The 138,424-nt window shown below is 46.9% G+C and overlaps 5 protein-coding genes across 10 annotated transcripts; 4 read left to right on the top strand and 1 right to left on the bottom strand.

The window, feature by feature from the left end:
* The first annotated feature begins 23,853 nt into the window (after positions 1–23,853).
* On the top strand, positions 23,854–51,692 carry Arap3 (ArfGAP with RhoGAP domain, ankyrin repeat and PH domain 3). Of its 4 annotated transcripts, none has more exons than XM_052742030.1 (33): positions 23,854–23,945; positions 25,721–26,255; positions 26,362–26,423; positions 26,523–26,634; positions 29,966–30,160; positions 30,288–30,357; positions 30,586–30,706; positions 30,822–31,006; positions 31,090–31,196; positions 31,688–31,887; positions 31,996–32,081; positions 32,214–32,396; positions 32,555–32,690; positions 33,325–33,441; positions 33,867–34,014; positions 34,111–34,213; positions 36,388–36,607; positions 37,235–37,298; positions 37,512–37,675; positions 40,199–40,411; positions 41,045–41,150; positions 42,803–42,950; positions 43,236–43,304; positions 44,569–44,643; positions 44,733–44,847; positions 46,940–47,068; positions 47,149–47,282; positions 47,504–47,586; positions 47,689–47,724; positions 48,394–48,457; positions 48,569–48,706; positions 48,928–48,966; positions 49,417–51,692. In XM_052742030.1, the coding sequence occupies exons 2-33, from the start codon at positions 25,738–25,740 to the stop codon at positions 49,888–49,890; spliced, it is 4,614 nt and encodes a 1,537-aa protein (XP_052597990.1). In that variant the 5' UTR covers positions 23,854–23,945; positions 25,721–25,737; the 3' UTR covers positions 49,891–51,692. The 4 variants fall into 4 exon arrangements, with proteins under 4 accessions (XP_052597990.1, XP_052597989.1, XP_052597992.1 ...); XM_052742029.1 differs by having other exon boundaries at positions 29,963–30,160; XM_052742032.1 differs by lacking the exon at positions 40,199–40,411 and having other exon boundaries at positions 29,963–30,160.
* A 1,474-nt stretch (positions 51,693–53,166) lies between these two features.
* Positions 53,167–64,024, top strand: Fchsd1 (FCH and double SH3 domains 1). Of its 2 annotated transcripts, none has more exons than XM_052742024.1 (20): positions 53,167–53,279; positions 53,529–53,626; positions 54,178–54,223; positions 54,702–54,769; positions 55,099–55,234; positions 55,316–55,452; positions 55,564–55,627; positions 56,652–56,780; positions 57,181–57,303; positions 57,475–57,570; positions 58,261–58,380; positions 58,760–58,864; positions 59,002–59,163; positions 60,006–60,134; positions 60,216–60,299; positions 60,453–60,570; positions 60,694–60,914; positions 61,673–61,760; positions 63,268–63,323; positions 63,461–64,024. In XM_052742024.1, exons 1-20 carry the CDS (start codon positions 53,259–53,261, stop codon positions 63,524–63,526), a joined length of 2,067 nt encoding a protein of 688 aa, XP_052597984.1. In that variant the 5' UTR covers positions 53,167–53,258; the 3' UTR covers positions 63,527–64,024. The 2 variants fall into 2 exon arrangements, with proteins under 2 accessions (XP_052597984.1, XP_052597983.1); XM_052742023.1 differs by having other exon boundaries at positions 55,093–55,234.
* Positions 63,975–67,538, bottom strand: Rell2 (RELT like 2). 2 transcript variants are annotated; one of them, XM_052742028.1, is made up of 8 exons: positions 67,222–67,538; positions 66,586–66,825; positions 66,161–66,226; positions 66,002–66,068; positions 65,397–65,582; positions 64,771–65,146; positions 64,594–64,653; positions 63,975–64,381 (listed from the first exon to the last, which is right to left on the bottom strand). In XM_052742028.1, the coding sequence occupies exons 2-7, from the start codon at positions 66,767–66,769 to the stop codon at positions 64,621–64,623; spliced, it is 912 nt and encodes a 303-aa protein (XP_052597988.1). In that variant the 5' UTR covers positions 66,770–66,825; positions 67,222–67,538; the 3' UTR covers positions 63,975–64,381; positions 64,594–64,620. The 2 variants fall into 2 exon arrangements, with proteins under 2 accessions (XP_052597988.1, XP_052597987.1); XM_052742027.1 differs by having other exon boundaries at positions 67,229–67,538.
* Positions 67,539–68,179: 641 nt separating this feature from the next.
* Hdac3 (histone deacetylase 3) lies at positions 68,180–87,306 on the top strand. Its single transcript, XM_052742026.1, has 15 exons — positions 68,180–68,312; positions 68,408–68,490; positions 70,921–71,063; positions 77,893–77,974; positions 78,103–78,159; positions 78,264–78,319; positions 78,687–78,820; positions 79,475–79,555; positions 79,928–80,001; positions 80,160–80,224; positions 81,937–82,026; positions 82,140–82,198; positions 82,458–82,537; positions 82,810–82,967; positions 86,592–87,306. The coding sequence occupies exons 1-15, from the start codon at positions 68,258–68,260 to the stop codon at positions 86,659–86,661; spliced, it is 1,287 nt and encodes a 428-aa protein (XP_052597986.1). The 5' UTR covers positions 68,180–68,257; the 3' UTR covers positions 86,662–87,306.
* A 1,708-nt stretch (positions 87,307–89,014) lies between these two features.
* LOC128112736 (protein diaphanous homolog 1-like) lies at positions 89,015–137,809 on the top strand. Its single transcript, XM_052742020.1, has 17 exons — positions 89,015–89,368; positions 120,181–120,207; positions 121,722–121,877; positions 123,058–123,159; positions 123,493–123,623; positions 123,798–123,884; positions 124,682–124,745; positions 126,057–126,196; positions 129,119–129,227; positions 130,285–130,395; positions 130,565–130,683; positions 131,568–131,684; positions 132,605–132,720; positions 133,617–133,681; positions 135,498–135,677; positions 136,321–137,015; positions 137,677–137,809. Exons 1-16 carry the CDS (start codon positions 89,249–89,251, stop codon positions 136,957–136,959), a joined length of 2,283 nt encoding a protein of 760 aa, XP_052597980.1. The 5' UTR covers positions 89,015–89,248; the 3' UTR covers positions 136,960–137,015; positions 137,677–137,809.
* Positions 137,810–138,424: the final 615 nt, after the last annotated feature.

The following is a 138,424-nucleotide window of genomic DNA, read 5'->3' as shown; positions in this document are numbered from 1 at the left end:
CTCACAGTCAGCTCGCAGATGCTAATAAAGGTGTGAGGAGGCGTCAGGCAGGCACACGTACCTAGTTGCTCCCACATGTGGTCAGTGACAGACACACTGAGTCTCTGATAGCTGCCCAGGCTTGCAGCTGAGGTAACCCTCCCCTGCCTTCAGCCCCGCCTGAGAGTGGAGAATGTGGGACGGAGGTCCCCACTTGCTGGTTCTTTTTCTGTGGTGCTGGTGGACACTTGAGGTCTATCACCTCAGCCTGACTCTTCTCGTTGGGCCAAGCCGCGGCGCCCTTGCATGGCCTGGGGCTGTCCACCCATGCTGCCTTTGGTCTCTCCCCACCCTCTGTCTTTGCGTCTGCAATGTGTTCTTCCTGGGACAGCTTCACTTCTAAACTCCAGCCTCTGGAGGAAGAGAACCTTTGTCTATCGGGTCGTCAACAGTAGATGATCAATGAACGTTTACTAAATTGAGTTGTCTCCACCCCAGTTGACCATTGCAGTGCTCCGGGAAGATTGTTTAAGTTTAAAATAATTAAACGTAAAGCCGGGCGGTGGTGGCGCACACCTTTAGTCCCAGCACTCGGGAGGCAGAGCCAGGTAGATCTCTGTGAGTTCGAGGCCAGCCTGGGCTACAGAGCGAGATCCAGGACAGGCACCAAAACTACACAGAGAAACCCTGTCTTGAAAAACCACAAAGAAAAGTAAATAATAATTTTTTCTCATTAACATGTATTAATTATACATAATGATGAGTTTCATTATAATGTTTTTATGCATGTACTTAACATTCTGATCACATTCACAGCCCCCACATCACCCTTTCTTGTCCCCTCCACCTTTGGTGATCCTCATTCTTTTCTCAACCAGATCCTCTTCTGCTTTCGTGCCTCCTCCTCCTCCTCCTCCTCCTCCTCTTGGATCCAGTGATTTTCATCAGGGTTGCTTACAGAAGATGGGTATAGATTTGGTTTTTGAGATATGGTCTTGCTGTGTAGCCAGGGCTAGCCTGGAATTCACAGCAATCCTCTTGCCTCAGCCTCCCAAGTGTGGGGATTGCAGGTATGTGCTCCCAGCTAGGACTATCGTGAGTAAGCAAAGGGTGGTAGCATTTGGGAGCCACCTCTCCTGTTGCTTCTGGAGAACGCCTTCTCACACCTCAGCGCTCCCTCCCTCGGGCCCCATCTCCACCTCCACCACAGCTCTGTCTTCTGTCTTCTGTCGCCAGCCATCCTCAAGCCAGGCTCCAGGTCCTCTCAGCTCCTCTGCCCTTCTGCATAAAGCAATGAACCACTGCTGCGCCTGCTCTGGCTTCCTAGAGAATTCCTGGCCTCCTTCCATTTCCAAACTGCACAGCTCCTGGGTCTTCAGACACTGGGAGGCTGGGCGCCTGCCTCTTTCCCCACCACCCAGCTGGGTCTAGCAAATGCCGAGTCATCCTCAGCTGGGGCCTGGCTCCATCTCCTCTGGCCAGAGGAGGAGCTTGCCAGGATCGAACCCAGAAGAAAGACCCACTTCTGGAAGCATCCACAGGGTGGTACGCCTGAAGCCAAGGGCGTCAGCCTCCTCTCCTGCGCTCTCACCTCGGCACACCTGGAGAGCAGGCCTGGGCTACAGCGGCAGTGCTGCCCAATGCCGGCCCCTCCTGTGCCCATCCCCTCGAGAAGCATGCTGGCAACCCAGCCTCAGTTTCTGCCCGGGGCCCTTCCTGCTAAGGAGCTGCCAAGGGCACATTTGCAGGGCTGCGTCACAGCTGCAGTGCCTGTGAACGCTAATAATTAAGCCCCTACAAACCGCCCGCAGATAACCGTAATCCCTTGTATTTATACAGCCCTGAGCACATTTGGAGGCTTCTTCACATATATTATCTTGTGTGATCTCCCACAATAATCCTATTGGGTGGTTCTGGGAAGGGAATTACTGTCCTTATTTTGAAGAGGAGAAAAACCAAGACTTGGGGAGGGAAGACCCATCTGAGGTCACACAGCCTATGGGACCAGAGCTGGCGTCAGGACACAGGTTCCTGGAAGTCCAGGGCTGTCAGCTGCATCCTTGCCCAAGATCCTGAGGCCCACTCCTGAAATGGCCTGCACGGTACAATTCCTCCCGGTTCTTCTGCCTACTTTGGTCTCTTCACAGTAACTAATAGGTGTTGAGCATGTTTATGCAGCTCAAATTATTTAATTTAACACAGTCTTATAATATAAGTGATATTATTAGCTCCCATGGTACGGCTGCAGTGGCCAAGCACAGAGCAGTTAAGGAACTTGCTCGGAGTCACACAGACTATTTAGATTCAGGACAAGTCCTAGTCTGTTTGAACAAACTGAGACTTCAACTACTAGCTGCCAGTCCCTCCCTAGCTTAACCGAGGCCATGATTCAGAACAAACCTCCAAACCTAATGTCACTGGGCATTCTCTTTTTTGTAGCTGTTCACACTCGCTGGTCATTCATATATTCACGCACTCACTTGACAAATACTCCTGAGGACTTCCTCTGGGTCTGGCAGTAAGAATACTAAAAACATGGCTGGAGAGATGCCTCAGCAGTTAAGAGCACTTTCTGCTCTTGCAGAGGACCTGGGTTTGTTACCCACACTGAATGTCTTACAACCACCTGTGATTCCAGTTCCAGGGGATCTGGCATCTTCTTCCAACTTCTGCGGGCACTGCATGAATGTGCACATATACAGACAAGCAAGCAGGAACACACACACACACACACACACACACACACACACACACACACACACAAATAAAAATAAAATTTCAAAGCTTAAAAAAAATGAAGATTATTAAGAGCACAGTGGTTCAGTTTCCCACTCTGGAGTATTTGTGCCCAGGCTGGTGAAATCCAGAAGGGCTTCCTGGAGAGACACGGAGGATGAATCCCAAGGATACGTAGGAGTTAGGGAGCAGAGGAGTGCACCAAACATTCCAAGAGAAAAAGAGCCAGGAGTGCTCAAGTGAGGCATACACAGTAGACATCAAAGAGAGAACGGCTTGTGTGGCATTTGGGGTGGAGGGCGACCCAGTCAGAGCTGTGACAAGGATGCTGTGGAAGCCGGGCATGGGCACTGGGGACGCTGCCCTATTTAGTTCAGGACCTTTCAAGTCGCCTCTGCTGCTAGCACCTTGGAGTCAGTCCTGCAGGCCTTGGGGCTACGGGAAAGCCATCTACCAGCGCAAAGCTGGGCTGCCTCTGGAGGCTTGGCAATGTGGATGGGGTAGACGTTGGGAGATAGACAGATGGGAGAGCCAAACCTTCAGCAGCTCTCGGCGAGGCTCCCATTCAACAGCAGGCAGGCAGGAGGAAGGACATTTCAGACAGCAGGAAGAGAATCTGCAAAGTTCCAGAGACAAGAGAGCAAGACCTGCCGGGAGCTAACAGAGGTTGGTATGGTAGCAGCCAGGATCCAGGCTGGTGTCTCCATGACTACAGTAGGATCGAACTAATGCTTTAGTGGGCAAGAGTCTAGATAGGGGCTCTTCAGCTGTGACCCCTGAGCTCAGTTCCAAGCTCCTACTATGTTCATGGGTAACTCACCATCTCTTTGACTCTTAGTTTTCTCGTATGTAAAATGGGATTACGAGGATTAGCCAAAACACATGAAGCGCCCCAGCCTCTAGCGAACGCTCAGTACCCAAGCTGTGTTGTTGTTATCACCATCACTGAGGTTACAACAGCTTCGTGGTGGGAAGCCTAAGGTGAAGTACAACCTCAGAAGGGAGGAATCTCATTTTGAAAAAGTAAGAACAAGTTGTGGCGTGTGCTTATCTGTGATCGCCACATTCACAGAGACGTGTGAAATTTCATCTGCAACTGTTTGCTCAGAGTGTCATCCCATCCCAAATCAAATGACAGATGCTGATGTCACAGGACTGACGAGAGCGGCATAGCAACCAAGCAGCAGGCTCCTGGTGGGGGAGTGGCAGGGGCCTCTCTGTCCCTGGGATGATGGGGAGCCTTCAGCCTTCAGAAAAAACTCCACCTGTCCCAGTTAAGACAAAAGATGGAGTCAGCTAGACTTTGCCAGAGGAAATGCTCCAAGCAGAGTCTGGGACAGGCAGGGCTTTAAACACTCACTGTCCTCTGGGTTGTGGGTCAGTCTCTCAGAAGCTGACTTGCACTTGGGAATTAATCACCTGTCATAAGGCTCCAACAGGTCAGACAGGTAACCAGGGAGGTTATACTCAGGAGTCCCATGGACGAGGTCTGCTCCTACCTCATCTGAGCAGCAAAAAAACTTACCAGGGTTTTGATTTCTTCCCTGTGCCGTTTCAAGAACTGTGTGAAGATTCACGGAGACAATGCTTGCGTGGAGCCCTGCACATGCTTGAGGCTTGGGTGTTAACAGTCATCAGCCCTACATGGTGCTCTTCTTTGGAAAGTTTGACTAATTAAGGATAGGAGAGAGGCAGAGACTGCCTGCCTAGGATGATGGGTGTCCCAGGAGACTACTCTCACTTGAGGCAATGACAGGTGGGCACCCAGGCACCAAAGGATCAGGAGCCTGGGAGGGGTCTGTAAGTTGGGAACAAACTCACCCACAATGAGGACCCAGGCAGCTCTACATCTGCTGCCTCCGAGCGCTGCATGGGTGTTCAGGGTAGGATGGGTTCTGCAGGGGACATGCTGGTGACCAGGTCTTGGTGGAGACAGAGAGTGAAGCCAGTCATTTTGCTGAATTTGGGAAGCATGAAGTTTCAAACAAACAAACAAAAAAAGCAGAACACACACACACACACACACACACACACACACACACACACACACACACACACGCATGCACACACACGCACAGAGAGAGAAATGGTTTTCTGCAGTTGGTTTGGCATTTGGGGAGCCATTTACCAACTTCAAGTCCAAGTTAATGAAGTTGGGGTAGGCAGCTTCCAGGGGAGTTCTGCTTCCGAGGATCTCAGTCGAGCAGCCAGCAAGAGGGCTGCACGGGTGGTCGACAGGAGCGTTACCAGTGACACACTTTGTATTTGTCATCAGAATGGCGCCCCCGGGCACAGGGGCAGTGCCCACAGCCGCTCAACAGCGTATTTGTCATGTGGCCAGTGACACAATCAATTGACCCCCCTTACACACCGGTGTTTATTAGCCATTGTATAAATATTTCACCCCTCCCCAGCTGACACATAATCTCTTCTCTGCTGCCTCTGACAAATGAACATTTCTCCGTAGACTCTTAAATGAGTATGTGTCACAGCCATGTCACTGATTAATTTTTTTTTACCACCACGAACAACGATGCATAGAAATGTAACTTATATTCATTTCCCGGCTTGAGCCCAGCTGTCTAAAAAAAAATTCCACCGGCAGCTACGACTGACAGACAGCTATCCCTGCACTTGGGCGTGCTGACATGTGGTTGTGTGAGTGCCAGCTTGTTAATTACTGGCTTTCTCTTCCGGCCTGGCTGCTGAATAACCAGCCACAAGGGCCTTAATCACTGTTGGGGCCGAGGAGGACTGCTGAGGAGCACTCTAGGGGCCAGCTCCCCAACCCAGCCTAACCACACAAGCATTTTTTTTTTCTCTTCCAAACACTGGTCTTGGTTTGCAGATGTCCCTTAAGTCACCTCAGTAACTGTCCCTTTAGACCCTTCACCCACTGCTCTGTGAGGTCCCAAGGGTAGAGCCTGGACCTTCTTTGTCTAGAAATTTCTGCCGACCGGAAATCAGCTATGGAGCAATTAGTAAGCAAGGTACCAGCCACCCTGGCACCTGACATACTAGCTGTCTTTTCAGTGAACCTTCTAGAAGCACCTACTGTGTGCTAGGTACTTAACCAATAAACAAGACAGGCCTGCAGACCCGGCCCAGAGAAAAAGGTAACCATGGCTTGGGATAAATGTTAGAAGAGAGAGACTCTCGTGCACACACACAGAGAGATCAGGCCGGGGTGGAAACTGGCCCCTGGGACCGACTGTGGAGGCCCTTCCTGTCCCCAACAGTGATTGAAGTCCTGTGGCTGGTTGCCTAGATAAAGTTTAAGTTCCCCGGGGGAGAATCAGAGGCTCAGGGGTTAGACACTGGCTAGTCCCTGCTCACGACTGAGAAGCTAAAGGACAGCTTTTGCCTTTAGCTACGTAGGCTGGGAGTAGCAGATCTGAGCCCATGTGCTCTGACCCCAGAGTCTGCATAGATAATTATTCTCCATCAAGCGCCACCACCCCTGTCCTTGGCCCTGGCTTCCTCGGCTTTTCCTCCGGGTGGCCCTCCTTTCCCACTCCCCTTCATACTTCCTGCTTCCACGCAGCTTCTCTCAGCCAGTCACCTTGGGCTGAAGAGTTGATTCAGCATCCCTGCCCCCACCTGACCCTATCCATCTGCTGCTTACCCCCCTCCACCCACCCACCTCCTGAGCCTTCAGCAGGTGTCTCGGGCTGCCCCTACTCCACCCCAACGTCTATGCACCTGTGTCCCTTGCACCTGGGTCCCCTTCCCTGATGTCACAGTCCCTGGGCTGGAAGCCAAACGCATACACCTGGGGACACTTCCCATGGATTAACTAGCTCATATCAGCTCTACTACTGCCCTCAGGCTCACAAGAGACCGACCAACCGACCTGACAAACAGACCTCGTCCCCGTCTGAGGCCTCACAGAACTGGACAGCTTCAGGAGGAGCTGGTGTCCCCTAGTACTATGTCCCCAGGCCACACCCAGAGTAGTCAAAACCACTGAGGGTAATAGAAAGAGAAGGGAGGAATGGGGTTGATCAGAGTCCTACTCTACTTATGGACTGTGTGTCCTGGGCAAAGCGGTTCCTTTTCTTGTACACAGAGGATGCTGGGATCAATTACACCACAGAGCTCTGGGAGAGCATGGAGTTCACGGGGAGCAGCTCCCAGCACGTGACAAGTGGTAGTGTCCTTCCTTCCTTTGACAAGCTTGTGACTCAATCGTCTTCCAGTCAGAGAAAAAGCTGGACAGCCTGTTGCTGTCCCTGCCGCACCCAGCCAGCCATGGAATGGCCCCCAAGGCTCCAGGTCTCTGGTAGCATTTTTCCCCTTTCTTCCCCAGGCTGGGTGGTGTGGACAGGGGCAGGAATGCCGGAAGAGAGGGAACTGACTGCTGGGATGGAGCTGCACAGGGAAGGTACGCTGTCCCTCAGTCAGGGTCACTCCGAACCTAAGCACAGGTCAATGTAGATGACGTCACTGGAAAGTCTCAAGACCCCAGTGACTAAGGTGTGACTAGCTTCCTTCTACTGCCAAAGAGGTTAAAGCAGCCGCAGAGGCACGGCTTGGACCTGGACTCCTCCTCCTTTAATTCAGGGCCCTTAGCCACCACCCTGTGCCGCTTCCGCAGGCCCTCCCTAACAGGGCCATCCACATCGTTCTCTTTGGAGGAGCTGCAGCAGGCCCACCTGCACTGACGTCATCTCAAGCCTGCTCTGACATCACCTCCCATAAGCGTCTCTGCCCTACCTACTGGGGCCCGGCGGAGAGGGGGCAGGGACAGTAGAAGGAGTCCAGATGACATCGAGCAGGGACGGAACAGGACAGCTGGCCTGGCAAAGAAGTCATGAAAAGGGGCCTTTAGCTGTTGAGGTAGCTTTACCACCCTCCAAACATTTCCTTGTTCAAAACGGAGCACCGAGCCCCGGAAATCAGGACAAAAGCACCACCCACAGCTCTGGTCTCGATGACTCAGATTCCACCTCCCACAGCCTCCTCCTGTGTGTGTTTCTGAATGTGTGTGTACCCGCGCGTGCGCCTGTCAGTGTGTGAAGCTGTCAGCTGTGTGTGTGTGTGTGTGTGTGTGTGTGTGTGTGTGTGTGTGTGTGTTCGTGTGTGCACGCACAGACAGGAACCCACTCGTCCACATGCCTGAGCTGTGTCCATCTGCAACTCGGTCTCCAAGCCCAAGTCCTGACCGTTTCGATGATCCAACGAGAACCAAAAGATGAGCAGTTTCATGTTTTAAGGCAGTATGCTGAGCACTGACATCATGGCATGGACTCTTGACTACAGAGTGCCACCAGTAATCCCATTGTGCTGGTGGTGAAACTGAGGCAGAGAAGTTAAACTTCTTTCCCAAGGTCACACAGCCAGGAAATGGTGAAATTGTCAGATGCCAAAAATCTGTGCCCAGCAGAGATGTCCTTCCCTCCTTGTCCCCTCTAAGGAGTTTGGAGAGAAGACTAGAGGAATCCTTGGTGACCAGAAGTCAGCCTGGGTTCCTGGGGAAAAGGAGACCAGAAGCCAGAAGCCAATGTGTGTGTGTGTGTGTGTGTGTGTGTGTGTGTGTGTGTGTGTGTGTGTGTATACATGGGGAGTGGGGGGGGGGCAGCAAAAAGGCAGATAGACACATGAGCAGGAGGGGGCAGGGCAGCTGTCTCAGAACAGGTGTCAGAGAAGCTGTGACAGCCACTTAGAACCACAGTGGCAAGCCTCCTTTACATGGCGATTTGCATATATTTGCATACATTTGCATCACCAAATCTGTAGAATCGGTCTTAATGGTCCCTGCCTCTGAAGACTGGCAGAAGCGGAGAGGGTGGGAGTGACAGGGAGGGCCTTGGGAATTCAAGAAGGAAACGAGAGAACAGGCAGTGCTCTGAGGTCCTGGGAGACACCGGGCACTCTCAAGACAGTTTCTACCGGAAAGAAGGAAGAGACCTCCCAAGTGTCCACAAGAAAGTCTCATCGCCCCTAGTCCATATCTAACTACTGGGCACAGCAGAAAAGGACGCAGGGGGTGCAGAAATCTGGGAGAACGGAGGAAGGCTGGGGACCCTGGTCAGTAGGCAACGCATGGGCTTCGCACAGCGTCTCCGCCTGGGGGGAACCGCCCACTGGCCGCCGGAGGTCGGTGGCTCGGTATTAGAGCACCATCTGGTGGACATGCACGGAAATGCGCCTTCTTGGCCGCAGCCCCTTCCTGCGGCTGTCTGCAAGGCATGCATGCCCTCTTGCCTGTACCCACAGGTACATAGAGTGGGACCGTGTCAAAGCAGGCCTATGGATTAAAGATCGTCTAGAAGATCACGGGACTCGTACATCTTAATTGCAGGAAGTTAGAAAAACGTGGCTATGCCAATACCAACAGAATGACCTTGGAAAATTGACCTCAATCAGTTTCCTTATCCTTACAATGGGGTCACAGAGATGGTGATAGGATTGGCTTGTGAGAATGAAAGGCTATGGTACGTGTGGTATGCTTATTGGAAGGGCACAAGGTATAACATTTAAGACTTGAGAATTGCATAACCTTGAGACTTCCTTGAAATTTGTACCCCCCCCTTTATGCCCCCCTCTTTCTCCATCCTGACGCTGGCCCAGCTTTTAGCACAATGCCAGGCACATGAGGGGCACTTCATCAGCAAGACCCTTGGCCATCTGTTTATGAGTACTGGAGAGGTATCAAGCCTTGAGAAAGCAGTACTCCAACCTGCTCCCATCTGGCTGAGTCTGGCTAGAGTGTAAAAAGAGGTCAGAGGCTACAGATGAGGGGCCATCCAGTGTGTCAGGAATAAGAAGCAAATAACCTTTGAATAAAAGTGAAGCATCGAGCCGGGCGGTGGTGGCACACGCCTTTAATCCCAGCACTCGGGAGGCAGAGCCAGGCGGATCTCTGTGAGTTCGAGGCCAGCCTGGACTACCAAGTGAGTTCCAGGAAAGGTGCAAAGCTACACAGAGAAACCCTGTCTCGAAAAAAAACCAAAAAAAAAAAAAAAAAAAAAAAAAAAAGTGAAGCATCGAGGAGCCTTCTTAGATTCCCTGGCCAACCGAGAGTTAAGGAAGAAACTCCAGCCTGGCTCTCAGAGCTTCTGTATGCTTTGCTTGTGAGTCTGAAGGGGACTGTTGTCACTCTCTGGGCAGTTGGAAAGGACAATGGCAAAGGGAAGAGCCAGCACATACATAGAGCACAGAGCCGTGGCCCCAGGCATTAGCTTTGTCTCCACAAAAGTAGAAGAAGTATGGATAGTCCTTGACTGCAGGGGAATAAAGGATGATGTGTTTGGTTGGTCAGGAGCCCGATTCCTAAGGACAAAAGTCAGTGGCAAAGATGGAAACTTGGGGCTGGTCACTGAATGTGCAAACCTCCGGGTCTCAAGTAAACCACTGTACATCCGCTGCCAGGAGCTTCTCTTCAAGGAGACAGAATGATGTAACTGCTGAGTGAGCATCTCTCTGTCCACCCAGAATAATCTGCACAACAGTCCTTAAAGAGAGAGGTCTGGGTGCTGGGGATTGAAGCTATGCATGCACGGGCCACAACCGCCTCCCACCAGCTGACTGAGTTCTACCACTCTGGGTGCTCAGCTTGCCTTTAGACTGAGCCTTAGGAAACTGCCCAGGCCTCAGGTGGCAGGTTGACTGCCTTGAACCCCTTCCTTTACCCTGGAGAGGACAGTTATTTGTTCTTAATGAAAATCAGTACCCTCTCCAGACTTGGGCTCATTTGCTTGTCCACGGTGCTTCCATCAAAGGTGGCGCATGATAGCCCGGCATGGTGATGCATGCCTTTAATCCCAGCACTCAAGAGGCAGAGGTGCATCGATCTCTATGAGTTCAAGGCCAGCCAGGGCTAGAGAGTGAAATGCTGGCCCCCAAAGCAAAAAACAGACAGAAGATACCCGATGAGGTCAGCAAAGCCTTTTATAGTTCCAGCTTACCCTTAGGACTTCACTCTATTCATTTTTATAAGTGGTGTGAGGTAGTGATGGATGGTGACAGATTCATCACCCTACATCCTGTGTACCTCAAGACCAAGGGACAGCCGGCATAGGGGAGTCAGAGGCCAGCCCTTGGGTCACTCAGGGAAGATGATGGAAGGGAACAGAATCCCTGTAGGTTTGGGCTCTGAGGAGCTTCCGGTACGTGGTCCTCTCCATACAGAAACTTCAGGCCCATCTGGGAAGGGCCTATGGTGCTTCACCCTTAACTGAGGAACTGTTAGCAATTGATGATTGCTAGGGAGGGGAAGTCACTTTTCCTTGGAAGTGTGACAGCTGATAGGTTGCCCAAATGTGTGCAGGCATCAGTAATTGGGCTCAGTTGGGTTATTATTTTTTTTTTAAGGACATGAAGGTAGGAGGGGCATGTATTGACTGGGTGTGGGAAAGTTGGGGGTGGATATAATCAAGATACCATGCCAAAAAATAAATTTAAAATGTTTAAAAAAAATAAACTTTCAGGCTGGAGAGGTAGCTCCATGGTTAGCAGCACTGACTGCTCTTTCAAAAGTTCTGAGTTCACTTCCCAGAAACCACACAGTGGCTCACAACCATCTGTAATGAGATCTGGTGCCCTCTTCTGGTGTGCAGGCATGCATAAAGGCAGAATGAACACTGTATACTTAATAAATTAAGTAAATCTTAAAAAAAAATTTCAGGTCCAGAAGCAAACCAGCCGCCCATGGAGCAAGATGCCAGCAGACCAGTAACGCCATGACCACGTGGCAGTACATAGATGAGCAGAAATGGGTTATTTTAAGTAGTAAGAGCTAGTTAGTAATAAGCCTGAGCTGTTCGGGCAAGTGGTTTGCAATTAAAAAAAAAAAAAATTAGGGCTGGAGAGATAGCTCAGAGGTTAAGAGAAATGACTGCTCTTCCAGAGGTCCTGAGTTCAATTCCCAGCAACCACATGGTGGCTCCCAACCATCTGTAATGAGATCTGGCGCCCTCTTCTGACCTGCAGGCATATATGCAGGCAGAATACTGTATACATAATAAATAAATCTTTAAAAAAAAAAAAATTCAGGTCTTGCTTCCTCACCTTACGGCCTTTCCCATCTTTGAGATAGTATTTGGTACAGTTTTGAGGGGACATGTTTATAGTGAACCACACAGTCACCCTGGAAAAGAGGGATGACAGCATTCTTGGGAAAGAGAATGGGAAGACCACACGTAGTGTAGAAGGCGGGCGTAAATAAGGAAGGCTTGAGGGGAGTCTCTGTGACCTGAAGGGTGGGCTGAATCAATGGGAACCTTTCTCCTCAAATCCTTCAGCCACCTGCTTGCTGTCTCTGAGGACATAATTGGCGTTCTATTGCTGTGATAAACACCGTGGCTGTCTTCGTCAGGGCTTCTATTGCTGTGATGAAGTACCATGACCAAAAGGCAAGATGAGGAGGAAAGGGTTTATTTGGCTTACATTTCCACATTGCTGTTCATCATTGAAGGAAGTCAGGACAGGAACTCAAACAGGGCAGGAATCTGGAGGCAGGAGCTGATGCAGAGGCCATGGAGGGGTGATGCTTACTGGCTTGATCCTTATGGACTGTTCAGCCTGCTTTCTTATAGAACCCAGGACCAGCAGCCCAGGGGTGGCACCACCCACAATGAGTCTTCCATCACTAATTAAGAAAATGGCTTACATAGAAACCATGTGTGTTGAAATCCAAGGGACATGCTGAGCCAGCACCCAGGTTTGCTGGCCCTGGAAGAGCTGGCCCCGCCCCTTGCTGGCCATTGCTGCAGAAGAGCTGGCCCCGAACCTCAGGGAGAAATGGCCCCATCCTTCACCACTGGCATAGAAGTGCTGGCCAGGACTGACCAAATCAGCTACCACCCAGACCCATAGTTAGAGCTTTGAGTTGGCCCACCCCAACATCTACCCCGTCTATGACCTGCTGGAATGTGTGAAGGAACTGGTCCAACAGAACCGCAGCCACAGAATCTCCATGACTTGGGGCAACAGCAGAAGACAGCCAGAGTTTCAGGGAGGATCCAGTATTGATGGTGTACCAGAAGCCAGAGTATGAACACTTGCAAGTAAAGCTGAGTGGAAAAAAGTGTGCACTTCGTGACACGTGGCAGCTCCCAATTGGAGAGCTGGGGAAAGACAGAGGAATGAAGTGGTTTTTTGTTCGTTTGTTCTTTTTTTTAAATAAATTTATTTTTAAAGATTTATTTATTTATTATGCATACAGTGTTCTGCATGCATGTATGTCTGGATGCCAGAAGAGGGCACCAGATCTCATTATAGATGGTTGTGAGCCACCATGTGGTTGCTGGGAATTGAACTCAGGACCTCTAGAAGAGCTGCCAGTGCTCTTAACCTCTCAACTGTCTCTCCAGCCCCTTTGTTTTGTTTTTAATTAATTTTTAAAATTTTTTTCTTTGGTGGGGGTCTACAGGGATGAGGGACATATTTGGAGGAACTAGGAAATGAGTAAGATTAGGGTGCATGATGTGAAATTCCCAAAGAATCAATAAAAAATACGTTAAAAAGAAAGAAAATGACTTACAGCTGGATATTATGGAGGCATTTTCTTAATTGAGGTTCCCCCCTCTCAGATGACTTTAGCTTGTGTCAAGTTGACATAAAACACAGCACAACTGGGCGGTGGTGGCGCACACCTTCAATCCCAGCACTTGGGAGGCAGAGGTAGGCGGATCTCTGTGAGTTCGAGGCCAGCCTGGTCTACAGAGCTAGTTCCAGGAAGGCTGGGGCTATTACGCAGAGAAACTTTGTCTTGAAAGACCAAAACAAACAAAAACTATCCAGGCAGTGGCCAAAAGCAACTTGGGAAGGGGTTTATTTCATCTTATAGCTTATAGTCATCATGAATGGAAATCAGAGCAGGAACTGATGCAGAGGCCATGGAGGAATCTTGCTTACAGGTTTGCTCCTCATGGTTTGCTCAGCTACTTTTCTTATACTGTAAATCCAGAGGTGGTACTACTGCCCATAGCAGGCTCAACCCTCCCACATCAATCATTAATCAAGAAATTGCCCCCATAGACTTGCCTATCAACCAATATGATGGTCCCCTCTTCCCAGATGACTCTAACTGTGTCCAGTTAGGAAAAAAAAATATCAGCACAGTCCACTTCCAGGATCAGCTGAAATGTTACCGTAGCACAGAGCAGAATTTGTCTTCCAGGCATCACCAAAAACCGTACACTAGAACTCAGAAGCATGGGATATTCACTCCATGGGAAGCATTGACCTGCAGAAGGCAAATGGTGGGTGAGAGATGCGGGCCATCACAGGGTGTTCCCTTGCCTCCTGTGGAAAAGTCTCATCCAGTGCTCCAGGGAGCAGAATCTGGAGCCGCTGAGGCTCATGGGAGGGAAGCCATAGTCCGGACTGCAGGGTGTGACATCTTCCCTTGCCACTATTTCCTTTTCCTGGGCTCTATCTTCCCTGGATTCCACCTGCATATTGGCCACAGGCTCCATCTACTTCTAGAAAAATTGCCTAAGAAAAGGTGTTTCCCCTGCTGTGTCCCACCCTGCGGTCACAGTGAGAACCTGAATCCCTCTCCTGCCTCTCTGCTGGAGCCAAAGAGGGCAGGAAGCAACCAGATGCTACACTGAAATAAGGGAAAGGGAGTTGACACGGGACACGAGGTGGGAGGGGCCGGCGGGGACAGGAAAGGAGAGTCGGGGTATCTGGGGGTAAAAAGTGACTCTGAGGAAAAGTTGTCCCTGTAACAGGGTTAGTGAGAGAGTTTCCTGAGAGGGAGAGGTTGGATCTTGACGGTGAAAAGGATATTGCTGCTTTCTTCCTTGATGTGGGGTCCTCTGGGTGAGGCCAGAGTCTGTCCTTAGATGCTTTGGACAGTGACAGCATGAGTCTGTAGGTGGCACTGAGGTAAGAGACAGTACCAGGCAGAAGGTTGGTCCAGAAGAGCAGGACAGTCGCTGGATTGTCCACAGTTGAAGACCCACGGGCCTGAGCTGAGGCTGAGGGAAGCCCTCTCCTAACCTAGTCTGCTGTAGTCTGAATATACTGTCTTCACATTCTGGTCGAACCTAACCAATCACATTAGGAAGTGGGGTCCTCCAGGGTGGTTAGGAGTAGATCCGTGCCTTATCCTTTATAAATTTGTCAAACTTGTCCCTTCTTTCACATGAAGTCAAAACAAAGCATTTCTTTCCCTCAGGAGATGCAGTAACAAGATGCTGTCTTGTGTGCAGAGAGGTCCTCACAAGACTCCAAACCTGTCGGGACTTTGGTGAGCTTCCCAGTTTCTAGAGCTATGAGAAATGCATTTCTATTGTTTATAAATTACTCAGTCTAAGATGTTTTGTTTTAGCAGCACACAGAAACTGAAACAGTCTCCCGTCTTCTAGCTACTCCCAAATCCCTGGTTCATAAGCGGTTCAAGCCAGGGTATAGCTCCAACTCCAGAGTAAGTTTCATATTCTCGGAGAGTCTGGGCCCCAGTAGGGACTGGCCCAGGGACAGGATAGTGGGTTGGTCAGGAGGAAGGACAGGGAACTGAGCAGACACCAAACATTCCTAATACCACCCTGCACCCACCTAGCCTTGCCTTTTTAAATATGTGTGGGGTGCATCATGCTGGGTACAAGTTCTGACTCCAAGCTATTTCCTGAGATCATAACTGCCATTCCTCTGCCTCTGGGGAAAATTCCACTTCTGTATGTTCAAGACAGAAAAAAGGGAAGAGAAGATGGTGGGGGAGGGGGGTGGCAGCCAGTTTGCTGCATACCCTACCTGCCTGGGATACAGGAGTTAGGCTGGAGGAGGCTGGGTTCAGGGTATTTTTCTAGGGTCGGGAGATGATCGACAAATGTTTTAGATTCTTGAAACATTTAAGATCAGCCTGTGCTGTCCCTCATGGTAGCCAGTAGCCACAAGAGGCTCTTTAGTCACCAGTAGATCACAAACTCAGTCCTTCTGGCTCACTAGCCACATTACAGTGTCTCCTGGCCACATGTGGTCCCGGTTCTCACACTGGACGGCACAAATATAAAATGTGCCCTTCACTGCACAAAGTTCTATTGAGCAGTGCTGTCCATTAACTTCTTCATAGAGAAGCTGAGTCCCAGAGAGAAACTTGCCCAGGGCCCCAGAGGGATTTTGTGGTGGCCGTGGTACTACATGACCTTCATAAAATGTCTTGCAATAAAATTGCATAAAAAAAAAAAAACCTCTATATATAATACAACCTACGCTGCCAACAGCCTAGGGTGGCAGGAGCTGGGCCCAGATGTGGGGGTGGGGATGGGGGAAGGGAGGTGTTTCATGCCTGTTCCTCCCCTCCCCCATCGCTATCCGGGCGCACCAAGATAAAGGAGGCTTAGAGGCCTGGAACTCCCTCTCCTCCTCCACGATGACCTCATTGTCACAGAGAAGGCAAGGGAGGCGGTGTGCAAGGGCTGGGTGGAGGGTAACTCTGGGGCTGGGGGAAATGGCCCGGGCTTCAAGCCAGAGGAATTAGCAGTGAGGAGGGCCGTGCTCACTATCCAGCCACCACGACTTCTTAAAATTCACAGCCTACTGCCCTGTACTTAAGCTCCTCCTTGCCTCCCCACAGCTCATGGATGAGACCAAATCCCAGCCAAGAACTGCAGAGGCTGCCATAACTTACCTCCTGAAGTCCCTTCATTCTCAGGGGGACCCTAAGTGCCCCCCCTTTGTTCTTTCGCACCCTCCAGGCTTGCTTCTACCTCAGGGCCTTTGCACTTGCGATTTTTCTACCAACCACACTCTCTTCACCCAGTCCGCTTAACTACCCTTTTGTTCTGACCTCAACTCAAGCCGAGCTTTTAGAACACCCCTTCACAGACCCCCCCTCCCCCCCCACCCCAGGGTCAGGGGAGCTACCTCTATTACTGTGTTCTGATTGAATGATTCCTGGGAAGCTGCATCCTGACTTGTGAAGCTGTTTCCTGGGGGTGGGGATGGGGTCTTAGGTGAATGTTTCCCCTCCCAGTAGATGGGGTTCTCTATAGTCTATGTTCTCTCTCTCTCTCTCTCTCTCTCTCTCTCTCTCTCTCTCTCTCTCTCTCTCTTCTCTCTCTCTCATGGTTTTTCAAGATACGGTTTCTCTGTTTAGCCCTAGTCTACCTGAAACTCACTGTGTAGACCAGGCTAGTCTTGCATTTACAGAGATCTGCCTGTCTCTGGCTCCAACGTGCTGGGATTGAAGGTGTGCTCCACCACTGTCTGGTGATATTCTGTCTCCTAACCGTGGAGTGGTGGCTAGCCCAGGGATGCTCAGTGAAAATATGAGAAGAAGATGAAACATGGGGGTGGGAAGATGACCTAGTTGGTAAAGTGCCTGCTGGGATAGTGTGAGGACCTGGTCCTCAGCACTTACATAAAAGCTGGTGGTTGTGGTGGTGCATAGTGACTGGAGAATCCAGAGATGTTTGACCAATGAGTGAACTCTGGGCTTAATGAGAGGCCTTATCTCATTAACATAAATAAAGTAGAGAATGATAGTGAAAGGCACCTGATGTGGACCTCGGCCTCCAAATCTCCCACACTGCACACAGATGCATATATGCACAAATGCCCTCACACGTAAACCACACACACACATACATACACAATTTAAAAAGCAATTAAGAAAGAATTGAGTAGGAGTCTGTGCTCCTCGGAGTCCCCTCCACCACACTGGCCCATCTCATCAGGTGATGGCTATGCCCTCTGCCACCGGGAGGGTGAAGGCAGGGGAGGGAATGAGAGCTAGGGGCCACTAGAGAGGATGCTTGGAGGTGACGAGATGTGGCAGGAGTGACAGGAAAATGGTGAAACCGACAAGAAGCCGACTAGGAATCGGGGAGAGGGTGGAAACACAGCAGGAGTGTTATACGGACACATTGGGCCGTAATGTCAGCAGCAATGGGGTGGGGGCTAAAAACGCAGCTCTACACTGCCACCTAGAGCAGCCTGAGGGGAATTTCTTAGAGATTCTGCTAAAGCCAGAAGCTTTGAGTGTCTCAGAAAAGAATTTCAGCACTCGCCGGGCGGGGGTGGCGCACGCCTTTAATCCCAGCACTCGGGAGGCAGAGGCAGGCGGATCTCTGTGAGTTCGAGGCCAGCCTGGTCTATAGAGCGAGATCCAGGAAAGGCGCAAAGCTACACAGAGAAACCCTGTCTCGAAAAACCAGAAAAAAAAAAAAAAAAAAAGAATGCAGCACTGTTGGAACTTACTAAGGAGAGATTTTTCACACAAATATGAACAGGGCGGTAATAGAAAGAAGGACTCTCAGGGAATGGGTAGTACTCACCCAAGCATGAGCTAGGGAGAGCCCCACTTCAGTGTCTTCAGTTTTGGTGGCCTCTCAAGTCACGCCTCAAAGGGCTGTTAAGAAACCCACACCCCGGGGGCTGGAGAGATGGCTCAATGGTTAAGAGCACTGACTGCTCTTCCAGAGGTCCTGAGTTCAATTCCCAGCAACCACATGGTGGCTCACAGCTTCCTGTAATGAGATCTGGTGCCCTCTTCTGGCCTGCAAGGACACATGCAGGCAGAATACTGTATACATAATAAATAAATAAATCTTAAAAAAATATATTAAAAAAAAAAAAAAAAAAAAAAAAAAAGAAACCCACACCCCACACACCGCAACCATCACTCTTTTTGGTAAATGAAATCACAGTGTGGTTCCTAGGGTGCCTTGGGTCGCCTTGCAATCTGATAAAATAAAACCGTGGCTCTGAAAAATTGAACAAGGGGATAAGGCATGCCTTCTTGTAAACAGGGTCTCTTGAAAAATTCTTAGAAAATTGCAGGTTTACATCTGGGAAAGGAGACAGGCAACACCGAAAGCCCACCTGTATTTAGGACTTAAACATGGTTCGTTGCTATTTTAACATCCTTATTTGAAACATCTCTATATAAAAAGGAATACTGTCTCTATATAGACAATCTTCACAGCAAATGACAACTGGGCTGCAATTCTTGACTCTTGGCTGGTGAGATGTTTCAAGTTTCCCTTCTCATATCCCCTTAATTTTTCCTGTCCTTCTATCCTGCTTCAATAAAGAGCCACAAGCAAACTGATTAAAACAGCCACTGGGATGTGCCAGGGTGATGGCGTACTAACTGGGCAAGCAGAATAGATTCCCAGAGTTACCGGGTGTGAGCGGTTGGTAAGGACATCAGCAAGGAACGGGGACACTTAGTAAGCATTTGTGAATCAGATCCGTTCCGTATGTTACTCATGTATTCCCATGGACTGACCCTCCCAACAGCCCTGCTACATTTCCATTTTTCTTTTTTCTTTTCCTTTTTTTTTTCCCCAGAAAAGGATATTGGGGCACAGAGAGTTAGGTTGCTTGCTCAGGTCACCCAGCTGGTTGAGTTAGTGCCAGGATTTTATTGTAGAGACTTTGTTCTTAATCACTATGTGACAACTGCTTGTCGTGAACGAAGTGACTTCCAGAGCGACAATGATGGTAGTAGTCTACTGTTTGGTGCTGAGGAAAAAGGAGGTGTTGTCATCATGGAAGGAGGCGTTCTGCCCCTCCCCCTGCCTATTAATGCCCCTTTTGTCCCTTATGGTAGAGTTAACATCTAGGATTTCCCAACGCTATGCGAAATGCCAGAGACCAAATCAAACCACACCATGAAGAGCATGGGAGAGAAAAAAACTGGTTTGGGGGTAGGGCCTTGAAGACATAACGTACTGGGGCATGTGCCCAATGACTGATGTTTGTGATGGCTCAGAAGGGTTGTAGCGGGTTCGAAGACCTTTTTCGAGGTACAGCTTTGAAGAACCTGTTCATATGTTGTGTTTGTAACAAGACTTTGGTTATTCTGGATCCTACAGCTTCTGTTTGGGTTTCATAGCACAGGCAGATTGGAGCCGTTCAGTAATGCAGCGTTTTTAGGCCGGGTGAACTGAGTCTGTGACATTCCAGAGTGACTGTTTGGAGGGATCCCCTTCATAGTGCCTTTTGTCTACTAGGCCCTGGGGGAACCATAGATACCCCAACAGGAAAACAAGTCTCTTCGGTGAGCTGGGTTCTGCCGTTCTTGAGGGGAAGGGTGGTGGTAGTGATCTTGACCAATGAAAAGTTGGAGAATCTGACTCAGGGCCTAGTAGGAACCCAAGCTGGCCTCCCAGAAATGAAGAGAGCTTTCCAGGGGACGCTAGCCGCCCGCTTACCTAGACTTGTTCCTTCCTGGGACTCATTCATCTCTCTACAGCTGCAGGCCTGCTCTGAGCCATGCCATCCCTGAGCCTCCCATGAGCCCTGAGCAGGGCTCAGAGGGTGGGAGAGGATGGGAGGCCTCACCTCTCAGAGCCTCTGCCTTGCAGCTCCATGGAGAAGAGTGTGGGGACAACCTGATGTGCCCACGTCCAGATGCCGGGAGCTTTAGTGTCGTCTCCTAACGGAGGGGCTCTCCTGCCCTCCCTCTCACCTCCCTCTCGACCGTTTCTACCTTTCCAGAAGCTAAGAATGAAAAGGGGGAAGAAAAACCCCCTGGCTCTCAGGTCAGAGCCTGAGACTCTGGAGTACTCCTAAAGATTCTAGAGCAGTGGTTCTCAGCCTTCCTAATGCTGTGACCGTTTAATACAGTTCCTCATGCTGTGGTCACCATACAGTTATTTCCCTTGCTACTTCATAACTGTGATTTTGCTATTATAAGGTAAGTATCTGTGTTTTCTGATGGTCTTTTTTATTTTTATTTTTTTTGGTTTTTTGAGACAGGGTTTCTCCGTGTAGTTTTGGTTCCTGTCCTGGATCTCGCTCTGTAGACCAGGCTGTCCTCGAACTCACAGAGATCCGCCTAGCTCTGCCTCCTGAGTGCTGGGATTAAAGGCATGCACCACCACTGCCCGGCTGTTTTCTGATGGTCTTAGGTGACCCCTGTGAAAGGGTCATTTGACCCCAAAGGGGTCACGACCCACAGGTTGAGAACCACTGTTGTAGAATCAAAGAATGTTCCTTGTCCCGTTGAGTCTAGGCTGCGGGAGTCCCCTTGAATCTGCTCTATTCCCTCAGGGATGAATTATGAGAATGCAGGTGCACAAAGCAGCAGGAGTCTATGACAGATAGACATGCAGAAAAACACAGAGAGATCTAGAGACAGGGAGAAAGACAGAAACGTCCAAAGTGGAGGGTGTGGAGAACGAAGCAAGACAGACAGGAATGGAGGTACAGAAAGAACAAAGGGGACTGGGGAGATGGCTCATCGGTTAAGAGCACCGACTGCTCTTCCAGAGGACCTGGGTTTGATCCCCAGCACCCACACGGCAACTGGTAATTGCCTGTAACTCCAGTTCTAGGTGATCTGATGCCCTCTTCTGGGCTCTGCAGGCACTGCATGCAATTAGTGAGCGGTAGCAGGATAAATCTTTCCTGCCCACCGGTACCTGAATAGCCAGTCAGAGGCTTAATATTAATTACAAACTGTTTGGTCTATGGCTCAGGCTTCTTGCTAGCTAGCTCTTTCATCTTAAACTAACCCATTTCTATTAATCTATGTTTTTTCACATGGGCTTGGCATTACCAGTCTGCTGGCATCTTTTTCCTTGAGCGTCTGCCCGACACCGCCTTTCTTCTCCCTGTATATCTCTCTTAGATTTCCCTCCTGGCTATATCCTATGTTGCCATAGGTCAAAACAGCTTCTTTATTAATCAGTCGTAGCAACGTATGTTCACAGCGTACAGAAAGACCATCCCATAGCAATGCACAGACACAATCAGCCAAAACTATCCACACAGGAAATAGAAATTTTTTCAAAATGGAAAAGAGGAGGAGAGAGGAGGGAGGAGAAGAAAGGTAGGAGGGAGAGGAGAGGAAGGATCAGGGGAAAGGGGGAAGGGGAGAAGGAAATACAATCCAAGGACCAGAAGCTTTCTACCCACCTCGTATCACTGAACTGACTTAGAGAGGGTGGAGCCTAATCGAGGAAGCCGGGTCTTGCTCTCTGTGGCTCCACCCTGACTCTGGTGCCCTTAACTTGGAACTCATATGAGAGAAAAATTGGTGATATTTACCATTTCCTTCAGCTACAAAAGTGATAACAAGCCAGCCCTATTAGCCATAATTATAGCTTTGTTAGGACTAGGAATCACAGGCATTTCCATACCATAGTATTGCAGATCTTTAAAATATCATTTATGTTCATTACTGTTTTAAAATTATGTGAGGTATCAACCTCACACTTGATCTTATTTAAAGCATTAATAAAAAGCACATACATTACTCTATCACATTAAAATAGTTTTATAACTTTATTGCAAGACAATTGGTTTCCTTTATATTCCTATATATTTTATTTTATGCATTTTAAAACATTAGTGTGAAATGGGGTTCATATGCTCTACCAGGCTGCCAAAAGGAAAGAAAATAAAGAGGGTTGGAATTCCTGCACCTTACCAGGATAACCCTAGCGCTGGCACATTTCCTGGGGCACTGTGGGTTTCTTGTGTGTTTGTTTGTTTGTAATTCCCTCTCTTGCAGGTTCAGTCTGACTTCCAACAAGAAGCTGGATAAGCCGGGCAGTGGTGGCGCACGCCTTTAGTCCCAGCACTCGGGAGGCAGAGCCAGGCGGATCTCTGCCTGGTCTACAAAGTGAGATCCAGGACAGGCTCCAAAGCTACATAGAGAAACCCTGTCTGGGGGGAAAAAAGAAGCTGGATAACTTAGACAAGATAAGGGGGCCTGCCTCTGAGAGGGGCAGAGGCCTGGGTCTGGGAAAGCTACGAGAGCAAGATCAAGAAAGGAGGTTGGGAGAAGAGGTCACGGACCTTCCATCACGCAGTTTAACTCCCCAGATCTCTTGCCAAGCCGTCATTGGCTGATCTTAGAGCAGGGGTTCCCTTTTCAGAGGGAAGCAGTGGGGCCTTGATTGCTTTCATTCCTTGTAGCCGAATATGCGTGAGGAGTATTGTCACCACCACTGGAGGAAAGAAGGGGGTCCTCCCGCAAAGGCACCTGTTTCAGGGGCTCCCGTCTGGGGTTGTGGGTGACTTGGAGAATCTGCTGCTTTCTAGCTTGATCAAGTCATTTAACAGTCCTCTCTCCTTATCTATAAAACGAAGGTTGTAAAATGTCCTATTTTATATGATATTGTGATGAGTAGTTTATATGAGTATTGTGATTTGAAGTTTGCAGAGCTGTGTTCGCACAGGCCCTGGGACACCCGCAGCTCTCAAAAACTGGTCGCTATTATTATTACATTTTAATTATTAATTATTGTCATTCTTTTTCTTTCTCTGGGGAAGTGGGGCTGTGCTGAGGATGACAATTGTTCCCTGAGCTGGGACAGGCAGGAGAGATGGGACCCACTTCCTCACACTCCCCTACTCCCCCCATCCCCGCCCCCCAAAAGCTGGGGTCTTCCTCTCGTTACTGACAGTTCCTGTGTCTGCTGACTCACAGCCAACTTCCTCTCATAATACAAACAGGAAAACACACCGGCCAGCACATCCCCAACCCTCCAACATCACACATAGCTGAACGCTGGCCCTGCTCTGAGGGGGAAGTATCTCAGGGCAGGCTCTGGGGGACAGGCCTCAGTGCTGGGGCTCTTGCTACAGGGAGGGGAGAGGCACACCCTCTAACCGCCTACCCTGCCCCAGCGAGTGTCGGCTGGGAAAGTCGAAAGAAGAAGCTCCTCCCAAGAATGAAAAGGTCCACGCATGTATGGTCACCGTGCTTGCCCCAGAAAGGCAGCCTCGATTTGGAAGACCCAGGAAAAGAAACCTAGGCTGGGCGCTTGGGGCAACAGAAGCCGGTGAGCCTCCTCTGCTGGACCTCAGCACAGAGTGGGGGCCCAGCAGAGAGAGAGGTCCTCAGCTCTGAAGGCATTACCCATTTTGCTCTCATGCCCCATTTAACTGGGTGCCTGACTCCAGTCCACCCTGCTGGGTGCGGGAGAGGAGCCTAGAAGGCTTCAGGCCCCACACCTTCTCCCCCTGGCCAGGACCGGGTGCTAAGGTCCTCCGAAATGCTCTTTTCCCCTGTTTCCACACTCTACTCTTATCTCTGACCTGGCCCTCAATCTTAGTCCCTTTCCCAGAAGTTTCTGCGTCCCTACTTTTTTGTTCTGGGAGAAAGCTGAGCACAGACCCCTGATAAGCAAGGCGGTTGGGTAAGGGGCCCAAACCACCTGAAGGCGGGCGCTTGCACAAGGAGCAGCGAGCCCTCGAGCCCTCGGGGCGGGGCCCGGCTGTCGGGGGAGGGCTGCGGGGAGGCGGTGCTGGCTCGGCCGGACCCCCTGCCTCGGACAGCGCGGCGGGCACCCGGGAGCTGACGAGGCTACAGCGAGGTGAGGACCCCAATCCCTCGGGCCCAGCTTCTCAGACTCCACCCCATCACCTCCTCCAGGACCTCTGCGGACTCCCAGGGCCCCTCAGTGTCGGCTCCCTTCTCCTCCTCTCCTTCCTCCCTGCCACGACCCGCCCCTCCTGGTTGCCAGGTCTCTGCCCCCTCCCTCCTTGCCCTCCCCCAAGCCCACGCTGCCCCGCGGGGACACGCCCGCACCTGCCACCTCCATCCCGTAAGCACCTCCGGGCTCCCAGACAGTGCCCAAATGCCCTTGAGCCCAGACGGAGTCATCCACCAAGAGAGTGGAATCTGACCCAGGGCCTGGGGTTTAACACCCCGCACCCCAGCCGGGCCTGGGGATGGGACCCAAGCGTAAGAGGAGCCAGAACTGACCCCGATAATGGAGAGGGAACCCTGGACCAGAACCCAGTAGGAGAGCAGCAGGGTTGGGGGCAGCAGGAATAAAGCCAAACAGCAGAGGCCAGGCGAGGGTCAGAGGCCGGCCGGCAGAGCCACAGACAGAATTTAAGGCTTGGTTAGAATGCCAGGGCCTGACAAGTTTTATAATACGGAACAAATACAGAGGAGAGGGACAAAGGTAAATTTTGAGAGACGTAGGTGGTGGTAGAGCCAGGTACAGACAGGACAGAGCCCAGAACTCTGGGGGAACTGAATCTGAGATGGATCCAGATCCAGGGTACGCAGCAGGGTTCGGAGTAGACTGGCCCAATAGGGTAGGGCTGTGGAGACCCGATCGGGTCTGTTGTGTGTTTTCACACTGCTGAGTTAGAGTTGTGTGTCTCCCTATGTGTTTTCACACTGCTGAGTCTCTGTGTGTAACTGTGTGTGTCGTCACACAACTGAGTCTGTGTGTTTTCACACTGCCGAGTTAGAGTTGTGTGTCTCTGTGTTTTCACACTGCTGAGTCCATGTGTGTGTGTTTTCACACTGCTAAGTCTCTGTGTGTGTGTATGTCTTAACATAGCTGAGTTTGTGTGTGTGTGTGTGCGTGTGCGTGTGTGTGCGCGCGCGTGCGCTGCATGCGTGTACATGGAGGGGAACGAAGAACACCTTGGACTACCTCTCCCCTGGGGTCACTCATTTGTACAGCCAGGCTCTCCACCCATCTCTGTTTCCTAGGTGGCCTCGGCCCAGGCTAGGACCCCACACACTGGGATTAGTTGGGGCCCTCTGGGCAGCCTGACCACAGCAGGCAGGATGTGGGGGTGGCCAGGCTAGAGGGACAGGAAGGAAGTCTGAGGAGAGACAATAGGTGGAAGTGGAGGAGGAACTGGGAATGAGCAGGATTAGGATGTCCTGAACCTCGGCTCTGGAAACCAGTGTGAGTGGAGTCTGTTTCTCCTTCTCCCTCTCTGGCCTGCCCCTCGCCTGTCTTACTCCACAGCTGGATCTGGCCACCTCAATGGCCTCTGCCTCTCCACCTCTGCACCCTGCCCTGCCCTGTGGCACTCCAGCATCTTGTCTTATGCTTACTCAACTGAATGCATAGAAAGCAGGAACAGAGCTCAGAGGCAGGCACTTGGGGACCAACACTAGCACCACGTGCTGTGAGAATGGGCCTCAGTTTCCTCCCTTCCTGTAAGGAGAGAGCCTGTTCTTATGTTCTGGGATGGCTCTGTCCCCAGACCACAGCCTTCGGGCGTTCTCCTTTGAAAGAAGACTGGAGGCTGGTACCCCCATCCAGGCCTCAGACTCTGGGGTAGGGAGGGGGGAATCTCAGCTTGAGCCCTCCCTTCACCCTGCACCTCCCCCCAGCAATGGCCTGAGAACCCATGGCTGCCCCTCAGGACCTGGACATCTCTGTGTGGCTGGCTGCGGTGCATCTGGAGCAGTATGCAGACACTTTCCGGCGGCATGGCCTAGCTACAGCGGGTGCAGTCCAACGCCTGGGCCACGAGGAGCTGAGGCATTTGGGCATCAGTGCTACCGGACACCGGAAACGCATCCTGCGCCTGTTGCAGGCGGGTTCTGAGGGTTCCCTGGATTCCCAAGTGGATAGTACCATGGAGCCATCTCCCAGCCCAGCCCCTGATGACCAACCCCCCAAGCCTGTGCCCAAGCCCAGGACGGTGTTTGGGCTCACTGGCCCTGCCACTGCCCAGAGGCCTGGACTGAGCCCAACCTTCTGGAATTCAGAAGCATCCAGGGACTCAGGGAGCAGCCAGAGGTCCTCTCCTCTCCTTCCTTCCTCCTCTGAACAGCCTTCCGTCCCCAATACCATGGAGATGATGCCCAATGCCATCTACTTCGGCCTGGACTTAAGAGGCGGGGCCCAGGCAGCTCAGGATGTGTGAGTTGGTTTTGCTATCCAGGGATTTGATTCTGTGGAGAGGAAGAGTTCAACAGGGCATGAGGACCGTTCTTTTCCCTTAATAACCAACAGAATTTCTTTCCAGGACTCCAGACGGTTCCCAGGCAACTGCGCCAACCCCTGCCTTCAGGCCCACAAAAGGCACAGGTAGGCAGGTTGCTAGAGAGGAATTGTGTCCAGCTGCATCTCAGACATTCTGACTTCATTCCCTCTTCCTTTTCACTACCCCTCTCCTTATCCTGACAGTGCACATCATGGATCCTGGTTGCCTGTACTACGGTGTCCAGCCTGTGGGGGTCCCAGGAGCCCATGACAGGAGAGATGGCAGAGGTGTCTGTCAGGATAGGGCTGAACACAGGTGAGTACTCAGAGGGACAGCGGTGGGAAGACAAGGAAACTTAAGGAGCAGCTGAGTTAGCCATGGTGGCCGTGTGTCCAGTTACTCCTCAAATGTGCATTGAGCACGCCCTCGGTGGCAAGCAATCACTAAAGGTGCAGGGCATATACAACTGACGCGTTTCTGCTCCCGGGCAGCTTGTGAATCAACGGGGCAGACAGACCACAAGAGAAGTACGTAAGCAAATAGATACCTAATTAAAATTCCAAAGTACTGCTCCCATTCAGCAAATACTGAGCACTGTTACATACCAGATAAAGACACTTAAGGAGATCGGTATGTGCAGAAATCCCTTAAAAAAAAAGTATCTTTTTTTGTTAAGATGCATTTTTATTTAATGTGTATGGGTGTTTTGCCTGCATTTATGTCTATATAGCATGAGCATGCCTGGTACCCTTGGAGACCAGAAAAGGGTTTTAGATCCCCTGAGACTGGAATTATAGACAGCTATGAGCCACTCTGTGGGTACTGGGGATTGAACCCAAGTTCCCTGGAAGAGCAGTAAGTGCTTCCAGCAGCTGAGTTACCCTGTTCTTACAGGAAGATAGTTAATAAATGGTTTTGTTTGTTTGCTTATTTGTTTGTTTGTTTTTCAAGATAGAGGTTCTCTGTGTATCCCTGGTTGTCCTGGAACTCACTCTTAGACCAGGCTGGCCTCAAACTTGGACATATAGGGTAGGACCTATAGGGGTGGTCACTCTTACACTTAGTGACATGGGAAGCCACTGGAGAGTTTTGACGCAGATTGTGACAGGACCCCTCCGTTGGCTTTGCTGGGAATGCTATGGAGGCAAAAGTGGCAGAGCATGTTAAAAGTCTTCTGCAGCAATCTGGGTGAGAGATCTCAGGGTGCAGTGATGGGAGTGGAGTTGATGAGAAGTGGCTGCATTTTTAGGGTCAAGTGTCATACTACGGTGGTGTACGAGAGGAAAATAGCAGGCAAGCATTGACGCTGAAGGCCTCATCGCGAGCCTCTGCTGTCCTGTAGAGTAACCACTAACCACATGTGATTGCCGAGCGTGTGAAACATGCTGGCCTGCATCGAGAAGAGCTGGAAATGTAAAACATCTGCCAGAACTGACTGCCGAAAAAAAATTGTACTAGATGAATACAGCATGTATAGAAAGAACTAGCTTAGTGATTTTTTAGTGTGTGTGGGGGGGTGGTGTGTGTATATGTGTGCATAAATGTGTGCACAGGTGCACTTGCCCATGCATGTATGTGTGGAGGCCAGAGGATGACATCAGTGGTCTATGTTGTTTTCCACCTCTTTTTTTTTTTTTTTTTTTTTTTTTTGAGATGGATCTCTCACTGAAACTGGAGTTCAGTGGCTAGGCTGGCCCGCAGGTGAGCCCTGGGGATCCACCTACCTCTGATCCTCATTGCTGGGCTACAGACATCCAGCATGGTGCGTGGCTTTTCATGTGTGCTGGGGATCCAAACTCATGGTGTCATGTTCATGTACCAAGAATTTTAACCACTGGTTTATCTGAGCCAGAGATTTCAATATGGAAACTGTCAGCATTTAGAGGGAGTGTGGAGGAGAAGAGACCCAGTCCAGAGCCTCGATGCCTTCCTACATCCAGAGGTTTGGGGAAGAGGAAGAATCATTAAACAGACTGAACTGAAATAGCCAGAGAAGGAGAAGGAATGCTAGGAGAAGATGATGTCATCGGAGCCAAAGGAAGGGCATAAGGAGGAGGGAGCAGGCTCAGCCTGCTGCTGAGCGGGCTGCTGCTTAGTAAGCTGGGGCTGAGACTTGACCTCTGGAATCATGGAGGTCACTGGGGACTCTTGACAAGGAGTGGGAGAGGTGAGAGCCAGCTCAGTGCAATTAAGAAAGAATAGAGAGAAGCCGGTTGGCGGTGGTGCATGCCTTTAATCCCAGCACTCGGGAGGCAGAGTCAGGCAGATCTCTGAGTTTGAGGGCAGCCTGGTCTACAGAGTGAGTTCCAGGACAGCCAGGGCTATACAGAGAAACCTTGTCTCAAACAAACAAACAAGAAAAACAGGAAGAATAAATAGAGAGGATTAGACAAGACAGACATATTACCGCACTTTTCTGCCAAGAACAAAGATTTGGGGTGACTGCTAAGGATGGAAGTGGAGTGACGGAAACAGTTTTTATACGGAATGTTGTATGTGTCTGTGAGTGAATAAGAACAATTTGGTGGAGAGGAGGGTGAGAAAATCCACAGTGATGTCTTTGTGTAGGTGAGAGTTGTGGAATCAAGTGCGTGGAGGGAGTCGGGCTTCAGACAGGTGTTTATTACAGTCACAGGAGGTAGGCAGAGAACGTGCGTGAAATTGGATTGATGTGGTGCTGTGAGTCTGTGGGGTTCTTGTCTGATTGCTTCAGTTTCTCAGTGCAATAGGAAACAAACCTTAGTTGTCCCACAGCCTGGGAACTTTGAAAACTACAGGTGCCTGGGCCTAACTCCCAGAGATGAAATTTTAAGTGTCTGCAATAATATCCATATACTGATATTCGTTTAAAGCTTCCCAAATTTTGTACTGCTGAGGCCAAGAACCACTGGAGAAGTAGAGAAATCTATCCTTTGCACGAAGATGGCATAAGCAAAGAGTTGGAGGATAAGAGAAAGCTCAGGAAAGTATGGCGAATGTGTTCTAGGCAGAAGAAAAGGCCCTGGAGAGTGGAGAGAGTGTGGCTGGACTCTAGCAAGCAAGAGCGACGGCGTGGGATAAGATGAAGTCAGGGGCTTCATTTTGCAAATCCTTGCAGCCCATGCATAGAAATCTGAGTTTATCCTAGCTATGAATGGGGCATTATTGAATGGTTTCATGCAGAGGAATGCAATGATCTCATTTGCATTTTTCAAAGAGCGCTAGTGGCTCTGAGGGGCGGGATTGTGGGAGGGAGGACAAGAACGAAAGCAGGTGACCAGCTGGGCAAATTGCTTCATGCCGGTGAGCAGTGGTGGAAACTAATTCGGGGGGAGAGAAAGCCAAGAACGTTTTGGAGAAACAACAACAACAGTCGTATATGTTGATTAGCTATGAACGATGGCAGGACGGCACTTGCAGGTCTTTCCCATTTCCAGAGGAGAGAGACTGACATTTCCCAGTAAAACCTCCAAGTACACTCAGGAGGAAGCTTCATGGCAACCTTTTGGGTTGCCAGCTTCTTTACCCCATTTGTTTACAAAGCAGGTCTCGCACCTGCCAGACATGCTGTAGGTGTTATGGGTAGGGGTGGGGACTTACCAAGAGATTGTCGAGGGCACCTTGCTTGACTTGTGTCCCTTCCTCTTGCACCCATCGTGCTCAGCAGGCAGGATCTGGAAACACGGGAGGATCCTGGCTATGCCAGCCTCGAGCTACCTGGGGACTCCATCCTTTCGCTACCCACCCAGGGTGCAGAAGAGACCAGTGATGACCTCATTTCACCCTATGCCAGCTTCTCCTCCACGGCGGATCGTCCCATGCCTCTGCTCAGTGGCTGGCTGGACAAGCTCTCACCTCAGGGGTAGGGCTGCTGGGAAGGGAAGGGAGAGGAGGAGGGATGAGAGGTAGGGGGCAGGTTCTAGGCCGGGTGATTGCCCACAGTGTGCGTTCCCAAACACTGAACTGATCTCGGCCTCTTCCCTCTTCAGAAATTACGTGTTCCAGAGACGTTTCGTGCAGTTCAATGGAAGGAACCTGATGTACTTTGGCAGTGACAAGGTAGGGGACTGGAGCTGCTCTATGGACACCAGAGAGAGAAAGATAGTGAGGGCTGAGAGAGGCTGAGAACTAGAAGGACTGGAAGTCCATGGTGAAAGGATGGCCACAGCTGCTCAGTGTCGGCATCTGAGGTCGCTGGCTCAGCAGCTGTAACCGTGTGGATCGAATGCTGAGCTCATGAAAGTTCAGTGCATGTAGCTCCGTTCCTGTCCCCCCGGATCTCTCCAGGACCCCTTCCCCAAAGGCGTGATCCCTCTGACAGCCATCGAGATGACCCGAAGCAGCAAGGACAACAAATTCCAGGTCATTACTGGCCAGAGAGTATTTGTGTTTCGCACGGAGAGCGAGGGTGAGGCCCAGAGCCCACTGGGCTAGGGTAGGAGGGAGGCTAGGTTAGTACACATCCCAATGACCTGCTTCCCTGTCGCCATCCTCCGCGCCCCTCCCCCCCCTGCCCCCACCAGCTCAGCGTGACATATGGTGCTCCACACTGCAATCCTGCCTGAAGGAACAGCGCCTCCTGGGCCACCCCCGCCCCCCTCACCCACCACGACCCCTCCGCACTGGCATGTTGGAGTTGCGTGGACACAAGGCCAAGGTGTTTGCTGCCTTGACCCCTGGAGAGTTGGCATTGTACAAGAGTGAGCAGGTAAAGAGGGCTGGGCGGGAGCTGATGAGCCTGGCTAGCCCATTCTGGAATCTAACAGTGTTGTGCACCCCTGCCCCTGCTAGGCCTTCTCTCTGGGCATTGGGATCTGCTTCATTGAACTGCAAGGCTGCAGTGTCCGAGAGACCAAGAGTCGAAGCTTCGATCTGCTCACGCCCCATCGCTGCTTCAGGTGGGGGCCTAGATTGGTGGAAGGCGAGGCTAGGGTGTGTTCAAGGGAGATCACAAAGGGTGCAGAGGGCTGGAGGCCTCCTCAAAAGGATGTCAGAGGGTATAAATGATGAGGTCACGAGAGGTCAGTGAGCAAGGTCAAGATGTCAGGAAAGGAAGATGGGGACGCCGCTCAGTTGCTCCAGTTGCTTGCCTGGCATGCACAAAACCCCAAGTTTGATTCCCAGCACGGCATAAATCAGGCATGGTAGTGCATGCCTCTAATCCCAGCCCTCGGAGCCAGAGGGCCAGAAGTTCAAAGTCATCTAATCATCAAAGTCATGACCATATACTAAGTTTGAGGCCAACCTGGGATGGATGAGACCCTGACAAAAATTAAATAAAAATAATAAGATTCTGTCCCAAAAGTGGCCCCAGTAGCTCCTGTAGGAATAGCCTGGGATAGGATGTGGAGGGAGGTCCATGCCCATGGACTGGCTGTCCACCCCTCAGCTTCACAGCCGAGTCTGGGGGGGCTCGACAGAGCTGGGCGGCCGCTCTGCAAGAAGCAGTAACCGAGACCCTGTCTGACTACGAGGTGGCTGAGAAGGTCTGGTCAAACCGGGCAAACCGACATTGTGCTGACTGCGGGGCCTCCCGCCCGGATTGGGCTGCTGTCAACCTGGGGGTGGTCATCTGCAAGCAGTGTGCAGGTGAGAGGCGGGCCTCAACTCAAGCATGAATCGGGAGGAGAGGGACTGGCAGGGGGGACTTGGCCAGGACTCAGAGTACTCTGCCACGTGGCTTTCACGTGCTTACAGGTCAGCACCGGGCCCTGGGCTCTGGGATCTCCAAGGTGCAGAGCCTGAAGCTGGACACGAGTGTCTGGAGTAATGAGATAGTTCAGGTGAGGGGTCTGAGGGAAGAGGAAGGACGGGATGGAAAGGGAGCATCCAAAAGCAGACTTTGGGTCCAGCTTGGGTTCGAGGCTGTTTGGAGACTTTTGAATTCTGGTCACTTGTCTCTTGTCACCCTGTAGCTGTTCATTGTCCTGGGAAACGATCGTGCCAACAGCTTCTGGGCAGGGGCGCTACCTCCAGGTGAAGGGCTGCATCCAGATGCAGCCCCTGGCCCTCGGGGAGAGTTCATCTCCCGAAAGTACAAGCTGGGTCTCTTCCGGAAGCCCCATCCTCAGCATCCGGATCACAGCCAGCTTCTACAGGTAGGAGGGATGGGTTGGTGTTCGTGGAGGATGGGATGCCGACCGTATTGGAATGCCTAGACCTGGGTGATAAAGGCTGCTTTTGGTGATGAGAGACACAGTTCCTGGAGGAGCTCTTGGACTGTGTATGAGGCTGACAGACGCTTCCTTCTCTGTAGGCACTGTGTGCAGCTATGGCGGGACCCAACCTGCTCAAGAACATGACTCAGCTCCTCTGTGTGGAAGCCTCTGAGGGAGAGGAGCCCTGGTCCCCTTCAGCCCTCAATGGCAGCCTGCTTAGTCTTCAATCATCAGGTCATCCTCTCAAGTAACTCCTCTCTCTCCCTAGGAGTTCTCACACCCGACCTGTGACATTTCTTTGAGGAGGGGCCCCATTACCTCATTCCCCTACCTATCACAACGGCAGGCTTGGCAGTTTCCCAACCCCTCAGACTTCCTGAGGTCAAGGGTTGATGGCTGAGAGCCTGAGGTCACTGCAAATGATAGAATGTGCCCAGGTGTGAGTACGCTACCATCTTGACAGCATCAACCTGCCAGGCAGGTCTCATCTTCCTGGGGACATTCTTATTGTCTGAATAAGTAGTTGGTTTAATGACTTTTTTGGGGGGGCTTCCATTTGTCAGGCCAGATAGGCCAAGACACTTGAACGATGGCCATGCTCTGAAGTGCCCACCTAGAGCGGCCTGCCTGGTAGGGTGGCTGGCAGGGAGAGAAGTAGGCAAACACTGGGCTAGAGGCCTCTCTATGTCCTTTCCCCATGTCACACCCTTCCAGTCTGGGTAGTGAGGGACTCGGACCCATCGGGCTGGCTGCACGCCATGCTGTTAGTGGAGTTGGGTCTCATGGTCTGGTCCCAGGGGACGCGTTTTCCTGAGGGAGTCATGCCATCCCTCCACTGTTCTCACCCGATCACTTCTTCGCCTTGCAGACTCCTCCCCTGGAGTATACAATGAGGTGGTAGTGCCTGCCACTTACAGAAGTTTCCTATACTGTGGTCCCATCAGCAACAAGGCTGGAGCCCCACCCCTTCGCAGAGGCCGGGATGGTGAGCAGGAGCCTGGGGATAGGAGGAGACAGGTTAGGTGTGAATGTGCTTACAGAGAGACAGAAGGACAGAGCTGGGATAGGAAAGCGCCCTGGAGTGGGCTGGGATGCTGGGGGTGAGGGAGGGACCGGGTCAGGTCACAGCACTAGATGATAGTTAAGAGATTCCGCTCTGAGGTCAGACTATCGGGGTCAAATATCCACTCTGCTCCTTCCTACTTGTGTGACTCAGACATGCGGCACAGACGGCAGCCTCAGTTTTCCCATCTGCAGAACAATACATAAGTATAAACACACTAGAGAGGGCTACTATGAAGATTCTATAGTATCAGCCATAGGAAGAAGGCTTGACGTGAAATGAGTATGTCGGAATGGGGCGTGTGACAATGAGGAGGATGACAGCTCCTCCATCTCTCTTCCACTTAGCTCCTCCCCGCCTGTGGTGTGTGTTGGGAGCTGCCCTGGAAATGTTTGCAACGGAGAGCAGCCCTGAACCCCTCAGCCTTCTCCAGCCCCAGGATGTTGTATGTCTGGGTGTAAGCCCCCCACCTGCTGATCCAGGTGACCTTGACAGGTGACGCTCCTCTCTCCACCCTGGCTCTTACCAGTGTCCAGCCTGCCAACACCGTCATTGTCCCCTGATGTCCTCCTGACCTCATCCTCTCTGCAGGTTTCCATTTTCCTTTGAACTCATCCTCACTGGGGGGAGAATCCAGCACTTCGCCACAGACGGAGCAGACAGTCTGGAGGCCTGGATCAGTGCAGTGGGCAAGGTGAGGAGGCAAGACCCCCCTCTCCAACAGCTCAAGATGACCCCATCTCCATTCGCTCCCACCCTGTTCTCTTCTAACAGGCAAAGCTGGCTGAGAGCTTATTCTGTGCCAAGCCCTGTGTTTTAAGAAGTGCCCACTCAATATCTCATTTAATTTTTACAACAACCTTTAGAGGTATTTTTAATGATATAGTTTATGGAAAGAAATGCAGTCTTAGAGGCTAGGAATTCATTTGGTCAAGGTCACAGAGCACAGTTCTAAAATCCAAGTGCGTGTCTCTAGAGCTCATGACCCAGCCTCCCTGTGCTCTGCCCTCTTCTCACAGGGCAGCTGCCCCTCACTCTTGATAGCATCTTCCTGCCCCTAAGTTTTCCAACAGGCAAAAGCTCCTTTTTTTTTTTTTAATTTAATGAAACAGGGTGTTGCTATGTAGCCTTGATTAGCATGGAACTTGCTGTGTAGACCAACCTAGCTTTAGACTTGAAGCAATCCTCCTGCTTCTGCCTCCTGAGCACTGGAATATCAGGCATGCACCATCATAGCCAGCTATAAGCTACTTTCATAAATCTTGCTTTCTCCATACCTCGACAAGTCAGTCTCTGTGTCTTAGCCTCCTTTCCTGGGAAGTAAAAAGTTTCGGCTCAGAGCCAGACATCCTGAGATCTGAGTCCTACAACTTAGCCCCAGGAGCTCTTCCGTGTCTGCAGAGTGGGTGTGAAGATTCACCCCTAGGGATTCGGATTAAGTGACATGTGAGGCCCACACACAGTAAGCCCTCTGTCTGTGGGCGTTGAAATAATGGTGGTGGTGATGCTGCTGATGACGTCAACCTCTCCCACCTAAAACAGCTTTTCCCTCCTGAGTTCTGTTCACCTTCAACTTTTCACCCCGGTGCCTTCCTTCCCTCCTGACAACTTCTCAGAAAGTTGTGTGCCCCTCCTTAACCCCTTCCGGGTGCCTTCCTCTGCTTAGACTCCCCTAAGCTGCTACCCTGAATGTCACTAGTGACTTCGCAGGTCCAGAGGCCTTCCCATGTCATCGCTGCTGCAGCTGACGCTCTGCGCACCATGCTGTGTCTCCTGATTATTTGTTCCATTTCATGATAGGATATGCACACAACTTGAGAGGAAGCATTTTGAATCTTTCATAGCAGTTTGGCAGAATGATTTTATTTGTTGAATCTAATTATCCAAGTTAAGAGTTCATATGTCTTTTTTCTTTCTTTTTTTAAAATAGTTTTTACATTTATTTTAATATATATATATATATATATATATATATATGAATGTTTGGCCCTTATGTATGTATGTATGTATACAGTGTGCATGCACAGTGCCCACAGAGGTCAGAATAGGGCATCAGATCCCCTGGCACTGGAGTTGAGGATGGTTGTGAGTCACTTTGTGGGTGCTAGGAATTGCAGCTCAGTCCTCTGCAAGAGTAACAAGTGCCCTAAACCACTGAGCCATCTCTCCAGCCTGTCTTTGCTTCTTCATTTTAATTTTCTAGCCATTAATTTTTACTATTTTTTAATGAAAGTGTGGGTGACAGATTGGAACCCTTAAAAAACAAGAGCACCCCCTAGATTTTTTTTACCCATGCAGCTGGAACAGACTTCTTGGAGTGGGGCCTCAGAACATCCCCTGTTCCATGAGCCCTCTCTGTTGTGTCCTGCTGGGAGGGTTGCCCAAAGCACAGCGATTCTTCAGTAGAGCATGCTGGCTACTCATACTCTCCCACCTCACTTAGAGAGCAAGACAAGCTGGGCGGTGGCAGCACACACCTTTAATCCCAGCTCTCGGGAGGCAGAGGCAGGCGGATCTCTGTGAGTTCAAGGCTAGCCTGGTCTACAGAGTGAGTTGCCGGACAGCCAGAGCTGCTACACAGAGAAACCCTGTCTCCAAAAACAAACAAAAAAAAAGGGGGGGGGGGAGCGGGGGGGGGGGAGCGAGACAGCCACACAGGGTCTCCTATATGCTGGAGCAAACTGAATGAATTTCTCCCCTGTCTTCTGTTCCGTTCCCCTCCGTTGCTCTCTCCCCATCCCACTCCCCCACCCCCATCTCCCATTCTTCTGCTGTCCCTTCACGGTCTCTCACTCTCATTTGCTTCCCCGACCCCTTGTCTTTTCCCTACTTTCCCTTCCCACCCGTGTCCACTTTCTGTCTCCTCAGTGGTTCTCGCCGCTCAGCTGTCACCAGCTGCTGGGCCCTGGGGTGCTGCGGATGGGACGCCTGTTTCTACGGTCCCCCTCCCACGCCAGCCCGGCCCCTGGTCTCTGGCTGTCAGGGTTCGGCCTCCTTCGTGGTGACCACCTCTTCCTGTGTCCAGCGCCGGGCCCTGGTCCCCCAGCCCCTGAGGACATGGTGCATTTAAGGCGTCTACAGGAGATCAGTGAGCAGGGGTGTGGGCGGGGCTAAAGGGTGGCCATGGGCACGTGCGGGACTGGACCCTTTTTATTTGGGGATTCTTATGGGAAAGAGCAGAATGTAATAGCTCGGATATAAGTTCTGAAGTCAAACTACCTAGATTTAGACCTCATTCCCATCCATTCCTAGCTTGTGGCATTGGAGGAGTTACTCAACTCTTAAATGCCTTGGTTTCCTAATCTTAAAATGAATAATAGTAAGACCTTCCTCCAAGGGCTAGAGCGAGGTTCAAATAAAGAAATGCGTAAAAACTTTTATCACAGAACCTGGCAGGAGGCAACTTGTAAGTATTCAGTAAGTATTATTTGCTGGTTGGGGACCAGGATGAGGGACTACGCATCTTCACTATTGTCTTCTGAAAGAGAAACATGCTAGAATAATGCAGTAGGACTCTGGGCACAAGAGACCTGGGTTTTAGCTCAGCTTTGCCACTTTATAGCAAACAGTGTTAGGCAAATTATTTAACATCTGAGTACTTGTATATAGTGTACATAGGGTGTAATAGTGTGTCCTTCACTAGTGGAGCATTGTCGTCAGGCTGCTAATCTGGCTGCAATGATGTTGATGATAATGTTCAAGGATTCTTCTATAGGTGTGGTCTCTGCAGCTGAAACTCCAGACAAAAAGGAGCATTTGGTCCTGGTAGAGACAGGAAGGTAATGTTCTACTTATCTGTGACCCTTTGAACCCAGCACCCTCTCACCCCTTCCTTCCTGTTTCCTCAAAGTTGCTTCCCCATTTAGGGAACTATCTGGACTTGGTGTTGTTGCCCCCTGCTGGTCGCTCTGGGAATTCAGCTCTATGTGCTCATTTCCTTCCGTCTGATCTCCGGAGCCGGCCGGCTCTAACTCAGGCGTCTTGGGTCTCAGGACCCTGTATTTGCAGGGAGAAGGCCGGCTAGACTTTGCAGCATGGAACACAGCCATTGGGGGTGCTGCCGGAGGGGGTGGCACGGGGCTGCAGGAACAGCAGATGAGCCGGGGAGACATCCCTATCATTGTGGACGCCTGTATCAGTTTTGTAACCCAGCATGGTGAGTGGGCACTGATGGACAATGAGCCAGTGGGAGGGGGGGAGGGGCTGAAGAAGCCAGGGTGTGTGTGTGTGTGTGTATTACCTGAAACATGTCACCAGCTGGCCATGTGACTCTGCCTTAGTTCCCTCATCTATAAAATGGAACCAACCGTCCTCATCGTCCAGTCTAGTGTGACAGCAAGATGGTGTGTGTCACAATGAGCACAGGGCCTGACAGGCTGTCCCTGCTCAGAGGTGGCACTGGTATAGAGGGTGAGAGGAACACAGGAAATGTGAGGATTCAGAGAGAGATAGTGGACTGAGAGGAGGCACCTCGGAGGCAAGAGCTAAGCTGGGCAGTACAAAATCCCTGAAGGGCTGAACAGAATGATTCTATGGGAGAGAGAGTGTGGGGATTTTACCCACCAACCCCAGAGTTCCCCCAGAGTTTTCTTGAGTGCGAGCAGCAGGAAATATTAGAAGGATTTAGATTGTGGAGATAAACAGATAGAAAATACAGGATAGCCTCGAGAGGACCTGGAACCTATTCCAACAGGCCCTGACTGTCTCTGCCCTAAGGCATTTATAGAAACGCCAAGGGGTGGAGCAAAAGACCTCCCCTCAGCACAGCCAAGTGCAGACCATCTCAGACACCTGCACTCAGGCCCGTGGTCCTAATCATCCTCTCCATGAAGACCTGCTGGGTAAAGCCACGAGGAACCTGAAAACGGGCTCCCACAAGAGAGTGCCCAGGATGCTGGGTCTTTGTGGAGTGTGGCCCAATGTATTTACATTCGTGTGGATTCTTTTTAGGAGGCTGGGTATTGAAAAAGAAAAATTCATAGGAAACCAAGGAGGTTACAGGTCCTAGGTTCCATCATGGGCAATGGATAGTCAGTGGCTAATGACATTCTCCCCACTTTGGCAGTAACCTCACCGGTGATCTCACCCTCACCCGGTGATCTCGCACTCACCCATCTCCTCACCCCCTTTTTTTTTTTTTTTTATTTTTCGAGACAGGGTTTCTCTGTGTAACTTTGCGCCTTTCCTGGAAATCACTTGGTAGCCCAGGCTGGCCTCGAACTCACAGAGATCCGCCTGGCTCTGCCTCCCGAGTGCTGGGATTTAAGGCGTGCGCCACCACCGCCCGGCTTCCTCGCCCCTTTTTTAAGCTTCCCTAGTATTCCTAGGAGGGATTCAGTCTGAGACCCCGAGAGAAGGCCCTGGAGTCGATGCACCTTTTCTTCCAAGGTCTCTGCATTGCCACACTCATTTGATAGGTATTGGATCAGGTGCTGCCGTACGGCTGTCAGTGAGGAGCTTGGGGAACAATGCGTACAGACTACTGGGAAAGATGGGTATTAGGAAAACAAACATCATCAGCTCCCATTATTTGCAGGAGTTATGTTCTCCAAAGCCAATGCAAACACTTAATTACTTGAATACTGAATCTCAGTCCCAAGGGAGAGGCAGGATGAGAGTCCTCTGAACTTCTGGTCCCAAGATTTTTACCAACCAATCCATAAAAAAAACCTTGTCTGACATGTTTTGTCATGTAAAGGCAGATATATATGTATATATATATATATATATATATATATATGCAGTTTAATATATATAATTGATTCATTGACACTCAATTCAAGGCCAAGATCAGCACAAACTTACATCTGAATGAAGCTTATTTAGTGTTCTCTGGAAGCCACATCACAGGATTCTCATACTCTGCAAGATTACCAGCGTCTCAACATTCTACATACTCTGGAGAGAGCATTTTAAACAGCAAAATCACCAACAGAAAGAAAAGGAACACATGACTAAATATTTCATAAAAGGGATGTGGCTGGGGCCACAGCTCAGTGTCAGAGTATTTGCCTAGTATGTGTGAGGCCCTGGTTTCTATCCCTAGTTCCTCAAAAAAGAAAAAAAAAAAGGATATTTATTTATAACCTGAGACCTTAGCTAGGAGCACGTGTGTGGGAGAAAGAACTTTTTCTTTACTCTGTCTGTAGTACAAATTAAGTGGAGGTACACATGGCCCTCTGTAGCCACAGTTTCTACATCTGTATATTCAGCCAACTAAACACAGAAATTTTGAAAAAAGTTGTAGTATATATGTTTTCTTTTGTCATTCTTTACATCGTATTACGTATTATAAGTAATCCAGAGATGATTTACGTAGGATTATATGTAAATACACCACTTTATATAAGGAACTTAAGCATCCATAGATTTTGTCATTTGTTGGGGAGGCTGCCAGATCCAATCCTCCATGGATGCTAAACAATGACTTACTGATGTTAGGGTTACAAATAAATTTTGTTGATCAGGTGAATGCTTAATTTTAGAGTGTGTGGACATGACATGCATGACGGTGAGATCAAGAAAGGACTTTCCATCAGGGAGCTGAGAACCAAGACTGGTCTAGCAAATAGCTGAGACCAAGCAGCCACATTCCATGGGGATGATCATAGAGGTGCTGCTCCGTGGGTGGTGTTCTGTCCTCATGCAATATTGAACAGGGACTGTTGGCTGTTTTCAGGGCTTCGGCTGGAAGGCGTATATCGGAAAGGGGGTGCTCGGGCCCGCAGCCTGCGCCTCTTGGCTGAGTTTAGGCGGGATGCCCGGTCAGTGAAGCTCAGACCCCGGGAACACTTTGTAGAAGACGTTACTGACACACTGAAACGCTTCTTTCGAGAGCTTGACGACCCCGTGACCTCTGCTAGGTTACTACCTCGCTGGAGGGAGGCTGCAGGTACTTCCAAGACTCACCTGGGATCTCCATTTTCTTCCTTCAGCATCCACAAAGCTCTCTTGTGGAACTGGAGAGTGAGCCCCCTCCTCAACATTCCCCACCCTGGGTGATCATCCAGATGCTTGGCTTGGGGAAATGTCCTAGTCTGCTTTCTATTGATGTGATAAACATCATGATCAAAAGCAACTTGGGGAGGAAAGGGTTTATTTGTCTTAACATTTTCATATCATAATCCATCCCTCTCTGAGAAAAGCCAGGGCAGGAACTCAAGCAGGAACCATGGAGGAAAACTTATTACTGGCTTGCTCCGCATGACTTGCTCAACCTTCTTTCTTAGACCTGCTCATGGGTGGCACCACCCATAGTGCACGTGGCCCTGCCACATCAATCATTAATCAAAAAAATGCCCCCACAGACATGCCCACAGGCCAATCTGATGGAGACAGTTCCTCAGCTGAGGTTTCCTCTTCCCTGGTGACTCCAGTTTGTGTCAAGTTGACAAAAACTAACTAACACAGTGAGGAAGGAGGCAGAAAGAGATACAGCCACCCTGGGTTTGCTTCTCAGATCTCTGCCCTCAGCCTCCATTCTCCCTTCCTGGTTCGCCCCAACTCTCCTTTCCTCTATCCCTAGAGCTTCCCCAGAAGAATCAGCGCCTGGAGAAATACAAAGAAGTGATTGGCTGCCTGCCTCGAGTCAACCGCCGAACGCTGGCCACCCTCATTGGGCATCTCTACCGGTCAGTATGGTCAGGCCCTCTAGCTTCCTTTCCTGATCCTTCATCAGTTCAAACCAAAGCCACAATTTCATTCATTCATCAGTTTCACGAATAGCTGTTACATGAAGGTTCATAAAGATTCAGAGAATGGATTTAGGGACTAAGTAGACTGAGGTTTTAATCAGGCTCTCCCATTCTAGCCATGTGACTTTAGGTTAGTGTCTTAGGGTTCCTGTTGTCGTGAAAAGACTCCATGACCACGGCAACTCTTTTTTTTTTTTGTTTATTCGTTTTTGTTTTGTTTTGTTTTGTTTTTTCGAGACAGGGTTTCTCTGTGTAGTTTTGGTTCCTGTACTGGATCTCTCTCTGTAAACCAGGCTGGCTTCGAACTCACAGAGATCACCTACCTTTGCCTCCTGAGTGCTGGGATTAAAGGTGTGTGCCACCACTGCCTGGCTTACAGCAACTGTTATAAAGGAAAAAAAACCTTAATTTTGGTGGCTCGATTACAGTTCAGAGGTTTAGTCCATTATCATCATGGGGGGAAGCAAAGCAGTATGCAGGCAGACATGGTGCTGGAGAGGTAGCTGAGAGTTCTTACATCTCGACTCAGAGGCAGCAGGAAGTAGTCTGTCTCACTGGGCATGGCTTGAGCATATATGAGATCTCGAAGTCGCCTCCACAGTGACACACTTCCTCCAACTAAGGCTACAGCTCCTAACAGTGCCACTCCCTTGGGGGGCCGTTTTCTTTCAAACCACCATAGTTAGCTATCTGTTCTCTGAGCCTCACTTAGCTTGTTTTTAAGAGGAAGGTGAAGTAGCAAAGTTTCTACCCGATAGGTTATAGGAAAGTGAAATGAAATAACCCATGTGAAATTCTTAGTCTAACACATGGCCTGTCATAAACTTCAGAAATGATGAGAAGTCATCATAATTATTATGTTTATTAGTCTAGGCCAGGTAAGGAATTGGCTCTAAGAAATAAAGATTATGACGATGCAGCCCCACCTTTACCAGCCTGTCAGGAGGAAAGACTTTGTGAAGTGGGGTGAATCCCTGGCTATGCTGCATCGGCCACACAATATTACAGTCAGGCTTGCTGACTACAGGATCATTAGCAAATCCAGTCCCTTGCCTGGGTTTCCAAATACAACTCTGTAAGGCGTAAAGGCCACACCCATTCATTGATGTGTTCCATAACTTCTTTTGTAGTACAGTAGCTGAAAAGAGAAGTTACAACAGAGAGTGTATGACCTGAGGGCCTAAAATATTTATCTCTGCTCTTTACATAAGAACTATGGTCCCAGCACTCGGGAGGCAGAGCCAGGCGGATCTCTGTGAGTTCGAGGCCAGCCTGGGCTACCAAGTGAGTCCCAGGAAAGGCACAAAGCTACACAGAGAAACCCTGTCTCGAAAAACCAAAAAAAAAAAAAAAAAAGAACTATGGATACCTGCTCTAGTAATGATCACCCATACCCTAACTATGTCCCTGAGAGAGTCAAAGCTCCTTGAGGTCAATACTATCTTATTCACGAATGTATCCCCAGCACTTAGCCTAGACCCTGGTATACAGTAGAGGGCTAGTAAGTGTCTGCCAAATTAATGGATTAATGTGTTGGTGAAGTGTTGAGCATGGGCTGGACTCTGGTGCCTCTCTCTCTCTCTCTACAGGGTGCAGAAGTGTGCAGCTCTAAACCAGATGTGCACACGAAACCTGGCCCTGCTGTTTGCACCTAGTGTGTTCCAGACGGATGGGCGGGGGGAGCATGAGGTGCGGGTACTGCAGGAGCTCATCGACGGCTACATCTCCGTCTTTGATGTAAGGCTTTCCTAACCCTGCCATGCAACCCCTCTGCCCCACCCCTGTGGACTCAGAGTCTGGACCCTCATCCCAAAAGCCCTTGCCTACCCCTGCATTGGCAACCTCCTCCCAGAGTCCTGGGCTTCCTTTATCCCACTACGTTAACACCAACGTCCTTTCATCATTGATTCCTGGCTCTTCAGGCTTCTGACCCTCTAATCCCGTTCTCCTTTGATCCTGATATGTACCCCACCTCCCTCCTTTCCTAGCAGCCCCTGACATAACTTTTGGTCCCTTCGGCAGATTGACTCTGACCAGGCAGCCCAGATTGACTTGGAGGTTAGTCTCATCACCACCTGGAAGGATGTACAGGTAACTTGCTCTGCCTTAGACTGCTGAGTGGGGCGGGAGGGATATCACCATAGAAAATGAGCCTTCTGCCGGCTGCTGGTGGCGCATGCCTTTGATCCCAGCACTCGGGAGGCAGAACCAGGCGGATCTCTGTGAGTTTGAGGCCAGCCTGGTCTACAGAGTGAGATCCAGGACACGCACCAAAACTACACAGAGAAACTCTGTCTCGGGAGAAAAAAAAAGGAAGAAAGAAAGAAAGAAAGAAAATGAGCCCCCCCCCCTTTTTTTTCACTAAAGGAGGCTTCTTTTCAGCCCGTCTCTCACACATTGACCCTCATCGGCTCTTTGGTAGACAGGGGAATCCCCAGGAGGGAAGTGCTTTGGGCGGTGTGTTTGCTCCGTTTCTGCCATGAGGATTCTTCAGGACCTCACTTTCTCTGTGATACTGAGTGCTAAACCAAGGGCCTCACATAGCCTAGGCAAGCATTCTCTCACTGAAATACATCCCCAGCACCCCACTTCTAAATGCAGGAGATCTCAGGAAAGGCAGGTGTGGAGGTCCATGCCTGTCATCCTAGCACTTGGGTTGTGGAGGTAGGAGGATCAAGAGTTCAGCGAAGAGGATCTCTGCAGGCCAGGGAGGGAAATGTAGCTCAGATCACGTGCTTGCCTGGCATGCATGAAGACCTCAGTTGGATCCCCAGCACCATACAAAAAAACCTGGCATGCTGGTGGCACATGCCTGTAATCCCAGCGCTTGGAAGGTAGAAGCAGGAAGATCTCAAGTTTAAAGTCATTCTTAGTTACACAGCAAGCAAAGCCAGCCTGGGTCTGTATGAAGATCTGTCCGAGAGTTCAAGGCCAGTGTGAGACCCCTGGGGGGATATGGGGTGGGGCAGGAAGAATATTATATAAAATATAATAGCAAGTACTGCTGAGGACATCCCATGTTTCAGGCATTGCTGACCTCATTTTAGCACCACATGACTCTATCAAGTAGGGAGTCTTATTTTTTTTTTTTTTCCAAATAAAGAATTGAGGCTCTTAAGTTGCTTCTTCAAGGTAATGGTAGGTGAGTGGCAGAGGAGGAACGTAAGTAGTCTTGACTGCAGACCTCTTCTTGAAGCCACTGTATCCACACTGCCTGAGGTAGCAGCATAGGAGGCTAACATGGATTCCCCCAATCCTGGAGTTCTACTCAGGGGCCCAAGGCATGTTGGGAGGGAGGGCACTCTTCCATCTTGGTATTTCTGTAACCTCTGTGTCCTCTTTTATCCCCCCTCAGTTGTCCCAGGCTGGAGACCTCATCATGGAGGTCTATATAGAACAGCAGCTCCCAGACAATTGTGTCACCCTAAAGGTCAGTCTCTAGGGATTGGAAGAGGAGGGAGAAGGGAGGGGGGCAGGCGCCACGGTCTAACAGCATGGGTTCTCTTGTCTGTATGCTAGGTGTCCCCAACCCTGACTGCTGAGGAGCTGACTAACCAGGTCCTGGAGATGCGAGGGACCACGTCAGGGGCAGACTTGTGGGTGACATTTGAAATTCTTGAACACGGAGAGCTTGGTGAGTATGGTCACATATTTGTGTGTGCGGACACATGGCCAAGGTCATTGATGACTTCTCTGTTACCAAATGTGATGACCATTTAACTAGTCCACTCATCCACATGAGAGGGTGTTCACATGGTGGATGGACTCCTTTTCTCAATCTTCTTCTCTCGGCTTCATCAAAGGTTCCCCCTCTATCTCAAAGGAGGCTTCTTTTCCCCGCTTTGACCTGATTGACGTGTTAGAAGGGCCAGGAACCCATCTTCTGGGCCCTTTCTTCCTTTCTACCTACATTCCTCCCCATGGCTTTAAATACCATGAACTGACACCCAAATTAATTTCAGTGGGCTGGAAACTCACTATGTAGATCAAGCTGGCCTTAACTTATGGAAATTCTCTTGCTTCTTTCTCTCGAGTGCTGGGATGACAGGTACACCCCACCACGCCAGGGTGACAGCCCAATTTTTCATCTCTGGTTCAGACCTCTCCTCTGCACTATAGACTTACGTATCCAATTGCCTACTTGACAGCTCTACTTCCCACGGGCATTTGAATACCGAAGACTGACTCCCCTCCTAGGCCCCTCTCCAATATAAAGCCCAGACTATTTTCTGGTTTTTCTTTTTCAGCAAATATTACCACAGTCCACACAGTTATCAAGTCCAGAAGCCTAAGGGTCCTCTGCCCACCCCTCTTCATCTTCATACTCAATCCACCCATTAATTAGTCCTATTGATTGTATTCAAATCTATCACTTTTCTCCACCTCTGTTGTTTCTACGCCCCTAGTCACAGTCACCATTATCTTTCTGTCTCCCAATATGAACCACCGAAACACATAGTTCTAGACTGGGAACAACTGGACAGTGTTCCATTTTTGCCTCTCTACAGTCTATTTTCTGAAGAGCAGCTAAATGAACTTTTCAAGTATAAACAAGATCCCACTATTCCTATGGTGAAAACCTTCAGATGGGTTCCTAATGAATTTGTAATAAAACTCGAAGTCCTTATCACGGCCTGCAACCCTTGAATGTGTGGCTGTTGTTTATTTCTCAGACATCATCTCACATCAGCCATTCTCTAATCTGTCTCTTTGCCAGAGCCTGGTGGGCCCTCTCCCTACCATGTTGAGGACCGAACATAGGTATTTGAGAATGGAAGGCAAGCAGGCATCACTGAGTCACATACATCCCTAATCTGGCCACACTGGCTGTTCAGTTTCCCCCAAGAAGAATTCTTGACTCATGGAATTTGTTCTTACATTTCATCCTATAAGATCTTACCTGAGGCTGTGGCGGTGCATACCTCTAATCCTAGCAGTAGGGAGGCTGAGGCAATTGGAGGACAGTCTGTTCTTTATAGCTTCCAGGCCAGACAGGGCTGCATAGTGAGGCATTGTCTCAAAACAAAGAAACATCCCAAACCCAAATCAAAAAAATATAAATGAAAAAGATCATCCATGGTCTTAGTACAGTTTACTTTCCTTAATCTTCAACTAGATGGATGGGCCTCGTCTACAAATGCAACTTCTAACAGGCCTTGTCCGACTTGCCTACCTCACTTGCTCATCTGCTTTTCTTTGTCCCTTTGTTTCTCTGTGTGTCTCTTAAATATTGTTATTTCAAAGCGATTATTGGGGCTGGACAAATGGCTCAGTGGTTGAGAGTGCCACAGAGGACCAGAAGTTGGTCCTAAGTACCTACACTGGGTAGCTTACAACTGCCTGTAATTCTAGCTTCCAGGAAAACACACACACACACACACACACACACACACACACACACACACACACACACACATATAAATTAAAAATATATCTTTAAATTTTTTTGAGTCATTACTGGTCTCGCTCTGCTTTGTTTGACTGATTACCAGTTTACTGTTGGCTCCTTCATTAGGTTGTAGCTTCAAGAAAGCGGGTTATATATGTATCATTCACACCATTGTATCCTGGGGACAGCGTGGTACCTGGCATAGCATTAGGGTTAAAATAAATGTCTGTGCTTAGACAGGTGGATGAATGAATTAATAACTAGTGGGAGATGAGGTGGGGGCTCCAGGCTTTGTCTAGTTTTTGTGATCACCACCGGCCTCAACATTTCCCTTCAGAGAGGCCACTGCACCCCAAAGAAAAGGTCCTAGAGCAGGCCCTTCAATGGTGCCAGCTTCCAGAGCCCTGCTCAGCCTCTCTGCTCCTGAGAAAAGTCTCCATGGCGCACGCTGGCTGCCTTTTCACAGGTGAGCCTCTTCCCTCAGCCCAGCATTCCTCAGGCCTCTCTCCCAGGAGCCTCCACCCAACATTGCTCTTCTGTGCCCAGGAGTCCGGCGTGAGAGCCCACGGGTGGGGCTGCTACGGTGTCGTGAGGAGCCACCTCGATTGTTGGGAAGCCGCTTCCAGGAGAGGTTCTTTTTGGTGCGTGGCCGCTGCCTGCTGCTGCTCAAAGAGAAGAAGGTGATGTTCCAGGACTAGAGGGATGGGATGCTGGTGGCCAGTCAGGCAGCAGGAGGGTACCAACCCCTGACTCCGCAGCCCATATCCTCACCAATCTCATTGCTTCCCTGACCTTGATCTTTCTGACTCCATGATCACATGTCCCAATGCATCCATGACACTCTTCCTAACCACAGTGTTCTTGCGCCTCTCAATCTTACCACCTCTGTTCATGTTCTCAGAGCTCTAAGCCAGAACGGGAGTGGTCTCTGGAAGGTGCCAAGGTCTACCTGGGAATCCGCAAGAAGTTAAAACCTCCAACACCGTGAGTGTTCCTCCTGAGCCCTGACCTAGAGCTTTCCTGCCATTACCTCTCTGGCTTTTGGTTACCCTATATCACTGCCCACTGCCCCCCTTTGCCTTTCAGGTGGGGCTTCACTTTGATACTGGATAAGATGCACCTGTGAGTATCTCCTAACTTGCTAGCTTCTTCTCTGGCTCCGCCCTGCTTCTTCTCTGTGCGCGCCTGCATGCATTCATGTGTGCGGAGATCAGAGGTCAACTTCAGGTGTCATTCAAGTGTCACTAAGACCTGGGGCTTGCCAGTCAGGCTAGGCTGGTTGGCCGTGAGCCTCAGAGAGCTGCCTGTCTCCAACTCTGCAGCTCTGGGATAACTGGCACTAGCCACCATCCCAGCATCAGTTTTTTTTCTTTTCTTTTTAATCAAGAAAATACCTATGTAGGTGTCATTTTGCCGGAATTTATATCTGTGCACCATGGGCAAGTCTGGGGTCCACCGAGGCCAGAGGAGGGCATCAGACCCCCTGGAACTGGGATTACAGATGGTTATGAGCCACCACATGGGGGCTTGAAGTTGCACCCAGGTCCTCTGGAAGAGCAGCAAGTGCTCTTAACCTCTCTGAACGGAGCCATCTCTCTGACTGCCCCCCCCCCCTTTTAACACGGGTGCTGGGGATCCGACTCCGGTCCCTATGCTTGCATGGCCAGCACTCCAACTGCGCTCTCTCCCTAGCCCTGCCCTGTCCTCTTTCCTCCACCATCCCCTTCTCCATCCCTCCACGCTTAGTGCTAGGACTCCTTGCGTTTCCTGAATCCCTCTGTTCACCCACAGCTGTCTGTCCTGCACTGACGAGGACGAGATGTGGGACTGGACCACAAGCATTCTTAAAGCGCAGGTGAGGAGAAGGAAGAGCTGGGCTTCTGGTCCCTCTGGGGACCAGTCGTTACCCCCCCCCCCCCCAGTGCCTCCCAGGTCGACTCGTGCCGACACCTCACTGTCTCCTCAGCATGATGACCAGCAGTCGGTGGTTTTACGTCGTCGCTCCTCCTCTGACCTGGCTCGTCAGAAGTTTGGCACTATGCCCTTGCTGCCCATCCGAGGGGATGACAGTGGAGCCACCCTTCTCTCGGCCAACCAGACCCTGGTGAGACCCTCCCCCCAGCACGTCCTAAACATCTGATCCCTGCTCTTACCTCTGTCATGGTGCAGGAGGAAACGGCTTGCCTGCGGCGTGCCAGATGCCCACCCACTCACCACGACCCTCTTGTCCACATCCTTTGTGCCCCTCCCTTCCTGCCACCACCTCTGTCGTCTCACTTTGTCTCTGTCTCTCCCTCCCCTCGTCCCCACTCTACCTGTGTCCAGCGGCGGCTACACAACCGGAGGACCTTGTCCATGTTCTTTGTGAGTATCGTGCTCGCTCTAGCTTTGTGTCCGCCAGCCCCTGCCTGTGTTCTGTGCTGCCTCCGCCCTGGCGCGCTCCATGTCTGTGCTGATGCAGGCCATCAGTGTGTGTAATAGAGGAGGACAGTGGGGGGTGATATGATGCAGAAAGGAGAAGGTAATCACGAATCTGAGAAGCAGAAGAAAAAGGGTCGAAGTGAATGCATCCTGGAGCCAGAGAGATCTGAATTCAAGCCTCACCAACTACCATTTCCTTACTGTGTGTTCCAGGGCAACTTAACCCCTCTGCATCTCACTCTCCTGCAGCGTGACCCACTTGCATGGGGTTGTTGTGACATCATATATGCCAAGTATTTTGTAGTGTCTGATTCAAGGAAGAACTTGATCAAGGGTTATTAATACTGTGACTCTAACATTGTGTCCGTCCTCTGCTCTCCCATTCCCATCCAGCCAATGAAGTCATCCCCGGGGTCTGTGGAGGAGCAGGATGAGCTGGGGGAGCCTGTGTATGAAGAGCCAGTGTATGAGGAGGTCGGGGCCTTCCCTGAGCTTACCAAGGTCACGACTGACTTCTCTTCCACATGGGAGTGGACAGCCAAGTCAGAGACACCCCTTGCCAGCCACAGGTCCTTTGATCAATCCCCCCTCTCCAAAGCAAGTGTGTCAGGCCAGGAGGAGAGGATACCTGACTCTTCTTCAGGCCCCCCTTCAAAGAGCAGTCCTCAGGCACGGGGGTCCCTGGAGGAACAGCTGCTCCAGGAGCTCAACAACCTCATTCTGAGGAAGGGAGAGCCTGCTGCATGTCCAGAAAGCCCTTCCCAGCCCACTAGCCCCCAAACCCCCAGCCTTCCAACACAGGCGCCTGGTTTACCCACCCAAACTCCCTGCACTTCAAACCCACCCTCCAGCCAGCCCCTCACATGACGCTAGGGCCAGCAGTTGAGGAGGTAGGTAACCAAAGAAGCCGGGCTCTCACCATGGCAGACATCACTGGGAGCTTCTTCTGCCCTAGATGGATGACTCTGGAATCCAGTATGGTACCATGGAAGGAGCACTGGACTGAGAGCCCTGGAGACTGTGTGTTTCAGGGAAGATTGTGGCCCCTTTCTGGGCCCAGCCCATTTGTCTGGACTATGGAGTCACTAAAATAAGGAGAGGAGCAAACAGCAAACTATGCTTCTGAGCTATAAGCCTTAATATCTTTCCTCAATAAGGGCAGCTCCTGTTTTATATATTTGATAGAGTGGTTCAGCGAGAGGTTTGGGGAATAAGGATGATTGTACTGCATTAAACAAAAGTGTAAGTTTGGAAGCCAGAGATATGCATGATGTCCAAAATTATCTTATTCCACTTTCCATGGACTAGAACTACCCTCAGGCCCTACAGTGGGGTGATTGATGGAGGTTGAGAGCAGGGGCAAAGGGGAGCCAAAAAAGAATGGGTCTCTATTAATAAACTTTGGAACCAAAAGGCTCATTTTTCAACAACATTCATTCATTCAACAAATATGTACTGAGCACTTAATGGTGCCAAGTCCAGTGATACAATATGAACAAAACAAACAGGATCCTTGCTCTCATGGAGCCTGAAGAAAGGAAACAGAAAACACACACACGTGAGTTTAGTACTTCAAAGAAACTAAACTACGTGAGAGCTTGAGAGTGAATGTGATGTGGCCTTTACACTGGGTGGATGGGAGTGAAAGCCTCTGAGGAGCAGAGACAGAGGAGTGCAAGGAGCAGGCAGCAGGCATGAAACCTGAGCAGTGCAGTGGGAGAGGCCTTGCTTGGCCCCGTGGCAGGAGGACAGCAGCTGGAGCCGAGACTGGGGAGTAGGAGAGGCTCACCTTTAATCCCAGCACTCCTGAGCACAGGTGGATCAGAGCTCAAAAGACAGCCTGGTTTACAGAGTGAGTTCCAGGCCGGCCAAGGTTACAAGGCTACATACCGTTTCAAAAAACATTAAAAAAAAAAAAAATCAGGAAAATTTGGAGGACTTGACACAGCAGAGAGAAGCCCTTCATCAGAGCTTCTGGCTAAAACCTTTGCTAGTAACACAGCAAGAGTTCCAGTACAATTAATTGCTTGAGGCCTTTCTCCCTTCCCAGTTATAAACCTGTAATTTTCTAGGAATTTCATTAGAAATCCATCGACAAGCATAGAATATGTAATCAACCCCTTATGCAACTCCCGTGGCTTTGGCTTTTGGCTTCACTGTATAAGAATTCCATCTGTAACCTGTATCTCTCTTATCAAAAGAGATAGAAGGAAAAGAAAAAAAAAAGACTTCTTAGCAATCCTTTAAGATGTAATCTGAGAGCTGGGCATGGTGATGCACACCTCTAATCCTAGCACTTGGGAGGCAGAGGTAGGTGAATCTCTGTGAGTTCGAGGTCAGTCTGGTCTACAAAGTGAGTTCCAGGACAGCCAGGGCTACACAGAGAAGCCCTGTCTGGAAACAAACAAACAAAAAGATGTAATCTGAGAAGCACCAAAAGAATATACATGGCTAGTGCTAAGACAAATTAATTGCTTGCTCTCCCTCGAGGTGCCCATACCCACACACGGGTACAAACATACCTTCCCCTGGGTTCCCTCGGGAACACATACCACCACCTCTCCTACTTGGATGTGTCTTACTTTCTTCTGATTGGATTTTTCTCTTCACTCTTGTGCTTTGACCTATATTAAAATATCTTTAATAAAATTTCCAACTCTGCTTCATGATACCAGCTAGTCTTGAAATGCTTTTCAGTATCAAAGCCACAGATCAGAGTTTGGACTGAGTTGAGATCTCTTAAAAGTCTAGGGGACACGCCTTTTAATCCCAGCACTTTGGAGTCAGAGGCAGGTGGATTGCTGAGTTTGAGGTCAGCCTGGTCTACAAAGCCAGTTCCAGGGCAGCCAAAGCTACACACAAAGCTTCACCCTGTCTCAAAAAACAAAAACAAACAAACAAAGTCTAGGGAAACTCCTCAGGTTACTGTGGGTGACAGAGTGGTGCCTTGCCTCTGTCCTTTCAAGAATGACAAGAGGAGAATGCTTTTGCAGAGGCCCAATCCTCATATCCTTGTAGCCTGTATTCTATTTTGATTTTAGGCATTTGGATTTTCCTTGGAAGCAATTACATTTTAAGCATAAAAGGATGTTATCCTAACTCTCTTTTGAGTCACTGGCCACTGTAGGAACAGTGGGTCATGGGAAGAAGCTGGAAGCAAGGAGCCTGGATGTTAGACCGGAAAACTGATAATTAAGTCTTGGAGTGGGGTGGTGGTCTTGGAATTTGAGGGAAATAGATCACTAGGAATGTTACCCCTCAATCTCCATGGGTGTTCTGCAATAGAACCTGTATCTTACTGATGGAGGGGTTGTGGGGTAAAATAAATTTAGTGCACACTGAGGGGCTAGGGGGATGGATCAGGGGATAAAGGCACCTGCTATGTAAGTGTGAGGACCTGAGTTCAAATCCCTAGAACCCGTAAAAAAAGCTGGACTTGTAGTGCCAGCGTCTGTAATTCTAGTGCTAGTAGAATCCTCCGAAGTTTGTAAGCTGGCTAGTCTGGCATACACAGCAGAAAAACAATAGAGACCCTGTGTCAGGCAAAGTGGAAGGCAAGGATCAACACCCAAGATCCTCTGCTGACCTACGCACGCACGTGTACACACACACACGCCACGATAAAATTGGTAAGTTGGGAACATAAAGATCCAAAATGATGACAGGGTCTTTCCAGGCCACATACCCCTTCACTGATACCATTAGTGCCTACTGTAGCCCAGCATGTACACCCGTCTTTTCCTCTGAACTGGTTTCTGCGGGTTCCGGGCGTAATTCTTATCCCTCTCACGCTAGCATTTCCAGTTCTGCAGGGATTAGGAAAAGGTGTCTCCCTTTGTCAGAGGCATCTTCGCTCAGGTGTCCAGTGACTCAGTTTCCCTGGTCACCTGCACTTAGTGTTGGGACTGGTGATATGCATATGTAAATGAAGGACCAGAAATAATTACAGGCTGAATCAGTGGCTGTATTAGAAACAGAAGCCAGGCGTCTTGACTCAGAAGCTCGAGGTCCTCCCTACCGCCCGGCACACGCTGCGTCCGTCCGGCGGCCGGGACCCTTCCGGGGTACTTGTAGCAATAGCAGGTTCAGTTCCTCTGCTGCCCCTGTGTGCTTCCGCGCCCGCGCAGCTTGACGAGCGTGGGCGGAGCGGGCCAACTCTGGGGCGGGGCCTTATTGTGGGCGGGGCCTCCTCGAGTTCCGGAGTGGACTGTCTGGCAGCCTTTGCTGGATCCGAGATGCAGCCGCCGCCCCGAAAAGTGAGATTTGCCCCGGAAAAGGGGCATTCTTGGAGGTCTTGGGGAGCGGAGGGAGCCTGCGGGCACTCGACTCGGGGTGGAACACAGGGAGTGGCGAGGAGGTCAAAGCCTAACACAGAAGAAACCGAGGAAACAGCCCAGCCTCTCTCGGGCCCCGCCCCCTCACCGCTCCCTGTGAGGTGTTTTGTAGGTCCCCACGCCGGAGTGGAGTATCAGGCTGGGGATCTTCATCTCTTTTTAATCCTACAGGTGAAGCCAGCCCAGGAGGTGAAACTTCGCTTCTTGGAGCAGCTGAGCATCCTTCAGAGCCGGCAACAGAGGGAGGCGGATCTGCTGGAGGATATCAGGTAGCCCCAGACCCCTCACATACTCCATCTTCACAGGAGCGAGCGCCACTCCTTCCTCAGCATACATCTGCCAGGGATGGGCGTTGTCAGGAGGAGCTTTCTGGCCTACCCATTCATGACCCTCACCTTAGGCCTGCCTCTTCAGATATTGGGGCTCTAGTCATAAAGAGAGAGCCCCTTCCTAAACCACTTGACCCCACACCACTCTCCTCACCCCCACAATCAGGCTGAGGGCATAATCCCCTCCCTCTTCCAGACCTGTTGGAAGTCTGGCGGACACCGAATCCTGTCGTTTCTCTCATCTCCAGGCCCACAGATGGTCCTCCAGGGGTGGGAGGGTCCTGCTGGGGCTCTGAGCAGTAAGGTGAGGGTGACCTGTGTTGCCGCTGCCAGAGGTGATCTCAAGGACTCTCATCATTCCCTCTGGATGTAGTCACAGTCTGGGCCGGTTCCCTCTTCCTCCTCCTCAAGGTGAGGAGAGAGGGGATTGAGTGTGGGAGAACAGCAGCAAACAGTAACCTCCCACCCCCATTCTACTCCAATCTCCGCAGATCCTACAGCAAGCAGAGGGCAGCCATTGAACGGGAGTATGGCCAGGTATCGGACTCCTGTCGGGACTTTCCCTCCTGTTCTAGCCTCTTTACACAGGCACCAGTGCCTCCCTCTTACTGTGGTCAAGAGCAGATAACCTAACGGTGTGATGTTTTTATTCGTGAGTTAATTAGAACAAATTGATTTTATATATAAAAAAAACTTTAAAAAGAACAAATATCTAGAATCATCCAGATTTGTGTCAAAACCCTGCTCTCCTGCTTACTTAGCTGTGTGGTCTTGGACACGTTATTTAGTATTTTGGGCCTCAATTGTTTTCTCTGTAAAATGGGAATAGTATTAATAATACCCGAACTCCACAATATGGTTATAGGGATTAAATGAATGAATGGATGTAAGGCATTTCAGAAATGTATATGTTGTATATCCGAAGAACAGTATCACAGACCCTGGTTCCAAACTCTTCCCCGAGTTGGGGTGGGTCTTCATAAAAGATCTTCACTTGTGATGGCTTCCTCACCAGGCACTCCAGAAGCTGGCTGGGCCATTCCTGAAGAGGGAAGGGCAGCGGAGTGGGGAGGTGGACAGCAGGTGAGTCGCACAGGGTTGTGGAGGTGCCGGGGGAGCTCAGCCCCCGAGATCTCTGGAAATGAGGACCTAATGAGCGGGGAAAGGCATGTGAGCGGCAGCAGGTAGAGCTGACACAGCAGCAGGAGAGGAACTGACCCAGCAAGGACACTGTGGGTGGGGGTGGAAGGCATGAGTGATCCTGTGGCTGAGCTAATGGGCTGATCGATTGATGGGCTCCTGGATGGGGGGAGCACTCTTGTCTCTCGTGGGGTTGGGGTTTGGGGGGGGGGGTCTCGTGAACCGGTGGAGTGTTTCTCCCTTCAACATAGACCTTCTCTGGGAAGGGGCAGGACAGTGTTTGGTGCCTGGCGCTGCCTACTGGATGCCACTGTGGCTGGAGGCCAAACCCGGCTCCAGGCATCTGACAGATACCGTGACCTGGCGGGGGGCACTGGGAGGAGTGCCAAGGAGCAGGTGCTTAGGAAGGTATGTCTCAGTGGATGTGGTACAGGAACCTCCAGCTCAGGATTAGACATGGTTTGGAGTCTGTGTATCTTTTGCCGCTAGGGGACAGAGAGTCTCCAGCGGGCACAGGCTGAGGTGCTACAGTCTGTCCGGGAACTGAGCCGAAGTCGGAAGCTTTATGGGCAGCGAGAACGTGTGTGGGCCTTGGCCCAGGAGAAGGCAGCTGATGTCCAGGCCAGGTGGGCTCTTGGATGACCAAGTAGGACACACGAAGTGTAATGCAAGGAGTGTGGGGTGGAATGAAAATTTTAAAGCCGTGCCCGACTCTTGACTATTTTTTGCCTGCGCAGACTGAACCGAAGTGACCATGGGATCTTCCACTCTCGGACCAGCCTCCAGAAACTAAGTACCAAGGTTTGTGGGATAAAGACATATACATATACATATACATATACATATACATATACATATACATAGCATAGTGGTTTGGGGCCCAGTGGTGTAAAAGTAAGCGTGGGTTGATCCTAAGCTTCCAAATTCCCTAGTGGTTCATTGCCAGGCATGCAGTAAGCACTCTGTAATGTGGCTCCTTGGTTTCTCTGATCCTCATTTTCTTCATCTGTATAGTAGAAACAATACCTTTCTTTTTTGTTCCTTATATATATATATGATTTTTTTCTTTTTTTTTTTTTTTTTTTTTTTTTTTTTGGTTTTTCGAGACAGGGTTTCTCTGTGTAGTTTTGGTGCCTGTCCTGGATCTCACTCTGTAGCCCAGGCTGGCCTCGAACTCACAGAGATCCACCTGGCTCTGCCTCCCGAGTGCTGGGATTAAAAGCGTGCGCCGCCACCACTGCAAACACGCTGCACACACCATGTGTACCTCTACATGCTTGGCAATATTCCACCCCTGGGGATACAGTGAGAACAGGACTCGTGGAGTTCCATCCTCACAGCCTGGTTGAGATGAGAGTATGTGAATAATCAGCTGAAGATGCAAATTAAAGTGCTGTGATAAAGGGTGACATTGGGTGTGGTTTAGAAGGGAGACCCCACTGAACAGGAGACCTGAGTGTCGAGGAGGCAGCCATGCTGAGATCTGGGGGAAGAACATTCTGAGGAGAGAGATTGGTGAGTGCAAAAGCTGAGGAGAGAATCACTTTGGCGAAGACACATGCACATGAAAAAGGTCAGAGAGGTTTCAGGGCGGCTCATGTGAGATCTGGTAAACTACAGTAAGGCACAGTTGGCATTTTAAGATACGTACAGAAGCCACGAGAGGGTTTTTAAGCCAGTGTTCTATGTGAGGGTTTTAATGTAGTGCCAGGCATGTAGTAAACAATAATGTGAGATCCATTCTGGTTCTGGGTTTAGGTTGGCCTTGGAAGGACCTCCATCCAGGGTTCAGGGCTCCCTGTTGACTCTTCTTTCCATTTCCCAGCTGTCTGCCCAGTCAGCCCAGTATTCCCAGCAGTTGAGAGCAGCGCGCAATGAGTACCTGCTAAACTTGGTGGCCACCAATGCTCACCTTGCCCACTACTACCAAGAGGAACTGCCAGCCCTGCTCAAGGCCAGTACTCATGCAGATTACTCCTGCCCTTAAGTGAATGCAGACACCATCCCTGTTTCTACTTCTTCCCAGGCTGGCCAGTGCTAGTGCTTAGAGTGAATTAGAAGATGCATATGGGGGTTCTTGATGGCTGTGTCATACAAGACGTCTGACTCCACATTGCTCATCAGAGTTAATCCCAGTCTGCCCACATCATAACACTAATGAGGTTCAAAGGGAATGGATGTGGAAGTTCTTAACTGTGACGGGCTTTAAACATGATGGATTGTGATTAGAAACAGCAATGTCTTATTCCTCGCCCCCTCTTTGCTCTCATGTCCATGCCCCATCTATGGATGGATACTCTGCACTAGAGGCCTGGGAGAATGGTTGTATTATGGTACCTTGGGGTTCTCTGCAGGTCCTGGTAAGTGAGCTGTCAGAATACTTGAGGGACCCTCTCACGTTATTAAGCCACACGGAGTTGGAAGCTGCAGAGATGGTCCTGGAACATGCCCACCATGGGGGGCAGGCAACTTCTCAGGTGAGTGCTGGAGCTGTGAGTGTTCCCTAATGATGCTTTATGCTCTTTTTTTTTTTTTCATATACAGCCCCTCCCCCACCCAATGCAACTCTCACCTTCCTTTCTTCCAGGAAGATTGGGGACAGGGTTGGGTGGGTGGCACGTGAGTGACTGTGAATTATCCAACCCTAGGTAAACTGGGAACAAGATGTGAAGTTGTTTCTTCAGGAGCCTGGGGTCTTTTCCCCTACCCCACCTCAGCAGTTCCAGCCAGCCGGGACTGATCAGGTGAGACTACGCTGCTTGTGGAAACAGGCCACATCTAAACGGAAGTATGCCTTAGACCGTTTGTGTCATTGTTCTTGTCCTAATATTGACCTGGTGACGGTTCAGCATCGGACAGGGGGTTTCAGAATCCCATTCACCTCCATCTGAACACAAACATACCTCCGTTCAGTCCCTGTTCTCTTCATTTCCCGTCTGTCGCTCAGCTCTGATTCCACAGACAAAGGCATTCACTCCAGCCTCTTTGTCCCTGACACTGGAGGTCAAGATGAAGAAGGAAGGGGCTGGAGAGTTGGCTCAGTGGTTAGAGTATTCGCTCTTGCAAAGGACCCGGGTTGGATTCCCAGCATACACTTGGAGAGTCACCACCTCCTCAGCCACCAGGCACGCATGTGATGTGCAGACAGACATACATGCTGGCAAAACATTCACACACACAAAATAAATAAATCTAAAAAAGAAGTTTAAGCCAGGAGGTGGTGGCGCACGCCTTTAATCCCAGCACTCGGGAGGCAGAGCCAGGCGGATCTCTGTGAGTTCGAGGCCAGCCTGGGCTACAGATCCAAGACAGCACCAAAGCTCCACAGAGAAACCCTGTCTTGAAAAAGACTTTTAAAAAGATGAAGAAGGAAAAGGAACTAGTGAGAAGGATAGTTTTTTTTTTTTCTCTCAAGTAATCCTCGTCTTCTTCAGGTGTATGCCCTGGAGCGGGGAGCAGGAGGCATGGCTGGAGAGAGTGGCCTGGAGAAAGAGGTTCAGCGCTGGACAAGCAGGGCTGCCCGGGACTTCAAGATCCAGCATCATGGGCATCGGGTGAGGTGGGGGTGCAGGTATTGGGGGTGGGCAAGAACAGCTGAGAGATGGGGAACATTGAAGCAGTCAGGAAGGGAGGGAAAGGGATTTTAACACAACGGCGTGATGCAGCAGTTAAGAGCCCAGCTTTCGGAACTAGACAGACTGGGGTTTGTGTTCTCTCCCGTGGCTTGTGAGTTCTCTAACCCTGGGTGAGGAATGATTTCATCTCTCTGGACTTGGGTTTCCTCATCCCTAAAGGGGAGCCAATAATAATACCTACCTCATAGGGAAGGTAGATGACCCAATGCAAGTGACGCAACTAGCCAAGTACCGGGCTCAGAGTAAGCTGTGGCCCACAGCATCTCCTCCACCCACCTCTGCCACCCTCACCAACCAGGTCCTGCAGCGACTGGAGCAGAAGCGTCAGCAGGCGCCAGAGCGAGAGGCCCCAGGCCTAGACCAGCGCCTCCAGGAAGTGAGGGAGAACATCCGACGGGCACAGGTGAACCACAGCCCTGGTCTAAGAGCCACCGAAATCCTGCCTCCCCAGGCAACCCACCTCCACTGTGGTGGAGAAAAGGCGGGCAGCGGAGGGTAGACACAGCTAGCCGGGATATTCTCTCTTCCTCCTCACACCAGGTGAGCCAGGTGAAAGGGGCTGCCCGGCTGGCCCTGCTACAGGAGGCTGGCCTGGATGTGCAGCGCTGGCTGAAGCCAGCCATGACCCAAGCCCAGGATGAGGTGGAGCAGGAGAGACGGCTTAGTGAGGCTCGGCTGTCCCAGAGGGACCTCTCTCCTACGGTGAGTTCCTCCTTGTCCCTAACCATGCACACCTGGGAGGCTAAAATTCCTTGTTAGAAGGCAGAGTCTCTAAAATGGGAATCACACTATCTAATTCAGAGGGTTGCCATGAGGCTTAAATGATATTGCATAGTTTCTGGCGTGGAGAATCCTCAGTACGCTTCTAATATGGTGATTAAGAACCATGGTTCTGCTGGGCGGTGGTGGTGCGTGTCTTTAATCCCAGCACTTGGGAGGCAGAGGCAGGTGGATCTCTGTGAGTTTGAGGCCAGCCTGATCTACAGAGTGAGTTCTAGGTCAGCCCAGGCTACCCTGTCTTGAAAAAAACCAAAAACCAACCAACCAACCAACCAACCAACCAACCAACCAACCAAACCATGGTTCTAGGAGCAGTCTGTAAGTTAACTGAATGCCAGCCACTTAATAGCCATGTGACCTTGGCAAATGACTTAACCTTTGTGAGCCTGAGTTTCTTCAAAAGTAGAGTGAGGTTAGTATAGCTATATAAAATAATACTGGGTTATACTGAAGCTTAAATGAAGCAGTATGTGTACATATATATATCTATGTGTATATATGGATATATATACATATATATATATATATATATATATATATATATATATATATATATATATGGTACTTCATATTAAGCACCTAATTGTTGTAATTGCTATTATTTAGTATCATCCTGCCCTATGGTGGTTTGGTTGTGAAATATGATGTTTGGTCGAGGGCTACTGTCTTGAAGGAGGATCCCCAGTGCCCCTTAGAGATAAGAGACGGGTATGGGAGATCCATGCAGTACCTGAGACAAGAGTCTGTCCTCTACCCCTTTCCAGGCTGAGGATGCTGAGCTTTCTGACTTCGATGAATGTGAGGAGGCTGGGGAGCTCTTTGAAGAGCCTGCCCCGCCAGCCCTGGCTGCCAGACCCCTCCCCTGCCCTGCACATGTGGTGTTTGGCTACCAGGTGTGAAAGGGTCTGGAAACTTGAGGTGGGCAACAGGGGTGGGGGGGGGGCAAATCTTGACTCCTTCCTTGTGGGGCTTAGGCAGGACGTGAGGACGAGCTGACTATCACAGAGGGTGAGTGGCTGGAGGTCATAGAGGAAGGAGATGCCGATGAGTGGGTGAAGGTGAGTCTGGGACCCTGGGTTGGGGGCAGTGGGAGGGCTTGTGTGTGGCTCCCAAGGACTCATCCAGGTAATGCCAGAAACTTGAGTGTTGAAGAGCCAAGGTCACGGACTGCTGAGCAAGTCTGACACCTGTTCCCATTGCTGGGTGAGCAGGCTCGGAATCAGCATGGCGAGGCGGGCTTTGTCCCCGAGCGATATCTCAACTTCCCGGATCTCTCCCTTCCTGAGAGCAGCCGTGGCAGCAGCAATCCCTCGGGAGCAGAGCCCACAGGTAAGGAAAGGAAGTTTTGGATTCAGGGACCATGGGTGTAGATACAGCTTACTGGATGGTCGTAGAGGGGCATGGCGCAACCGGCCACTGCCTTAGTTCATCTTCTCTCCCGGGCTCCTGTAGCATTCCTGGCCCGGGCCCTGTACAGCTACACTGGACAGAGTGAAGAGGAGCTAAGCTTCCCGGAAGGGGCACTCATCCGCCTGCTGCCCAGGGCTCAAGATGGCGTGGATGATGGCTTCTGGAGGGGAGAATTTGGGGGCCACGTTGGAGTCTTTCCATCCCTACTGGTAGAGGAACTGCTTGGCCCCCCAGGGCCCCCTGAACTCTCTGACCCTGAGCAGGTGAAGCTTCATTCTCCCTCAGTTCCCAAGTACCTCTGGGTTGACCCTTTCACCTCAGCAGGGCTCCATGTTAATCTTAAAGCCCTGTCTCCTCCCCAGGTTGGCCTCCTATGGTAGCTTAGGCCTCCCTGTGTGCTTTGGCTAGGAAGAGGAAATAGAAACCAAGGCACCCTTCATAGGACTTTGGGAACTTCAGGGCCGGCTAGGCCTGAGTACACATTGCTATAGCGTGACATTGGGTGGTTATTTAACTCCTCGGAGCTGCCTTCTTCATGTGTAAAATAGAAACAAGAGCTGTTTAAACGGGCTCGCTGTCATGACTAGAGATGATAGAGGTAAACTCCTTAGCCCTGTGGTACACAAGAAGTGTTTGAATTTGTGTTGCCCTGGCATGAGACAGCAGGGATCATGACAGGAGAGTCAGAACACCCCAGGTCCGGCCAGTACTCTGCCACTAAGTAACCCCGATTCTGACAGATGGCTCGATCTGAACCTCACTTCTGTAGCGGCCGTCAGAATCCATAGCTCACAGGGTGGTGGTGAAGGTTGAGTACTTTGTATATGTGCACTGTTGCCAGAATTCCTGTCTGTCGCATAACAACTAGTCGGTACATATTGGCTGTTGAAATATGTATCAGTCACGACCCTCATGTGGCTGCGTTCGGTGTTGAGAAGGAATGGGAGAGAAACAGAGTGAGAGGAAACGCAGGTTAAGCCTTCCACGGACCAGGAATGACTGATGCCTCCCCTGTCTCTAGACGCTGCCATCCCCTTCTCCTCCCAGTTTTTCCCCTCCTGCACCCACCTGTGCCTTGGAAGGATCCGCTGCACCTGCTCTGCCTGTGGGTGAGTAGAGAGAATTAGAGCCTTGGAGCCTAAGTCACGGCCCGGAAGAAGTTTGGACTCTGCCTTACCTGCTCCTGTGTGCCCTGGGGGTACCTTGCAATAAGGCCCATGGCATATTGATGGGGAGGAGAGCTTGGATTTGGAGCCAGGTTCAAAGTCCTCTATCCCTTTCTATTGTACGACTTGAGGTGGAAGGCTTAACCTGTCTGGTCCTTGGTCTAGGTTTTCTGTTGTTACGTTTTAGTCTTTGGAGATAGGGCTAGCCTTAAGCTAGCACTTCCCCTGCCCCAGCCTCCCGCCCCCCCCCCCCATGTGTTGAGATTAGAAGTATCAGTCACTAGCCTAGCTTCGTTTATACTCTTTATAAAGTGAAGGGAAAGGCACTGCTTTATTGAATTGTTATCAGGGGCTGGAGAGATGGCTCAGTGGTTAAGAGCACTTGTTGCTCTTGCAGAGGACCCGAATTTGATTCCCAGCACTCGCATGCGAGCTCACAACCATCAGTAACTCCAGTCCCAAGGGGTCTGACACACTCCTCTGATCCCAGTGAGCACCAGCCAATTGCATGTGGCACACAGGCATACATGCAAGCAAAACACTCATACATGTAAGAAGAAAAAGTAAACCAAGATGTCTGTGAAGAGTATACAATATTGCTGGGGGGTGGTGGCGTCTACCTTTAATCCCAGCACCTCGGGAGGCAGAGGCAGGTGGATCTCTGTGAGTCCGAGGCCAGCCTGATCTACAAAGTGAGTTCTAGGACAGAGAAACCCTGTCTTGAAAAACCAAAAAAAGAAGGAGGAGGAGAAGGAGAAGATACAACATTGTGATTGGCATATAGGAAACATGGCTGTTTTAGATCATCATTATCTTTAAAATTATCTATCTTTTCTCATGGCATTTTTACATTCTCCCAAAATGTACCTTTTCCTCTTAGTGTCCTTGAACTCTGAAATATAATACTTACCTTTGGATTCATTTCTCTCTCTAATTTTGGGGGTGCTGGGGATCAAACTAGGGTCTTGTTTATGCTAGGCAAGCATATCTACCCCTAAGTTATGTCCGTGGCCCTCTAGTTTTCACCATGAAATACTCAGCTTTTCTGATGCATTCTGGTATGTCCACCCTCTCCAAGTCAGGCTCCCTGACTCTAGAGTCACTGTCATCTCTTCCAACACCCCTACTTCACTTTGAATAAGTTAGGACTTAGGCATTCTCTCCTCTGTCTCTCTGTCTGTCTCTCTGTCTGTCTGTCTCTGTCTCTGTGTCTCTGTGGTATTCTCAATAGCTATTTTAAGGGGAGCTTTGTACTCCAGTACTCCATCTCCTTTCTTTGGTACTTTGTACAGAGCAGTTGTACATTAAGTATTTGAGGATGGATGGACTAATGGATTTTTTTTTTTTGCTAAGTCAACAAGTATTTATAAAGTGTCACTATCCTTAGTGCTGGAGATGCAGCATGGAGCCCAACAATGCTTGAGAATTGACTTTTGGTTTCTATTTCTAGACAAAGTCCTAGACTGCCCAGGACCCCTGGACATGATGGTGCCTCGACTCAGGCCGGTAAGGGCCTCTGTCTTGGAGAAGATTGTACAGAAGGGTCATTCCTTTGGGTCCTGTTTTGTTTGCTGGGCAGAGGTAATGGACAGGGATAGTCCCACGAGGGACTCTGGAGCACTAATTATGTATATCCCCTACAGATGCGTCCACCACCTCCTCCACCAGCCAAAGCCCCGGATCCTGGCCATCCAGATCCCCTCACCTGAAGGCCAGGGGGTCACTGTCCCCCACCGATGCTGCTGCCCCTATCTCCGTGCTGACAGAAACCACCCCCTCAATGATCTGGAGCGACACAGGCAAAAGCTGCAATCTTCTCCCATGTCCACTCTCAACCTCCAGGGGTAGAAACTTACCCTGCTCCCATTTCTGGGATTTGAACCCACTCCTTTCCTCCACTGTTCCCCCGTCATCTCTGGGCCGGAACTACCCCTTTGACTTTTTGCCATCACCCCATATCTAGGGTGGTAAAACATCCCCAAATCTCTGGGGCTGGAACTCATTCCTTAAAGCCTTGTATGGCTCTGGCTCATCTCTGTCTTCACCCTGCCTCTGTGGCCAAGCCCACCCTGAATGCCAGGGTCACTAGGCCTGGAGCCGGGAGAGGAGCAGATCTTAGAAGTCAGAAGGAGCTGAAGCCAGGATGCAAAGCAACTGTAATGGTCTGAGCGGATTTATTGACAGTGAATAAAGGGCATGAAGTCCAAGCCAGGGCCTGGGCCTCTTGTGCCAAGAGGGCAGGGAGCCTAAGGTGCTATTGCTTTAGGGGCCCGCCAAGGGTCGGGCCTGGTCCCAGCTGCCACGCTCTTGCATGTGGAGCGAGGTTTTGGGGAAGGCAGGCCAGGCAACCCGTTGGCAGGTAGGGAAAGGAAAACAGTGAGGGGTTGGGAGTGGGGAGGGGCTCCTCCTGAGGTCCCTCAGCCTGGGACCACGTAACTCCGGAGAGAAGTAGAGCTGGTCCCTCAACTGAGGAGCAGTGCTGTCCCGGGGAGGGGAGAGCCTTCATGGCTATCCATACCCTGGCAATGCCTGCTGGTAACCCATCAGCACAGTGAAGACTGAGGCTTGGAAGAAAGGAAGGGGGAACAGTGTTGCTCTGATCCACTTCTTCTCCAGAGAGTGTATATCTAGCTCCTGCAGGAGCTCTATGCCCACTCCCACTCCCCACCGCCAGCCAAGGAATCTAGAACATACACTAAGCTTAGAGTTCACCCCAGGGGTTCAGGGAGTTGATGGGCTTGGGTGGTTTAGGTAGAGGGTGGGAAGATGAGATTACCTGATCTCAAGCTCAGGGAGACTCGCCTCACACACCCCCTTCTTCTGGTGGTAGAGATTCCTGAGAGAAAGGGAAGTATTCGGTGGGAACAGGAGGTGGATCACCAATGTTGCCCAGATTAGGGACAGTAAGATGTGTCCACCACTGCCCAATGTAGCCCTGGCCATGTCTTCATACCTGCTGACCTGAGGTGTCCAGTTTGGTTGGCTGTCCGTTTGCCTCCTGAGTAGGCAGCCCTAGGCTTGGGCCTCTTCCTCTAGTGCCCAAGTTCAGTTCTGCAGAGGTTGCAGGGTTTCCCTCAAGTGTACTAGGGACTAGGCTGTCATCTTTGAGTCCTCCGTTCTGCACTGGGTGGGTGGCTACGGCCTGGGAGGGTGGTGGCTCAGGGAGCAGCCTCTCAGTGGCAGCTGTCCCTGTCCTAGGCTGCCCTCCCCCAGCCACCTGACTGGCCCCTGCTTCCTGCCCCCCACCAGAGCCCCAGCTTCTGTCTGTAGGGGAACCATCACGATGTTCGTGTAGGCCATAGCGCTTCTCAATGTGTGTCACTCGGAATCTGGGCGGGAAGAGAACATTGCAGTTTAGGACTACAGCTCAAAGGTCACCTAAACCTCCCTCCCTGGGGTTGATGGCAAATTCTCTGGCCTGGTGTAGGGAGGCCTTCTGAGACTGTGGGACACTCTGCAGTTTGACCCCTGCTGCAGTCGCTCAGTCATTCAGAGGAAAGAATTGGGCTCCACCTTTGGGGGGACAGGATTATTGGGCACCAACTCAACCTCCCTTTTCTTGAACCACTGTGTCCCCACCTGCCCACTGAGAAAACAGTGGTCTCTCCGGGCCGGGGGCGGCCTTTTCCTTCCTTAGAGCGACCCTGACGGACAAGTGGGGGCCTCTTGTTGCGGCTACAGTGGATGCAAGGAGCTGCAGAGCCAAGATGCACTGTGTGATGATGGGAAGGGGCTCCATCCTGCAGGCTGGAGGTGGCATCCACACTGGACCACAGGAAGAAAGGGAGCAGAAAGGATATTTTCATTCTCCTTCCTGCCATTTCCTTCTGTCCTTTCAATATGCTCTTTAATCCTCCCCAAACCCCACCTTTCCCAGGTTCCGACATCCTTTTGTCTTTAGTAAAATTCAACGCTAAGACATGAGTGGTCATGTAGTCTTCCTTTCCACCCTGTTTACTAAAGAGGGCAATGCTCAACCCAAGAAAGTGACACCAGAGATGTTAGGCTGGATGGTATCTAGATGGGAGATAAAGGATAAAGGGTTTCTATAGACTTCCATAGGTTAGCTAGCCCTGTCTACCTGACCCCCACCCCCAAACTCCCATGGTCCTTTGGAAGACTGTATTGGAGGAGAGGGGACGCCAAGGTAAGATAAGTCATGCTGGCCCTTGTTTCCAGCTCACCTGGAGAGCTGTACTGTCCCTTCTCCTTCACTGTCCCCTAGCATCTCCTTCAAGGCCTCAGCATTGGCTGATGGGAGAGGGAGATGGAGTCAGCCGAGGTGGAGGTCAGGGCAAGAGAAAGTCAGTTTGGGAAGGAGCAAGCTTTTGGCCTAGACCCACCTTCATTTTGGATGATGCAGCGAACAATCCTCTCTACTGTGTCCTCATTCACGTCATCGTCTTCAGCTGAAAGATGAAAGAGGTTGGCAAGGATGTGGGAAATGAGTCAGCTTTGGGGGAATATGACCTGATGGCCCCATGGGTGATGACTGAAGACATATCCCTTTACCTATGTGCCTTCATGCATCAGGCCCGAAAAGGTAGGAGAAGACATGGGCTCCTAGGGCTACCATGAGTGGACCCCCTTCTCTAGCCTCAATTTCGGGGTGGTGTCACTTTTACATGCAGACTCAAAAAAGCATCATAGTCTTTTGGGCTTCATTAGGATTTGGGCTGGGTCTGTCGGCCAGGGAGGCAGAAAAAAGTTTGGGGAGAAGAATAAGAGAGAAAGGTGCCTTAATTAGGGTTCTAGGCTCCTCACTCACGGGGCTGGAGCTGGGCATCATCAGGCTCTGAGCCCCTAGACGTGCGGCAGCGGTAGCCTTTCTTCTTGAGCACGTGGCAGATCATGAAGCCTACAAGGCCCATGAGGAAGAAGACCAGCACAAGCAGGAAGAGCATGTACAGCCCATGTTGGGGCGGCTCCAGGTCAGGCTGTGGTTCCGACATGAGGCCCTGGGGGGCGAGCGCGGGCCAGGGCGCCTCCTGGGTTTAGTGGGCTGCAGCTGGGTACCCGCAGAGTAAGAAGGCATCTTAGGATCCGCAATAGGAGATCCGCCCCACCCCCCCAACCGAACCAAGGAGCTGTCCGGACTAAGGGTGCTAGTCGGCCAAGACCGCCGCAGGCTGGAGGCAAAAGCCCTCTGCGGCGACCCAGTCCCACTTTTCTGACATCCAGAAAGCTATCCTTTACAGCTCATCCCGAGCCCCCGTCCCTTCCAAGGACACTGCAGCACAAGATGGGACGAAATTCTCAGAGAGCGAGCCCAGAAAGCACGCTTGAGTCAGTGTTGATACCTCCTCTACACCGGCCTGAGCCCGGCCTCGTGCAGCCCCCTCCCCTCCCTGCATTCCTGGGTCCCTTCTTTTCGGGTTTATCCCACCCTGACCACCTGGTCCACCCGGTACCGGTGATTTGGTTCTGTCTCCGGCTCCGGCTCCGGCTCGGGTCCCGGTTCCAGGGGCGTCCTCGTCCGGCTCAGGGCCCCCGACGCCCTCCCGGAGCTCATCCCTTGCTTCCTCCCCCTCCCCCCTTTGCCGCCTCACCGGCTCCGGGCTGGTGGCTGCGGATACCGGTGCCGCGGCAGACGGGGGGAGGGAAGGATGGAGAAGGATGTGGGCCGGTTGGGAGCCGCGGCAGGCTCTGGACCGCTCCTGTCCGGGAAATGGAGGGGATGGCGGGGGGTGGGGTGGGGGGGCGCCTCTGAAACTGTCCTGGGTTCCCAAATGCCTTCTCGCGCCGCGGGCCCAGGACCAAGAGGCGGAGCACAGGTGTGCGGGGCGGAGAGCGTGAGCCTTACGCGTGTGTGAACGCAAGTGAGATGTGCGCGTGACTGCGCCGCCCCCCTCTTCCCCAGGAGGACTGTGCGGCGCGAGCCTGGATCCTCGTGGGTGGTCGGGAGGTCAGGAGGGGCTTTGGCCACCGGTCTAGCCCTCACATCTGGCACAGGTCTTGCCCTCAGATTCCCCGGATGAGTAGAAAGCCAGCAATCTTCCTAGCGCACTGGGAAAATCTGTCTTTCTGCACCTGAGAGGGGCAGGGTGGCCAGATCTTCCAAGGTTCCTAGAGAGGGACCACTGTCCCAAGACCCATCTGGGGCTAGCGGCTGGACGGGATGACTCGGTTTCCCGAGGATATGACCCTGGCCCAGAAAGAAACGGCCCTATAATCCCTATGACTAATGCCACGGGTCCCCGCCCAAGCGCGGAGTCTCAAGCCTCAGAATCCGGACCAGGACAGCAAAGCAGGGGGCCGAACTCCCATTAAGGGGCGGAACACCCATAGGGGGCGTGGCCTGACGTGATCTCGGGAGGCGGGGCCGAGGTCTCCTTTCCGCAGAGGTAGGCTGCGTGCTTGCGCAGCACGCACGCCGGGGGTGGGGCTGGCGGCCGGCGGCGGGCGGGCGGCTGAGGCTCGGGGCCTGGTCCCCCGGCACCATGGCCAAGACCGTGGCGTATTTCTACGACCCCGACGTGGGCAACTTCCACTACGGTAGGGCACAGGGTTGTGCGGGAGGAGAGGTTTCGTGGGAAGGGCTGCAACTCTAGGGGTGGGAACTGACCAACTCTTTCTTTCCCTACCCCCAGGAGCTGGGCACCCGATGAAGCCCCATCGCCTGGCATTGACTCATAGCCTAGTCCTGCATTATGGTCTCTATAAGAAGATGATCGTGAGTCCTGCCACTTCTCTGGGGGTTTGGGCCTGGGAGCGAGCTGCGGCCTTAGGCTAGGTGGGCTGGACATAACCAGGTGCAACCTACCCCAAGGGGGGGGTGCAGCATAGAAGGCACCGGGGACATTGCCTGTGTGCATGGCAGTGGTGGTGGTGGTACTGAGTGGAGGTGTCCCCCGGCTTAATGGGAGATACATTTTTGACCTTAGGTGGGACTCCTTTTTAACTTGACGGCAAACCAGCCCGTGGCTGGGGGGACACTTTGAAGACAGGTTTATTCCTTCACCTCATTTTATTTTATTTACGTGTTAGTGGATCGAACCCAGGGTTTCACACATGTTGAGTGTTTTGCCACTGAAATACACGTCTAGCCTCTCTGCCTTGTACAGTGGATAGTAGGGCAGGACTGAGGATGAGGGTTGGGAGTATATTTTCTAGTGAGATTTCCCCATAATTCCTGCTCCTTTTCCTCTGTCCATTTACCCGAAAGGAGCTAGGATAACTCTTGGAGACAACTCTGCACTTCTTTGTGGTGTACATGTGTAGAGAATATGTTCTGAGATTTTTTTTTTTTTTTTTTTTTTTTTGAGACAGGGTTTCTCTGTGTAGCCCTGGCTGTCCTGGAACTCACTCTGTAGACCAGGCTGGTCTTGAACTCAGAGATCCTCCTGCCTCTGATTCCTGAGTGCTAGGATTAAAGGTGTGCACCACCACCATCTGGCGGGAATTTACTTTTTAATATAGAATGTGGGGTTGGGGATTTAGCTCAGTGGTAGAGCACTTGCCTAGCAAGTGCAAGGTCCTGGGTTCCGTCCTCAGCTCCAGAAAAACAAAACAAAACAAAACAAAACAAAACCAAAATAATAGAATGTATCTACATGGTTCTGCTCAACTCTCCATCTCCCATATTATACAGGTACTGTTTCTCCCCAGCTTGGAATTTCTAGCTGTGAAATGGGAAACTAGCAAGCCCGGCCCTTACGTACCATGAAGATATTCAACATGTAATCAGAGTGTGTGGGCACAGGCAGTGGTTTGGGTATAGAAAAGACTGAGGTGGTATTAGTGTGAGTCTATGAATCCCCTAAAATTGTCTGTGAGTCCTTTTTCTAGGAGAGAAAAAAGTGTTTCCTGTGCAATTTTCAAACCATTGTTTGAACCGCCACCTCTACCCCCACCAAGGATAACCAATCTTTGGTTTAGGACTTTGGATTTCAGCTAGATTGTCATATACCTCAGATTTGATCCCATGAAAAACCCAGAGAAGAGAACAGAATCTGGGTTTAAGAGAGGAGATAAGTATAGAGGGAACCAGGAAAGCTAGGAACGGGCATGTGGGCCAGGAGAAGTGGGCTGAGATGATAGGGAGACTGGGCTGGGGGAGGGATGAGATGGAGTGATCTTCAAGGGTCTTGAGAAAAGCAGCTTGCCTAGCTAATAGCATCCCATCTTCACTCCTAGAGTTCTCACAGAGTAACAAGGAATGGGGGTAGGAAGGTTGTTTTTTATGTTTGGGACAGCCTCCAGGGCTGGGCTCAATGTGAGTGGGCTCAGCCCGAGGACTGGCATAGCACGGCCTGGATTTGGTATCAGGTTTTTCATCTAAACTACCCCCCACCCCCACCCCTCCCTCCTGGAATTGTGAAACCAGTAACAAGACCACGTGTCAAATGAGCAGTGAAAGGGACTTTCATTCTTGGCCAAGAATATAAGTGGGAGACAAACCTCTCACCTCTTAGGAATCAAGAGGTGATCATAGGGGTTGGAGTGATGGTTCAGAGGGCTCAGGTCCCTGCTTCCAAGCCTGATGACCTGAGTCTGAACCCTGAAACCCACATGGTGAGGGGAGAGAATTGACATCTAAGTTTTCCCTGGCTTCACTGTGGCGTGTATACCCACCTACCCCACCCCATCCACACACACACACACACACACACACACACACACACACACATACACACACACACACACACACGTAATATAATTTTAATTAAAAAATAATTTATAGATATAGAGTAAAAAATGAAGTTAGAGAAATAGACATGAGAAAAGGGATAGTCATATATATGTGTATATATATATGCATATATATATTATTATTATTTTTTTTTCTGAGACTGGGCAGAAAATTTCTGGGAATTCAGGCACTCTCTTCTCTCCTTTTTTTGCTTTCCAGTTGTTTCCATGGCAGTTGTCACCTGCCATGGCATTGGGAGTATCATTCCGTGTTTACGAGGAATGATAATTAAGTGAGGTCTTGTCTAGTTGGTCCCTCTTGGGCCGGTCCTGTTTTGGCTAGTCCACCTAGGAGGAATTCCTGCCCTGTAGGTATCCTGCCTTCAAAGATAAGATTAAGGCCGTATAGAAATTCCGCTAGTACTCAGGCGGTGCTCAGGTAACAACTTCAGCTTCTGTCTTCCATCCCCAGGTCTTCAAGCCCTATCAGGCCTCCCAGCACGACATGTGCCGCTTCCACTCGGAGGACTACATCGACTTCCTGCAGAGAGTGAGCCCCACCAATATGCAGGGTTTCACCAAGAGCCTTAACGCCTTCAACGTGGGTGATGACTGGTGAGGGAAGCACGGGATTTTGTTGTCCAGCACCGTGAGGCCGGGCTCTTCATGCAGGCTTATGTGTGGCAGCAGTGGAAGGCGCCTACTAGTCAATGAATTATCGTTCACTCATTTGATGGTTCAGTCAATATTTACCAGTCAGCTGAGCGGTGGCGGCGCACTCCTTTTAATCCCAGCACTCAGGAGGCTCGGAGGCAGGCGGATCTCTGTGAGTTTGAGGCCAGCCTGGTCTACAGAGTGAGTTCCAGGATAGCCAGGGCTACACACAGAGAAACCCTGTCTTAAAAAAAACAAAAACAAACAAAATGCCTACTAGACATTAGCTCTATCTAGACCAGGCCCTGTGCTAAGTATGAAGGATACAGTGCCGAAGAAAAATGACCAAATTTTAATATTGTACCTATTGTATTATTTGCTAAGTAAGTCTTGTGGAGAAATACATGACTGACTTGTAAGTGTGTATATGTGAATTACCTAGCTTTAGGGCAGGGCTGGTCTTAGATGAAATAATAGAGATTGAGTTGAGGTCTGAAAGATGACTGGAGGCTGACAGGAGAGATGTGGTGGGTCGGAGGGACAACATGTGCTATGAGGCTGTGGGAGGGCGGAATACGACTTCTCTGGGGAGTAGCAGAAGGGCCGTTGAGAACCTGAAGAGAACAGTGGTCTGAATGGAGGCTCAGGCGATGAGTGGGCCTTTTTAAAGTATGAAGCCTGAGATGGCTCACATACGTAATCCTGGCACTTAGGAGGCAGAGGCAAGAGAGCTGCTAGTTGAGGGCTAGCCTGCGCTATGCAGTGAGACCCTGTTTTTGTTTGTTTGTTTTTAAAAGTAAGCAGTTACATTGTAAATCAGTGATTTTATTCCTGTAATAGATGAAGGTCATTAAAACCAACCAGGGAACGACAGGACTAGTTTTTAATTAAAAAAAAAAAAATTTTTTTTTTAATGATACTAGGAATTGAATCCAGTCCTTCGTGCTGTGACTCAGGGTTTCTGTTGATAAGCTACATCCCTAATTAGATCAGGTTGACACTGAGCTTGTATTGTAGGCAGAAGACTCAGGCCTGGGACTCTAGAGAATGGGCAACTCTGGGGTATGTTAATAAAAGATAATAAACATAGCAGCTACGGAGTACTCAATCCTGTTTGTTTTGTTTTCTTAGTTATTTATTTACCTGTGAGACAAGGACATCACTATCTAGCCTTGGCTGGTTTGGAACTCACTATGTAGACCAGGCTGGCTTCAAACTCACAGAGATCCACCTGCCTCTCCTGTTCTTTGATTAAAGGCATACACCACCATAGTGGATACTGTTTAAAAATTTTCATTAAAATTTACAATATTCTTGAAAGTAGACTAGAATAGTGAATCTGTGTACATTCTTTACCCAGCTTCCACACTTAGAAGTCAATGACTACTCTTTTTTTCTTTTTCCCGGTGAGACAGGCCTCATTATTTAGTAAATGCTGGCCTTGAACTTGAAATCCTGCTTTAGCCTCCCAAGTGCTGGGGTTCCAGCACGTTCTTCCGTACCTGGGCAGTCTTAATTCACTTGTATCCCTCATGTTACATGATTTTAAAGCAAATCCCAGATGCCACATACTTTTATCCGTAAATGTTTTTTAAAAATATCAATATAGCACCAATATAATAAAATTTAACAGTAATTCTTTTTTTCAAACTAATTCTTTAATGAATTATGCAGTCAGTTTTTAAATGTCTCTCTCTCTCTTTGTGTGTGTGTGTGTGTGAGAGATGCATTTTATTTAAATCAGGATCCAAACAAGAGCTGCACAGTCATTTGATCTCCTGACACTTAATCTGTGTCTTTCCCCTCTCCACTTTGAATTTATTTCTTGAAGAAACAAGGTTGTTGGTCCTCTATGTTGTTTCCTACAAACCTGTGGGTTAATAAGTCCCTTCCCTATTTATGCATCTGCTGAGGGTTGCAAATAACATTTAGTTAATTCTCACGGCAACACTGGACTGTGATAGCCCTTTGCCTGGTGTCGCATCTAAGTAAAGGGAGGTATGGGGAAATTTGCAAGTTTAACTTGAGTGACCTAACTGATGAATGGATGTGTTAGGACTCTGATTTAGAGCCCAGATTTTTTTTGTTTGTTTTGGGGCAAGGTCTTGCCACGTGGCCCCAGGTTGGCCTTGAACTTGTGATCCTGAAAGCCAACTAAAACCGAATCTGCTACAGGCTCCTGAGTGTTAGAATAAATCTTACTCCAGACCCCAGGTTTGCAAGCCAATTTCCTAATCTGTTTCACTGAAAGAGCTGAATGGCAAGTAGTTGGGGCTGCAGGATAAAGGCGAGTTCCTGAGGTTGCCCTGAGCGCCTTTCCCCCCTGATTCGCACGCCTCACTCCCACAGTATAGGAGTGCTCGGAGCTCTCCCTCCATTCAGTCTTTTCGCACCACTTCCATGTGGTTCTCCACTTGCCCTTTCTTCTCTTTGAAAAATCCTTTTAAAATTTTACTATGTGTGTATATCTGCATATGCGTGTGTATGTCATGTGTGGGTCCCTGTGGAGGCCAGAAGAGGTCTTTGGATCCCAGAGGTGGAGTTACAGGTCTCCTGATGTGGGTGCTGGCAGCTGAACTCAGATCTTCTAGAAGAGTAACTAGTGCCTTAACCACTGAGTCATCAGACACCCCGCCGCCCCTTTTCTTCCTTCCCTTCTTCTTCATCTTCTTTGTTTGTTTTGTTTTTCCAAACAGGATCTTCTTATGTAGCCCAGGCTATCATTGAACTGGTGGTCTCCCCACCTCAGCCTCTCAGTGCTGGGATTCTGGGTGTGTGTCGTGGTGCTTGACTTCCCATGAACCTTTCCCTGGCAGCCTTGGTCCGCACTTCTGTCCTGGACACAGTGTCCTGCTCCTTTGGTGTTGGTTTCTTTCTTCCCTTTTCAATTGTTTCTGCTGCTGCTTCGGAGTTCACGTCCCAGGTCTGAGAATGCAGAGTCAGCTCTCAAGCTGAAATGTTCTTGGGAAGTAAGGGAACGCTCCCTCTGGGCATTTCTGATCCGTCAGTTGTCCCTCAAGCGTAAACTATAGCCGTGTTTATCTGTGTTCTGTGTTTCAGAGAATCAGGGTCCCCCCCCCCCCCCTTTTTCTCCCTTCTGTTTTAAAATTAACTTCAAGTTGCTTCCTGACATAATGGCTAAGCCTATCATATCAGCTGAGAAGGCTGGGGCAGGAGGCTTGCCATAGGTCTGAGGCTAGCCTGGTCTACATAGTAAGTTCTAGATCAGTCTGGGTTAAAGTGAGATTCCATCTCAAAGAACAAAAACTGTAATTTTAAAATAAGTAATGTAATATTCATAGCTAAATTATATTTTGGGAAAGAAGCAATTCCATCTATAAATCTCTCTTCCCACTTTATCCTTTACCTGTTTCTTCGGATGTTTATCTTTTTTGTTTGTTTTTTTGAGACAGGGTTTCTCATTGTAGCCCTGGATATCCTAGAACTAGCTCTATAGACCAGGCTGGCCTCGAACTCAGAGATTCATCTGCCCCTGCCTTCCATGTGCTGGGATTAAAGGCGTATGCCACCATGCCCAGCTATGCTGTTTATCTCTACATTTCAAAATAATAAAGTTACTTTACCACTGCTACTCCTACTAATCTGTAATATTTAGATAATACCTACTATGTACTAGGTACTATTTTAAATGCTTTGCAGCCATTTTCTTAATATCAACAACCCCTTATCAAGCAGGGCTTACTGTAGGTTCCTTTGTACAGATAACGGTACAGTTAAACAGCTTGTCCACCCAGCCTCACTGTCACCAACTACATAGGTGAATGTAGGTTGTCAGCCTTCTGAATCTGGCTTACACTCATACTTCTCCACTGTATTATCTCTTATTGCTGTTTCTTTTATCAATTTTAGATGTTGTCTAATAAGCCATCGGTGTGGGGTATGAGTAGTTCATTTTCTCATACTATCCCACTCTGTTCCCCTTTCTCCCAGTTCACAATGCAGTAATATCACAGTTTATGTCATTGATGTGTTTATTTCCTTGGAAATCTATTTTTTCATTGATTTACTTAGTTTTGGAGGGGTAGCTCATGTGTGTTGGTCCGAGGACAGCCTATGGAAGTAGATCTCCGTTTGGGTTCCACAGACTCAATCCAGGTCATCAGACTCTGGCAGGTGCCCTCCCCTCCCTCCCCCATCTGCTAGACCATCTTGATGATTCCTTATTTGTATGTTTGTTTATTTATTTATTTAGAGACAGGGCCTCTGGAGCCTAGGTTGTATAGCCAAGGATGACCTGAACTCCTGATCCTCCTTTGTGTACTTCAGAATGCTATGATTACAGGGTGAGCCACTACATCTAGCCTCAACTTTTTTTTTTTTTGAGACAGGGTCTGATTGTGTAGCCTTGGCTGGCCTAGAACTCCCGCTATAGACAGTCTAACCACAAGGTCACAGAGATTGTCTGGCCTCTGGTCCTGAATGCTGGAATTAAGGATGTCTACCACCATGCCCAGCCTTCACATTTTAAAATTTATCAGTGTTCTGTGCTTACATTATTATTATTATTGTTTTGGTTTTTTGAGACAGAGTTTCTCTGTGTGTAGCCATGGCTGTCCTGGAACTCGCCCTGTTGACCAGGCTGGCCTTGAACTCATAGAGTTTCTCCTGCCTCTGCCTCTTAAGTGCTGGGACTAAAGGCGTGTGCCACCACCACCCAGCTATGCTTACATTATTATAACTAAGGTGCCAAATAGTACTACTATTATTTAATCTATTTTTCTGTATAACTTTTTGTTTTTCCTAGAATTGATAATTACATTATTTTTTTTCCAGTTTGCTTAGTTTTCTACTTATCAAACACAAATTCTTTTTAAATACTTTGAAAAACCATAAAACTCCCTATACTTTGTTCTTAAGGTCCTGGGAATTGAACCCAAGGCCTGTGCATGCTAGACAAGCACTCTAACACTGAGCTATGTGCTCCTATCTAATCATATTTTCTTACATGGTCAGTGTATAGGCTGCACTGGTTTTCTGGAGAGCTAAGGCTAGGGATTTATTTATTTAGTGTGGCACTTGGCTGTGTGCATGCTGTGCTTCTGTGTTTAAGAATTTAAGCTTGATGTAGTTAAAATATTTAAAATTTTTAAAGTTTTATTTATTTCATGTATACGAATATTTTGCCTTTGTGCATATACGTGCACCATGTTCACGCACATACATGTGTACCATGTTCATGCCTGTTGGATCTTTAGGAACTGGAATTGCAGAGGTTTATGAGCCAACATGTGGGTACTGGGAATTGAACCCAGATCGTCTGTAAAAGCAACAAGTGCTGTTAACCATAAGCCGTCTCTCCAGCCCCTATTTAAAGTATTTTTAAAAACTAGGTACAAAGGTATAACCTACATACAGTATTTTTTCCTTTTTAAAAAAGATTTTTATTTATGAGTATGTATGTATCTGTGTGAGTGAATGCTGTGCCATGTGTGAGGGTACTCCTGAAGGCCAGAAGATCTTTTGGAACTGGTGTTACTTGTGGTTCCTACCTCCCGCACCTCCCTGTGCGTGAGTGTGTGTGTATTCGTGTATATGAAGGTGTATATATGTGGAGTCCAGAGGGCAACACTGGGTGTCAGATCTCAAGTGCTATCCACCTTGTTTATGTTTTTGATGTTGTTTTGTCTCTATGTGGCTCTGGCTGTTCTGGGACTCACTATGTAGGCTGGCCTTGAATTTACAGAGATCTGCCTGCTTCTGCCTCCAGAGTGCTGAGATTAAAGCATGCACCTCCACACCTGGCCACCTTGATTTTTTTTTTTAGACAGGGTTTCTCTGTGTAACAGCCCTGGCTGTGCTAGAACTCACTCCGTAGACTAGGCTGGCCTCAGACTCACAGAGATCCCCTTGCCTCTGCCTCCTGAGCATTGGGATTAAAGGCGTGCGCTGCCGCCGCCACCGCCGCCGCCACCACCACCACCACCCAGCTGCTACCTTGATGTTTTAAACAAGGTCTCTCACTGGTCTTGAACTAATAGTCTAGGCTGACTAGCCAGTAACCCCCTTAGATCTGCCTCCCCAGAGCTGGGATTAGAAGCATAAGCCCCCAAACTTGACCTTTTTACATGGGTTCCTAAGTTCTAATCAGGTCCTCCTGCTTGTAACACAAGCACTTTAGCTGGCCAAGCTGTCTTCCCAGCTCTGAGGTGTCATGTTTCTGAGAGTTGATAGAGTACACCAGAGTACTGGATAGTTCCTTCACTCTACAAATGTGGTCAATCCCTTCTCTCCACCTCAGCTCCAAGCAACTATTGATCTGATCTCTATCCTTGTATTTGTCGTTTCTAGAATGTTACGTAAGTGGAGATATACAGTTTGTAGGTGGTAATCCATATAGGTGACTTGTGGCTTATTGTGCTAACAATGAGCTAAAGGCCTTCAGTTGGTTGTCTCCTTTTTAGTGTTTCACACAAATGGGAACGCACTTCTTTCACGTGTGTAACCATGAGGAATGTCATTGCACATTATGTCAAAGTGTGGCGCACATAGACACCTCCTATGATGAACCGACCTCTTACAGCTCAGCTTATTCACATTTTCTTGAACCCAAGAACCTAGAAGCTGTTGGCTTTGCTTCCCAGGGAGGGTACAAACTCCCCGGCAGTCGAACATTTTTATGATTTGGTCTAAGATCTTTGTGGAATAAGTCTGAAGATGGCTCAGGTGTGGAGGAGGAGAGGGGAGCTGGTAGATAGTGGAAATTGGAGTTTGGGTGGGGAAGGAGGTGGACAGCAGCAAGCGGGGTGTAACTGGACTCTCTCCCCTGCAGCCCAGTGTTTCCCGGGCTCTTCGAGTTCTGCTCCCGCTACACAGGTGCATCTCTGCAAGGAGCAACGCAGCTGAACAACAAGGTGATGTAGCCCCTAGTCCTGGTCCCATGGCCCGTGGGTCTCCAGAATCAGGACCACATACAGTCTTGACACGGAACCCAGCTTCAGTGGTGGGCAGGAAGAAGACTGAATGGGCATTTGTCTTTCAGATCTGTGACATTGCCATCAACTGGGCTGGTGGTCTACACCATGCCAAGAAGTTTGAGGTAAGGCTGCAATGGGGAAGACTGGCTACCACTGGTTGGGTGATCAGAATGACAGTGTTGGGGGAGGAGAATTGTTCCTCTGCTTATAAAACCATCTCCCCCAGGCCTCTGGCTTCTGCTACGTCAATGACATTGTAATTGGTATCCTGGAGCTGCTCAAGTAAGTACTCCTGGAGGAGAAGGGGAGACTGTAGAGACTGGGATGAGTCCCCCAGGCCTTGGCCCCAGCCCTGACCTCCTGCCCCACCGGCTTCTCTCAAGTCAGTGATGCTTTTCTCAAGTGTCTTCTTCCTCGTACCACAGTGTGTTCCCTGCTGCCCGCTCACATTTCAGCCGCCTCTGCGCATCCTTTTTCCTCCCCATCTCTAGACTTCAGGAGGAAGGCCAGGGCTGCCTGGAGGAAACTTGGTGGGATGAGGTTTCAAGTGACTTGGCCAGAGCAGACCCTAAATAATTCCAGAGCTTGTGTTGGGGAGAAGATGGGGCATTCACTTCTTCCCCAGACCACAGCTTTATCCTCACACCAGGTACCACCCTCGGGTGCTCTACATTGATATCGACATCCACCATGGTGATGGGGTTCAGGAAGCCTTCTACCTCACTGACCGGGTCATGACTGTGTCGTTCCACAAGTACGGAAATTACTTCTTTCCTGGAACAGGTAGGGAAGAACATCACTGTGGTTTTTGTACCTCTTAGCTCTTTGTGTGTGTTTTGTTTTGAGACAGGGTCTTGCTCTGTAGCCCAGGCTAGGCTTGAACTCAGAATCCTCTATAATCAGCATCCTGAATGATGGTATTACAGGCACGTACCACTGCACCTGGCCATCCTTCAGCTCGTTGCCATGACTGGCTCCTTAGCCTTCTGTGCTTAAGTCTCAAAGGAAAAAAAAAAAGAGAGAGAAAGAAAGAAAGATCAGGGACTGGAGAGATGACTCAGCTGTGAAGAGCATTTACTGCCCTTGCAGAGGACACAGATTCTGTTCCCACCACTCACATGGCAGCTCACAACTGTCTGTAACTCCCAGTTCCAGAAGATCTGATGCCCTCTTCTGACCTCCATGGACACCAGGCACGAACCGGGCAGGAAGGCACATACCTGTAATCCCAGCAATCAGCAGGAGGAGGCAGGGGAAGTGAGAGTTCAAAGCTAGCCTGAGCAATATAGCAGGCTCCTGGCCAGCCTGAGTTATATAGCTGTGCCCCTGTATTGAGTGAACGCTGGAGCCTTAGAGAGCACATGGTAGAGGGCACAGAAGGGACAGCTGTGTTACGGAAACTTACCGTGCATGGCTGCTGTACCCACTTTTCTGTAGGTGACATGTATGAAGTTGGAGCAGAGAGTGGCCGCTACTACTGTCTCAATGTGCCCTTACGGGACGGCATTGATGACCAGAGTAAGTACTGATGACCTCCCATGCTCACTTTCCCCCTTCTTTTTCTCTTTCAATTAACCCTTTTCTGCCTGGTATTGTCTATTGTTGGGCCAAGGATGAATGACCTTCAGAGGGACCGTGAACCCCTGGAATTTGTATGCAATATATTATGTATATGTGTGTTTCATTTACTTATTATTTTTCTGGGAAGAAGGTTGTTAGTCAGTCACTCATAGCAGTTTGTGGCACCCTCCCGAAGTTCAGAACCAGTGGTTGGTTCTGTGGGTTGCCCCTTTCCTGGGCTACATGCTCTCTCAACCCCCTTTTTCCTTTTGTTCCCTGTCTCCCCATCCCCTTGGGGTGCCAGGTTGCCCACCTTTGGCCCTCTCCCAGGTTACAAGCACCTTTTCCAGCCAGTCATCAGCCAGGTGGTGGACTTCTACCAACCTACGTGTATCGTGCTCCAGGTAATGCTGTTCACGCTTCCCTAAGAGGGCTTTCCTGGGCTTGAGGAAGGAGATCGGGGAAGAAGAAGTTCCCCAAAGTGGTGAGGGAGGACAGTGGAGGACACTGGTTTTCTGATCATTCATGTTACTGTAGCCATCTGGGTTTTTCTTTTTTGCAGTGTGGAGCAGACTCCCTGGGCTGTGATCGATTAGGCTGTTTCAATCTCAGCATCCGAGGACATGGGTGAGAACTGACTTCCTTCTTGTTCTTGTTGTTCTTATTTAAAGTTGTATTTCATCATCATCATCATGATGATCATCATCTTCATCATGTGTGTATCTGTGTATCCTTGCCCATACATAAATATACATACTACAAACAACACACAACAAAAATCCAATGAAGGAAAAATAACAAGACAGGGTAACAACTTTTTAATTATACTTGTTTTTTTTTTAAGATCTTACTGTGTGGCACAGGCTGATTTTGAACTTGTGATCCTCCTGTTTTAGGAGGATCACAAGCTCGGGTCACCACACCTGGCTTGGGAATTTTTACTATGGACAGTGTGCTTTGGGAGGGGTTTTCTGAGAAGTTGAAATGGGAGCTGAGACCTGGAGACTAAGAAGGAGTGAGCCATAAAAGGAGCACAGAGAATCCTGCCCCAAGCAATGAGAAGGGCCAGCGGAAAGCCCTAAGACTGAAAAAGCTGCTGTCTTGACGAGGAGTTTCCTTTATTTCTAAAGCCAGTGAGGCCAGAACGCAGTGAGGTGCTGAAAACTGGCCAGGCTGAGATTGTGCAGAGCTATTAGACCATTGATGATAGAAAACTGCTGAAGGATTTTAAACAGGGCAGTGACATGGGTCAGTGAGTTTGAAGTGATTGTTCTCTGCTAAATGAAGAAAGGTTTGGGGCGGGAGTTGGGGCACAGGATGGGTAGTGGGAAGCCAGTTATGAAGTCATTAACATGGTTTGGGTGGGGATGTAGTGATGGAGAGAAGTAAGGGGTTTGAAGATGTACACTGAAGATTAAAACAGTATGGCTGGGACACTGAGGAGAGCAGTTGAGTAGCAGATAAGGTGCCAGGGAGAATTAAGCAAGACAGAGTGAGGATGTGCTTTATTTTAAAATATTTATCGAGACACAAAATATTAAGGTATACTGATGTTTTTAAAGAATTTTTTTTTACTTGTTCATTTGTGTGTGTGTGTGTGTGTGTGTGTGTGTGTGTGTGTGTGTGTGTGTGTGTGTGTGAGCTCCAGAAGTGGGTATTGTCTCTCCTGGAGCTAGAGTTACAGGTGATTATGAGCTGCCCAGTGTACATGCCTGGAACTGAAACTCTGGTTTTCAGGAAGAGCAGTAAACACCCTTAACTGCTGCGTCAACTCTCCAGCCCTTAGAGTACGCTAGTCCTGAACATACAGCTCAGTGGCAGGAGGGCATCGGGAGGGGACAGGGTGAGTAGCACACTCAGTAAAAGTGCTTGTTACACAAACATGAAGACTTGGGTTTGATCCCCAGAACCCGTGTAAGAATGTCAGGCCCAGTGGCATGCAGTTATGATCCATAATCCTAGCCCTGGTGAGGTAGAGACAAGAAGATTCATAGAGCTTGGTGGCCAGCCAGTTTAGCCTACTTGGGAAAAAAAAAACCACGTGGATAGTACCTTTAAAACAACACTTGAGGATGTCTTCTGGCTCCTCTGTACGTGTGTGCCCACATACACACATCCCCAGCACACACACTCAGGCATCAGCACACATGCACTGACACACACCTGAAGACTCACACACACATCTACACAAGCAATCACACACAAAGAATGCCACACTGTAAATTCTACCCAGAACGACACAGAGAACATTGACTTGCCAGTCTCTTTGCTCAACATTTCAAGTAATACCTGGGGTCACATGTCTTGGATTCACCCAGTCCTCTGATTGCTTCTAACAGGGAATGTGTTGAATATGTCAAGAGCTTCAATATCCCTCTCCTGGTGCTGGGTGGTGGCGGCTACACTGTCCGAAACGTTGCCAGGTGCTGGTGAGTACTCTGTTTCTTTCTCTTTTGTGGTTTGCTATGGACTCCCTGAAACTGGAGGGATGGTCCTTGTAGCCCACATGGTCAACCTAACTCCCCCTGCTTGCTGGTTTCAGGACCTATGAAACATCTCTGCTGGTAGAAGAGGCCATTAGTGAGGAACTTCCCTATAGTGGTAAGGTCCACCTCATGATGTCCCCACAAAGGGGGACCACTCTCACCAGTCCCCAGAGTGACCTTGTTTGAAGGCAGATGGGAAATGGTGCGTTTTAGGAGCTCTGCAGATTAAACCCCTGGGCTCAGAGCAGAGCAAATAACTCTTATACATGGGGACCAGGATGGGGAAAGGAGATGGGAGTGTCATGGGACTTACCTTTTTGTATCTCAGCCATACTAATGGTTCATCCCCTCTCCAATCCCTTCTTATCTCTAAGAATACTTCGAGTACTTTGCCCCAGACTTCACGCTCCATCCAGACGTCAGCACCCGCATCGAGAATCAGAACTCACGACAGGTTAGCAGCTTGGAGAAGCTGGACACGGCGATGAAGAGGACTCAGGAGAGGTCCGGGAGGTGGGAAGTAGGAGAAAGCGAGAGAAGGAAGTTCTGGCTGTCGCTGTCTCTCTTACCATCTCAGGGCAGCCCAGGATAAAGTAAAGACAGTTGTCAACTGTCTGAACTTGAAATACTACTTAAAACCAGGACGGTCAGGGTAGAAGGCAGAGAGAAGGGTGTGTTCTCTGGGGATCACCCAGGATCTGCTGGCTTTTCTTTCCTCTCAACTAGTACCTGGACCAGATCCGCCAGACAATCTTTGAAAACTTGAAGATGCTGAACCATGCGCCGAGTGTCCAGATTCATGATGTCCCTGCAGACCTCCTGACGTATGACAGGACCGATGAGGCTGACGCGGAAGAGAGAGGGCCCGAGGAGAACTACAGCAGGTTTGGGGCAGGGCCTTGAGAGCAGGGGCTCACTCAGGTTCGCAGAGCAGGCTTCTGAGTGGAAGAGTCGACGGGCGACGCTCCTTCAGCAGGCCCGCCTCCTCCTCTAAAGGAGAAAGCTGCAAGTTTTCTACCTTTTGACACTTTTAATAACAAAACAGCATATTTATTGAAAATGGTATAAACAGTATCAAAATATGTTCTTTTTACACAGTCCCAGAATCATTCCACGAGAGTAACCACTCTTCATGGTTTGACTTAAGTCTTTTTGGACAGATCATGTTCCGTAGATTATAAGAATACTTCCACGTGCACATGCACACATGCAGAAATTTATTTACGTAGTTACTTTTTTTTCTTTGATGCTTTATCTATTTATTTATTTTTTTATTGTCGTCGTCGTTGATGTTTTTCTCTGTGCAGACCAGTCTGGCCTCGAAATCAGAGATCCTCCTGCCTCTGCCTCTTGAGTACTGGGTTTAAAGGCATGAGCCACCATGCCTGGTTCTTTCTTGGTGTTTTTGAGATTGGGTTTCACTATCATAGCCCAAGCTGGCCCTGAGTTCACGATAATTCTCTGCCTCAGCTTCCTAAATGCTGGGTTAAAGGCATGTCCCACCCTACCCAGCTTGTTTATAAATTTTTTGTTAATACAAATAAGAGTATTCACTGTATGTTGCTCTGACTTGCATTTGCCTGTTTCTTTGAAAAAGATTCTTCTGTGTCAGCATGTATAGATCGGTGTTTTCTCAGTTGTATCATCATTGTGTGGTGAGAGCATAATGTAATCAGTTACTGCTCGTGGATACTTACAGTATCCCCACCCCACTCCACTACTATTAAAGTAGTAAAGAAGGTGGCCCCGAATCCCCTAGGTATACATCTTTGCATGCTTGTTTGAGTGGGTCAGATTCTCAGAATTGTCGGTGTTAGGGCAAAGGCCGTATGTAGTAAAACTTTTTATATTTGCTGTCAAATTGCCTTCTAAGAAGTCTTCAGTGGTTTATTTACATTCTTTTTTTTTTTAACCTTTTATTTATTTTTAGAGTCATTTATTTTATTTTATATGTATGGTGTTTCACCTGCATGTATTTATGTGCACCACTGTGTGCCTGGTGCCTGCTAAGGCCAGAAGAGGGTGTCAGATCCCCTGGAACTAGAGTTAAAGGTGGTTGTGAGCTGCCATGTGGGTGCCGGGAAGAGAGCTCCGGTCCTTTGCAATAGCAGGGAGTACTCTTAACTACGGTGATTTACATTCTTGCCAGCATTTTCCTCAGTCCTTCTGAGCATTGAACCAGACAGGTCACTGCCCACATTCTGTTTTGTAGGGTTCTTAGGTTTATTTGTTCAGCTGTCTTCTCCGGGTTTGAGAAATGTATTGAGTGAAGTGTGTGTGTAAATAATCTTTCTTAGATCTATGTTGAAATGTTTGTAGCTAGAATGAAATAGGGAGGGAAAGATTATATATATATTTTGCTGTTTGTTAATTCTTGAAGAAATTTCTGGAAACTTAAGAGAATGAACAACAGAACCCAGAAGGGCAGAGAGAGAGAAAGAGAGAGAGAGAGAGAGAGAGAGAGAGAGAGAGAGAGAGAGAGAGAGAGAGAGAGAGAATGAAAGGGAAGGAAGGAAAGGAAGGAAGGAAGGAAGGAAGGAAGGAAGGAAGGAAGGAAGAAAGAAAGAAAGAAAGAAAGAAAGAAAGAAAGAAAGAAAGAAAGAAAGAAAGAAAGAAAGAAAGAAAGAAAAAGAAAGGGAGGGAGGGCTGGAGAGATGGCTCAGTGGTTAAGAGCACTGGCTGCTCTTCCAGAGGTCCTGAGTTCAATTCCCAGCAACCACATGGTGGCTCCCAACCATCTGTAATGAGATCTAGTGCCCTCTTCTGTCATGCAGGCAGAACACTGTATATAATAAATAAATCTTTATAAACAAAAAGAGAGAGAGAAAGGAGAGAGAGACAGAGATAGATAGAGAGATAGAGATAGAGATGGACTTAGTAGGGGAACAGATCTTACAGGACTGAGACCACTGAGTTGATGTTGGGCTCTGCTGCAGATGTGGACGACTTCTCAGTTCCTTCTAGAACCTGCTTCCTAGGTTGTAGAATTCTGGCCTCCACTCTGTCCTCTGGACTTGGTCTTGACCACTTTGGCCCTTGGACTTCCCCAGTCTCCCTCCCGTGGGTAACCCCGTATTCCCTGGCTTGGGTGAGGAAGTATCGAACATCTGGCTCAGGCTCCTTCTGACCATCATCTCTTTGTATCTCCTGATCTCTAAAGGCGGACTTCCAGAAACTAATTTCCACTGTCTTAGTTGGTTTGGCAGCACCTGTTTCTGAGTTCTCCCTTTTGTCTAGGTTTGACTTTTTCTTCTACAGTCACGTGCTCACTTCTGGTTCTCGTCTCTGCATTATTCAGCCTTCGGGACAGCCCGCAGGAGCTTCCTTCTGTTTCTCAGCCTCGCCTCACCGTCAGGCCACCTGCTGCCCGGCTCCAGCTAACATGACTTGCAGAGTGGCCACGACGAGTTACCGCCTTTGCAAAGCCCTGGGCTCCACACGAAGTACTTCATGTTGTCATGCTGTTGCCGTGGGACAGCCTAAGAGGTGGCTCTTACCCACAGATGACTGGAGGAGGAATCCAAGGCTCAGAAAGATGAAGGAACTTTCCTAGGGTTCTGCAGTTCCTATCAGGGCTGAGACTCGGTCCTAAACGTTGACTCCCCTCCTTTTACCCGGGGCTTTTGGAGGTGATAGAGATGGGCTTAGCTTACTGAGTAGACAGACCTTGTCTGCCTTTGGTTCCTTAGCTTCTCTTCAGTGACCTTCTAATTCTCTCTTTCAGAGATTAGTTTTCCCAAGAGAAGGAGGCCAGTGTCGAGTGCTTGCTGACCGTGTATTGCTGTCACTTCCCTTCCCATGGGAGTTTAGCACCATGTCAGTCTCCCCGCAAACCTTTCCTTCTCCTTGCACTTAGAAGCAACAACTTGAAAACATCAAGCTGCATACAGATCCCTTACCTCATCTTCTGAAACTACTTTTGTCTGCCCACATGACCCCCAACAGTCCTGGCCTCCTTGTCATTCTGGAATGGCTCAGTTTCCTTGGATCTTGTGATTTCATTTTTTTTTTTTTTTTTTTTTTTTTTGGATCTTATGACTTCTGTACTTGGTTTTCTTGTGGCTTGACGCAACCTTCCTGAGCTCATTGCCTGGCCAGCTTCTTCACAGAAGTCAGGTATTTCATTCTCAGAGCAGTCTCTCCTGGCAATTGTAGGTAAAATGTCATCCTCTTGTTCACATCAGGCTCAGTCACGTAGGACACTCCACCGTTTGAAGTTACTGTATTCATTCCTTTGCTTTGTTATTGCTGGTCTCATGAGGTAAGCTTTGAGACATTGGTGCAAACCTTGTCTGGCTGATTCTCTGCCCTTTTGCTGAGGCCTACAGCAGTACCTCGCACACAGAAGTCTCCATGTATTGGATACGTGGATTGCAGTAAGTCCCTGCCAGCAAGAGGAGAGGAACTGGCTTTGGAGAAGACTAACAGAGAATTGACTCTGAGGAGGGCGCTGGGAGGAGTCTGGAACTTGAAGAGTGGGTTCCTAATCTCTTGTCCTTGCTTTGCAGGCCAGAGGCGCCCAATGAATTCTATGATGGAGACCATGACAACGACAAGGAGAGTGATGTGGAGATTTAAGAGCAGCATGGATCTGTGCCCAGGAATTCCTTTTCATCTCTTGGGTGGGAAGGAGAGTATGGCTCCCCCGGTCCTGAACTGGGGACCCCCAGGGCTTTTACTAACTCTGGTGAAGGGTTTGGAAGCCACATGTGGTTCTAGAATCATCTACCCTTTTTCCTCAAACTGTCATAACCTGATGATGGTCCCTACTGGGGATGAGACGGGGACAAAGGTCGGAACATTATGGGTCAGGAGCCCTAGAAGCTGTTCCCAGCCCCTCTGGCCCTGCGTTTGTCCCTCCCTGCTTCCAACTCAGAGACTTTAGGGATGACATTTTTGACAGTACTGAGGTCACCTCTGATGTTGTCCTGGGTTCCTCCACAGCAGTTCTTGTACCCACGGCAGGTGAACAGTGAGGGGGAGGAGGGCCTGGCTCTCGAACCCTGAACTGCAGAGGGAGTGCACTGGCAGATAGGGGAGGATGTGAAGATGGCCTGCTCTAACTGGCTTTGTGTCCATTTTACCACTGTTTGTAATCTAATAAACCAATCGGTATTTTTTGTACCTCCTGGGAATTTTAATTCTTGTTAGCTACCTATGTATGATGGGAAAAGGAAGTAGAGATGATGATGTGTATAATAAATTGTTAACGTTCATTCAGGACTTTATGTTAGGACCTGTGTGTGTATTCTCCATGGATTATTTTACTCAAATGGGGAATTAACAGAACATCTCTGCTAAAGAGTTATATTAACATGGGCAGATTACTGGCCTGAGAAGGTGTAAAAGATGGCTTTAGGTATGTGAGCATGGGTGTTTGAGAAGAGGATTCTAGGTGGTAAAGATAGCCTGAGATAAGCACAGTAAGTACTCAGGTATGCTGGAAATAAGAAACTGCAGCTAGCCAGGTGGTGGTGGCCCACACCTTTAATCAGAGCACTCGGGAGGCAGAGCCAGGCGGATCTTGGTGAGTTCAAGGCCAGCCTGGTCTACAGAGCGAGTTCCAGGACAGGCGCAAAGCTGCACAGAGAAACCCTGTCTCAAAGGAAACATACAAAAAAAAAAAAAGAAAGAAAGAAACTGCAGCTGACTGAGATACAGGGCTGGATCCTGTATGGACTACAAACACAGACCCTTTCCTGGAAGACTTTACAGTCAGGGCATGGTAAATGGAAGTGTGGACAGTGGTACAAGAAAAGAGTGTGTATGGGCCACCCGTGCTGTCTTTTCACTCTAGCTTAGAAGTAAGTAGCACTGGAATCCTGGACAGCCTGCCGTGAGAGCTGGACACCGATGCAACTTCTCACCCAGCAGCTGGAAGGCTGGGAACACGAGGGAGATGAGGGCCATGTTTAGGAGACAGCAAGGTTAGTGGAGACCCTGATATTGCATCTGAGCACTGGAGGCTCCCAAAAGTAACCGCCCCGTCCTCAGGAATATACATACATTTGAAATCCTTTTCTGGAGTCTCCGGGGTTATTCGGTCCATCCCTGAAGGTCTCCTGTCGGTAGATGTAGCCAGGAGAATGGATGGAGTTGCTGAGAGAGAGCATGTAAAGACCATACCTAGAGAACTCGTGCAGACACGTTTGGTTCATGCCTGTGGGAAATCTTGGTTAAATATGGTTTGGCTGTCCGATTAATCTGTATGTAAAGTTTCTGTCAATTATGTTACAAGTCACTTCAACTCCCACAGTCTCAGTTTCTTAAATGGTGATACCAGTAGAGTCTATCTGGAAATTGTGAGGATTCAGTGAGCAAAGATATGCCATGTTTAACATACAGCCTGGCCTATAGTTTGTGCCAGGGATGTAGTAACTGTTTAATTGCTGCTTAGGCTATTGGCAATAATTAGTTTGTCTACGTAAGAAACAATTAGAAAGCTAAGCTAGGATTCAGAGCTGGGTAATGTAACTCCATAGCTGGTCTAGATTGGCGCTGGCTCGGACTCAGTTCTTGGCACATCGTTTTCTATATCAGGTAACTCATTTTTTTACATTATTTTTTAATGCACTTCCTGCCCCGGGGCATCCTATAGATACAAACTGCATTATCCCACAAAACCTAGCATTAAATTTTCATCCAAAATAACAAGTGTTTCTACGATAAGCGTCTTGGTTCAGACAATAAAATTCTGGCTGGGGTGTGTGAGGTGGTCTAGCTTTACAGCCACGTGGGCTCTGCGTGGGCGCCTGTTAGTCCGCCTCTGTTCCAACCGCCAGGGGGCAGTACTCCCCGCGGCGGCCTGGCAGAGCAGCACCGCCCACTCTCCGTCCCCCCCCCTACACGTGGGTCCGAATGGTTAGGCCCGCCGGGCAGGTAGCGCGCTTCCGCGGCGTCCCTCCACCCCCCCCTCCCTTCCCCCATTGGTAGGGGCTGCGGGTCCGGGCGGAAGTGGGGCAGGCGGGCGGGAGCGAGGCGTCACCGTTGTATATTCATGAGGCGCGCGCAGCCCAGCATGTTAATGAGGCGGGGCGCGGCGGCCGGCTAAGAAGGCTGCTGGGCGGCGGCGGCGGCGGCGGCGGCGGCGGCGGTGGTTGCTGGCTCCGGGCAGCGGGGCGCGAGTGGCGTAGACCGGGGGTCCCTGGCCGGCGCTAACCAGGACATGGAGCCGTCCGGCGGGGGCCTGGGGCCCGGCCGCGGGACCCGGGACAAGAAGAAGGGTCGGATCCCGGATGAGCAGCTGCCCGCGACGGGCGGCGACGGCGGCAAACCCAAGAAATTTGTGAGTGTCCCTCCCACCCTGCTCCTCCGCCTGGCGGGGTGGCCGCCCTCTGAACTCGGGCGACCCTCGCCGCCCTCCGGGGGCGTCTGCCTGCCGCCGGGGAGCCGCCCCCGCGCCTCTCTTCCTGGTTTCGCTGGGTCCTGGGCTTGGCGGGCGCACAGTCTACCCCTCCGGGACCGCGGGAAGCCCGGGCGTCCCACCTGGCCCTCGCCTCGGCCGCCTCGGAGCTTCCCTCGCTCTTGAGTCGCCAGGCTCTGCGCTCCCGCCCCCGTGGCCCCGCGGACTCTCAGCCCCACTTCCTTTCTTGTGCCTCTTGTACCCCCACACGTCTTTTTTTTTTTTTAATTTCTTTCTTTCTTTTTTTTTTTTTTTTAATCTTCTTGGCCCCCTGTGAGCTGTTCTGGGTCCATTTTTCTCTTCTCACCCATACTCCGTTTGGGGTATTCTCTTTCTTCTGAAAGGTCATTTCCTTCCTCACTAGTGAGCTCTCTCACCTGCTAACTTTCCTCCCGCCCTGTCCCCTTCCAGGGCCCTCAGCTCGGTGTCACCTGCTAATGCTTCCCCTCAGGAATGTTACCTGACTTGAGTCCTGTCTCTCCTCCTCCTCTGGACGTTTGTCCTTGTGATTACGGGTATGGGTTCCTGCCCAGGTCCTGTGGTCATTGGGGCATGGCAGTAATTGACTTCAGTATTTCCCTGTCCACAAAACCTGTTTCTTTTTGCCATGTTGCTCATCACCTCGGAGGTGTAGAACTTTTCTCACGCTGCTATGCCCTTCATGACCCGAGATGGTGATTAACCCTTGGGCAAATCCAATAAGTTTGTGAGTAATTTGCTTTTTACACTTTTTAAAAATAATAGCCATTCTCTCAGCTCACCTTTCGCCATCTTCTATGCTCCTGGGTTCTTGACATCTCTTTTCCTACCTGTAGGAGAGTGTATCTTCCCTTACGGCCGGTTGTTACTCCCAGTCCGAGGGACTATCAATGTTCATGTAACGCGATATTTTACTCCCTGTTGCCTCTCCTAACTTAAATCCTCTCCCTTCTCTCCAGGGAGCTCCTTGCCTCTTACTGTAGAAGCTTTGAAAGATGCTGAGCAGTCAACAAGGGAGTTTCCGCTCAACCGTTTGACATTTGTTAACTAGATACTTAGTTTGCTCTTCCTGGTAGCCCTAGTAATCTCTCTGACCAACTAAACGGCTTGTAACTCTTCCCTCTCTCCTGCTTTCTTTCACGCACCTCCCCTTTCCCCGCTCAGCGTTCTGATCCAAGTCCACTTGTTTGCGAAGTAAACTGATCAAGTTATGAAGTGGGAAGAAAACGTTTTGTGACCTGGAGGGTTGGGAGCATACTAAACTGAATTAAAAGAGTGACTGACTCATCTCTTCCTATTTCTAGCAAGACCAGGTGCTCCTGTTCTGCCCTTTCCAGTGACATACAGGCTGTCAGTAACTGTTTGATCCGGCAAATACCTTTGTAGAAATAGGATCCTAGGTGACCAGAGCAGTATAGCCTTGGGTTCTTTCCTTAAAGGTAGGAATTGACCCTCCAGTTTGAGAACTTTCCTTCCAAAATGTAAGTTTTAGGGCCTGTATTCCTTCTATTTCCGGATCTTTTTGTTTTGATTTTGTTACCATGGATACTGTTTGACCTTCTCTATCCAAACTAGCTATTCTTGCTGATTTGTAGTGACCTCTGTGACTTGTTACTGTTTTTTTTTCCAAGTTTTATATGTGCTTTTTATTTGTTCTAACACTTGTGTTTCATAAATTGGTGAAATCTACTTAAGTGTGTGGTACTGTAAGTTGAGAAATCCCAGGAAACTCCACTTCTTTTCACCTGTTTTTTGGCACGTCACAGAGTCTTGTGTTCGCTGAGTGGATTTGGCTCAGTTGTTGATATTTCCTTTGCAGAGGGTGGAGCTGAACCTAGTTCTCTTTTACTGAGGTTCTGGTTTTAACCCTTGACGTTACTGAATTTTAAAAAACTGGGAATTGCAAATAGTGAGAATTGGAAGGTTTCCAGGAAAGCAGGCTGCTTCACTTCCTAATTGCTAAATATAATCTACCTTAAGGCACCAGGATATTCGTTCTCACTGCTCTTTATGAGAACTATGAAAACGAGAGACAAGGAGCATTGCAATCCACTTCTCTTTGTCTCTGTGTATAAGTATGTGTGAGTGGGTGGAGTGGGTGAGATTGCCGGGTGCTTTTGTCACCCAGGGCTCAGCTTTCTTCAACTACTGGCTGAAACCAAACGCACAGCTCTTTCGCCTACTCCACCTTTTCTGAAGTGTGGTATCCGCCAGAGCTCCCATTCTGAGTGTGCTATATAAACCCTCTGGCTTGGACTAAGTGTGCTCCGAGGTTTGCATTTGAGTGGCTGCCGTCCCTTAGGCTGCTGCTACATACCTTTCTGAGCAGGTGGTTTGCATTTGAAGGACTGCAGTTCATACCTTTCTGGCTTATGCAGATTCTAAGTACAGATAGGCTGATGAAAAGCTCATAAATTGCCTGAGATCGGCGGCTCTTCACCCTCTGAGGTGTCTTGTGTGGAGAGCAGTGGATCCTAGTTTAAAAAGTGAATAAGTGTCATCTTTGAAAGGCATGGCTGCTGCAAATGTTGATGCTGGGCTGCCTGGTTTTCCCCTTGGTTTTTGATGAGTCTGTCTTCTGGGCCATGAGCGTTTCCCTTCTACAGCATCATTCCAGTTCCTTTCGGAATCCTTTCAAAGGAAGGAAAATAAAAATTTCGAGTGAACAGAGTGTTTCTGACTTTGCAGCAGGGACGAGTGTGGGTGTCCAATCTACTCATTTCTGAAATATATGTAAGGAGAGCCAGTACAATTAGGGTGTTAGGAAGCTGTAGAGTATCCCTGCATTTAATAGATTACAGGCCTGTCTTCTCACACAGTTGAGAAATTAAGACATTTTAAGAACAGCGATTCCTGATTCAATGAAGAACATAAGTTCAAAAAGCAAGGAGAGCTGGTAAATGTTCCAGTACTTAAAACAAAACAACTGAACAGGATCTTTTAAAAAGATGTATTTGTTTTTATTTTATGTGTATGAGTGTTTTGCCTGCATGTGTGTGTATGTTCGCCATGTATGCTTGATGACTAAGGAGGTCTGAGGATGGCACTGGATCTCTAGAACTAGAGTTACAGATGGTTGTGAACTACCATGTAAGTGCTGGGAACTGAACCCAGGTCCTCTGCAAGAGCAACAAGTGCTCTTAACCACAGAGCCATCTCTTTAATCATCAAGAGCTGAAAAATTTTATGGACTGTAAATTGTTTGTTATAAAACCTAAGGAAGCAGTAGTGTTTGTGATGAGGAACAGTATAACTCTGATAAGCACATGGACCAAAACAGACCTATTGTGTATTCTGTATGATATTCTGTATAACTTTTTGTTATCCTTATTGGTCCACACTGTAGTTTATAAATGGATTGCCAAGTTTTCTAGGGGAGAATTCTATCTTCAGTGGAATGTAATAGAGACCCAAAAATACAGTTATGTACCACACACATGTGATTCAGAAGAATAGGTTAAAATCATGTTTATTAACAGGAAATATGAGACATGGTAGAGAAACAATATGAAAGTGGTTCCTTCTACTCTGTGTTTGTTGAAAACATTCATAGTTACAAAAACCATTCTCATTTTGAAACTAGTTTATATTAAGATTTTTTTTCTTTTTTGTGTTGAGCCTTCTGCTTTCAATCACTTGTTTCTCAGTGTAGGGACACGAGCATCCTGGCAAAGCAGCTAGGTGTTTGCCTGTTACTGTTAGCTGACACTTAGCTGTAGCCAGCTGCTTGTCTGGGCTCATCCCTTTGGTGCTCTTCTGGTGGCTGGTTTGAGCATAGCCAAGGCAGTTAGAAACTATTAAGACCAAAATTCCTGAGCAGGCCATGGTAGCACATGCCTTTAATCTTAGGCAGGTGTATCTCTGAGTTCAAGACCAGCCTGGTCTATGCAGTGAGTTCCAGGACAGCCAGGGCTACATAGAAACCCTGTTTCAGGGATGGGGTGGGGGATGGAGGGAATACTAAACTTTCTGGAAGCCTAAATTGGAAAAAATAGTAATCACTATGCAAACCTATTTTCTCAAAAACAAACAAAACAAAACAACCCCCCCAAAACAAAACAAAACACCCCCCCCAGTTTTTAGAATCATTAACTCCTTTTTAAGGACCTAAAAGGTTTACTGTGGAAAAAAAAAATATTGAGACCAATATTTTAATGAATTTCCTCATTATAGGATAAGTGGGTCAGTCATTCTTTCAGTTTTGAGATTTTTTTTTTTTAACTTCTGTTCATTATTAAAGCTTGTTATGAATGGTGCCCGTAAAACTTGAGAGCTGGGGCCTGGTGAGATGGCTCAGAGGGTAATACAGGCATTTGCTGCTAAGTCTGAAGATGTGTTTGAACCCCAGGACCCACATGATGGAAGGAAAGGACTAACATGTCCACGTGGGCAACCATTCTCAAATACACACACATACACACCAAACAAACAAATGTTAAAAGAATATAAAAAACGTTAGTGCTGCCGGGCGGTGGTGGCGCACGCCTTTAATCCCAGCACTTGGGAGGCAGAGGCAGGCGGATCTCTGTGAGTTCAAGGCCAGCCTGGTCTACAGAGTGAGTTCCAGGACAGGCTCCAAAACTACACAGAGAAACCCTGTCTTGAAAAAACAAACAAACAAACAAACAAATAAAACAAAACAAAAAAAAGGTTAGTGCTAAAAGAGTTTCAAATTTCATGAAGTCCAAACACCTAGGTATCAGTCACTTCTTGCAGTTGTGTGCTGGCAACATGAAGGCGCTGAAAGGTAGAAGGTGGATGAATAAACAGAAGGGAAGCAGACAGTTTGGTTCCTTTGTTTTCTTTATTAAATAGTAACATAGGAGTGGACTTACAGGGAAAAGGTGCAGGAGGGGAAAGAAGCTAGTTCTGTATTGCTTGGCTCGGTGACAATTAGGGCGTGTCATTTGCCTTTTAAACATTGTTTATATTTTTTTCAAGTAGAGGACAGAATACATAGACTAGGGAGGAATTTTATCCTAATGGAACTGAATTAAAAGAAGTGAGATCTCTCTTAACATATGGAGACCCTGGATCCTAGCACTACAGACCAGACCGTACTGAGTTGGAGACCCTTGTCCGCTCCTGATAGAGCCATCCTGAAATGTTGGCGTTCTAGTGTGTATGTGGTGCTTCCTCAGTGTGGGTGTAACTGTTGAGGCCCTGATGATGTGTGTGTCCTTACCTGTTCTTTGCCTTCCTTGAAGAATCTGTTTAAGGTTCTGTTCGTTACATTTTTGTTTTGGTTTTAGCTTAGTACAAGTCTTTGGAATATATGTGTTTTGCACGTATTTTATTCTTCTTGTTTAACCATTTAAATTTCTTTTAAGATTTATTTATTTTATGTGTGTTGGTGTTTTGCTCTTAACCACTGAGCCATCTCTCCAGCCCCCCATTTAAATTTCTTAATAGTATATTTAAAAAAAAAAAAAAGGCGGGGTGGGGGGTGCGGGGGGGGGGGGGGGGGGGGTGGGGGTGGGGTGGGGGTGGGGGGTGGGGGGGGGGGAGTGCTTAATTTTGAAGGAATCCCTTTTTCCCCACTTTTGGTCTTTGTATCATTTCAACATTTTTGCTAAAAGCCTTGCCACTTATATTTTCTTTTCCATGCTTTGGTTCCACATGTTGGTTTTGAATTGGGACTTTCACCTGTAGGCAAGAATGGCCTTTTTGAAACTTGTAGGATCAGGGACCTTTGAGATTCCAATTCTCCTCTCTCTCTTTCTCTTTCACACACACACACACACACACACACACACACACACACACGCAGTTAGATAGTGCTCACTTTTGTTTTCTTGTACTCAGTGTGCTTCTTGTTGTATAATGTCAGTCTTAAAATGTATAATATTAGTGAAGATTTAGAATTTTTACATGAGGATGATAGATTAATTCCAGGATAAAGAGTAATTATAACTGGCAGTAATAACAATCCGAATGAATGCTTCCTGTGTGCCTAGCAATGCGCTAAGGAGTGTTGCAGTCAGTGACTCATTAGTCTCTCCACTGGCTTTATAAAAGAGCCATTGCTATTATTTTCATTTTATAGGTGACTGGATTAGAGTCCACTGAGATTGGGCAACCTGCTTGAGGACGCACAAGTAGAAAGTAGCAGAGCTGGGATTCAAATTAGGTCTTGCCGACTGATTCATTATTTTGTAATGTCAGTTCATGTGTAATCAGCCTTTCACATCTGCTCTGTAAGAGTATTCACTTCTAGCCGGGCGGTGGTGGCGCACGCCTTTAATCCCAGCACTCGGGAGGCAGAGCCAGGCGGATCTCTGTGAGTTCGAGGCCAGCCTGGACTACCAAGTGAGTTCCAGGAAAGGCGCAAAGCTACACAGAGAAACCCTGTCTCGAAAGAGTATTCACTTCTAGAAATTTCCTGGAAAATTTTGGTGGTATCTCCTTAGAGTCCTTTGGTCATCTGTAGTCTATTAAAACTGGATTCTCTTAAGAGTCCGATTAGTGGAAAAGTAGTACAGGGTTTAGATGTACAAAGTGCATTGGCTAAGTGCCCAAATGCTTTGTGTGTTTGGTAATTTTGAGTTTGAAGTGATTGGAAGAATCATGATTAAAATTACCTTAGACATGAAAAAGTAGCTGTACTGAGAATGCAAACCCCATCTTCCCTCTGGCTCAGGAGTTATTACTCAGTTGTGCAAAACATTTTTTTTTTTTTAGAGTAACCTGATTTCCTTTGTAAGTAGACAGCATCATCTGTCAGGAGTTTCAGTTGTTGAGAGCAGCAAGTAGTGGTGACAGACAGAGAAAGTAAGGTGAAACTAAGACCTAAGCCCATCTTCACAGTTAACCTTTTTATGTTTAAATTTCATGTTTGGCATTCCTAAATACTTACTGTCCTGAAACTTAAAGATTGCAAATGACTACTAACTCCAGGGTCTCTTCTTCATCTGAGAACTGCTGACTTTGCTCTTTAGACCCGGCAGTTATTTGCCTGTAGTTAATAATTAAGACATTGCCCCAGAGATCCAAGTACATGGAACTATAATTTTCTGTATCATTTGTGGTTAAAAGTAGAGAATGAGTTTCTCTTTTTGCCCATGCCCAAATAGAGCTACCTTGGATCCAAAAGCTAATCATAAAGTTGTGTGGTTATTGTATCCGATTTTAGCCTTGATTTTTAAGAGGTTATAATCTCAGCCATATATATATATATATATATATATATATATATACTCAACTAGGAAGGAAAGGCTCTATCCAAGGCTGTGAACATAAGATTTGTGTGTGTGTGTGCATACATGTGCTGGGGATCATACCTGTGGCTTTGTGTATGGTAGGCTAGTGATCTACCACTGAGCTGCACTTTGAGCTCAGCATAAACTTTAAATGGTGTCCAAATTTAAAGAACTTGGAAAATTAAATGGAAGTGTTATTGATCTGAGAGAAGAGCTGAATTTCAGAACCTTGAGTGATGGATATGAAAGAATCTTAAAATGATACAGTTTAACTAGCCCTTTGTTTTTTAGATGAGAAAGGTTATCTTGAACCCATGACCTGCCCAGTACACAGTCTAGAATTGGATGGTCTGCTCTTTCCATGTATTGCTGCATGGTTGTGACCATACCACTACTAATTAGTCACGTAAATTTTGGACAAGTGACTTCAGTTTGCTTGGTCTTTTCTTACAAAACCTGAGAGTTATTATGAATCATTCCTAAGGTCTGTGCCAGTGTGCTGGTGTCTTAGATTCTGTAAGAAATCCAGTATGGTAATGGGCAGTGTTCACTTCCTAGGAGATGAGTACTGTGGCTGGCCCTGGAAGGAATTTTCTAAGGTGGGGAAAAGTGCAAACAGAGGTTCAGGTATGTGAATGTGTGCTGGAAGTGAAAGAAAATTCCATTGTTGGGGGCTGGAGAGATGGCTCAGCGGTTAAGAGCACTGATTGCTCTTCCAGAGGACCTGGGTTCAATTCCCAGCACCCACATGGCAGCTAACAACTGTCTGTAACTTCAAGATCTGACACCCTCATATAGACATACATGCAGGTAATGCACCAATGCAAATAAAATAAAAATAAATAAATTAAAAAAAAAAAAGAAAATCCCATTGTTACAGGAGTCACAGAGAGGTGGGAAGTAGATCATTAGGAAAGTTAAATCCACATCAGTTATTTTCCTTGGCAGAAATTTTAGGTTCCCTTCTTGTAAAAACCTGTAGAAAAAAAGGACTGAAAATCAGCACTTTATAGCATGTGATACACATTGATATCAGTTTGGGGCTATATAATGTATGATGGTGACATTATGAGGTCAGGATATTTAAGAACTCGGATTTCCTGTTAAGGTCCAGGAAATATTTATTTTTATTTTATTTGTGTGGGTACACCCATATATGGGTGCTGGGAATTGACCCTGGTTCTCTGGAAGAGTAGTCACAACTCTTAATTGCCGAGCCATCTGTCTAGCCCCCACCAAATAATTTTTTGCTACTTTTGATGGTGTTTAAGTAGTTTAATTCTTTACCACTCATAATGCATCCATCTTCTCAGAGATTATCTGGATCTTAAAAATGTGGCCATTCAGCTGGAACTGAAGGCTGTGTGATCAAATTGTGGACACAGTCAGATAATGCTGTTGTGAGAACAATCTGAGCCTGTGTTTGGGCCCAGTGGCTTCTTCCAAATGTCCTTCCTGACAGTGTGCTGTCACCTTTGGTTGCATGCTTAGGGAACTGTTTTTCACTCTTCCTTGAATGTGAAAATATTTTTGTCTTGTTCTGGAGTCTTGCCTTCTATCCAGCTAGCTTTTCAGGTTCCTAAAAGCAGTAGTAGTACTTGGCTCATGTTATTTCTAGCCTTTTCTGTACTTGGTTTCAATGTTAGTTTGAGAGTCTTGCTTCAAGATTCCTCCCTTTTGTGGTCTAATACAAGAGATTGACAGTTCTGAAAACATTAGTTATCTCTCACCAAGGTAACTGTGAGCTAGAGAACCACTAACATAACTACCCCAACCAGAAGAGTGCTACAAAGAAAAAATGATTACTATCTCTGGAGATACTGTCTTACAGTTCTGACTTGTGTTTAATGAAGGAACATTATGTATGATTAAACATCTGAGTTACTTTACAAAGTGCAAGGCTGCTGACTTTTACCACTCTAAGTGAGAGCAGTATTTGACCCAGTGCTTATGTAAAGTGAGTAAGTGCAAGTCCCCATGGTATTTGAATCTATTAATACCATAGTCTTCCATGGCCATAGAAAGATTTACACAGACCATTAAAGAGAAGAATGAGACTAGTAGTCTGCAGGGTATGTCTGGGTCTCCATAGTAAATGGTAGTAGTCATAGGGCACCATTCTTTTAGTTTTTTAAAAAAATAGTTATTACTGGGCAGTGGTGGCGCACGCCTTCAATCCCAGCAATTAAGAGGCAAAAGCAGATGAATCTCTGAGTTCAAGGCCAGCCATGGCTATACAGAGAAATACTGTCTCAAAAACCAAAATAAACAAATTTCATTTCGTGTGTATGAGTGTTTTGCCTGCATGTATGTATGCCATGTGCAACACAGGAGTGCCTGGTACTCATGGAGTTCAGAAGCCGGCATTGGATCCCCTGGAACTGCAGTTACAGATGGTTGTGAGCTGCTGTGTGGCTACTGGGAACTGACCCAGGGTCCTCTGCAAGAGCAGCAAGTGCTCTTAACCTTTGAGTCATCTCTCCAGCCCCATACCATTCTTTCTTAACACTCACTCAGTCAGCTGTAGAGCTTTTTTAGTTCCTTTATTTGGCCATAGAAGCTGATAACTTTGGACTGTTGTAAAACTGTTCCATCTTGTTGGGTTTATAGAGATACCTTTAGTTTTGTTTTTGTGTGAGATATATATCAAGGCTCCTCATTTGCAGGGTTCTCTAATGATTTCTTGATCCTTGTATTTTTAAAGGGATGGTAGTTGGTCCTGGTTGGCAGCTCTTAGCCTCTGCTATACAGCTTGTTCGTTACTTGTAGGCCATGGGTGACGTCTGTTTCCTGTGATTGAAACCACAAGAAGAAGTGGTAAGAAACCACTTGTAGGATATGTATTATCAAGCAAGCAGCAGGCAATGGGCACCCCTTAAAGAGAGCAGTAGTAACCACTTGCAGTCTTCCAGGTGCCCAAAGAGACCCTAGAAATGATTTGACCTAGTTTCCCTTTAAATGAGGAGGACATGGACACCTAGAACTGTTTTGTTGGCCTTCGTTAGATGAGCTAGGCTTTAGAATCCAGCTATTCAATATGCTCTCTCATTTTTGCATTATTGTTTTTAAATTCTGCAAGTGCTCTGTCAGAATATTTACTAAGGTGTGCAGGAGAAGAGAAAGTATTGAACGTTTTGAATATGGGAATTGTTTTGATTTAAATCCTGTGCTAATGAGTTTTTTTTAAAACTTCTCATACATTTTCAAAACATCAGTATCCAAAAAACAGAGTTTCTGCTTTTTGCTTTTATTTCACATGATATATGGATATTCTAGTTATTATCTTTGCACAGACTTTTTTAAGATTTTTTTTTATTCATTTTACATACCAACCACAGATCCCCCTCTCTTCCCTCCCCCCCCCAGCCTTCCCCCTCCAACCCACTCCGCATTCCTTCTTCCGACAAGGTAAGGCCTCCCACAAGGAGTCAGCTGAGCCTGGTACATTCAGTTGAGGTAGGTCCAAGCCCCTCCCACTGCATCAAGGCTGATCTTTGCACAAATTTTTTATAGAATTATAATTATGGCTTATATATTTTCTACTTTGAAAATATCCTAAACATCTCCATTTCTTCAAGCTTTAAAAAATTATTTTTTAAAATAATTTATTTTTATTTTACGTACATTGGTGTTTTGCCTGCAGGTGTATCTGTATAAGGGCATCGGATTCCCTGGAATAGGAGTTACAGACAGCTGTGAGCTGCCATGTGGGTGCTGGGAATTGAACCTGGGTCCTCTAGAACAGCAACCAGTGCTCTTAACTGCTGAGCCATCTCTCCAGCCCCTAAAAAATATTTTTATTTGAAATGGAAATACTTTTTTGTTATAAAAGCAATATGTAGCTTTTTCTAAAGAAATATAGATAGGTATAGAGTAAAACAATCCCTTTGTTTTTCAGAAATTGCAGCTATTTAAAATTAGGACCAAAGAGAGAAATGCTTGCTATTTGGAAATCTTTGGGTTCTAAGTACTCTGGCATGAAATTGTGTATGTGATTGTGTCATAACATAGTTCTTAGAAGGATCAGAATGACTTTAACTTTGGCTAGTATTTCTGGTGAACAGTCAATTTAAATCATCACTGTGCTTCTGCTCTCTAAGATTTCTCTTAAAACCTTGTTCTAGGTTCATGAAAGGCTAGAAAAGGTTTTCTGTGGTTTCATTAGCTCAAGCCTGACTTTTTGAGTAGCGGTGTCATTTTTGGATTATTTACTCTGTTATCGGTAGATGATTACTTCTGTCTATTCAGTGATGATGTGAGGAGGAAAAAAAGGTAGTGTAACTATTATTTTGAATTAGATGGAATTAGGGGTAGGATTTAAACCAGGTATCTTCATGCTTGCTGCCTGTATGTAGAAGTAATAGATAGCAAGTGTAGAAACTTCCTGTCTGCTGGGCCTTGGGTGTGTCGCCTGTGCCTCCCCTAGAGGAGAAGATGTCCTGCTGCTCACATCACAAGGGAGGAGGACAGAGTTGCTAGGGCGATTGAGAAACAGCATTCCTGAGTCACTGACTCTTTCTAAATGAATGGTCAACACCCCTTCTTTAAAGGAGCAATGGCAGTCTTCCCTGAACTCAGAAGGCTCAATAAGAAAATGAGGAAGAACAAGCATAGTATTTGGAGCTTGAGAAATATATTGAAACTTTGGAAGAAATCTGTTATATCATGTGTTTTCTGATATGTGTTCAAGTTTTGTCAGAATTTTAAGGTACTTGAGAAGAAGGAAGCTTTATATGCAACTGTCTGCAGATGGCAGATTATTCATTCCTTGTGGCTTTCACCCTCTTCCCTCAGCAGAGAAGATGGGCATGTCTGCCGGATACTTATTTCCCAGCTTTGAGCACTTTGTCTATTGACAGCTTACTTTTCAGACCATGCGTGTCTTTAGTGTAAGGTGTTGGCACTGAAGACTTGTAAGAGGAACGTGGTGTGCCCAGCTTTTCTGTGACATATGTTAGCCTATGCCAGTGCTTTAAGATGAGCTGGAGGCAAGAAGTTACTTTTTCTTTTCCCCCAGATTTACCTCCTTGACCACTAGAGGGGTAGCAAATATTTTGGACCTGTTAGCAAACAAATCCTAATACTAAGACAATATCCCAGTTTGGCTTTGAACTCTGTCTCTCTGCTTCAGCCTCCTAAGTACTAGGACTTTAAATGTATGCCATCTCTGGCTTTAATTTTAGTTGGAAAATGAAATTTATTAGAAGGCTCTGTCCTCTGGAAATCTCATAAGGTTTTCTTAGATGAAAAGCTTCAGGCAATAATGGATACTGAGAGGGCGAGTCTTATCTTTTCTAGAGAGTCCACTGATAGGTTATCTAATCCCAAGGTCAGTATATTGAAACAACACTAAACGGACTCAGCAGGTCTTATGTGCGTGTAGAGTGTGTGTGTGTGTGTGTGTATATATATATGTATATGTGTATGTGTATGTATATATACATATGTATACATGTAACTAGAGTGTGTGTATATATGTGTATGTATATGTATATATACATATGTATACATGTAACTAGTGTGTATATATGTGTGTGTATATGTATGTGTATGTATATGTATATATACATATGTATACATGTAACTAGAGTGTGTGTATGTATGTATATGTATATATGTATGTATATGTATATATATACATGTATACCTGTAACTAGAGTGTGTGTGTATATATGTATATGTATATATGTATGTATGTGTATATGTATATATACATATGTATACATGTAACTAGTAATAAAAGAAGAAGTCAATAATTTGACATTGAGTGGGGAGACACAGGAAGAGTTAGGAGAAAAGAGGAGTAAAAATGATACAGTACTCATGTATGAAATTTGCAAAAAGTAAAAATTTAAATACAAAAGAAAGTACTCCCTCCCCTAAGGCTAATGTATGCCACTACAGCTGGCCAATGTTCTCCAATAATTTTATTTCTGTTTATTTGGTTTTTTGAGACAGTTTCTTACCTGTGTATCCTTGGCTGGCCTGGAACTTGTTGTATAGACAGAGTGTCCTGAAACCCCTGAGATCTACCTGCCTCTGTCTCCCAAGTGCTGAGATGGTTTTAGACAGGAAATTTTTTTGGGGGGGAGGTGTTTGAGACAGGGTTTCTCTGTGTAGCTTTGCATCTTTCCTGAAACTTACTTTGTAGACCAGGCTGGCCTCGAACTCACAGAGATCCACCTGCCTCTGCCTCCCAAGTGCTGGGATTAAAGGCGTGCGCCGCCACCGCCCGGCTTAGACAGGAAAATTTTTAAGTAAGTCATTTCGAATGTTTAAGTAGATTACTGGAATAGGGAATGGACTACAACTGCCTAATGCTCGTAGGGCGTTTCTGACCTGCAGCTGACATGGATCTTGCCTGTAATCTTTCAGTGTTCCCTGATGTGCAGTCAGGAAGAAGATACTGACTCAAAACAGTTGTATCGAGAGGATTCTTAATGAGGGCTGGAAGACCTCGTACTATCCTACTGTTTCTTTTGTTGCTGTTTAGTGAATTCTAATGGGGTTATTATTTGTTTACTCTTCTCATATATTGAGGTATAGTTGACATGAAAGTTGTACATATTTGTGGCATGTGTGTATGTGTTGAGGAATTCTGGTCCTGGACACATGTAGATGTAGAGGTCAGAGAATAGCTTGGGGGAGTTGGTTTTTTTCTTTAGGGTGTGTGTGTGTGTGTGTGTGTGTGTGTGTGTGTGTGTGTGTACACCAGTGCCCCAACACATGTAGAGGTCAGAGAATAGCTTGGGGAGTTGGCTTTTTTCTTTCTACCATGTAAGTTCCAGGGATCAAACTCAGGTGGTCAGTCAGGCTTGGTGGCAAGTACCTTCACCCACTGAGCCATATCACCAGTCCAATACTTAGGTTTTTGAGACAGTCTTGTTTCGTATTCCAGTTTGGCTTTGAACTCTCAATCTCTCTGCTTCAGCCTCCCAAGTACTAGGACAGTCAATGTATGCCATGCCTGGCTTCACAATTGACTTGGAGCTTTGTAGTCCATATTTTTCAATTCTAACGCTCCCCACCTCCACCCCCCATTTAGATTTCCTTTTCTCTAGGGTATCCTTTTTCTTTCTTGAGGTGAGTGTTGCAACTATGCACCACTCCCATTTAGGCTAACAGGTACCAATAATTGTGACGTCAGAAGTGGGTTTTTCTGTACATGGAGACGAGATGTGGATTCGTTTCCCATCCTCCTTGGGCCGTTGGTGGAGAATAGAAGGGAAAGTTCTTTGTATTTAAAGTTGCTCATTGTTTCTTTCTCTCCAGTTCTGACTGACTTCTGTGTAAGAGGGAAGTGGAGAAGGGAGTCCAGCCAGTTTCTGTGGTTCTGTCATCATACATGATTTAATTTTTACAAGACACTTTGATTATTATCATTTTACTTTATTATTTATTCTCCATCACCAGTCTAATGAGATAATATAGCCCTCAAGATAGGAATACTAAAACTGGAGTAGATTTCAAACAGCACATACACACCTTTACTCCCTTACTGTCCTTTGGTGGAAATGTAAATTTCGTGGCAAAGCTAGATTAAGGTTCCATGGTAATTGAGTTTGAGACTGTGTTGTAAATCCCTGTTGCCTCATCCAAGGAACTTCCTGTCAGTCCTATGATAGAATAAAGAAGTGGATCATAGGCAGACCCCATAGATTCTGAATGTCAAGCGCTACCTTTCTTTCTTGGGAGATATATAGGATTTGAAAGGACATTGTTGGTGATTCTTACTTCCCATTTTGCCTGTAGTTAGTAGCCTTTGTCATTATCGAGAACTTACCACTTTTCAAAGAAGATGGAAACACTCCTAAATGGCGTCTTGTCTGTTCCACGATTGAATATTTCCCCAAGGACAATTCATAAATATGTCTTGTGTGCTGAAGCACTAAGCATAGTCTCCCATGTCATTCACAGGGAAAGACATTCTTGAAGGCTTAGTCTGATGGTTTACTGTATGTAATAATCCTACTTTTCTATCACAGAACTCAAAACTTTTTATCACTTGCTCAATTTGAATAGTGTTAATTACTTAATTAATTAATAGTATTAATATACTGTACCATGCTTATGATGGTGCTTCAGAATCTATGGTGGTGTTAATTTTAAAATATAGTTTAGGATATATCATGTGAGTAAAACACAGCTTTTGTTCCTGTACCACTTAACAGCCACAGAAAGAGTTGCAACAGTCATCTGTTAAGAAGGATCTGACATATAAAATAGTAAGAACCTGGCTTAGATGATGGCTAAGTGTAAATTTATAGACAAAGAATGGGCTTTGTATTCTCACAGCATGTTACTCAAGTCCAGTGTTGCCTCATTAGTCATCGGGTTTATTTTACTAGAAGCCTTTCTGTAGTAAGACAGAAATCACTTTCACAGAGAGGTCTTTGACCATCTGTTTACTTATGATATCAGTGATCCTAAGAGGTGTGTGTCCAGTTATTTTCTGTTTTTGAACCAGGTCTCCCCCCCCCCCCCCCCCGCCCCCCCCACCCCCACCTCCCCATTTACTTTTGAGACTGGGTTTTTCTGTATAGCTCAGTAAGGTCTTAAAATAGCTATAAAGTCAGGCTGGACTCAAACTCACAATCTTCCTGCTTCTGCCTCTTGAGCTCTGGAGTTATAGGTAGGCCCGCCACAGCTGGCCAGTGTTTTGTTTTTAGTAAAACTGAAGCACAAAGAATTAAAATTACTTATAGCATGTCGGAAATAAAAATCAGAACTCAAAGTCTTTTTCTTTTAGAACTAGATCTAGATAATTCTGGATTTCAGTAGTTGGAATAATGTATGAATTTCCTATTGCTGTGTAATTATCACCCAACTTAAAACATGATGTGGACAGTGTGGGTGGGTTCTCAGAGTGTGACAGGGCTGAAATCAAGATGTCAGCTGAGCTCTGTGCAAAGTCTGCTTTCAGACTCAGTAGAGTGTTGAAGAATTCAGTCCCTCGCAATTGTGGGGCTCTGTTTCTTTGCTGGCTTTCAGTTTGGGACTACACTCAGCACCCAGAGGCTGCCTGTAATCCGTGTGCTTTGGCCTTCTTCATCTTCAGGCCAGGAATGGCACGCTGAATCTGTGTGTCGTGACGTGTAGATTTGAAGCACTTGTGGGGTGGGGTCAGGCCTACCTGGTAATCTGTCTTAGAAGTCCGTTTGTATCTTTCTCTATTGTTAGTGACGTCATCACGGATGGTCTGTGATAGCTTGGATTTGGGGTCACATCTTAGAAGTCTACCACACTAGTATGTTCCTTGTTTTGAATTAGCCCAAAGGTAGGTAGTCAGGAAAAAAAGTGCTGTATGCCTTTAAACCCCACACTTTAGAGGCAGAGGCAAGCAGATCTCTGATTTCCTAGGCTAGCCTGGTTGTCTTAGGGTTTCTATTGCTGTGATTAAACACCATGACCAAAAGCAAATTGGGGGGGAAAGGGTTTCTTTCATCTTATAGTTTACAGCAGCCTCCAGGGAAGTCAGGGTAGGATCCTGGAGGCAAGAACTGGAGCAGAGGCCATGGAGGAGTGCTGTTTTTTACTAACTTGCTTCTCGTGGCTTGCTCAGCCTACTTTGTTTTGTTTTTTGTTTTTCAAGACAATTTCTTTTCTTTTCTTTTTTTTTTTTTTTTTTTAAGATTTTTATTTATTATACAGCATGTTTGCCTGCAGGTCAGAAGAGGGCGCCAGATCTCATTACAGATGGTTGTGAGCCACCATGTGGCTGCTGGGAACTGAACTCAAGACCTCTGGAAGAGCAGTCAGTGCTCTTAACCGCTGAGCCATCTCTCCAGCCCTCAAGACAATTTCTTTGTGTGGCCCTGGCTGTCTTGGAACTCCCTCTGTAAACCAGCCTGGCCTCAAACTTAGAGATCTACCTGCCTCTGCCTCCTGAGTGCTGGGAGTTTTCCCAGTTGAGGTTCCTTTTTCCAAAGTGACTAGCTTGTGTCAAGTTGACATACAAGCTAGCCAGCACACTGGTCTAAATACTGAATTCCAGGACAGGCAGGGATCTCTAGAGAGACCGTGTCTCTAAAAACAAAACAACAGCAACAAAAGGGTGTTGCATAGACTGAAGCAGTTAGTGTATTGCATTCTGATGAGAAAACTCGAGTTCTCGGGGATCCTGGTCTGCCCAGGTTCATCACACAGTGTGGGTCCAGCTGATGTTCACTGTGCAGTTGTGGTAGTCACCTAGCCAAGAGCTCAGACATAAACGTTACAGGTGGTCACATTAGCCTGAACTAAAACTTTAAAGTACTGAGGTGTGGATTTGCATTTGTGGATTTATATTTCCCCTTTGCTGACCACATGGTTCATGCAGTAACTGTCCATGTTTAACAACAAGGGCATAGTCCTAGGAATTAGAGTCACTTTTTCCTGTGTAATATGCTTTGTGTTCAGAGTCATATTTAGTCATATTCTCTTACTGGATTGTTGCTAAGAACACTATGTAACTACCTTTTGCTTGGCTATATAAACAGTCTGTGTCAAGAGATGGTCTGTGATTATTGTTAGTGCTCTTGTGCCCCATTTCTGATTCAGATTAAAATTCCAGAATTCAGAAAATCATTTAGAGATTAAGTCTGGATGAAGTTTCTTATATCTTTGAGTTTACAGTAGGCACAGTTGTGTTACTAGGCATACAAGAGAACTCTTGTCTATGTGGCTGCCAATTTTAGTTCCATCAGCCCAAAATATTGGGGCTGGAGAGTTGGCTTAACTACTCTTGCAGAGGACCCATTTAGTTCCTAGTACCCACCTCATGGGGCTTATAACCACCTAGAGCTCCAGCTCTGGGGCCTCTGTGGGCCCTGTGTTCATTCGCATATACCCACACAAATGTGCACACACACATCATTAAAAATAAGATCTTAAAAACTAAAGTATTCATATGTAAAGCTACCACAATAACAAACGCAAGTATACAAAAAAGTATTAAAGTTAATTTGTATTTATTATAAATAGTTATCAGGGTATATTTCAGACTCTTTAAGTCATTTAGTTTAATTAGTTTGGCCTTATGGGGCCTTACAGGGCTTACCTTGTGGATCCTTTGACAGTTTCTTTCTATTTTCTTATAAAGAATAAATTGTCTAGTGTCCTATTTCTTTTTCTTTTTTTTTTAAGATTTGTTTATTTTTATGTGTATGTGTATGTCCCTGTGTGGTTTTATGTGCAAAATGTTGTGGGTGCCTGCAGAGACCAGAAGGTATTGGATCTCGAACTAGAGTTATAGGAAGTTATGAACAGCTTGACATGGGTCCTAGGAACAAGACTGAGGTCCACTGGAAGGACAGTAAGTGTTCTTAAATGAACCACCTCTCTAGCCCCAAGAAGTTTCTGATTTCTTGTAGATGGTAGCTGAAAGATTTATCTTACCACATAATACATTAGGCTGTGGTGACTGAATCAGAAACTGAATTACTGTCTGGAAGCGGGGAGGAAGGGGCAGGTTTTCATTTCTATTTTGATTGATGGTTATTACATTGCAGTATGTTGTCAACTATTGTATTCATTGGTGTTATTATTGATGCAGTACACCGTGAGCAATTCATGTTGATGTAAATAAGGCTTGATGAAACAGGTTTTTCAGAGAAGATAAAGCTTCTTTTAATAAATACAGTTCTCTTAAGCTTTTTCTTAACCAACTAATGACCTGTAGATATTTATCTACTCATTCAGTTCTGGCAAGAGTCTTGTAGAATAAGCACTGTACTTTTATTAGTTATTATTTACATGTAAATGAAATACTATGAAAATTGAGTAACAAGCAAAAATCTAGTCTGTGCAGAAAAGTTACCACTATCAGAGGGAGACCCCAGGAGATCCACTGCATAGTATCTTCAAATCATAACTCAACTTGAGATTGCTGGAATCTGAGAAAGGACATCAGGGGACCAGCAGATCAAGAGTGGGGCCTGGTAGATAGGTAAGCACTTTGCAAAGCTGCAGTAAAAGCCAACTCCTCAGACATCAAACTGGAATATGCTTAGGGAAGTATGCTGATGTAGATTTTGTGTGTGCCTAAGCTCACCAGCATTAGCTTTCCTGAATAAATCAGAGCAGAAAAGAAAAAAGTCCTGTGGGATGGAGCGAGTGTTTTTGACAGTCCAGGTAGCAAAGCAAAGGCAGGAGGGCAGAGCACACATACACGTGACAAGGGGCTGTCATTCAGTGCTGAAATGAGTGATCATGGTAGCAAGACACACAAGAACCTGGTGTGTCCTAAGTGGAGAAGCTACAAACTGTATGGCATTTTAGAACAGGCCAGCTAGGAAGATAAAAAGGCCAGTGGCTTCAGGAGGAAGGGGATAAAAAGGCAGTCGACAGAACTTTCATAGCAAGGAAATGGTTATGATGGGTGTATTTGCTCAAGCCCATAAACCATAAAATACCAAGAGTGAACCTTAGAGTAAACTGTGATCTTTGGATTATCGTAGTGCCTTAGTGAAGGGTCATTAATTTTATAGCAAATGTGTCACTTGAACGCAGAATGTTAGTAAAAGGAAAGCTGTGCAGGTGCGGGGACAGGGACATATAGGAATGCTCTATGGAGACTTATGGTGGTGTCCTCAAAACATGTATATGAAACAAGTAGTGCCCTACGGCAGCATTTGCAGCAAAGGCAGGTGAGGTGGCTCAGCAGGCAAAGGGACCTGCTAGTCCCTTGAGTTTGATCCCTGGAACTCATGCAGAAGTGAAGTGAGAGAACTGACTCCACAAAGTTGTCCTCTGATCGTCAAATGGGCACGGTGTCATGTATGCTTATGCCTACACATCATATAGACTGGTGATGATGATGATGATGATGATGATGATGATGATGATGATGGCAGTGCATGCCTTTGATCTCAGCACTCGGGAGACAGAAGCAGGAACTCTGTGAGTTCAAGGACAGCCTGGTCTACAGAGTGAGTTCCTGGACAGACAAGGCTACACAGTGAAACCCTGTCTCCACCCCCCACCCCCCAAAACACCAAAAACCCCCAAACAATAGTAATAGCAATAATAAAATACCCAACAACACATTCATCCAGAGTTTCTAACTGCTGTTTAGACCTTTGTTTCCATGAGCAGACAACGTAGGATTATCAGGTATTTGAGGAAAGTTCCTAACAGGAGAAAGTGGGAGTAAATTACTATATAGAGGGGAAGATTTAAAGACAGATCACTAATATCCACTAGAGAAAAATTCAGAAGCAAAAGAATCTTTAGGAGTTGAAAATATGAAAGCTGGCCGGGCGGTGGTGGCGCATGCCTTTAGTCCCAGCACTCGGGAGGAAGAGGCAGGTGGATCTCTGTGAGTCTGAGGACAGCCTGGTCTACAGAGTGAGTTCCAGGACATCTAGGGGTATACAGAGAAACCCTGTCTTTAAAAAAAAGAAAAAAAAAAAGGGCTGGACAGATGGCTCAGAGGTTAAGAGCACCGACTGCTCTTCCAGAGGTCCTGAGTTCAATTCCTAGCACCCACATGGTGGCTCACAACCATGTGTAATGAGATCTGGCACCCTCTTCTGTATATATAATAAATAAATAAATCTTTTTTAAAAAAAGCTAGAATTAAAGCTGAATAAGGGCTGAAGAATTGAGACATACCCCCAATTCCCCCCACCACGGCCAAATATAGCAAGAGTGTAGAGATAGAAAAGAAAGTGCAAACAAAGGTATCCAAATAAGAGAAAAACAACAAATAGAAGAACAAGTTACCAAGGAAATAAAATAAATTTCCCAGCACTGAAAGCGAGGATAAAAATAGATTGTACAAAGATCCAACATGGTTAAATTTCAAAATATCCATAAGAAAATCCTACAAAATTCAACAGAAGGATGGAAATGGGTTGTACATGGGAGCCAGTGCAGCCCCGCATTTCCTGATAATAATGGCTTTTAAAACCCTGAAGAAAAGCAATTTTCAACCTACGAGTCCATACCCAAACACAACAGTTAATCAAATATGATTTCAAAATAGACGTTGTTACATATTTACACTTTAAAAAGAAGTTTATCCCCATGTATTCCAGGAAGCTGTTCTAGGATATGCTCCATCAAAATGAAGGAATGAACCAAGTGGAAGACTAAGCTACAATAAACAGGAACTCTAGCAGAGCTGGGAGGTCCAAGGAGCCCTAGGAATAATTGTTCTGTGCCAGGCAGATTCTTGCAGCCAGCTGTAATGGAGCAATGAAGCCATTTGTGGTGACATTCACCTGTAATCCCAGCACTCCATTGGCTGAAGAGACTGGAAGACCTAAGTTCCAAGATCAGCCTGAGCTACAAAGTGAGTTTAAGGCCACCTGGACGTATATTGAGGCTCTGTCTCAAAAAAAGCAAGCAAGCAAACAAACAAACAAATATACACAATGGAGTGATGAAAATTGCACCAGACCCTTAAAGACTGTCATCATCAACATCTGTTTCTGTTGTGGTTTTTGAAACAGACAATATATGTCTAACCCTGGCCCAGATTCTTGGCTTGTCTGGACCATACATGTATGGTGCACATATGTGCTCTGACATGTGTATACAGTCATACAGCTATGCACACATACTACAGGACAGTCTTGGGTGTCATTCCTCAGGGTCCATCTATCTTTTTTTGAGAAAGGGTCTCACTAAGTTGACTTAGCTGGTTGGTTCGTCAGGGAGTTGCAAGGGTTGGGTCCTACCTGCCTCTGCCTTCCTAGCTTTGGGTTTATAAGAGCCAGCCATCACACCTAGCTTGCTTTGGTTTTTGTTTTGTTTTGTTTTTCCGTGACAGGGTTTCTCTGTGAAACAGTTCTGGCTGTTCTGGAACTCATTCTACATGTAGACCAGGCTAGCATTGAACTCACAGAGATCTGCCTGCCTCTGCCTCCCGAGTGCTGGGATCAAAGGCGTGTGCTGCCGCCGGGCTGCTTTGTGTGTTTTAATGTAGGTCCTAACAGTCAAACTCTAGTTCTTATGACTGACTGAACTGTCTTCTCAGCCTCCATTGACTTATGTATCGAAGTTTATCCCTTTTCCTACTAAAGAGATCTTCTGTTCAGTTCCCAGCACCCATATCAGGCAGCTCACTACTGCCTGAAATGCCAGCTCCAAAGGATTTGATAGCCTCTTCTTGCCTCTGGGGCAGCTACACATACAAACACAAAAACATATAAAGAAAAATAAATCTTTAAAAAAGAAATCTTGATTATTTCCATGTTTGAGCTGTTACTGTATGCAGCTATTATGAAAATTTGTGTGCAAGTTTTTGTGTAGACGTAAATTTTCAACTCGGGTAAATAAATATCAAGGAAAGCCAGGCATGGTAGTACATACTTATAATCCCCGTACTCAAAAAATGGAGGCAGGAGGATTATCATGAGTTTGACATTAGCCTAGCTTATGTAAGACTCTTTCTAAAACAAAACAAACAAAAAAGCACCACACACCAAGGAGCTTTGTTGCTGGGTCGTGTGATAGGAGTGTGCAGCCTCGTAAGATGCTGCCAAGTTGTACTCCAGCCTCATAGCATTGGGGTTCACTAGGGTTCTGCCTTTTGGCTATTGCCATAGGTTTATAGTTGTATTTTGGGGTTTCTCTGATGACATAGGCTGTAGAGCAGCTTCTCAGTTTTTTTGGTGTTACATGTGTGTCTTCTTTCATGGGTTGGTGAGCTGGCTCTTACTGTTGAGTTTTGAGTTGTTAGTATATTTTAGATAATAGTCCTTTATTAGATGCTTCTTCCATGCGTATTTTCTTCTAGTATAATTTTTTGTCTTCTCATTTTCTTAGCATTGTAGTTTGTAGAATAGTAGTTTAAAAAGAGCATTTTCGCTGAGAGACACATCAGCGAAAGAGACGCTCTACTGAAAGTCAGCATGAGCTTGTTTGAAGAGACTTAGAGGAAACAAGTCAATTTTTTAACTTTTTGGTTTTTTTTGAGACAGGGTTTCTCTGTAGTTTTGGTGCCTGTCCTGGATCCCGCTCTGTAGACCAGACTGGCCTTGAACTCAAAGAGATCCGCCTGGCTCTGCTTCCTGAGTGCTGGGATTAAAGGCGTGCACGACCACCGCCCAGCTATTTTTTAACTTTTAAAAGTTTATTTTACTAGTGTGTATGTATGTGAGTGCCTTTGGAGGGCAGAAAAATGGATTGGATCTCTTGAAACTGAAGCTCCAGGCATCTGTGAGCTGCTGCGTGAGTGCTGGGAGCAGAACTCAGGTCCTCTGGAAGAGCAGCAAGAGCTCTTAATTGCTGAGCCTTCTCTCCAGCCCCATAGTTAAAGTAGGGGCAGATACTAGACCCTAGAGCCCAGAATAGTTAAAAATGTAACAAATTGAGAACTGTCTTGTTTAACAGTTTTAATTTTAAGTGTATTATTTAGAATATCAGTCTCTGAACTGCATTGTAACTATTTTATCATTTTAACTGAATTTAAGCCAGGATTTCCAGAAACCCAACAGTTTTACAGTATCGGGGGCTGTGTAAGAGCAGTGCACACTGTTAGCCATTGAGTCATAAATAAATATTTTTAAAAGAGTTTTCCAATATGGGCATAAATTAATATTTATTCCTCTCTACATATAAAATTTGAAATATAGTATATCAGTATGTTCACACGCTGGGCATAATGACACATGCTTTAATTCTAGCATTTAGGAGGTAGAGGCAGGCAGATTTCTGTGAGTTGGAAGCTGATCTGCTCTACATAGTGAATTCCAGGTCAGCCAAGGCTGTACAATGAGAACCTGTCTCAAAAAAAAAAAATAAACAAACAAACAATATTTCATAGAAACATTTTTTAAACTTTTGGTACATAACATATATGTATATATATTAGCTGTAAAACAATGTCATTATTTTAGATAAAATATTTAAAATATAAGTTCTAAAGATTAAAAGATGAACAATGGGCCTCCCATAAATTTGAAGAGTGACTCATAATTATGTAAAGAGTGCTTAATTTAATTATAACTGATTTTTTTAAAGAAATAATCATTGATGGGCTGAAGAGATGGCTCAGTTGTTAAAATCAATAACTGCTCTTGCAGAGGACTTGGGTTCGATTACCAGCACTCACATGGAGACTAACAACCTGTTGTAATTCCAGTTCCAATGGATCTGATGACATCTTCTGACCTCCACAGGCACCAGGCATGCATGTAGTGCACAGACATGCATGCAGGCAGAACACCCATACACATAAGTAAAGAAAAATCATCAAAATGAAAACATACCATTTGATATTACCAGTTTCTGGATCAGAGTTTTTTGTTTGCTTGTTTTTATTTTGACACAGGGTCTTGCTGGCCTCAAAATTCCCATCACCTTGCCATAGCTTCCTGAATGTGGGATTATAAGTATACAGTGTGATATTCAACTTCTAGAACATTCTTTTAATAAAAAACAGCCTTTAACTTACAAATGTTTACACTGAAGCTATACTATTGAAGCAGCTAATATCACGTGTGTTTGCTTCTGTACTTTGTCACTGTCAGACACAATGTAGAGAATGTCAAAGTAAGAGGAACCCATAAAGGGTAGTTGTTTCTCATTTGAAAAAAGAATAAAAATAACTTGAATTTATTTTGAAGTTTAAAGTTTGTTCATTCCACTCTGAGGACAAAAAAGTAGTAAAGTCTGTTAATTGTTCTTTGGCATTAAAAACCTTAACACAAATGTTTACACTTTACATCTAAATACACATCTGCTGATGTTCTCCATTAGGAGGGAGTCTGTCTGTTCATTGCAGTGTGGCAGGACATTTCATTGTTGTCCTGAGCATCCAGGGATATATGAGGTACTGTCCCTGTAACCAAAACGCCCAACAGAAACCACTTAAAGAAGGAACTCGGAACTCTGCCTTGTTCTGTGAGGTTGTAGGCATTGGCTGTCACACCAGCTTGAATCTGTTATGGCTCAAGAAGATTCAGTCCATGGTCACTTGGACATATCCTTGGACAGATCATCATGGCAGTAGGAACATATAACAGATGAGAGCATTTCGTTTTATGGTTTACTCCAAAGTAGGGGTGAAACAAGCTGTCAGGGATAATGAACCCCCAAGGAACTTCCCCAAGTAACCTTCTTCCCTCACCTAGACCCTGCCTAAGGTTCTACAACCTTCCAAAATGCTACTACAAGCTGGGGCTCGAAGAAGCCTTTGGGGATGGGGCTCAGTTCAGTCCACCACAGAGAACATTATAGTTTTTGTAGTTGTTGGTTTCCTTTTTTTCCTCCTTTCATTTTTAAATGAATGAAGTGTGTGTGTGTGTGTGTGAGAGAGAGAGAGATGGGGGGGAGAGGGAGAGAGAGACAATGACAACCCTCAGGAATTGGGACTGCACTCAGGTCATAAGGCTTGGTAGCAAGCATCTTTACTCCCAAGTCACCTCCTCAGCCCTGTTTGTTTAGTTTTTGAGACAGTCTCTCACTCTTGTAGTCTAGGCTGACTTCAAACTCATAACCCCTAGCCTCCTTAGTGTAGGATTATAGGCATGTACCATCATTCCCAGTTTGAGTCTTATTTTGGTGTAAGATCTGTCTCTATATTTATTTTTTTAAGTATCGATGTCTTATAAACTTTAGAAAATCAATTTGTTGTTAATCACAAAATAACTTGTAATTTTGTTTAGTTCAGTATTGATGTTTCCTTCAGCCCCTGTTTTTGTGGTTGAAGGTTTGAGTGGTAGTACATAGTGGACTCCTCTGCAGAGACAGCAAGTATGATTCAGCACTCAGTATTTGCAGATAGATGGTGAGTAGAAGCGCTTAGAGCTGGGTAGGTGATTAGAGATTCCTGAAAGGTGGAGGGACATTGAGGCACCAGGCACAAGTATACCTTCAGTAGCATTTGTCTCTGTAGTGCATTGTTTTCAGTTCTTTAACTTTTCATGATCTAGGAATGTCTTTATCTTCATCACAGACTCCATAAAAAACTAACAGTTTGGGTGGGTGCTGGAGAGATGGCTCAGCAGTTAAAAGCACTTGGAGCGGGGCATTCAGTTCCCACTCCCCACAAAGAGGCTCACAATCACCTATAACTGCAGTTCCACAGGATCTAATGCTTCTTCTGTTCTTCTTGGACATTGGGCACACATGTGCACATTTGTACATGGAGACATTTACACATACACATAATATATAAAAAAATTAAAACTAATTAAGCAAACTTTGGAAACAAAGCCATTTCAAACACCGTGTATAGAATCTGTAAGAGAAAACATGCAGCACTGAGTGAGTAAGCCATATTCTCAGGATCCTGTAGTAACAGGTTTCCATTTCAATAACTAACTTGCTGTTTGTTTGGGTATTTTATTGGGTTCAGAAATAGAATTTGGTCTGTGCTGTTACTTGCTTTGTTGGGTGTTGCTGCCCTCTGTTGGACTTTCTTGAGAACTGCAGCTTTTCTGCATGGCTTATTTCTGTGGTCCTTATTCCAAGTTGAACACTGAAACATGGCTTATTTTATTTTGTTTCTTTATTTGTTTTAGTATATATTTTTTTGAAACAAGGTCTCTCATATATATTAGTCTGTCCTTGATCTCACTGTGTAGCCAAGGATGATATTGAACCCCTGATTCTCCTGCCTTCATCTCTCTATTATAGATGTACATCACCGTGTAAGATTTATGTGGTGTTGAGAGCAAACCCAGGACCCTCCTGCATGCTTGGCAAGCACTCTACCAAATGAGCACATCCCAGGCCTCCAAAAATTATTTTTAATTCTTTTTATAATGATACTCCAGGAAAGCAAGGGAAATGGGCATTTTCTTTCTTTGAAATGTTTGTGTATGTTTACTTATCTATGGCAGAATTACTGTTAATGAAATGGGAATAAGGCAGAAGAATATGGGAACACAGATTTGAGGGCTCTGGGATCTGAAGACTTGTAGTCATGTGACTGATGATTCACTCTACCTGTCTGGGTGTTAGATTCTTCAGTGACAGAATGAAGAGGTGGAATGGATGGATGGTGAGGGCTTTCCAAGGACTGGCTTTTTAGGTCCCTGGTTCTACACTCCAGGAACTTTTTAGTCTGGAAGGAAGTAGAGCAGGCAATCAAAAGAAAATGGTAGCCCACTCTCAGTACTATGAGTCAGAGAGGTAGCTATTATTTCGGAAACACCAGGAAAGGCACCTATCCAAGAGGAGCAGTCATCCTGCCAGGCCTGCTGGGGTTAGTTAGCCTCAGTGTAGGCTGAGGGAGGCAGCAGTCTAGGGAAAGGCTGGGGTGGTAAGGCAGCACGAGCTGTTTGGACCTGCAACTAACTAGGTCAGCATGTCCAAAAAATAAGCATTTGAGGGAAGAGGGTTTGTTCAGTGGAAGCCTTGAGGGGAAGGGTAGCAGAGTCATACACCATGGTAAAGACTTTGGGTTTTTAGTTGAAAGCAATGAATTTGTTTGTTTTGGAGACAATCTCTTGTAGCCCAGACTGGTGGGACTTCTTACGTAGCTGAGGATGATTTTGAATTCCTTATCTTTTCGTCTCCTTTCTAGTGCTGGGACTACAGGTGTGTTCCACCCCACCCAGCTTTAGGGAGAGTATTCTCAGATCCGATTTGGAGAATGGATATGGTGTAGGCCAGACAACTGAAGGCACCCGATAGTTTCAGAGGCCATTGCAGTGGTGCAAGCAGGGACCCAGGGTAGTGGAAATGGGTGGAAGAGAGATGAACCGAGAGTCTGTACACAGAACTAGGTGCTAGTTTCTTTAACTTAACCCACTGCTGTGGATTGTCTAGATCCGGGTTCTGTTATCTAGATCACATTCATCCCAGAGTTCCTTGGCTGTTTCTTGGTTTTTAAGAGAACATTCTTAATTTGGGGCCAGTGTTGAGATAAGATGAACCTTGGCTACGGCAACTTAAGCTGCAGGAAAGTTGCATGTCTTTGTGGCTTGTTTCTAGATGCCACTTACATCACTTAAGCCCTACAGTGCTTGCATATAGTTACTGTTAATTTTAGTGTGTTGACCCTATGAAACTGCAGCTTATTGCTGCTGCCCAGCCCTGTCAGACAGGAACCCTTTCTATGTAAGCTCGGGTTGGTTTTGAACCCGATATGTAGCCCTGGCTGCCTTGAACTTTGAATCCTTTTGTTTTAACCTCTGGAATGCTGGAATTACAGGTGTGCATAATCACCTGTGTGCCAGGTGACTTAGGGATACAAGATAAGGAAATATTTTGCAGTCTTCTTGGGTAGTGCTTTCTCAGCCTCCTGTCTGAACTCCCAATAAACAGTACACGTGAAGTTCATGGGTGCTGAGCAAGGTTCCCATGTTTTCAGACAAGTGGTTAGTGCTCAGCCAGTGTGTGTGTGTGTGTGTGTGTATGTGTGTGTATGTATGTGTGTGTGTGATTACATGTAGAAGAAAATAGAAAGCACCTAGTAATTAAAACTTAACACCTATATAATTACTGTACATGTCAAGAAATAGAAAATTATAAACACTCCAGAAAACCTATTTGTCCTCTTCCTTGGTCATAACCTATAGTTGTCACAGTTAATCACTGTTGGATATTTGAGATAATCATGCCCTTTATAATTTTTTGTTTGTTTGTTTTTGTTTTTTTCGAGACAGGGTTTCTCTTTGTAGCCCTGGCTATCCTGGAACTTGCTTTGTAGGACTGGCCTCAAACTCAGAGAGAGAATGCTGGGATTAAAGGTGTATGCCACCACACCTGGCACTCTTTTGTTGATTGATTGATTGGTTGATTTTACATTCCGATCAGTTTCCCTTCCCTCCCCTCTTCCCAGTTCCTCCTCCACCCCATCCCATCCACTCCTCCTCCACTCCTTCACGGGGGAGGGGGAAGCATGGATATCAGCCAGCCTGAGGTATACCAAGTTTCCATGAGACTAGGTGCCTCCTCTTCTATTAAGGCTGGATGAGGCAATCCGGTAGAGGAATGGGTCCCAAAAGCTGGCAGCACAGTCAGAGATAGCCCCTGCTCTCACTGTGGGGAGTCTCACACAAAGACCAAGTTAGACAGCTGTAATATGGGCCTACATCAGTCCATTGCAGGCTCCCTGGTTGTCGGCTAAGTCCTTGAGCCCCTGTGAGCCCAGGTTAGTTGGTTCTGTGGGTTTTCTTGGGAGCCCTTGACACCACTGGCTCCTATAATTCTACCTCCCCTTCTTCTGGAGGATTCCCTGAGATCTGCCTAGTGTTTGGCTCTGGGTCTCTGCATCTGTTTCCATCAGTTGCTGGGTGAAGCCTTTCTGATGACAGTTGGGCTAGGCACCAATCTATGAATATAGAACAATATCAATATGAATATAGAACAATTAGGAATAATTTCACTGATTTTTTTTTTCTTTTTGTGTTTGGTTCTAGCCTATATCTCTGGGGTATCCTGCCTCTGGGTCCTGGCCCTGAGGGGTGAGCTCCCTCTCAGGGTACGGGTCTCCATCTGTCCCAGTCATTAGTTGGTCACTCCCGTAATTTCAGTGCTGTCTTTACCCCAGCTCATCTTGTAGGCAGGACACATTGTAGGTCTGGAGCCCTTTATAATCTTACATCCCAAGTAATGTGGTTTTACATGTTCTTCACATTAGTGTCAGTGGATGAACTATTCTGTGTATTTGTGAGTAGTTGAAAGTTTATTCACTTTCTTTGAATAGCTGTTTTCCATTGGACTGATGTCGTCTCTTGACTATTTAGATTTCCTGTTTCAGGTATTACAATATGTCTGTGCATGCTTTTATTCTTTATACTTAATACTTTTTACTTAGTTATAATTAAGTGCACATTTCAGCAGGGCAGATACTTATAAATTGCTATATTGAATTATAATGTATATACATTTTATTTCACCTGGTGATGTTGGCCCAGTAGTTTGTGCTGACCCCAGCAAAGTGTGAGAGAGCCATTGTTCCTCTACAACTAGACAGATAAAAAAAAAAGCTAGGGATCAGACCCAGCGTCCTATATACAATCTGTGTTTCTGTCAGTCTTGAGAGTATGAGCTGGTAACTTCATTATTATGATTTTATCTACTTATTTCTTTATTTCTTGGACCCAAACATAGGGCTTTTGCATGCTAGGCAAGGACTCCACCACTGCCTTTTAACCCATTCTCATCTTCCTTTTAAAATTTTGACAGAGAGTCTTATATTTCATGGTCTGCCTTGGATTCACTCACTAGCCCACACAGATTTTGAATTCTCAACCCCCTGCCTTAGCCTCCCAAGTAGCTAGGATTACAGGCTTGTACCACTAGGCCAGGCTTCAGTGTGATTTTATTTTGTGTTTCCTTGTTTATTGATGAAATTGAGCACTTTTCGTAAGTTGGTTGGCCATTGGTTTTAAAATCTGTTCAATTCTTCACTCTCCCACCACGTGAGTCTTATGTTACTGTTCTTCTAACTTCTCTTGTTCCTTTCCAGAGCATGTGCTACGCCACACCTTATCTGCTAGCGTGTGGAAGGTAGCTTAGGGCTTTCTGTTTCTTTCTTTGCCTTTCTCCCTTCAACCATTCTGGTGTTTGGGAGGTTCCTTGATATTCCACTGATCTCTTTTTCTTCTCCCTCCTTTTTTCTCTGTTTCCTAGACTTTGAAGAGGCTCATGGCAGATGAGGTAAGGAAATGTGTATGGGGCATGTGCATGTGCTGGCTCGTTTTCTGCACTCTTAACATTTACCAGTTTCTGTAATTTTAACTTGTTTGTAATGGAGCATGGGTGAGAATACCCCAGATCTTTTCTAACTTTGTTTAACCCATTGCATGCTTTCTTTGTTTTTTGGTTTTTTTTTAACTTCTACAGTTGGGCAGTTTTTAACTAGAATTCAGTATATCTACTCAGAAGCATGTGTGTGTTTGAGGGAAGAGCAGTTCCAGGTTTTAAAGTACAAGCCCTGTGTGATTGGATATTCATGGTTGTTGACTTGATTATATCTGGAATGAACTACAATCCAGAAGTGAAGGGTACAGTTGTGATCCTGCATTCTGGATGCCACTTACATACATGCTTTTTTTTTTTTTTTTTTTTGCATACAGTTAAACTGTTCTTTTCAATGGGTTGAGTGGAAGAAGCTGAAGCTTGTTGCTGCTTCCACTGCCCTCAGACAGGGTCCCTTATTATGTAAACCTGTGTTAGCCTTGAACTTGATATTGGTCCTGGCTACCTGAACTCTCAGCCTTAGCCTCTGGAATGCTGGGATTACAGGTGTGTGCTAACATACCTGACTCGGTGACTTTTTTAGAAAGCAGCTGTGCTCACCACTATATCCCCAATGCTGTACTCCTCAGTGGCTTTTTGCTGTGAGCGTTTATATTTAACATTTGAGGATGGTTCATTAGTATTTGTTTAGCAGGGAAATAGCATATGTATCTCTAAAGTAGAATATATTCTTTGCTGAGTAGATGTCATGCAGAGAGATTTAAAAGACATGTTTTGAACTCTGGCTATTTTCATATCTCAAGTGCCATGGAACAAAAGGAAGAGGAAAGAATAGTTCTTGATTTTTTTTTTTTTAAGACATCTGCTTCTTTATCCCCTATGGCTTGTTTATCTTACACTCTGGTTACAGATACCTCTTGAAGGGAACGATCCTCATTAGTTATTGGGTAGCTAGAAGGAAACAAAGGACTCTTTACTGAGATAAATTTGTACATGAGATACTTTTGCCTCTGTGCTGCTAAGTAGGCTTAGAACAGTAGGGGAAGTTTAGAACAGTTTTCTTTTTAGAGAGCTTTTAAATTGTTTGTTTTTTGAGACAGAGTCTCTCTACATAGCACTGGCTGTCCTGGAACTCACTCTGTAGACCAGGCTGGCCTTGAACTCATAGAGAACCACCTGCTCTGCCTCTTGAGTGCTGGGATTAAAGGTATATGCCACTTCACCAGCCTAGAGAGGTTTGAAACCTTAATGTATCATTTTCTGTCTCTTACACTTTAGTATAGGTGAGAATAAAGTCAGTGTGCTGTGTTAGATCTGAGGAAAAATGATTTCTTCTTTTGTGTCTTAGAAACCTTGACTGCATAAACTAAAAATACTAAGCTGGGGTAAGAGGGTAAAGTGTTGGCTATTTGGTGTTTGGTTTGTTCGGTGAGGAGTGTGGATCGTTGCTGATACTTCTTTCTGTTTCTTAGCTGGAGAGATTTACCAGCATGAGGATTAAGAAGGAGAAGGAAAAGCCCAATTCTTCTCACAGAAACTCGTCTGCATCGTATGGAGATGACCCCACTGCACAGCCATTGCAAGACTTCTCAGATGAGCAAGTCCTCGTCTTCTTTGAGCAGATGCTGGTGAGTCACCTTCCGAGTGATGTCGCCCTCCCAGCATGCATTTGTGGGTATTTGTCTGTATGTGGTAGTTGTTTTTAAATGCATGGTCTCCTAAGTTGATGTTTACTATAAAGAATTCTAGGCTTAATGTGAAATGTTTTCATATTAATCCCATGAAATAGTGACTAAATATGTAAATTCCAGTCACAGGATTAGAGTCTATGAGGTAAATGTGGGGATGTCTGATTACTGGCTGCCTTGTTAATGGGTATCTGCCTGGCAGTACTCAAGCCACAAAAATGTAGTGTGAGTGGACCAAGCCCTATGGTAGTGTGGTGACCACTTTGGGGCTAAGTCAGAGAAACTGAAGTGGGGAAGCATTTACAGTGAGCTCTGTACAAGAATAAACTGAGTAATACAAAGGCCTCATTTGCCTGAGGTCCTCTGTTGAGTGGGGAATTTGGAAAGAGATCGCTAAAGCCAACTTACTAAATAGAAGGCCTTTAAGGATTGTAGTTGAGGTCGGTTTAGTTGTGAGCTATACGTGGTTGTGACTCACTTTGCTGTCTCTAGTGAGAACAGGGACACTTTGAGTGGACACTCTGCAGTAACCAGTGTAAGTGATTAGGCCTCAGAGTTCGGGGAGGTTTTGTTTTTTATGACAGCAGTTCTCCAGTACTTTAATGCAGAAAACATGTATGGTTTCCTCTCAGTAATACAAAAGAACATGTATCGAGTCCATTGTTTCCTAGGGGAACCATCAGAAGTGTGTGTGTTTTAAAGTGTCCTGTGATTTGAAGGCACAGCTCAGTGGTAGAGTATATGTATACCCAGCTTGTGTGCCAACATGCAGGTATCATACCAAGGATGGTGTCTGTGGGGATCTGTACTGAAATGAATTAGATTTTATCCCTGAGGAATTTTTATTGGTTACCATAACTTAAACCTCTAGGAATCAAGAAAAAAAAATTTGTTCAATAATAATTTACTGTGTTCAACTCATTGTTAAGTGTAATAAATATTAAACACTAAAAACTTACAATAGGCAGGGAGATCTCTGTGAGTTCAAGGCAAGCCTGGTCTCCGTAGTGAGTTCTAGGACAGCAAGAGCTACAGAGTGAGACCCTGTCGCAAAAACAAAAAACTTAGAAGGTAATTTTATTTTTTTCTCTCTTGCCTCCCTGCTCCTTCCCTTTGCTAGGTGGATATGAACCTGAATGAGGAGAAACAGCAGCCTTTGAGAGAGAAGGACATTGTCATCAAGAGGGAGATGGTGTCTCAGTATTTGCACACTTCCAAGGCTGTAAGCTCTAGGGCAGATGCTCACAGGATGCTGCATCCTTACTACGGACCTGCTTATTCTGTTAATTTGACAGAATGTTCTATGTCTCTATCAATTCTGCTTAATTCTGGTAGATAAGCTTACTCTTGACTCACTCTTACTTGAGTTGCCACCTTTTTATACTTTTTCCCCTGACTTGTACTTAAATTCATGAACTATTTATGCATCTTGCATAGTTTGGTAGTTTGTATAATGGGTGTCTGCCCTGGTATTTTTGAAACCATGTTGGTGAATATTAGCTCACAACTTAGGACTATGCTCAGTATTTGCTGACTTCTCTGTGCCTCTTTCCAGGGCATGAACCAGAAAGAGAGCTCTAGGTCTGCCATGATGTACATTCAGGATCTGAGGTCAGGCTTGCGGGATGTGCATCTGCTTAGCTGCCTGGAGTCCCTTCGAGTCTCTCTCAATAATAACCCTGTCAGGTGAGAATTCTGAGGTAACAGTCCCAGAAACTCATGCTATTGTTCATAATCAAGGGAGGCAGAGAAGTATGAGAAAGGTCTGGATTGGGAGTAAAGGGTTTCTAGGATAGATTTGCCAAATAGCCTTTATTGATTTAAGTTGATACTGTATTACCTTTCATCTATTCCTTACAGCTGGGTGCAGACATTTGGTGCTGAAGGCCTAGCCTCCTTATTGGACATTCTTAAACGACTCCATGATGAGAAAGAGGAGACTTCTGGGTAAGGAATTTTGGGTCTGGAAAGAGGGTCTGATTTCGTCTTCAGCTGTACTGTGATCTGGTCTGGGCCACATTACACTTGGGGTCTTTCTTGGAGTATACTTTATTAGTTTAGCGTTACAGCAGTCTTCAGGATTGGCATACATTCTTGAATATCAAAAACCATTTTAGGCTGCTATGCTGCCATCCAAGGTGCCCAATACTTGTGGAATCTTTTCTGAGACAAACAAACAGTACAGGGATTGGGTCTGTGTGTGCTTTCTCAGATATGAAGCCTTTCAAGTGTTAGGCAAGGAGTAATAGATAGAATTTAGTACCTAGCTAGCTGCCTAAAGGGAGTTAAGGGATGGAGTTTTGTTTGCACACTTAACACACTTTTTAATAGTGTTGGGATTCAAACTTAGGGCCTTACACTTGCTAGGCAAGTATTGTACTGTTGAGTTATGCCCAACCCCAAATTGGCAGGTTTAATACTAAATTTAATACTAATTTAATTTAATACTAATAGAATTTAATACTAAATTCTCAAATTGCAAGGGTATTAGCCAGTTGATTATCTTTGTTAGTGTTTCTGGGTCAAGTGCTTTGTGATGTAGGGCTGTACTGCCTTTTGACATCACAGCATAATGCTGTCATCTGTGAACATGCTGGGCAGCATTCATAACTGACTGTTAGATTCTACTGAGCGGCTAGTTGAAGACATTTTTAATGTCCTTGTTTGCAAGATTGAACAATCATATGGAAAGAGTGTGTATTATAAAATAAAGGGACTTCGCTGATCATGTTTTCTGTGTGCAGAAACTACGACAGCCGGAACCAGCATGAGGTTATCCGCTGCTTGAAAGCTTTCATGAACAACAAGGTGAGGTTTTCCCAGTGGGACCCCAGCCCCTGTCTAGATCTTCATTAGTTCTCTTTGTTAGCTCTGCCAGAGGAAGAAACTGAGGTTCAAGGCTTTGTCTCTCCTTTCCATACTGTAACTACTTCACTGCCACGTATATGAGCCTCTGTGGAATTCTTTCCCTAGTTCTGACTTCTGTTTCAAAGGGTAGGCTAAGTGTTCTTGTACTCTATGTTCTTTCACTAATCTTGTTATTGAACCTGTAGTTATTGTTTGGGATGTTTACTTTATTTCCTTCCCTATTTCCTACATTAAATCTGTCCCAATCTCAACAAGTCCGAGTTTCCCTTAAGTGTGTTTGAATTCGTATTGGTCCTGCTTCCACCTCCCGAATGCTGGGGTTACAGGTGTGTGCCAGTGTGCCATTTCTTCCAGAATATTCATTCCTACTCTAGGTTTTTTTTTTTTTAAAGACAGGGTTTCACTATACAGCCCTAGCTGTACTGGAACTCACTCTGTAGACGAGGCTAGCTTCAAATGCACAGAGATCCCCCTACCTCTACCTCCTGAGTGCTTGGATTAAAGGTGTAAACCACCACTCCCAATTTAGGATTTTTTTTTCTCATTCATTTTGTATTTAAACTCTAGGAGCCTTAGTTATTGTTTGAGTAGATATCTATTTTCTTTGCTACTTAATTTTTCTGTAATTAACCTACTCCTTAGGGTAGGGGGAGGATGATAAAAATCAGTTTTTAATCTATGAAGACATAATGCATGTCTTAGGAAATTTACTTTGTTGTAGTCATCTCTGTTCAGCTATTATTGGGAAAATATTCTCTACTCCTATGCTAGTTTCTAGAGTCCACAAAGCAGGTGACTTTGAGAAATTCATTGTCTCAGTTTTGAAGGATGGAAGTCCAAGATCCCATGTCAGCAGGACAGGTTCTTTCTAAGGCTGGGAGGGAGAATGTGTTCCGTGTTTCTCTCCTGCTTTCTAGTTGCTCATGGGCACTGGTTTATCGATGCATTATTCTCATTTCCGCTTCCTCTTGTGATGTTCTGTATGTGTGTGTCTGGGATGTGGATTTCTCTCTTATATAGGGGATGGGCATACTGGATTAAGACCCTGCCTTACTCCAGCGTGGCTTCATTGTCATTTAGCTTATCTTATCTGCAGTGACTATGTCCCAAGAGGCTACAATCTAGGGTTCTAGGGGGTTAACATTCTTCCATGTATTTGAGGAGATAACACTCTACTCATCAAAGTCCTGCACAGGCCCTTGTTTATGTGTGTTATTGTTAAGCCTCCCTCCTCTGTTCCTGTCTTACCAGTTTGGAATCAAAACCATGTTGGACACAGAAGAAGGAATCCTACTGCTGGTCAGAGCCATGGATCCTGCTGTTCCTAATATGATGATTGATGCAGCTAAGCTGTTGTCTGCTCTATGTATCCTACCACAGCCAGAGGACATGTATGTGACTCGAGCTATTTCCGCGTTCTCATTTTACCGTTTCCTTGTAGCCTAGAGGAAAACTGAGTTATTTAGGTGTCCTCTTGGTCTTAGAAGCTAAATAGTAAGGCCACATTTCTTCTCAGAAGTGAATGTTAGGATCTTAGTGCAGGTAGAGTATCTGAAGATCCATGGTGCTTCAAACAGAAACTTTTTTTATACCATCATGATACTCCATGTAGAAAATTCCGTACTGTGAAACTTGGTTATATGTACAGTATTATTAGCAATACTGTATAAAATTACCTTCAGGCTATAAGGTATTTCAAACATGAATTTCATGTTTAGACTTGAATATCATCCTGAAGATAAACTCATTTTGTGTATGCAAATATTCCAAAGTATTTTTTAAATGAACTATAAGACATGATTTAAGGCATTTTGAATAAGGACAGTTACACCGATTTAAGAACAGATTGTATCTGGCATGATAACTCTGAGTAAAGGCACTTCAGGACCTACCATGGCAGAAGAGAATGTACCCCAGCAACTCTGACCTCCGTGCACACACCATGACACATGTCACAACACACACACACACACACACGCACACGCACACGCACATGCACACAAATACAAATGTAATCTTTTAATTGAAAAAAGAAAAGGCTGGTGAAATAGCTGAGAGGGTAAAGGCACCTGCTGCTGAGCGTGATGACCTGAGTTCAGTCTCAGGGACCTCCATGGCAAATGGGAAAAGTGACTTCCACAAGTTGTCCTCTAGTCTATGCATGTGTATGCACATGTCCGTGTACACACACACACACACACACACACACACACACACACACACACACACACACACACACAAATTAAAAAATTTAAGCTTCCTAAATGTTGATGACTGATGTGTCCACTGAAGTCTAATAAGGGGCAGAGAGATGGCTCAGGGGTTAAGAACACTGGTTATTCTTCTAGAGGACCCAGGTTCTATTCCCAGCACCCACATGGTGGCTCACAACTATCTGTTGCTTCAGTTCAAGGGAGTCCAATGCCCTCTTCTCGTACCTGGGCACCAGGCATGCACACAGGCAGAACACTCACATACAGTAATAAATTGTAAAACAAGAAAAAGTGTAGCAGGCTTATGTCTTAGATAGGGTTTCTATTGCTGTGATAAAACACCATGACCAAAAGCAAGTTGGAGAGGAAAGGGCTATTTGGCTTACATATCCCAACTTACAGTCCATTGAGGGAAGCCAAGGCAGGAACTCAAACAGGGCAGGAACCTGGAGGCAGGAGCTGATGCAGAGGCCATGGAGGGGTGCTGCTTACTGGCTTGCTGAGCCTACTTTCTTATAGAACCCAGCACCACCAGCCCAGGAGTGGTCCTACCTACTATGGGTTGGGCCTCCCATATCAATCGCTAATTAGGAAAATGCCTAATAGGCTTGCCTACAGCCCATCTTATGGAAGCATTTTCTCAATTGAAGTTCCCTCCTCTCAGATGACTTTAGCTTATGTCAAGTTGACATAAAAACCAGCCAGCACAGCCTACCTGCTGCATCTCCATTAATATCTGTTTTTACCTGGAACAGAGGTTTCTTTTTTTGTTTTGTTTTTTGAGACAGTTTCTCTGTGTAGCTTTGCGCCTTTCCTGGAACTCGCTTTGTAGCCCAGGCTGGCCTCAAACTCACAGAGATCCGCCTGCCTCTGCCTCCCGAGTGCTGAGATTAAAGGTGTGCGCCACCACCGCCCAGCGATGTTTCCTTTTTTTATTGTCATGTGTATATTTAATTTTAGAAGCAGCCTATTATTTTAATAATCCAACCATATTAAAAGTACATGAAGTAAAATTTTAACAGCCCATTCCTTCCCCAAATCCTGCGCTGAAAAGAACCATTGCTAATGGCTTAGATAGAATTCATGGGCTTTTTTCTTTAACCATAAACATTCTGTTTCCTTGATTCTTAAGAAATCTTGCAGTCTTAGAGCTGAGAAATGATAGTTCATGCCCATAAACCATTACAAGTATACAACAGATTTTTGTTTTCTTGGAAGTGTTGGTTTAACAAAAGTAAAAATCATACCCCCCCCTTTTTTTTTTCAGCTCCCCGCCCCCTTTAGATTTTTTAAGGCAGAATTGTTTTGTAGTCTGGACTGGCTACAAACTCATATAGTCCAGGCTGGACATGTCTGATCCTCTCGTCTCAGCCTCTCAAGTTCTGGAGTTACACATGTGTGCCACCGTATTCAGCTTCAGCTTGGTTATTTTTATTTAGCAGTAGATTTGGGATATCATTCTTCATTGGTACTTAATAGAGTTACCTTATTATTTTTAGTGGCCATATAACATTTTACACACACACACACACACGCACGCACGCACGCACGCACGCACGCGCACACGCACATCAAATACTACAAACTGATGCTGCCTTCTGTCTCATTTTTTTAATATTTCTTCTATTTCTAGACTTTAGGTATACTTATGCAGATTCTGACCTTGCTGTAGATGATAAGAATTTTTTTACCATTACTAATGATGCCATAACAAACGTCTTTATACATAGTTTCTATTACATTTATCCTTTTGTGTTAGATAGATTTCTAGAAATGGACCACATGTACTGTGCATTGGAAATTGATTAGTACTCTTAATATTAAATAATCCTTAAAAAGTCAGAGTAATTTATATTTCATAGCTCCGAAGTCTTAATTTTGTATTCATGGGTAGGAGTCTAGGAAGGGTTTTAGGAAATTATTTTCTCAAAAGATAGTCCATTGCTTTTATCAGATTGTCGTGTCTGTGGGGGTTAAGAGAATAATTTCAGAAACCTGAGGCATTGCTAATGGCCTGTTTCCTAATTGGTTTGTTCCCTGTCAAATCCATCCATGTCTGCCAGTGCACCCAGGCAATTCGCTTTCTTTCATCTTGGACAGGAATGAACGAGTTTTGGAGGCAATGACAGAGAGAGCTGAAATGGATGAGGTGGAACGCTTCCAGCCACTGCTGGATGGATTAAAAAGTGGGACCCCCATTGCACTCAAAGTATGTATATGCACCCTTAAAACTGGGCCAACAATAGAATAGAATAGAATAATTCAAAATGGAAAGACCAGAGTTCATTTGTCCTTCATTTTTCTGTGGTATGGGAAATTGAACCTAGGGCTTTGCTTATTCTGGATCAGTTCCCTACTACGGAACTACCACTGAACAAGGAGCTGGGGGGCCCTTTTTAATTTTTAATTTTGAGATATTTTTATTTCATGTTGCAGTCTGGACTGGCCTCAAACTCATTATATAGTCTAGGCTAGACTACTGATCCTCTTGCCTCCCAAGTCCTGGAGTTACACTTGTGGTAATTGACCAGGCAAGCATTGGTGATCTTCCTGCCTCCTGAAGCATGGGTCTATACCACCAGGTCTAGTGTCGTTTGGCCTTTTATAGACTATGTGGGGGCTGGAGAGACGGCTCATCAGTTCAGAGCATATACTGCTCTTCCAGAAGACCAAGTTCAGTTCCCAGCCTCCTTGTCAGACAGTTCACAACTGTTTTTAACTCCAGCTCCAGGGCTATCTGACACCTTTGGATAGTGGTTTTTTTTTTTTTTTTTTTTCCTTCTCTGAAGAAAATGATTTTTAAAGAATTACTTTCCTCCTTGTGACATTGGGGGAATAAACCAGTTATTTATTAGTACATTAAAAAAGTCAAGGTTTGCCGGGCGGTGGTGGCGCACGCCTTTAATCCCAGCACTCGGGAGGCAGAGCCAGGCGGATCTCTGTGAGTTCGAGGCCAGCCTGGACTACCAAGTGAGTTCCAGGAAAGGCGCAAAGCTACACAGAGAAACCCTGTCTCGAAAAACCAAAAAAAAAAAAAAAAAAAAAAAGTCAAGGTTTTATAGTAATGTGTTATATTAGATCCTTGGATTCATTAAAACACTAAGTATTCCAGACTTGTGCTCAACAATGTTTTGTTGCTCTAGTAAAAAGTCTTTCCTATAGTTTTTATTCTGTATCTTTTATGGAGCTCCAGAATGTGTATAAATAGTGGAATCCTTATCCATAAGGCTTAATGCTGACGTAGCAGCTGGATTTGCTTGTTTCAGGTGGGCTGCCTACAGCTGATCAATGCTCTCATCACTCCCGCAGAAGAACTTGACTTCCGAGTTCACATTCGAAGTGAACTGATGCGCTTGGGGCTGCATCAGGTGTTGCAGGTAAGATACAACATTTCATTAGAAAGGCTGGATTGTTCCTTCCTGCTTGCACAGTCCCTATTGTCCTTGAGGTGATTCTGGTTTTCCACTTAAACACCAGATTGGAAGGTTTGGATTTCTAGGCACATAGGAAATTTTTGGGTCTCCTGACTTCTCCTATCGTTGCCAGGAGCTTCGGGAGATTGACAACGATGATATGAGAGTACAGCTAGCTGTGTTCGATGAACAAGGGGAGGAAGATTTCTTTGATCTGAAGGGACGGCTGGAAGACATCCGCATGGAGATGGAATATCCTTTTATGACTGGTGACTGGATAATGGAGCAGTGTGGAAAGTGATGACTTAGAAGAGGGTATAAGGCTGGCTGTGGTGGCACATGCCTTGCATTTGTCTCCTAGCACTTAGGAGGATATCTTGAGTTTGAGACCAGCCTGCTCTGCATACTGAGCTCCAGGCCAGCTAGGGCCACCCAGAGAGACCCTGTCTCAAAAATATATATATATATATATATTTTTTTTTATTTTTTATTTTTTTTGTTTTTTCGAGACAGGGTTTCTCTGTGTAGCTTTGCGCCTTTCCTGGAACTCTGTAACCCAGGCTGGCCTCGAACTCACAGAGATCCACCTGCCTCTGCCTCCCAAGTGCTGGGATTAAAGGCAGGCGCCACCACCGCCCGGCTATTTTTAATAAATATAACTGTTGTCTTCATATTGCTGTCTTGCATAGACCAGGAAAGCCAGTAAAGGTGATCTTTTTAACATAAAAGTATCCATCAGTCTGGCAGTCAGTGAAGGGATAAAGTAATAGATGTTACATCCAGATTGCCCTCACATCCTAAAGCATCCATCTGGATCTGTATGTTTCCTAGAACACGATAACTTAGTGAGATGGGTGCTCTGTAGAATTCTGAACTGACAAGCACTCTTGCTATTGTGTATTTGATTACCTGCCACAGGTAACTTTGAGGTGGTTCTGGTTTTAGTTTCTGCCGTAGATTGTCAAGCTGAGCACTAGGAATCCTCTGTTGACGGACAGCAGCACTGTTCTTGGTTAAGGGAACAGTGATGCTTTAGGAACGCCTGTTGGAGTGGAAGTGGCATCTTTTCCTTGAGCAAGCCCCCCACCCCCCAAACAGCTTCTAAATATTTGATTTCCTTAGCCTGCTCTTTCTACTGACTTCGGTGAAGTTTTCCAGATTCTTTTAAACACAGTGAAAGATTCAAAGGCAGAGCCACATTTCCTGTCCATCCTGCAGCATCTCCTATTGGTCCGAAATGATTATGAGGCTAGGTAAGCTGATATACCTGTGGGGGATTTTGAGTCTAAGTGGAAAAGCAGCATCCTTAACTTCAAATATTGTTCTAGAAAGTTTAAAAAGAAATGAAAAAGATGGTGGGTTAGGTTCATTAGTCACAGATCTAAAGGAAGTTATCAACTGTTTGAGCGACATCAACTGCTTTAATTCAGTTGAGAGGCACCTCTTTGGAATAGGTCATTGTGTCAAGTAAAATGTTCTTAGAAGGGAGTGGGTGAGTGGGGTAAGGATGACAGTAGAGAGAGATGGTAACCTCAAACTCTTTCTGGTTGCCTGGAAGTAGAGAGCAGCAGTAGCATGACAAGAAGGATCATAAGAATCAAGCCTGATTTCATTTAGATGTGAAAGTATTGGCACTGGGAAGCAGGTGTTAAGAAAGTATGTTGGGGGATGGAGGGGATGGCTCAGTATGCATACTGTTCTTGTGAAGGACCCAATAGTTCCCAGCACTCATATCAGCTTCCCAAACCACCTGTAACCACCCGTAATTCCATCTGACACTTGTGACCTCCATGGGCACTTTCATACATGTACATAAACACAGATACACACACAATAAAAAATGAATCTTTATGTGTATACATGCATGTCAGCATTTATGCTTTCCACATGCTTAGTACATGTTTTACCGCTGACCTACAGCCCCAGCTTGTGAGAGCTGTTGAGTATCTGAAGTAGAAAGAATAAAAGCTGATCTAGAAGAGGAGACTTTCCTCTATAACACACTGTGTCCTAGCACAGCAGTGATGCTCTGTCAGCTTCACCAGGGCTCTTTTCAGAATACTTATCCTTAATTCTTTTTATTGTCAAAGCAGTTAACTTTTCTTGGTCCAGAATACTTATGGAAGTTACAGTTTGATTTCCCTTTGATAAGTCTGTTTTGTTCCTTTCATAGGCCACAGTACTATAAATTGATTGAAGAATGTATTTCTCAGATAGTTCTACACAAGAATGGAACTGATCCTGACTTCAGGTGCCGGCACCTCCAGATTGATATTGAGGGATTGATTGGTAAGCACGCTTTCCTACTCGGCTCCTCAGAACACTCAGTGCTTCTGCCTTGTTTCCTTCTTTCAGTGAAATTTCCAAAGACATCATTCTTGTCCCTGTTTTTGTCCTTTCTCAGTGTGCCCTCTGTGCTGGAATTATGTGGTCTCTTTAGTTTATTCTGCACGAATTGAAAATCATACCCATCATACCCATTCTTTTTTTTTTTTTTTTTTTTGGTTTTTCGAGACAGGGTTTCTCTGTGTAGCTTTGCGCCTTTCCTGGAACTCACTTGGTAGCCCAGGCTGGCCTTGAACTCACAGAGATCCGCCTGGCTCTGCCTCCCAAGTGCTGGGATTAAAGGCGTGCGCCACCACCGCCCGGCATGCACTACTTTTTGTAGAGACTTCAGCTGTTTTCTGACCCTGCTGGTCTCAGAATCGTAAGTGTCGCACATAGGCATCCTTCATGTGACTGCCTTACCTTGCACTTAGAAATCACAGCTTGAGGGCCAGCAACGTGGCAGTAAGTAGAGGTGCTTGCATGCAAGCCTGAGACCTGAGTTTGTGCCCCAGATTCCATATGGTGGCGAGAACTGCTGTTGAGAGTTGTCATCTGACTTCCACACCTGTTGCATACACAGGTCTGTATTCAACACATGCATGTACACGCCTATGTACTCACAGACACACAAAAAGTCAAACAACTATATAAATAAAATTTAAAAGAAAGTGTAAGTTGTGTTTCATTGAAACTTGCATTTCTTGTTCTAGTGTAGAGCATTAAGAAGAGTAACAGCAGACAAGAGGGACAGACAACTGCTCTTGTGCATTGGAGGCTTAGGAGCAGAAGCGCAGGTTAGGAAGCCGAGAACTTTACTTACTGAGTTGTTTTCAGATCAAATTGTTTTTTCTTTTCAGATCAAATGATTGATAAAACAAAGGTGGAAAAATCAGAGGCCAAAGCTACAGAGCTGGAAAAAAAGGTGTGTATGAGAGGATCAGTGCTAGAGTGCTTGCTCATTGTGTGTGAAAGCCTAGGTTCAGTCTCTGGTGTCATCCACACATATGTGTATATGTAAAACAAACATATACAAGTAAATTTGGGATATATATTTTTCTTTGAAGATAATTGTTTTTTGACACCTGAGACAGTATTGTCTAATATTTTGAAAGCATTCAGAATCTAAAGGTTCCTAGGGGGAAATCTTTTTGTTAGTGAGAAAGAGGGTATTGATGTGAAATGAGAAACTAGAGGTGTTTTGCAACGTTCTTGGGCACCAGGCAATCCAGCAAAGACAGATGCTCTGTGTAAGTGTGCATCTTAAGTCTTACTCCAGGACAGTAGGAACTGGAATATGTCTCAATTCCTTTTATCTCTGTAGTAATTAAGGATTCCTGCTGTGGCTGGAATTGTGCAAGGCAGCTGTCCTGGCTTGTCGTAGGGTTAGGTTACTCTTGGTGTGTTGAAACACCATGACCAAAAGGAACTTGGGGAGGAAAGGGTTTATTTCACTCACAGTTCCATAGAACAAACAATTCATCATCAAAAGCACTGAGGGCAGGAGCTCATGCAGGGCAGGAACCTGGAGGCAGGAGCTGATGCAGAGGCCATGGAGGGTTGCTACTTGTTCCACCTGCTTTTTTTTTTTCTTTTTTTTTGAAGCTGAGGACCGAACCCAGGGCCTTGTGCTTGCTAGGCAAGAGCTCTACCACTGAGCTAAATCCTCAACTCCCAGCCTGCTTTCTTAAAGAAGCCAGAAACACCAGCCTATAGAGGTGGTCTTGCCCACAGTGGGCTGAGCCCTCCCACATCAATCACTAATTAAGAAAATGCCCCACAGGCTTGCCTACAGCCCAATTTTACAGGGGCATTTCCTCCCTCCTCCCTCCCTCCCTCCCTTCCTCCCTCTCTCTCTCCCTCTCTCCCTCTCTTCTTTTTTCTTTCTTTTTTTTTTTTTCTTTTGAGACAGGGTTTCTCTCTGTAGTCTTGGCTGTCCTGGAACTCGCTCTTTGGACCAGATTGTCCTCGAACTCCGCCTTCCTCTGCCTCCTGAGGACTGCCCCACCACTGCCTGGCTTTAGGGGCGTTTTCTCAGTTGAGGCTCCCTCCTCTCTGATGACTCCAGCTTGTGTCAAGTTGACATAAAACTAACCAGGACATGGTTAAAGGTCTTTCAAATCTCAGATTAGCTGACTTGGTTTCTAGCTATAAAAGTAGGAAGAATATGGACACGATCTCTTGTCTCCTCCCCGTTAACTTTGATGCTCTGGTCTCTTTTCAAAGCATTGCCTAGATGGTCAGGAAGCTCTATAGAGTAGTGTTGAGACAGAACAGGGAATTACATAGTGCCCCTATGCTCCTCACTGGGACGAGCAGCATCCTAGTTTGCTTTCTGTTGCTGTGACCAGCACCATGACCTGAAGTAACATGAGAGGAAAGGGTTTATTTCCTCTTCACTTGATAGCCTGTCATCAAGGGAAGCTCAGGCTGGAGCGTGAAGCAGAAACTAGAGGGATGCTGCTTACTGGCCTCTTACCGTTGACTTGATCAGCTACCTTTCTTACACATCCCAGGTCTCCCTGCCTAGGGATGGCACAGCCCACAGTGGACTGACCCGTCCTGCATCAGTTAGGGTTAGGAAGATGCTACACAGACATGACTACAGGCCCGTCTGATCTGGGCAGTTCTTCAGTTGAGGTTCCCTCTCCCCTCGACTGTAGGTTCGTCTGGTGTTGACAGCTGAAGCTATGGCAGAAAGATGACTGGGAGTCTGATTTTTTTTTTTTTTCCTTCTTTAGTTGGACTCAGAGTTGACAGCCCGGCATGAGTTACAAGTAGAAATGAAAAAGATGGAAAATGACTTTGAGCAGAAACTTCAGGATCTTCAAGGAGAAAAGGATGCACTGGATTCTGAAAAGCAGCAGATTGCAACAGAAAAACAAGATCTGGAAGCAGAGGTGTCCAAGCTGACAGGAGAGGTAATGACTGAGCAGAGTGGTAGTGTGCCCGCAGCTGCCCTCCATAGCTTGGCCGTGCTGGTCATGGGACCACACGGTCATAGGCTGCTTAGCTTCCCCTATGCTAGGGAAGAGCAGCTGAATCATCAGGTCGCTGGCGCGTGTTTCACAGTCAGTTACTGGCTTTACTCTTGCTTTGGGAGTATAGTATATAAGACAAAGCATTTAGAAAATACAGAAAAATGTAAAGAATGATAAAAGTTACTTATGGCAGAATCCAGAAATAATGAATGATTTGGGAGTAGACATTAAACTATTGGCTTATTTGCCCATCCAACTTAGTCTGTGCTTCTGTGACACCTTCCTTTTCTCTGCAGTTACAAATGCTTAGACAGCCTGCAGTATGCTAACTTGATCATTTGTACAGTTGGGGATTCACTGCATTGCCCATACTTGAGTTTTGTAGTCGAGTAAACTCAAGACACACTAAGAACGTAAAGACTTGAGTTCTGGTTTTACTCTACTACTAAGTACGGTGTGACTTTGAGAAGAATCATGTGATCTGACCACTCAGAAATTTGGATTTAGTGGTTTCTTAGTCCTTTCCAGCTCCAGTAGTCCTTGAAGTGGGGTGAGAAGTACTTATTCTGTGTTGCTTCTGTAGGTTGCCAAGCTGTCAAAAGAACTAGAAGATGCCAAGAAGGAAGTGGCTTCTCTCTCTGCTGTGGTTGTTGCTCCTCCTGTTTCTAGCAGTGCTACTGTTCCCCCTGCCCCTCCTCTGCCCGGTGGCCATGGCACTGTTATTCCCCCTCCCCCTCCCCCACCCCCACCTCCTCTTCCTGGGGGTCTTGTTCCACCCCCTCCCCCTCTTCCGCTTGAAGGTACTAGCATCCCTCCACCTCCTCCTTTGCCTGGAGGTGCTGCTGTACCCCCTCCCCCTCCTTTGCCTGGAGGTGCTGCTGTACCCCCTCCCCCTCCTTTGCCTGGGGCTGCAATCCCCCCACCTCCTCCTTTGCCTGGGGGTGCTGCTGTACCCCCTCCCCCTCCCTTGCCTGGGGCTGCCATCCCCCCACCTCCTCCTTTGCCTGGAGGTGCTGGTATACCAGCTCCCCCTCCCTTGCCTGGAAGTGTTGGCGTTCCCCCCCACCCCCTCCCTTGCCTGGAGGACCTGGACTGCCTCCTCCCCCTCCCCCCTTTCCTGGAGGCCCTGGCATTCCTCCACCTCCACCTGGAATGGGCGTGCCTCCACCTCCCCCCTTTGGATTTGGGGTTCCTGCAGCCCCAGTTCTGCCATTTGGATTAACCCCTAAAAAAGTTTATAAGCCAGAGGTGCAGCTCCGGAGGCCAAACTGGTCCAAGGTAAGTTTTTTCCCAACATTAGATCTTAAACTACTTTTCTTGACTGATTTTTATGCATGGGTAGGCTACCCACTGTTAGGGCTCATATCTGTCCTTCTTCAAGGTCTGCTTGTGTTTATGCCTATGCAGCATCTCTGTTTCAGAACTTACACAGAAAGATCTCTGGGCCCTATTGAATACATCTTAATTAAATTTAACCTGTCTTAATACATTGGCCTTTTCTCTGATAAAATGAGTGCTAGGGTAGCATGACAGCTCTCACTTCGCTGGGGGGCAAATGACTGAAATTATGCTTGTACAGCCCACAGTGTGTTTGTGACCCCCGTGGTTGAGTCAGTCTTTTGCTTCTAGAAACTAAGTTAAACATAGCCAGATTGGGAGAAACATAGAACAAGGAACATTGGAAATAAGACTGTAATGCTCGTGGAACTAGAAGATTTGGTATTAGGAGGAAGATCAGCATAACTGATTTTGATTCTTGACTAGTTAGCAGCAAACAGACCAGAAGCATTATCCCCTGATCCCCATGAAGGGCACAGCTACTGTCTGTGTACTAAGTTAGTCACAGGCTAGTCAACCTTGCTGATAATTGGAGTCATTTTCTAGCACAGCGAGTTCAGCGTTCAGCCCAGTAGCTCTTACCACCTGTCTGTTTATACAGTTTGTGGCCGAGGACCTTTCCCAGGACTGCTTCTGGACAAAGGTGAAGGAGGACCGCTTTGAGAACAACGAACTTTTTGCCAAACTTACCCTTGCCTTCTCTGCCCAGACCAAGAGTGAGTGCTCTCCCTGAGCTTTTCCCTTCCCTGGCGAGGGTAGAAGGGGGTTGGGAAGATTGAGGTTTCCATTCCAGGGAAAAGAGAATGTTTTTGTATTATGGGGCTCCTGGGGCTGGGAGAGAGAACTGCTGCTTGTAAGTATTTTGTGTCAGTTTACTAACAGGGCTACATGGTACCAAAAGCTCAGCTTAGGCCCATTGATAGTTAGCTTGAATGGATTATGGTTCTGTCTTAAAGCGTTGTCTCCAGACCAGAGTATTTAATTAGTGGGGTCAGCCAGTGCCTTGGACAGGTTGGGTGACTGAGCTACAACTGTCTACAATGACCAAGATCCATGTGTAATTCCTGTTCTGTTTCTTTCCAATATCTGATGCTTTTTCCTCCTGGCCCTTGGTTTCTGCAGCTTCCAAAGGTAAGAATGCAAAAGAGCCTTTTAGTTGGGTTGTTGAGTATTAGAGAAAAGGATTAAATGAATGTAAAGGAATTTCTCTTTAGAAGATGGAAATTTGCTGGTTTCCCTTCTCTCCCCACCGAGTCCTCAGAGACCCACAGTGGTAGTGCTGACAAAATAGGTTGGTTCAAGTGGAGGCTTCATATACGAGTTCCTTGTTGGCCCACAGTGAAACCTTA

This window comes from Peromyscus californicus, unplaced genomic scaffold (assembly GCF_007827085.1).
Source record: "Peromyscus californicus insignis strain IS unplaced genomic scaffold, ASM782708v3 Scaffold_17__1_contigs__length_78620276, whole genome shotgun sequence".
Classification (NCBI taxonomy): Eukaryota; Metazoa; Chordata; class Mammalia; order Rodentia; family Cricetidae; genus Peromyscus; species Peromyscus californicus.
This window is presented reverse-complemented; position numbering and strand designations above follow the sequence as displayed.

Excerpts from the sequence above, each read along its gene's own strand:
- Fchsd1 (XM_052742023.1), top strand. The coding sequence starts at position 53,259 with ATGCAGCCGCCGCCCCGAAAA. Across the intron at positions 54,770-55,092 it reads AGTGGGGAGGTGGACAGCAG|GGGCAGGACAGTGTTTGGTG; the intron begins GTGAGTCGCACA and ends TTCTCTGGGAAG. Across the intron at positions 61,761-63,267 it reads TGCACCTGCTCTGCCTGTGG|ACAAAGTCCTAGACTGCCCA; the intron begins GTGAGTAGAGAG and ends TTCTATTTCTAG.
- Arap3 (XM_052742029.1), top strand. The coding sequence starts at position 25,738 with ATGGCTGCCCCTCAGGACCTGGACATCTCTGTGTGGCTGGCTGCGGTG. Across the intron at positions 30,707-30,821 it reads GTTTCGCACGGAGAGCGAGG|CTCAGCGTGACATATGGTGC; the intron begins GTGAGGCCCAGA and ends TGCCCCCACCAG. Across the intron at positions 47,069-47,148 it reads CGCTGGCTGCCTTTTCACAG|GAGTCCGGCGTGAGAGCCCA; the intron begins GTGAGCCTCTTC and ends TTCTGTGCCCAG.
- Hdac3 (XM_052742026.1), top strand. The coding sequence starts at position 68,258 with ATGGCCAAGACCGTGGCGTATTTCTACGACCCCGACGTGGGCAACTTC. Across the intron at positions 78,320-78,686 it reads GGTATCCTGGAGCTGCTCAA|GTACCACCCTCGGGTGCTCT; the intron begins GTAAGTACTCCT and ends TCCTCACACCAG. Across the intron at positions 80,002-80,159 it reads CTACGTGTATCGTGCTCCAG|TGTGGAGCAGACTCCCTGGG; the intron begins GTAATGCTGTTC and ends TCTTTTTTGCAG.
- Rell2 (XM_052742028.1), bottom strand. The coding sequence starts at position 66,769 with ATGTCGGAACCACAGCCTGACCTGGAGCCGCCCCAACATGGGCTGTAC. Across the intron at positions 66,069-66,160 it reads CTGCATCATCCAAAATGAAG|CCAATGCTGAGGCCTTGAAG; the intron begins GTGGGTCTAGGC and ends CTCTCCCATCAG. Across the intron at positions 64,654-64,770 it reads TGGACACCTCAGGTCAGCAG|GAATCTCTACCACCAGAAGA; the intron begins GTATGAAGACAT and ends CCTTTCTCTCAG.
- LOC128112736 (XM_052742020.1), top strand. The coding sequence starts at position 89,249 with ATGGAGCCGTCCGGCGGGGGCCTGGGGCCCGGCCGCGGGACCCGGGAC. Across the intron at positions 123,885-124,681 it reads GAGAAAGAGGAGACTTCTGG|AAACTACGACAGCCGGAACC; the intron begins GTAAGGAATTTT and ends TTCTGTGTGCAG. Across the intron at positions 126,197-129,118 it reads CTACCACAGCCAGAGGACAT|GAATGAACGAGTTTTGGAGG; the intron begins GTATGTGACTCG and ends CATCTTGGACAG.